The sequence below is a fragment of the Caretta caretta genome, chromosome 1, assembly GCF_965140235.1.
Source record: "Caretta caretta isolate rCarCar2 chromosome 1, rCarCar1.hap1, whole genome shotgun sequence".
In the NCBI taxonomy this organism is placed as follows: domain Eukaryota; kingdom Metazoa; phylum Chordata; order Testudines; family Cheloniidae; genus Caretta; species Caretta caretta.
Window position 1 is genome coordinate 83,677,546 of NC_134206.1, and position 144,179 is coordinate 83,821,724.

A 144,179-nucleotide genomic window follows, 5' to 3' on the forward strand; every position below is an offset into this window, starting at 1 on the left:
AGACAAAATCCCATTGACTTCAATAATGAATGAGCTAAAACTGACCCAGAATAGAAACATTGACTACTGTCGCTTAAAGCTGAGAGTATAATTTGCAGTGAGTAATTAATGCAACTAATTGTGCCTCTTTTGTGCTCATGGAATGTCCATGAGCAGATGGTGATTTCCCCCAATTTATTTATTGGCATTTATCTGATTGGTGTCTTTTTGTTTTTTAACTTTATGCATTGATGGTGAATATTTGAAGCTTGAGCTGTGTTGCTTAGTTATGATTGGACAGAATAGTCATAGAATTGTTTCTGCTCCCAGTCCCTGGCTAGTTGAGTATGTGAGAACTTCTCCACTGTGGTGGATACTTGCATTTACAAATTAACAAGTTGGTTTCTATTAATATTTACACACGTGACTTTGAAATGCAATTTCTGTTAATAGGGAAGGGAAGCTCAATCTTTTGAACAAAGAATGAATACTAAAGGGGAATGAACAGGGACAAAGTGAAGTGATTTGAAAATTAAGTTGAATATTCTTGGACTTTTTTGTATTATTAACCCATTCTGCAACCTAAATATAAGTTGTCTAAATGGATTCTGCATACAAGGCATTTGATTAAAAGAACATTTCATTTGGCATCAGGAATGTCACAGGTATCACTATATTTGTTACTATCAATGAGAGTGAAGTGAAAGCTTTGGTGTTACTTGCTTTTTAACTGTGCTTAGAAAGTTCTGTCTTCTAAAGTAGATGAAGATTCTGGTCTCAATCCACTTCCCAGTGGACAGGTATCCCGGTAATAAGAATCAGCACCATTGGGCCAGATTTTCAGAAATGTTCAGCACCCACATATAGAGGCAGATTTTCAAAAGTATTCAGTGCCAAACAGCTTTGTTGTTCTTGAGGGGAATTGCTGGGCGCAATTTCTGAAAATCTGGCTCTTATTTCTCAAAAGTACAGTGAGAGCAAGTGAGGTATTTTAAGGTGCAAAGTCAGTTTCTTACTAACATGATGGGTTATTGTTCATTTGGCAAACTATCCCTCCCAGTTTTCCTACCCCATTGGAAAATAGGGGAGCTGTTGTGTGCTGAGCTCCTTTGGAAATCTGGCCCCTTGTTAATGTTATCAGCAAAGATGCTAGAGACCGAATGGGCATAGAAACTAAGGCCCAGATCCACAAAGGTATTCAGATGCCTGAATGTCAATGAATCAATGGGCTTTAGGCAGGGCTTAAATTCTTATAGAGCATTTCCTGGATCCCCCCTTACCTTCCCCAACATAGTATGAAAACTCCAGCGGGGTTGAAAATATATACCTGGAGCTGTGCTCTGGACAGCTCTGGCTGAATTTAAGCCCTGGATTTTAGGTGCCTAATACCTTTCAGAATCTGGGCCTGGACTGTTATCTCACCATGGGATATGGTCCATCCTGGTCAGGATTGGTTAACATTAGGGGACAGTTTCAGAGTAGCAGCCATGTTAGTCTGTATTCGCAAAAAGGGGACAGTGTGGATGAGTTTGCACTTTCTCAAACCAATACATGCTTTGTGGCTCAGCAGCAGCCCAGTAGCATATTAACAAATAAACAATCAGACAAAAAAGAAGATGTGTACTCTTCTTCTATAATGTGAATACCGTTGCTTAGGCCTGCTCCCGCTCCCATTGAAGTCAGTGGGAAATTTGCTCCTTAGTTAAATGGTTTGAACACATTTTTTCACAACATAACAAAAAAGAAGACAGAGCATTGATTATAGCATCAAGCTGAACACCAGATGTTTTATGGATATTCTGCTTCCATAACCCACGCCCATATGCACTTAAGAGGAAAGAAAAACAAAGAACTGTTTATAATTGTCAGAATATTAAAACTTGTGCTTATTCAATGTTTTTTCTTCACTCACCCGTGTACACAGCCAAAGAATTGATTTATGACATTGAGATCATTCATTGCTTGAGCTTTGCTTTCCAGACTTGGTTAGAAGTGTTTCATGGCCATAGTCAGATGTCTTTCTTTATAAAAATGATGATAATTTTGAGACTATCTTTAAACTAGTTAATGAAACTACACTCCATAATAACTCACTTTTTCTCATGGGCTCAGCTCACCCCACCCTGTTGAGACAAATTGCTGTTTTCAATATAGTTTGCCAAAAAAGCGGTATACAGTATTCCATTCTTCTGTTACATAACATTTTAATAGATGTTTGAGCTGGAGAAAGAGGAACTAAGGCTTACTGACTAGCAGGTATTCTGCAATTTTGGAATTTGTAGTCAATTTCTTATGTGGATTAGGATTCATGTATCTTGGTATAGGAAATCCAAATGCTATTCTGCTCAAAGTTTGCTAATAGATTTATTACTATTGCAAAAAGAAAAGGAGTACTTGTGGCACCGTAGAGATTAACAAATTTATTTGAGCATAAGCTTTCATGAGCTACAGCTCACTTCATCGGATGCATGCAGTGGAAAATACAATGGGGAGATTTTATATACACAGAGAACATGAAACAATGGGTGTTACCATACACACTGTAACAAGAGTGATCAGGTAAGGTTTCCCCCCGCCCCTCCCCCCACTCTGCTGCTGGTAATAGCTCACCTTACCTGATCACTCTCCTTACAGTGTGTATGGTAACACCCATTGTTTCATGTTCTCTGTGTATATAAAATCTCCCCACTGTATTTTCCACTGCATGCATCCGATGAAGTGAGCTGTAGCTTGCAAAAGCTTATGCTCAAATAAAATTGTTAGTCTCTACGGTGCCACAAGTCCTCCTTTTCTTTTTGCGGATACAGACTAACATGGCTGCTGCTCTGATTACTATTTCATTAACCCTGTTCTGAAATTAAGATTGTGAACCGAATCTCACTTGCCTTACCCATAAAAACACCCCCATTGGCTTCAAAGGGATTACTCATATAAGCAAGACAAACAGAAGTTAGTCACAGAACATAAAAAAAAATTATCTTGCATTTGTACAGGTGCTATAGAATATAAATGTATTTTTTCAGAGTTGTGAAACAGGAAAAAAATTCTCATAAATTGCTTCTGGCTTTACCTGTTAGATTGATGAAGTACCTTAAAATGGTTTAATAGATTTATCATTTTATTTCATTTGACAGCATTCCAAAAAAATAATTCAGACTTCACAGATTTGAGTCCATTGCAGCTGCATTTTATTGTCCGACAGTAAAACTGGGATGTATGCTTGTCCAAGGAACAATAGGCTTGCTAGCATAAGGCTACCATTAACTAGACTTAGGATCTTAAACTGCCTGAATTTATGTCTCACGTGTATTACACTTTGATGCAATTTAAATGAAAAATTGGAGTAAACACCGTTCTCTTGTTTAAATTACATGTCTAAAAGATGTCATAGAAAAAACAAAAAAAAATCCATTTTGACCTTTTTTTCCAGTAATTTTTTGATAGTTTAAAGCTTCACTATGAGAATTAACCTTCCTTGATGTATTTCCTTAAATTGACTTGGAAAATAATAATCATAATAATCTCTTTCTTAAGCCAAAACCTAAATGAGTCATATGTTTGACTGAGAACAATGAAGGACAGATCTTCAGCTAGCATAAATCAATGTAGTACCACTAAGTATAGCAACACCATGACCTTCAGCAGCCAGCGTTTAACAAAACAACAAACAAACAAAAAGGTTGGAGTTCATAGGATTAAATATTTTAGCAACTTAAATATTTCATTAGTCTGCTAGACTTCCGAGACTGGATTCCAAGTCCTGATACTAATGGATGGTTGAGCAATTTTCTTCTGATGTACAGGACAGAACTGAGATGCTGTCTTGATTAGACTACCATTACACTGACTCCTGGGAAAGACCATCAAACAGAACATAAGATTCCTCTGTAGTCTTAAATCAGAAATATCTGCTAAATTCATAAGATGCTTTTTAGTTCAGTTACACAGCACAGAGGAATACAGTTACTATGATTGTCTCATAACATAATCAGATCATCCTGGAAAAGACATCTTATATTATCTAGTTCATCCTCCTGAAAATTCAAATTTGTTCTCAACAATGTATTTTCTTCATCTAAGCCAGATTTAACGGTTGTTAGAAAATCCCTGAAAATAACAGGGAGTTGTAAATGTTGATGTCTGACACAAAACAGAATTTTTTGTATTCTTCATCAAATGGCTTGATTTTTCAGGAGCACAGAAGAGGATAGATAATGCACGAGGAACTAATAACTGAACCATTCATTAATGTTTAAAGAGTAATTCATCATGCAGTTTGGGACTACAAGAACTGAGTGGAAGAAACTGGAAGCTCAACAAAACATGAGTTAGCACATGGCTTTTCAATTCAGGGGTTGTGATTATCTGCCCTTTCTTTGTTGCTAGATGGGAATAGATCCTGAAACATTTGTTCTGTTATAACATAGAGTCATGATATGGAAAAGTAGAGAACTAACTTCTGGTTTAGAAGAATATACAATACATGTACTAAAGCAGCTCATCTATGCGAGTTTCACTGGGTCTTTAGGCCACGAGAGTCAAGCAAATACAGTGATGGCCTCTTGTGATGGCCTCTTCCCTAGCATCTTCCACACCAGCCTAAGCAGGGCTGGTGTGGCTACCCTTTTTGAGGCATATAGGGGGTTCACAGGAACCCTTGCATGAAACCCTTCCACTACACTCACTGTTCTCCTCTCTCTGTTGAGCTCCTCCTTTGTGCTTAAGTGGGCCTCATGCTAAATTTCATCCTCAGAGAATGAGAAAGGTGGTCCCGTGGTTAGGGTGTGAACATAGGATTTAGCAGACCTGGCTTCAAGTCCCTGCTCCATCACAAGCTTCCTGTATGACCTTGGGCAAATCACTTGGCCAGATTTTTAAAGGTCTTTAGGTACCTTAAGATACAGATACGCATTGAGTGGGACCTTTCTAAAGTGCTGAAGTGTGCAACTTGGAGCTAGGCACTAAGGGGCTTTTGAAAATCCCAGTAAGTATCTAAATACCTTTGAAAATCTGGTCCTTAGTCTCTCTGCTCCAGATCCTCAGAGGTATTTAGGTATCGGTCTGTCAGTGATTTCAATGGGAGTTAAGAACCTAAATACCATTGAAGATCTGAGCCTGAGTTCCTCATCTGTAAAATACGGGGGTTAATAAAACAGGATTTCCCTACCTTACAGGGCTGCTGTGAGGTGCTCAGGTATTATGTTAATGGGGGGCCACATGAGGCACTGTGATAGAGAGATTAAACAATAAATAACAATCTACATTTTCTGTTTGTTTCATTGAGAGTTAAAGAGTTATTCTTGTGAACTGAACATTGACTTTCCCTAGAGCTACTTATGTTTCCATTCATTAATGTAAAATGCTGCTATCTCTATCAATAGAGGATTCAGGGAGTTCAAGGTCACCAGGATAATGTAGTCTAGAATACTGGGATTGCTGAACTGATCCTGGGTCTGGGTTAAAAATGTTCTAAGAACATTTTTTCCCAGTTGTGTTGGAACTGAGGAGTGTACAAAGTAACTTTGAACAGCTGAGATCTTTTTTAAAAGTGAAGAATGGAAAATAGATGAAATATCAGACAGTTTGGCACCTAAAGCAGACAGAAGACAGCAAGAGGGATGGTGATATAATAAATATAGCTGAGTAATAAAAAACTTTCTCTACATTTTCCACCCAAAGGAACACTTATTTGCAACTTCACTTTGCTAAGTGTCAAATATCTGAGGAACTTGATAATGGACACTAATACTAACAAAACAAAACAAAACAAAAAAGAGGGAATTCGATAGCACAGAATAGGAACACTCCAATCTGTGAGTTATTTTATGCCAAACTGATGGTATCAGCCAAAGATAATCCATATTGCAGAACAGAGACAGGTCAATCAAATACAGTAGAACCTCAGAGTTATGAACACCTCGGGAATGGAGGTTATTTGTAACTCTGAAATGTTGGTAACTCTGAACAAAACATTATGGTTGTTCTTTCTAAAAGTTTACTACTGAACATTGACTTAATACAGCTTTGAAGCTCTACCATGCAGAAGAAAAATGCTGCCTTTAACCATCTTAATTTAAATGAAACGAGCACAGAAACAGTTTCCTTTCCTTGATGAATCTTTTTTTTTAGATGTTCTCTTTATTTTTTTAGTAGTTTATGTTTAACACAGTACTGTACTGTACTTGCTGTGTTGTTGTTGTTGTCTCTGCTGCTGCCTGATTGTGAACATCCGATTCCAAATGAGGTGTGTGGTTAACTGGTCAGTTCATAAATCTGGTGTTCATAACTCTGAGGTTCTACTGTATACTATAGCACTATGTATAGCCTTAAACTATAACCTCTCCTCTAATTAAATTGTGCAGCTTCTTATGATGTATAGTGGTCTAGACCAAAGTCAATGATTCATTCAAAAGCTGATCAATGTGATTAGACTGCATTTTACTGTTCTCACAGTTTTTCTGTCAGTAATGCAGTAGAACCTCAAAGTTAGGAACACCAGAGTTACAAACTGACCAGCAACCACACACCTCATTTGGAACTGGAGGTAAAAAAAGAATCGCAAATACAGTACAGTATTAAGCGTAAACTACTAGAAAAATAAAAGGAAAGTTTAAACAAAAAGATTTGACCAGGTAAGGAAACTGTTTCTGTGCTTGTTTCATTTAAATTAAGAAGGTTAAAATCAGCTTTTTTTTCTGCATAGTGAAGTTTCACAGCTGAATTAAGTCAATGGTCAGTTGTAAACTTTGAAAGAGCAACCATAACGTTTTGTTCAGAGTTATGAACATTTCAGAGTTACAAACAGCCTCCATTCCCGAGGTATTAGTAACTCTGAGATTCTACTGTATGTTGGGAAAACAATGTTGATTCTATTCATTAAAGGAGAGAAAGAAAGGAAAAACAGTTATGCAATCATTTAACATTGTTTTCAGGAGTTTCCCCCATACATTTCTATGGGACATGCAAGACGTGGTTGGAGCAAGGCAATTACTCCCTATATGTGAGCTTCCATGGCCTAATCACCCCTTTCTCCCAGCACAGCCACTCCTGCCCCTATATCCTCTCCCCACTCCCTTTTGCATACCAGCTCATTATTGCCTCTCCAAACATCCCAATTGAACTCTTGTCCTGACCACCCTCTACCAACAGACTGTTCACATCTGGCTAGCCACTCTCCTTACCTCCAACATTCCCCCTTCAGTGCTCCCTCTGATCTGGTGGAGTGAACATAAGAAGACATCTTAATTCCTTATTGGCCATGGTGGATAGCCAGAGAGCCATGCAGAGTGAAATATTCATTCTCCCTCCCTATTGGCCCAGGATAGGTAGAACCAAGAGCAATAAGGCAGCAGGGGTCTTCTTACCCTATGGGAGGGAGCTGCTAAGGGAGAAACTGATTCAGGAAGCTGCAGAGGTTGGCAATTCTGGCAAATAGGGGTAAGAAGGGAGTCTCTGAGTTGAAGTTTCCATTGGCTAGTGCTGATGCTACTCTTCCCAGAGCTGCACATGTTAAACACGTGATGGCACAGAAGGGCACTGCCAATCGTAGCCACTTCATTGGTGCTCTGCATTTCTGTGCTCTCTATTTTTATAAGTACATTTACTTTTTCTCTTTGGGCACAGCAGAGTTCATTCAATTATTTAAAGTCATGGCTTATGTTTAGGGTATTCAGTAGTTTTTATTGTGAAAACCCCTGATCCCATTACTAACCTGACAGGAGGGACATGTGCCCTGGAGTTACTTGTTGGCCTTAGTTAATACACAATATGACAGATATGGCAATTAAATATTTTGTTTTGATTCTCCTTGTAGACATTTTTTGGAAAAACTGAATTTTTCTTACAAAATTTCAATTGTGCAGAAACTATATGTTCCATCAAAATAGATCTTTGATGTGAAAGTTTTGACCAGCTTTATTATCTAATATGAATTTAGCTTAACCTGCTTCCTAAATCTATATATAACAGATTTATATGGTGTCCAAATGCGGGAGTTTACCTGAACGGAAACTTTTAGCATCTGGGACTATTGCATATGATTTATCAGATATTTGGGATACATGCTAATATGAGCAACAATGAGAGAACAAACCAAATGTGACAGATGTGTAGTCACATTGCTTAATTCACTACTGGAAGGCATTCAGATACTACAGCGGTGAGGGTTGTATAAGAACCTATATAGTGTATAAATAGAACCAAAATATATTGTAACTTTCTCCTGTGTCTTCTGTCTACCTCTCCTCTGAACTCCATCTGCCCCAAATCACCTTCCTTTCTCTTTGCTGTAGCCTCATCACACTCCTCACTGAATCCTTGCATAGTCCTCCTGTCTCTTACTACATCATATTTTGACTCCTTGTTCTCTGCTCTCATATATTTGTACTCTACTTCCCTCTCTTTAGCATTCTTTCAGTATTTTTTTCTGACTGCCCCCTTCATCCACAGGCACCGGCTTCCTCCTTTCCCTGGGGGTGCTCAACCCCCACTTAGGCACAAATCCCATCTGCACTCCACCCCTGCCCTCAAGGTCCCACTCCCATCCTGACTCTTCCCATCCCTGCTCCACCCCGCCCCTCTTCTTTCCACCTCTGCTCTGCCTCCGCCCTGTCTCTTCCCACCCACTTCTACCCCCTCCACCGAGCGTGCTCCGTCCCTGCTCCCCACCTCCCTCCAGCACCTCCTGCACTCCGCGAAACAGCTGATCACTGTGGGTTGGGGGTGAGGAGTTGATCGGCAGGGCCACTGGCAGGTGGGAGGAGCTGGGAGGGGAGGAGGAGATGGCTACCAGTGGGTGCGAAGCACCCAACATTTTTTTTCCATGGGTGCTCCCGGCGCCTATGCCTTCATCCGTTTCTCCCTTTGTGCTTTCTAATTTGTTTCTCCCCCTTCATACATGTTCTCTGTCCACATCTGGCTAGAGCTCTTTTTCATATTTTCATATCTCTTCTTAAATCCCATTTTTTCAAGCAATCCCTCCGACCTTGTTCTCCTTATCAATAACGCACATACTGTCAGTTAACTGAAAATGTCCAATTACTTGTCTAGTCTTTGTTTCACTTAAATTATAAATTTTTGGGATAGAGAACATGTCTTCTTTTATGTTCACATGTTTACAGAGTTATATAAATATTGATAATTATTAATAATAATAATTTTAAAAGCGGAAGAATCTTCACTGACTTTCACCCCGTGTACCCTATTCTTTTCAGTGGGGCTTCAGGTGTAAGTCCATGAAGAATTTAGCCTAACATTTAGGTAGTGCTCATCATCAATCAATTGTGCTAATAATTGAAGATGGAAAGCTCCATTAGTTAGAACAGACCTGCTTATTTGCCTGTCATAGCAGAAGCATGATTTTTGAGGTCAGAAAGTCTCCAGTTCATAGTCCTGCTCTTCCTCATCTAAATAATAGCCCCGGTGGTGTAGCAGCAATGTCTAGTTGTTAGACTGTAGTGGAAAGAAGCGCTCTTGAAATAGTTGAAATACTCTAGTATACTTGAAAGTGAAATGCTTTTTCAATAAAAAGTGTAACCTTGAACTATGCCAGGCCTGAGTGATTTAAACATGCACACTAACCTTTTGAAATTCTCTCTCTCTTTTTAACCAGAAAAACATGAGTTAATTGAACAGAGGTCTCATATTTGCATACTTTAACTGAAGTGACTGGATGCCAGTGGGTTTTCAAGGACAGGGGAGACATTCACTTGTCTTCAAGCAAGGAATGAAACCACTAGAGCATGGTCTCAGACATACTAAAGAAATGTTGAATGAAATAGAAGAGCTCTCTTGCACTTTTAAACAGTTACCTATTTAGGGCCAGAATTTAGGGCCACTTTTCTCACAGTGAATAGTACATTACTCCATAGGTGGTCCCATTGCTTTTAATTGAGTAAGGATATATCACAACTTGGCCCTAAATAAACAGACCGGCTACTAGGTTACCTATTCAACAGGTTTCTGTTATACTAAATATAATATATACTAAATGAAGTGACAGAATCCAAAAGGTATTCGAGAATAGCTTTTCTAATCTGACTTGGCTACCTGTAAATGAAGCTTTGCCCACAATGAGGTAATGACTCAGGATATTCATTATTCTAGTATTAATTTTCAGCAGTATAGCAAATTATCTGAAATCTCCTTGCCTTGTGTGGCTTGATTTTTCTTCAAGAGCCAGTCCCGGTGGATGCAACAGTATCATTAAGGTCAAACTGCATGCCAAGTGGAACAAGGTTATAAGCAGTGATAACCCCATTGATAGCCCCAAGTTGGATGTTCTGATTTCTACCATCTTTCCTGGGTCCTGCTGAAAAAAATCTGCTCCAATCACAGACCCTGCTACTAGTCTGATGGGAGCATGAACACGAGAATCACATCACTGAGCAGTCAATGCTACCTATGGTAAAGGACGGTCTGGTTTTCAGATTTGGTGGTGGTATTGTCCATCCACATTTGGAAGGTCCATAGACTGCTTCCTGGTTATTAAATTTTGTGTCCTACTGATATCTTGTCTAAGACATAAGTTAAATAAATAGCTCAAAATTTTCAAAAATAGGAATCTGAAGTTAGGTTCCTAAGTCCATACTTGGGCACCTGCCTGGTTTTCAAAACTTTTGAGCATTCATTGGCTTCCATTTACCTCAACTTTAGGTTCCTGTTTTTGAAAATCCCGGCCACCAATAATTAATCATCTTTGTTTGATATTAAACTGAAGACTCAGGAACTCATAGATTTTCCATTGTAAAATGTCTTTTCTCTGTTTTCCACTCTTTGGGATGCCACCAACACTAACCTTAAAAGCCCTGGTTGGCTATAAAATTTGTCCAAAATACATCTACCTGATGCTTCTTCTTTGGTTGATCATTAGTAGTTAGTACTTACATAGAACTTTACTCTTTCAAACTAACATACACAGATTAACTAATTAATCTGATTTACTTGAGTACACTGATTAAAAACAAATCTGCTTTAAAATGCCACCAAAAGTCACAGTAAAAATGTGTGATTGCTGGCCTGAGGGGTAGGAGTGCCCTGAGTGCTCTCAAACCTGAGTCTACCATATGGCATCACATTGCTCTACACACTTTAGTCACAGGACAAGCAGTGAGCACTCCTTTGAAGTACTACATTAAACAAGAGATAAGGAATAGTAAACTTAACTGAAGCCTACACTGATGGCAAACAATTCTGTCTTCCCGTGCATGATAAGCGATTGCCGAAACTGTCTTTCAACCTGTGTAATGTAATCATGACAGCAATCCACCAAGCCTAATCTCTCCCCCCTCCCGCACCCCAAATTTATTCCGTTACCGAAACAGACCTTCCCTGTAAAGCTAAACTCTCAGACTTTGCCATGCCACACACTTTTCACAAAAGCAGTGCAGAAGGTAATGACAGCTTTCATCCTTGTAGGGGTGGCCGTAAACAGTTCCCAAGTTTCCTGTTCCTTCAGGATATTGCAGTAGGTACTACAATCAAACAATATATTATCATGCAGATTAGCTACAGGTCAGTGTTAGGTGATAGGAGACTTCAGTGGTTTCTATTTTCTTTTTCAGGCTGTCTGATCTAACATAAAGTTTGTCATCCCCTCCAGCATTCGTTTTTGTAAGCCAGACATTTTAGTGAAAGTTTTATCCGAGAAGGCGACTTGGAGCAGGTTGAGCCAGCCCTTTAAGAACAGGCTCTTGACGAGCATTTTGGCTACTGTCACAGCCTTTAAGAATAGGAATTAAGGGGTTTGCATTGTTCCTGAAAGGAAGATGGGAACTGTAGGCTGGTAACAAAGCAGTGGCAATATGAAAGCATTTCCTTCTCCTCAGAGACTTGGAGACAGTAGTTGGGAGTCTCTCCAGCGGTGGACGTGATGGAAAGGACCCTTGGAATCACTGTTCTGTAAAAATCTGGAAAAAGGGCCAGGGAAGAAACCTAAGGGCTTGTCTACACTACAGTGCGGGATTGATCTAAGATACGCAACTTCAGCTACGTAAATAGCATAGCTGAAATCGATGTACTTAGATCTACTTACTGCGGTGTCTCCACTGTGGTAAGTCAACAGTTGACACTCTCCCATCGACTCCGCTTGTGCTTCTTGTTCTGGTGGAGTACTAGAGACGATGGGAGAGTGCTCAGTGCAATACTAGATGTGATAAATCAACCCCTGCTGGATCGATAGCTGCCCGCCAATCTGGTGGGTAGTGTAGACAAGCCCTAAGAGGCAAGCAAATACAGAAAGTGGGGCTGGGTGGAAAAGTGAAGCACTGGTGGTTGAGTGTGGAGTGGAAGTCTGCTTCAGTGTCAAGATGTCGGGATGGAGCCTGTGGTAGAAAGAGTGAATTGTGTTCCCCTGAGGCACTGAAGTATCATCTAGAGGCAGTGTGGTTATACTCCTGTGTCCAAGAAGGAGGACTTGGTAAACCCCTGCAACCAAGGTAAGAAGGAAACACAGACCTTAGAGATATAGCTTTGACCAAAGAGTTTGAACTTTTGGTTACCCCAGAAGAAAATCACCTTTTAGACTGGGGGGGGGGTGCTAACCTGCCCAAGCAGAAAGGGGAAACTGAGGAAAAGCCACATCTGATGTCAGAAAGTTAAGTAAACCTCACACAGGGCATTTGCTTTGTCACTTAGAATATTTTCACTGAACTACACCACCTCTCCCTCTCCCCCAAAAAAAGAAAAACGAGAAAAAGACAATGTATTTAGAGTAATAAGCAATTGCCAGAACAATAACATAATCCATATGTGATCACAGGAACAGATCCTGGTTGCTTTTATTATGGAAAATGTTATGATTTTATATGTGTTTGAATTTTTATATGAATCTATAAGAATCAATATAATTAAAGACACTGAAAGAAATGCAAACAGAATGAGACAGATCAGAGCACTTGTGTGCCATTACAAGGCTAGAGTCATGCAACCGTTTATTTTAATTTGGGATTTTGACAGGCATTTGGCTTGTTGGATTGGTATTTATCAAATCATATCTCCTCATGTAGTGTCAGTTTGTATCAGGCTCTATAAAATATCACTTTCTTGGTAATTACGTAGATGCAATAGATTAAATTGCATAGCAAATATAACTCATTCCAAAGGACACTACCTACCTTTTGTTTTTAGAAACCTGAAAATAGAAGGTTTTTTCTTCCCTTCCCAACTCAGTTGTCCTCAATTTGGCACATACTTAATTTGTTGTGTTTCTAGCTCTATAATAGCTAACATGGCTGTTTATGTCATGGTCGCTAACAATGAACATTAATTACTTTCCTGTTTCACAGGGGTATTGTGAGCATTAATTAGTTAACGTTTGGACGTATTTTGACAATGTAAAGCAGTGGTGGGCAACCTGTGGGCTGTATCTGTTGGTGGGGCTACCAGACAGTTTGTTTACATTTGCATGGCTGCCTGCAGTTCCTAGTGGCTGTGGCTGTGGCTGTGGTTCACCATTCCTGGCCAATGGGAGCTGCAGGAAGCGGCACAGGCCGCAGGAACATGCTGGCCGCCACTTCCCGCAGCTCCCATTGGCTGGGAACGGCGAACCACAGCCATTGGGAACTGCAGGCAGCCATGCAGGGAAAAACAAACTGTCTGGCGGCCTGCCAGCAGATTACCCTGACAGGCCGCATGTGGCCCATCTGCCACAGGTTGTCCACCACTGATGTAAAGTGATATGACTGTACCATTGCACTGTCAGTAGGAGACTGGATGCCTTGGCAATACTTTGATCCTACTTACACAGCTCGTACTGGAAAGGGAGTTCTGTGCATGGTTGGCTTGTAATATGGACATACATCAGGCCTACTGTTTGCTAGTTAGTGTTGCTACAAAGCCACTGAGCTAAACCCTTCTATGGCTTATGCCCTGCGTAACATCATGGAAATCAATGGCAGGATTTGGCCCACTGTTTTTAAGTGGGGTGAGGAAAACTGTAGAAAACTTCTTTTGCAAACTTTTTGAAAAATTGTTCACTATTCCACTTGACTTAGCATATTTTTGTCTCCCAGAAAATGTTGCATTTCCATCAATGCGACCAGCTCTAGATTGTTGCCCAGAGCCATACTGGGAGGGATCTAGAATGCCAGAAGAAGGCAGCTATTCCTGGAGTTGGTTTACTAGTAACTCTTTGATTTACCCACTTAATTATAAAACATTCAGGGCAGTAGTTCCCAAGTACCTTGAAGTGAACAAGAATTTTCTGAGGAGACACTACTAGAGCATATCATGTTTTAAAATAACTGGTAGAGAGAGCCTGGTTGAGAGAACCACTGAAGATCTCCACAACAATTGGCTCAGGTGGCCTCTGTGACCTTTGACACAGCTCACAATGGGTACCACAAGGCTCTTGTAACACTTCTCTTACTTCTGTCTATGATACCAGGCTGTGTTCTGACAAGTCGGGCGAAGCTTGTGATGGTATGTTTATTTTAATACCTGTGAGACTGCCTTCGATTCACTTAATTTATATTTTGTTAGTAGGAAATGTTTTTTTCCTCCTTCTCTCTATAATTTCATTCTTATACCAGGCTCATCCCAAGGTTATCTGAGTGCGCCTTTCTTCAGCCTTCTTTTGGGCATGCCATAGATGTCATGAGAGAAACGCTGGCAGCTGAGGTGGCCAGCATTATGAAATGAGCAATATCAACTGAAACCAGGTAAGCAACAACTAACTGCACATTCCCAGGCCTTATTCAAACTAGAGCTGCTCAAAACTCAGAATTTCCATTTCACATTTAGAAATTCCCTTTAAAGAGTCAACATTTCCCACAAAATGAAAATGACAAAAAAATTCATTTCAGAAATATCAAAACCACCTTACTGAAGTGCTTCAAATTTCAACAGGGTCAAAACACTTTGTTTCAACTATTATACGACATATAAAAGTCAAAACAACAAAGTCAAAACAAAACCCTTCGATAATTTTTTCATCAAGTGTTTTGTTGAATTTGATATAATCCTGTGAAATGATTTAATTTTGTGATACAAGCATTTTACTTGGGAAAACAGTTCTGTCAGAAAATGTTCAACCAGCTCTAATCCAAAACCCAGTGAAGTCAACAGAATGACAGATCGCCTTGAGTGGGCTTTTGATCGTAGTCTTTGTGACTGTTACATTAGTTTACCCCTATGAGGGCCACATGGAATTAATGACGGGTTGGGGTTGGACTAGATGACCTTCTGGGGTCCCTTCCAACCCTGATATTCTATGATTCTATGCCTAAATTCTGAAAACAGATACAGTATCTGCAGCAGGGTAGTGAATACAGATAGACCCCTGTATTCTAGGCCAGCAGCCTGTTTGAAAAGAACTAAATATCACTTAAAAGTGTTCCTTGGCTTAAATTACCTTGGAACGAGTTACTAGAAAAGGCAAATGAAAGCGAGTATAAACGGTTATGAGACACTTGTATTCTTTGGTGGAAAAGCAGGGAAGTCATTAAGATAAACCAAATCATGGCTGGCATGTGGCTTCTTCCTGCTTCTAACACTTCTTTTGTTATAAGGTCTCCAAAGCAATTTTGTCACTGTTATTATGGCGAATAGAAAAGGAGGACTTGTGGCACACCTTAGAGACTAACAAATTTTATTAGAGTATAAGCTTTCGTGAGCTGCAGCTCACTTCATCGGATGCATACAGTGGAAAATATAGTGGGGAGATTTTATATACCCAGAGAACATGAAACAATGGGTGTTACCATACAGACTGTAACAAGAGTGATCAGGAAAGGTGAGCTATTACCAGCAGGAAAGCGTGCAGGGGGGGGGGAGGGGGGGACCTTTTGTAGTGATAATCAAGGTGGGCCATTTCCAGCAATTTACAAGAACAGTAGGAGCCCGTTGCCAACTGTGTCCACATATCTATTCAGGGGACACCATCATAGGGCCTAATCACATCAGCCACACTATCAGAGGCTCGTTCATCTGCGCATCTACCAATGTGATATATGCCATCATGTGCCAGCAATGCCCCCCTGCCATGTACATTGGCCAAACTGGACAGTCTCTACGTAAAAGAATAAATGGACACAAATCAGACGTCAAGAATTATAACATTCAAAAACCAGTCGGAGAACACTTCAATCTCTTTGGTCACTCGATTACAGACCTAAAAGTGGCAATTCTTCAACAAACAAACTTCAAAAACAGACTCCAACGAGAGACTGCTGAATTGGAATTAATTTGGAAACTGGATACAATTAACTTAGGCTTGAATAAAGACTGGGAGTGGGTGTGTCATTACACAATGTAAAACTATTTCCCCTTGTTTATTTCCCCTCCTACTGTTCTTGTCAACTGCTGGAAATGGCCCACCTTGATTATCACTACAAAAGGTCCTTCCCCCCTGCCCCCCCCCCCGCTCTCCTGCTGATAATAGCTCACCTTTCATGATCACTCTTGTTACAGTGTGTATGGTAACACCCATTGTGTCATGTTCTCTGTGTATATAAAATCTCCCCACTATATTTTCCACTGTATGCATCTGATGAAGTGAGCTGTAGCTCACCAAAGCTTATGGTCTAATAAATTTGTTAGCCTCTAACACTAGTGCTCCTTTTCTTTTTACGGATACAGACTAGCACGGCTGCCACTCTGAAACCTGTGACTGTTTCTGTTTTAAACCTGTTTTTCTAGCATTCAATCTTTCACCAGCTGCCTCACTCTTAAAAAAAAAAAAAACTGGAAAAGTCTTTAAGATCCTCTTTGGCTTGCATTGCCCTTGAAACTTTGCACTGTATGTTAGTTTCTTTTATTTTTGCTTTCTGCTTGTTTTTGGCCCAGCTGTTGGGGCCTCCTATATTGCTACTGTCATAGCAAAACAGATGCAGACGGAGGATCACATGGGCTGCACTCAGGCTGAATGCAAGCAGCTTTGGTCATTAATCCTGTCTGTAGAGTCTTCAGACTTTTTTTTTCACAAGGTTTTTTTCATTCTAGATTTTAATCCTGTTTTTTATTTTTAATTAAGAAACAGGGGAGCAGGAGGGAAAGGAGAGCTCAGGCAGGTGGCTGTGAGTTTTGAAGCATAAAAAATACAAGAAAATGGAATCTTGCAAGCTTTTATTCATGGGAAAGGGCAAATACCTAGCCCAGTTTAACAATTCTGTATGGCTGCTAGATTTGGAAGTAATGCTTTTGGCAGTACATAAACTCTTGTTTTCTTGTTCTTTGTCTTCCAGTCTAAAACACTGGTGAAAAATTCACCTGTCTATTACAAAGTTAAACTACTGGCTTTAACATAGTTGCATGGGAACTTCGGTTTATTAATGAATACAACATGCCCTCTTTGATTTGAATGCTTTCAGAGTGCTGAAAAGATTCAAAAGGCATCGCTTCCTGCACCAGCGGCATGCCTTTATACATCTCAGTGGTTCACCCCTACCCAGCTGCTATATCTCATTAACAAGCATTTGGCCATCGCAGCAAACTTCGGAGTGTTGACACTTGAAAGGCCCAGGCAGGCGCTGGCAGGCCATCGACTGTGGCAACAGGAAACTGTCCGAAGACAACACTGAGAAAACAGCAGCTGCAAAAGCCAAAAACAAAGAGGGGACAGAGAAAGTTAGGTGTTTCCATGCTATATTTTATTTTTCAGTATGGACTGCAGTGCAGTTAAACAAAAAAAGGATTGTTGGAATAAGGTGGCAAATATAAACTCAATATACACTTACTAAAACATGGACATGCTCTTCTGTTACATTTTAGTGGTTTCCTAAAGTCTGTTTTCATGCAAATAAAAATCTGCCTGTCTAGCAGATTCACAAAAGCTAGCCCTGGGGCCTATCAATAAGTCAGACTCTAAATGATCTCCGGTCTAAAGTTACTGCAGTCTGGTTCCATTCTCCACGGAGTCCCACTATCAATGTTCCTTTCTTGTAGCAAGTCATTTCTCTCGATGGGTTGAAGATTCATCATGATAAAGTCTTGTTTAATATCCTCTATAGCTATATTTTCAAATAATCCTGTGTCCAAATATAAGCTTATTATTTCATATTTATATTACAGGACTGGCCAAAGACCCCAGTTCAGATTGCATCCGATGAAGTGAGCTGTAGCTCACGAAAGCTTATGCTCAAATAAATTTGTTAGTCTCTAAGGTGCCACAAGTACTCCTTTTCAATTCAGATTGGAGACCCATTGTGCTAGGCTCTGTATAAACACACATAAAGACACACCATCTCTGTCCTGATGAGTTTACAAACTATCTTTGAAACATTGATGGAAACTAGTTAGATACCAGCTGAAAATGTGGTCCACCATACACAAAAGCACCTCTTTATTGCTAGGAGAACACATCTACCGGAGAAACAACTAAACTGACCAAAGACAATAGTCTTTGCAAGTAGAGGGTCAGATGTTACCATCTTTACTCACATTATGGCCAGTTCTGACCTTGGCCCCTGCACAGTGTGGTAGTGGAACAGAGTACCTCTAAAGGGGCTAGACTGTGGAGGAAGAGGTCATCCTATCTCCTCTTCCTCACAGGCCCTAGTTTGTCAAGGCTAGGAGTAGGGCTGGGCTGTGGGTGGGAAGGGGTACACTTGTAGGGTTAGATGCTGGGCTGTGGTGGAGACATCGGCAGTCATGGGGAGACTACCTTAAGAGACTGAGCTGTTGATGAAGGCCGTTTCAGCTTCCACAGCAGCCCAGAATCTGGGTGGTGCAAAGGTGGTTTAAAGTCACTTTTGGTCCTCATTCCCTTTGGCTGTGACCGGAATCTGCCTCAATGAGGAGTACCTTACTCCATGAGTAGCCCTAGTTCGGTCAGTGGAACTACTGGTGCAATAAAGTGCTATTCAGTATGAGTAGGGGTATCAGAATCTGGCCCTGAGTTAGTTTACCACACAGTGTGAAGTGTGAAAAATGGATTTCTCCTCAAAAAGTTTAACAGGTAAGAGGTAAAAATAGGTACTGTGAAAAATCATACTCTCAGAGCCCAATTTTGATCTCCTTTAACAGTGTGGGCCTGATTCTGCTCCTAGTTACATTGGTGTAAATCAGGAATAACTCCAGTTAAGTCCAGAGAGTTACACAACTTTAAACCTATGTCAATATGGTCAGAATCTAGCCTTGTGGAATTGCATCTGATTTCAACTGTTTCACATTTATCCCTTTTATGAGTCAAATAATATCTCATGTTTGTTTGGTCTTAAAATAATATCCACTGCCCTGGTTCTGTTTTCATATACTTGTAGTTCCAAAAATGAAAGGGTCTAATTCTGCGACCCTGTCTCACTTTGAAGAGCCCTTTTACTCATGCAAATAATCCCACTTCTAGAACTGGACTTTGAATGAATGGGAGGAAAATGTTATTACTTATTACTCTGGGCAAATTTAGATCAGAGGCCTGATTCTCCACTGCCTTGTACCTTATTTAGTCACCTACACCTGGGCAAAGCTTGGGTAAAATGCTGCCATTCTGATTAGATAGCATTTTATGCTCACTATACAAGGTGCAGAGCAACAGAGAGTCAGGCCCAGGATGTGAGCACCTGCAAATCTTATGGAAATCTCTAGGCCAAATTCGGTGGTGATGTAAACAATAGTGGATGTTACACCTCACAGATAAGTTGAAAATTCAGTGGTGACTTGCACGAAGCTGGTGCTTTGGCCCAGATCCTCAAAGCTATTTAAGCACTTAACTCCCACTGAAATCAATGGGCGTCAGGTGCCTAAATACCTGTGAGGACTTGGGCCTTAGTGGCTAGGCAAAATTATTGTAACTTCTGTCCCTTCAGTGCATAAGTTGTGTATAGAAATTCAAGGGGGGAGGGTGTAAAAATAAAGTATGCCTCTCACAGTATCTTACAGACTCCTGCTAAATGTTTTCCTTAACGCAGCACTTCTGTCCTTGCAACATGTACGTTACCTTTATTTTGCATGCTCACAGGCACGCGTGTGCACACACACACACACACACGCACACTGGATGTTGAATGGTTGTGAGTTATGCTATTTAACCACCTGCAGGACATTAGTCACTTGAAACACTTTCCTGCTTGAGCCAGCTTATAATATAATTTCCTAACCAACTTGCACTCAGCATATACTTTCTACCACCATTCACATCTCTGCAGAGTTTGGCCCAGCTGTTGTAGGTGACACCAATGTAAAACTGAGTGGGTCTTGATTTGAACTGGTGTTACTGGAAGCAGAATTTGGGCAGGTTAATTGAAAACATGAGATACTATTTTTGCAGAGGTAGTGGCAACAATTCTATAAATGATAACAGCAGAGTCTGTGTGCCAAAAAACAACAGCTGAGTAGAGTTAAGAGTGCTTACTGAGGCTTAATAGTCATCATTTTAAAAAATTTTGGGGGGCAAATGGGGGGGGGGGGGGTCAAGGTAGACCTTAGAGTTTTTGTAATGTAATGTTAATGTAATGTCTATATTTGGTAAGGCTGCCTCATTAAGTTTCAGCATCAAACACTGTCGGGTTTTTTTTCTCAAAGATCCTCAGAAGAGTTTCACAGCTGTGAGAGTTTTGCAGGTGCATGTTTAGCTAATTCAAGTTTGTATTTTACATTTACAGGTGTAAGTTGTATACACTGTCGTCATTACAGATAATGGAAAATATTTTATAACACCATGCATGTCAAGCTCAGTGGTTTCTACTAAAAATGGATTATATAGTCAGTTGTGTACACTTTGTGTTTCCTGTTCTGGGGAACCACAAAACAAAAATACTGCAACTTGTGAAGTTTCCCTTCCTCGGAACTTAGCTTAACATAGTCATACATGGTTTCCAGCACAGCTGCATATGGTTCCAACTTTCTAATGTGTGGTTCAGTTAGTGAGTGACTCAGGTCATGATTCAGTAGACGGCATGCTTCTCTCTGTCAATATTGAACCAGTGTCCCAGCATACTGGTATGTGGCACTGTTAAATGTGCCATCTTTCAAATCAGATATAAGATCAATGTCTTAATCGCCTGTGGTCATTACATTTTTGGCAAGGATAGAAATACTAAGCCTTGTGGCCTGTCCAGGTTTCAAGTTACATTCTACCTCAGCCTTTGCTTCTTGTCCCTAAACTGTTTTGTAATGTTAGTGTGCACAATTAGACAGTTGCTGCATTCCACACCAGAAGTGGCTGGACTTCCTGGTGGTTGAAGTGATTTCTCTATGTTCAGAAAAGATGGGAGGTGTTGCTGGTTTTCTGAGTTTTGTGTGTGTAGAGGGCATAGCACGAATGATGTCTGCCCCCATTATGCAGTGGGGTCACTCTCTCTTGATCCTAAAGGTGTAATTTAGGCTGCTTTTGGAATCCTGGTAACTCCTGGATTCTCAGGTGCTCTCAGTGGGCAAAAGACCCTGCACTTAATAAAGTGATTCATAGATTATGAGGCCAGAAAGGACCACTGTGATCATCTAGTCTGACCTCCTATACAACACAGGCCATTGCACTTCCCTAAAATAATTCCTAGAGCATAGCTTTGAGAGGAAAAAAACCCAATCTTGATTTAAAAATTGCCAGTGATGGAGAATCCACCACAACCCTTGATCAATTATTTCAATGGTTAATTACCATTGTGACCTTTTCTTTCAGATGTGGACTTTGCTATGCTTAACCTTGCTGTTGTGACCTCAAGACTGTGTTACTGCCATGTGGCTAACCTCGAAGAGCCCTGGGAAGCTTCAGCTAATGCGGAATGTGGTTTTCCAATTTCTTACTCGTATGAATGGCAAGGAGCATATCACATCAATTCTCTAAAGACTATACTGATTCCCTATTGGCTTCCTGGTACAATTCTAGGTGTTGGTTCTGAAATATAAAGCCATAGCCAAATATAAAGTCTTGCTACCTAGAAGACTGCCTTTTCCCTATGTGCCCTAATGACAGTTAAAGTCAGTTAATAGTCATCTGCAGCTGGTGTGATTTTGGGAGAGAGAGTATTTAGGTTCCATACTTAACACATGTCAGCAGAATGTGGGGAATAAAGTGCAAATCAGAGAACCACAAATAGGGGATCCATGAAAGAAAGTTGGTACCTTCAAACATAGTCATCAACACTATGATGCAGCTTGCCATGCAGCTTGCCATGAGGAACAGCATGGCATGACAGGGATTGTATGTCCACATGAGTAAAAATTATGTATGAAAAGGAGGTGGAATTTCCCTTTTGTGTCAAGCCTCCTTGTTCTGGGATGGCTCAAACCACAGCCACTGGAATTGTAGCTGAAGGGAATGCTAGACAAGTAGCCCATTTGGCTGAATCCCTGGATGGGCAATGGACGATGATGATATTAATGGATACTTGTATGTTTTGGCATGATTTGACTCTCGGTCTGTACTTGGGCAAAACTCTAATTTACTTCAATTACCTGAGGAAAGACTGCATAATTCTGCCCTCAGTTTGTAAATCCATTTCTAGAGTGTTTAGGGTTCCTTCAGTACATAAAGCTCTGTAGAACTGTAAGTCATTATCACTACCAAGTGTGGCACTCAGAAAGTGAATGCATAAAAAGTATGTTGAAAAGGCAATTAAAGAGCTGGGGATTGTAATATTGTTCCCTGGTGTGTTGCAATAAGAAAACAATGTATTTACTGGAATCATAGTGATTATTCATTAACACCAAAAGAGAAGAATGATTTCCAAGTAAAGGATCTTTACAGAAATCAAGAACGTAGTTTTCTGAGTCAACACCATGATGTATGAGCCAGCTGCATTCTTTTGCTTTTCAGAATTGGTGATGGAATCTCAGGGTCTTCTAGAGAGGAAGATCAACCTGTATATCAGTCCAGGCAGACAAAGATGTTCTTAGGGCTCATTGACCCAACTACATTATTTGCAATTTGTACACATGTAGGCAATCAAATGCAAGTTGAAGACATTCCTAGGAAATTCAGAAAACAATGCCAATATTTACTGAATTTGTTTGCCACAAACTATTACTGGATTTGAAACAGAGCCACTGGAATATACAGTGTGAATCTCTGTGTACATACCTTTTTTAAAAGTGATTTTAATTTGTAACCTGTTAACAGTCAGATAGCATTCATTCCGCAAGAGTTGTTATACTGGACATATCTTGCTAATCTACGATTCTTGAAAGAGACCTATAACATACCATACTCAGCAAAAACATATCATATTAATATGCAATGTGCTGCAAGAATTAGTAATGATTCTGTATGATATATTATTGTCAGGGCCTGTTAAAAAGTAGCTGTCATGTTATAATTTTTAAGATACAAAAGTGGACATTATGAGAATCCCACTCTTATTTTTTCCAAATGGAACAGTTTTTCTATTTATGAGAGTACAAAGAGAAACTAAAACTCATCAGCTTCTATTTTTACTTTTGAAATTCTATCACTTAAACATTGCCAGACATTTAAGAACATTGGTGAAAGGGGACCGAGAGGAGGGGGCGGGAAGAAGAAAAACAAAAACCCAACCGATAATAATTTCTGAGCTGAGACCTTTAATGTCAAGCTTCAATCCAGAGCAACTTTGTCTGGCTGAATCATAAGGCCTGGAAGAAGTGGAGCTGTGATAGAAATAGGAGTGTCTTTAATTACAGGGACACTCTTGGGCATCCCTTTAATGAAATCCTCCTGTCGCAAATATCTTGTGAAAGAAGCAAATCTTGAAGTAGTAAATTGACTGCATGGGTTGGGGTATTTCACTAATCTCAGATTTTTTTCTAAAAAACAAAACAAGTATGACCCAGTCCAGCAAAACACATGAACATGTGCTCAACTTTAAGCTCACGTAACCTGCTACTGAAGTCAATGGAGCCATGCATGTGCTTGAGTGATTTTCTGGATCGGTTCTTTAAATGATTCTGGTTCATCTGAAATGAAAAAGACACTATAAAATGAAAAGGAGTACTTGTGGCACCTTAGAGACTAACCAATTTATTTGAGCATAAGCTTTCGTGAGCTACAGCATCCGATGAAGTGAGCTGTAGCTCACGAAAGCTTAGGCTCAAATAAGTTGGTTAGTCTCTAAGGTGCCACAAGTACTCCTTTTCTTTTTGCGAATACAGACTAACACGGCTGTTACTCTGAAACTATAAAATGACTTTCTTCAGCTTGATCAGATTCACTAAAGATGTTAAAGTACTGTAATGCCTGGATTTGTTTGTGGGCATGTGCATTTCCACCACTCCGGTGAATACTCTGTAATATTGGTGCGTCAGACATGATCCTTTCTACTCCTGTAGAAGTGAACAACAGGGTTACTGTTACAAGTAATACACAGTAAATTCCTTCCATTGAGATATTTAGGGCCATTGCCACACGTCTCATTTTAATAATACATTCATATGTCCCAGAAATAGGGCCACAATTAAACCCTGAGCAACAGAGAGAAAACTAGTGGAGGACAGATATATTCACATTATTGTTGTAGTTAGTCTAGTGTGGTCAATGAGTGCATTCAGTTTTGGTTTTATGTTACAGCAGGATTACCATCATCTAGGTCCCACTCAACAGAGAATAGATACATATCTTTGTTTACAGCTGTCTGCATGGGAAGGATGCAAGTGATTGCTCCATTTCTGCTCTGACAGTTTGGATGCAGAATATACATTACCATATCATTTAGAGCCCAGGCAAATTGGTACTACTGAAAGATTACTTGGCTGGGCTCTGTAAATTTATTAACAAGGCAACGGCATGCATGTGCTTTAGTGACTTTTCTGGATTGGTGCTTTAAGTGATTCTGGTTTGTTAGCAAGGAAATTGCATGGGAAACGCTGCCTGACCCTGAGAAGACATCTGTTTGCTACCACTCAAGTGAGTTGTTTCAGGTAGATTTTGATAATTGTTAGCTTTTGAAGCATTGTTTGCCTAAATAAGAATAAAAGGCTAATTTTAGAATTAAATTTATGCGAGCGATGTTCTGACTACAGATCTCCACCACCAAAATATATAATTCTAAGCATAGATTCTGTGCATAAATTCTACCTCTATTTGAAATCTGTGGGTTTGCAAGGATAGAAGTGAAGACAAAATTTTGCCCCAGTGTTTGCTTTGCTACATACTTAAACTTATCAAGACCTGACTTATTTTAGAATTTCATTATAGCTTAAATTGAAAGAAACTGACTACCATGTTACTGGTACTCTCTTTTCTATGGGCTGCCTTATGACTCCATACGTCAGATGCTAGGATTTAATGTGCAGACGCTAATATCAACCAGTGGAAGGGCTGTAGCAGTAAGGACAGAAAGGTAATGGAAGGGCTCCTGAGAGGAAACTGCATAAAGAGTTTGTTTTACATAGCTACATAAACTTTAAGGCCAGAAGGGACTGTTAGATCATATATTCTCACCATGGACTTTCACCCAGTTAATTCCTGTATTGAGCCTAATAACATTTGTGTTTGGCTAAAGTGTAACTTCCAGAAAAGCATCCAGGCTTGATTTGAAGATTTCAAGTGACGGAGAATACATTTCCCTTTTTTTAAAAAAAGGAGTACTTGTGGCACCTTAGAGACTAACCAATTTATTTGAGCATAAGCTTTTGTGAGCTACAGCTCACTTCATTGGATGCATACTGTGGAAAATACAAAAGATGTTTTTATACACACAGACCATGAAAAAATGGGTGTTTATCACTACAAAAGGTTTTCTCTCTCCCCACCAGGTTTCCAGAAAACCTGGATTTGTGCTGGAAATGGCCCACCTTGATTATCATACACATTGTAAGGAGAGTGATCACATTAGATAAGCTATTACCAGCAGGAGAGTGGGGTGGGGGGAGAGAAAACCTTTTGTAGTGATAAACACCCATTTTTTCATGATCTGTGGATATAAAAACATCTTCTGTATTTTCCACAGTATGCATCCGATGAAGTGAGCTGTAGCTCATGAAAGCTTATGCTCAAATAAATTGGTTAGTCTCTAAGGTGCCACAAGTACTCCTTTTCTTTTTGCGAATACAGACTAACACGGCTGTTACTCTGAAACCTTTCCCTTTTTAGTTTGTCCCAATAGTTAATTGCCATCACTGGTAAAAATGTGTGCTCTGTTTCTAACGTGAAAGTATCTAGCTTTAACTTCCAACTGTTGGTTCTTGTTATGCCTTTCTCCTCTAAAATAAGGATTATACAGGCCTGAACTGACTTAGTTCTGGCTTATGGGTGCTTGGGATGAAGAAAAAGATGAAAGTTAAGTTATTGCTCTTTCAAATTGCCAATAATGAAAATGAGAGAGACAGGGTGGAGGACGTAATGTCTTTTATTGGACTAACTTTGGCTGGTGAAAGAGACAAGTTTTCAAGCTCCACAGAGCTCTTCTTCAGGTCTGGACATTTTCACTTTTTTATGTTCCATGATCAGGATCTTTTTATAGTGGTCGCTGTAGTATCTCTCATGGCTCAGATGTGGCAGGCCACAGATGTAAAAATATAAATAGCATTCTTTATCGAGTCTGTGGGACAGAGATGGACCCTATAGTTTTCCTCAACTCTTTAGCTGCCGCAGTAACTGCTGTAACTATACACAACCTATGTTACAGATTGTCACCACACAGGGTCTGCATAAGTCCTGGCCTGGATCAGCAGTAATGGAAGGGATAGCTGATGACAATCAATTTGAATCATACGCTTTAGTAATTCAATTTACAACTGACCCTCTTCAGACTACTTCCCCCTCCATCCTCCCCTTCACCCCCAAATGAGACAGAATGTAGACAGGCAGTTCTAAGAGATTTCCTGTGGGTCTTTTTGTTAAAGAAACCAGTTCACAGATATCCATATGTTAACCACATGTGTGTCATGTTGCCAATAGTTCTTAGAAGCAAATGGTGGTTCGGTAGTGAAAATAGTGAAACCATTGAAAAACTACTTGAAAATTCACAAACTTGTTGAAAAATAGTGAATCAATGAGCAGTTATGGGAGTAGGAAAATAAATAAAATAGGAAGATCAGATAAAAATAAAATAAAATAGGAAGATCAGAATAAGAACAGGAATAAATGTTCTCACCATGGCATCATCCTCTGTTTAGCAGTTCTTAGCTTTCTTCAAGTTCCTTATATTCTTCTTTTAGTCAGTAGATAGTGTCAAAGTCAGATTCAGGACTCACATAATTTGTCAGACCACTCTGTTTATTAGCAAAGCGCTTTGCCAATGTACCCAGATATGTGAGCCCCTCTCTGAGGCTCAAGCTAACTTATTTATACAGATAAGCCAAAGCCAATTTAACATAAGAGACAAAAGGAAGCAGAAACTGACAAATATACATACATATCTTATTTGCATACTAACGTTTACCAATCTCCTAGCTCAGTAGGAGCTCTAAGTTAATTAGTTTGAGGACCCATTGTCTCACACTCCTTAATGTTTCTCTTCCTGACAACTATATTTCAACAAACCCTTCAAGTAGCATTTCTTTAATGAATTATAATTTCAATATAATTCATTCTAAACTTTCACAATCCTTCCTTTTGGTCAAACTACGCAATGACCAACAATGACTGGGTTCCACATATCAATCGTTCTTTATCTCTTTGTTCATCAGTGATATTTAAAATCATCAAATGAGCACTCTGGTTTGGGGCAGCTATCTGTGTAGCATGCCTGACACAATTTTGGATACAACAGGAAAGTAACTGAAAACATACAAAAATTATTAGGATTCCAAACAGGAGAGTTAGGGCTCCCTGAAACAACCAGTTTCCTATGCCAGAGAAATTGAAAAGGTTACTTAGCCACTTCCATAAAGAACTTGGCTCTTCATGGGGAAGATATGTGATTTGTTCTAAGTGGCTAGCACGATCTATTACCTCATTGGTGTTGTCTGGTATATACACACAGCAGTCTTTTCCAATGAGAGCACAAGACCCTCCTTTTGCTGCCAGCACTATGTCCAATGCCTGATGGTTTTGGAGGGCCATCTGTCGGATTGCCCCTGTTTCTTTGGCCAGGGCTCTTAAACTTTCTCCGGTTTCATTTGCCATTATTTCAACTACTGCTTGTAACCTTAGGAGCCTTTTTGCATGGTGTATTACTCCCCCTAATGGTATTAAGGAACCGCCAATGGCCTCTTCCCAGGTTAAGGGGCTTATGTTATTTACATACCATTGGGCATCTGTTAAGTCCCTTCTTTTTTGCCAGAAATTGCGGAGGCGTTCTCGAGGAAAGGTTCCTAGGACTCGGAATTGTGGGAAGAGTCGGGCGGGATAACAGATTCCTGACCAATTAGCTGGTAGTGCGGTATAAGCTCTGGTCCCACACACCCAGTGATGGCCTATTAACGCCAGGATGGGTCGGTTGCACCCATTTGTCATATAGGTGTTTGCAAAGAAGGAGTAGTATCCCCCAAAGGGTACAGGGTAATTCTCCTTATGAAGAGTGGTGTTATTTGCATGACATTGAAAGATTGTATTGTTTTCACTAAGGTTACTGTAGGGGGAACATGAGATTGTTTTCTTTGTTTGATCCCAGGTTGAGAAAAAATTCATATCTCCATACCCGGCCTGCCACTTTTTAGTTTTGTTTGAATAATCCCATACACCATTGGCCACCATAAGCTGAATGCAACGGCTTTTCCCCAGATCCAGCCCTGTCCCATTACACACCCAACACCAATGACCTTTTCCCTCCACCACACTTATCCATTTAGATGCATTTATTCTCACCACTTCCCAAGTGTCATTGCTGTTCCATATTTTGTTAAACAGACGAAGCCCTCCAGTGAGGTCTGGGGACTTGAGTGGGATAGCCAGGAGAGGAACACCAGTTTGAGAGTGGGCTGGGATGTGGCTGCAGACCCAGCAATTAGAAATATTAAGGGTCTGAGCTATCCACACCTGCTGCTGGATAAAAGAATTGTCATCGTGGTCTCCCCAGACCGTAAGATACCAGCAGCCGAGGAATAGGCAGAGGCGCATGTTGGAGGCAAGGCTCTTCTGGTTCTGACAACCTCAATTGATGGAACCGCAGTCACGGTTTTATGCCCACCAGGCAGTCGCTACTGCTTTTTGTTGTTGTTGTTGTTGTCTGCTTCTGGCAACCCTTACGAGAGCATAGATTGTAAGGTATTGCAGACGTAGACCCAATCACCTGGCTCGAGGTTGTGGCAAGTGTCGGAGGTGGGTTCCATAGGCCAGGCGGCTCGAACCTGTGAATGGAAGTGACTTACAGCTTGCATTAGTCCCTTGCAATACTGAAGGAGCGCATTGTGAGTCAAGTTCAAATCTGGAACGGGAGTAATGGTAGTCATAGCTCACATAGGGCGTCCCATAACAATTTCAAAGATACTTAATTGATGCCTTTGGGATGGAGTGGATCTCATGTCCATAAGGGCTAATGGTAAGGCTACTGGCCAGCTTAATCCTGTAGAGTCACAAATTTTAGCAAGCTTATTCTTAAATAAACCATTTCGTCTTTCAACTGCACCTGCACTCTGTGGGTGGTAGGGACAGTGCAACAGGTGTTTGATATGCAATATATGGTCCAGGTGTTGAACAAGTTGTCCAGTAAAATGTTACCCCGATCACTGGACAGAGTAGCAGGAATTTCCTTGGCAGGCATAATATGATTTAACAAACATTTGGCAACAGACAGTGAGTCAGCCTTGCGACAAGGAAAGGCTTCAATCCAACCAGAGAATAAACATACTATAACAATATAAATTCGTATTATTGACACTTAGGCATTTGTACAAAATCAAGTTGCCAATGCAAGAACGGTGCTTGAGGCAGACCCCAGAACCCCTGGGCCACTTTTACAGGTTTACCAATATTATGGCTTTGGCAAATGGTACAGGCTGCACAGTGGCGGGCTGCAAAAGAGCTGAAATGGGGGGCCCACCATCCTGTCTTAGTTACAGCAGAGACCATCCCCCCTTTCCAACATGCGAAACACCGTGTAGCAGGGCAGCCAGAGACGGGTAGAGTGAAAAGGGGGCTACAAAGGCGCCAGTAGGTGAGCGCCAAAAAGAATCGGGATGTAGAGAGCAACCTCGGGCAACCCAGGATTCTTTCTCGGTTTCTGGGGCAGGGTGAGGTCAGTGCGGGACCAGGAGGGTAAGAGGAGAGCGGAGAGCAAGGGAATCAGACATTTCGACTAGGCGTGCCGCAGCAGCCACAGCACGCAGGCAGGGGGGTAAGCCTTGGGCAACAGGGTCTAAAGTGGCAGAGAAATAATTCACTAGGTGGTTCTTTTCTCTGTGCATCTGAGTGAGAACTCCAAGTGCACACCTAGATTGTTCGTGGCAGAAATGGGTAAAAGGCTTAGAATAGTCAGGCAGCCCTAAGGCAGGAGCAGAAGCCAAACCCTGTTTGAGGGAAACAAAGACAGAATTGGCCACAGGGGGCCACGGCATGGGGTCAGGCACAGAGAATTGAGTGAGTTCCTAGAGAGGTTTTGCAAGGGAGGCATATTGGGGAATCCATTGTCTGCAAAATCCAGCCATGCCTAAAAACTTCCGGACCTGGCGTGGGGAGCGGGGTCGGGGAAAGCTAAGGATAGCTTGGACGTGGGTGGGAGAAAGTGTACGGGAACCCTGGGAGAGGAGAAAACCAAGGTATATGACAGAAGCTTGACAGAGTTGTAGTTTAGAGAGAGAAGCTTTGTGACCCTTATTTGCTAGGGCAGTAAGAAGCACTAAAGAGTCAGTTTCAGAGGCAGACAATGGAGGGGCAGACAATGAAGGGGAACAGAGGAGTAGATCATCTACATATTGGATATCCGATGAAGTGAGCTGTAGCTCACTAAAGCTTATGCTCAAATAAATTGGTTAGTCTCTAAAGTGCCACAAGTACTCCTTTTCTTTTTGTGAATACAGACTAACACGGCTGTTACTCTGAAACCTGTCATATTGGACTAGTGTGGACCTGGACAGGAAAACAAGGTCAGCAAGGTCTCGGGCTAATACTTGGGAAAAATATGATGGGCTTTCAGTGTACCTCTGGGGCAGTGTGGTCCATGTATACTGTTGCCCCTTGTAAGAAAAGGCAAACAGGAACTGGGAGTCAGGGTGAACCGGGACAGAAAAGAAAGCAGAGCACAAATCAACAACAGTAAAATGAGTTGCATCTGGTGGGATAGAAGCCAGAATCTTTGAGAGAGACAAGTTTTGATTCTGTCCACCTATGATTTGCCTCTTCCCACCACTTCATGAAACAATCAACCTCTCCTTTGCCAATTTAGTTTTAGGTTGGCCGAGTTTGTCTTTTAAGATGTCTACTCGGTCTTTGTCCCAAGATCCTAACAGTGGCCACTGAATTTTGGGATTCTCCTGAGTTAGCCTAGACCATTTTTCCAGAAATTTACAGGAGTCCGGACCCTTCCTAAAATACATAAAATGAGCCAGTGTTCCTTTAGGGAACTGTCCCGACTTAGACGTCTGGTTACCCATACAGAAGGACTTTACACACCAATCACACAAGAAGGAAAGTCGGGTTCGTCAGAGCGATGCCCGGTGCAACACACAAAAGGAGCCCACAGGCTACTGCCTCAATCATCCTTGCTTTCACACCAAGGGTTTTACCCAAGGCGCGACTGCGATTGTGCAGATTTCACTCACTCAGACCATGGGGACAGGAACCCTTTGGTGAGCCGATCCCTGGATGGAGACGGCGCCCAGACTCAAACATACCACAGGAGGATGGATAGACACAGAGACAAGACAGTCCTCAGTCTGGACAAAACACAGAAATAATTACCTGACCAGATTCCTGATGTCAGATCCAGGGATTTGCCAATCTCCTTGCTCAGCAGGAGCTCTAAGTTAATTAGTTTGAGGACCCATTGTCTCACACTTCTTAATGTTTCTCTTCCTGACAACTATATTTCAACAAACCCTTCAAGTAGCATTTCTTTAATGAATTACAATTTCAGTATAATTCATTCTACTTTCACAATAGAGAACCAAAGTCCAGATGTTTCCCCGGTCTTAGCAGCTCAGAGGAGTCCCCTTGATACGGATTTCCTTGTCCTACATAGAGATATCTCCCTTCAGCTGGGAAGGGATAGGAAAGAGAGGGAAGAGTAGGGTCAGAGATGTGTCCTCCAAAAAGCTGGTGTCTAACGGGTTGCTGGCAAAATTTTCCATCAGGTGAAGGTGCATTTTCCTTAGGAATCAAGGCTAGGTCTCCTGCACTTCAAGTCACTTTCCAGGCTTCTAGATCACTGTCCCTCTCAAATACGTTGATTACTTTTTCTGAGCCCTGGTTTCTCAGTCTGTTAAAGGAGGATACTAACACTCACTTACCTTTGCCTGTGGATGACTTTAATCCAGTATATTTTCAGATAACACAACTGAAAAAGATCATTGTCCTGTTTTACAGCAAGGGAAATTGAGATACAGAGGTGATGGTCTCTATCCTACAAATGCATAACCCACCGTTATAGATGAAGCCCATAGAGCAGTGGTGGGCAACCTGCATCCCGCAGGCTGCACACGGCCTGTCAGGGTAATCCGCTGGCAGGCCACGAAACAGTTTGAACAGCAAACCGTGGTCACTGGGAGCTGCAAGCGGCCATGCCTGCAGATGGTCAATGTAAACAAACTGTCTTGCGGCCTGCCAGGGGATTACCCTGATGGGCTGCAGGTTGCCCACCACTGTCATAGAGCTAATGCCAGGGGTAAGCACTACACCTGGTAGCATCTTCAGACTAGCCCCTGTTTCACTTGGCTGAGAGGCATGAGGTCTACAGGAATAGGCATCAGTATAAGAGGATCCTAGTTCCCTGTTTTATTTACTGAGAATGAGACACACAAACATCATCACAAAGGTTGGAGTAGAACTGAACTTGCTGGCTTCAATGTTTGGTCTCCCTGCCTTGAAGTTTTATTGATTTAAGGCCCTCTCTTGCTCCCATTGAAGTCAATGGTAAAACTCTCCTTCACTTCAAATGGTTCAGGACAAGGCCAAGAATTTGCAGTTTTCTTTTCTTTCAAAGTGTATGTGTATTGGGATGTGGCTGGGTGTATTTGCCTTGCCCTGAAAAGGAAGGAGTTAACCCCACACTCTGGGCAAAGGAAGCCACTTTCCCTCGCCCCTGCTGGGCATGCTCCAACAGTTGCTACAGTATAAAAGGGAGCAGCTCAGGTCATTCTAGATGGACTGCCGGAGAGGAAGGGCACACCTAACAAGCTCCAGCCTGGGAGCAGCTGGAACCCGAGACCTCAGGAGCCAGAAATGCTGAGACACAGATACCTGTGGAAGTCCAAGAGAGGCTGGAGCCACCAGAAGCAGTGCAGGTTGAGGAAGCCAGAGGCCCTGAAGATGTCCAAATTGCAGCATTGGAGAAAATGGTAGGAAGTAACCCAGGGGAACTTGCTTATTGAACCGGGACTTGAGTCAGCATGTTTTGGCTGGATCCCTCACTTTCCACTTTCAGGGCCCTGGGCTGGGACCCAGGTGGTGGCCCACTTCCCCAACTCCGACCATTAGGCTGCATAGCCTTGCTAAGGAGGGCAACTGTGATAAATGAAAGGGAGGGGATAGCTCCCTTTTATGGACACCCAGCCAGACAGTAGCTATAAAATCCCTCTTAGTAGCTATTCTCTAATTGCTCTACCCGTAAAGGGTTAAAAAGTCTCACTGCCGTGCATAGGTAAAAGGAAGTGAGTGGGCACCTGGCCAAGAGAGCCAGTGGGAAGGCTAGAACTTTTAAAAATTGAAACAAGACTCCCCTTTTCTCTGTCTGTGGTTGTTCTTCAGGGAGAGGCTGACAGGACAGAGCTAGGCTGTAAGAGCTTGAGCCTGGTATGAAAAAACCGTCAGTATAATACCTAGAAACTACACATTTAAAAACCCCAGATATCTAAGTAGATCAGAAAATGTCTAGGAAGATGCAATTAGGTTTATTCCTTTTATTTCATTATGGCTTGTGGATTCCACTGTGCTAAGCCCAGGTGCTTTTTGTTTTGCTTGTAACCTTTAAGCTGGACCTCAAGAAAGTTATTCTTGATGCTTAATCCTTGTAGTGTTTTTTTTTTTTAAACTGGCAAATGCCTAATTTCCCAGATGTATTTTCTTTCTTTTTTTAATTAATAAATTTTACCTTTTTTAAGAACAAAATTGTATTTTTGTGTCTTAAGAGGTTTGTGCACATGTTGTTTAACTAGCTGGTGGCAACAGCTGATTTCTTTTTTTCTCTCTTTTCTCAGCTCTTCCCCGGAGGGAGTGTGTGAAAGGGCTTGAGGATACTCCACAGGAAGGAATTCCCAAGTGAGCCTTCCTGGTCCCTCAAAGGGGTTCTGCACTTGGGTGGTGGCAGCATCTACCAATCCAAGGTCAAAGAAAAGCTGTAACCTTGGGAGTTTAATTCAAGCCTGGAATGGCCAGTATTAATTTTTAGAATCCTTGCGGGCCCTCACTTCTGCACTCGAAGTGCCAGAGTGGGGAATCAGCCTTGACAGCAACCGTATTGACTCTGGCCACTAGGATGCACAACCATGCTGAGGTCAGGTATATTGACTGTGGCCACTAGGCCACACTGCCTGAGTGAGGCGATTGTATTGACTCTGGTCATTAGACCATATATTGGTGCTGAGGAAGTCAAACATACTGACTGTGGCCACAAGGCCATACAGCCAAAATGAGAGGGCAATTATACTGACTCCGGCTGTTAGGCCATACTGCCCTGACGTCCAAGGCAATGGTATTGACTCTGGCTATTAGACCATACCGCCCAGAAGCTAAAGGCTGGTAGGTGGACTTAACCATGGGGCCACGACACCCTTGCCCCGCCCCAAAGCGTGACGTAGTGTACTTGCTCCATGACATGAGTTCACAAGTTCTGAATATTAACTCAGCCATGAGGCTTAACAGTCTATTGATTAGGATCATCTATTAAGCAGAAAAAGATTTGGAACATTTTGAAATACTGTGCAGGTTCTGCCCCCGAATGAATCATAGAATCATAGAATATAAGGGTTGGAAGGGACCCCAGAAGGTCATCTAGTCCAACCCCCTGCTCGAAGCAAGACCAAATCACAGTTAAATCATCCCAGCCAGGGCTTTGTCAAGCCTGACCTTAAAAACCTCTAAGGAAGGAGATTCTACCACCTCCCTACGTAACGCATTCCAGTGTTTCACCACCCTCTTAGAGAAAAAGTTTTTCCTAATATCCAATCTAAACCTCCCCCACTGCAACTTGAGACCATTACTCCTCGTTCTGTCATCTGCTACCATTGAGAACAGTCTAGAGCCATCCTCTTTGGAACCCCCTTTCAGGTAGTTGAAAGCAGCTATCAAATCCCCCCTCATTCTTCTCTTCTGCAGGCTAAACAATCCCAGCTCCCTCAGCCTCTCCTCATAACTCATGTGTTCCAGACCCCTAATCATTTTTGTTGCCCTTCGCTGGACTCTCTCCAATTTATCCACATCCTTCTTGAAGTGTGGGGCCCAAAACTGGACACAGTACTCCAGATGAGGCCTCACCAATGTCGAATAGAGGGGAACGATCTCGTCCCTCGATCTGCTCGCTATGCCCCTACTTATACATCCCAAAATGCCATTGGCCTTCTTGGCAACAAGGGCACACTGCTGACTCATATCCAGCTTCTCGTCCACTGTCACCCCTAGGTCCTTTTCCGCAGAACTGCTGCCTAGCCATTCGGTCCCTAGTCTGTAGCTGTGCATTGGGTTCTTCCATCCTAAGTGTAGGACCCTGCACTTATCCTTATTGAACCTCATCAGATTTCTTTTGGCCCAATCCTCCAATTTGTCTAGGTCCTTCTGTATCCTATCCCTCCCCTCCAGCGTATCTACCACTCCTCCCAGTTTAGTATCATCCGCAAATTTGCTGAGAGTGCAATCCACACCATCCTCCAGATCATTTATGAAGATATTGAACAAAACCGGCCCCAGGACCGACCCTTGGGGCACTCCACTTGATACCGGCTGCCAACTAGACATGGAACCATTGATAACTACCCGTTGAGCCCGACAATCTAGCCAGCTTTCTACCCACCTTATAGTGCACTCTTCCAGCCCATACTTCCTTAACTTGCTGACAAGAATACTGTGGGAGACCGTGTCAAAAGCTTTGCTAAAGTCAAGAAACAATACATCCACTGCTTTCCCTTCATCCACAGAACCAGTAATCTCATCATAAAAGGCGATTAGATTAGTCAGGCATGACCTTCCCTTGGTGAATCCATGCTGGCTGTTTCTGATCACTTTCCTCTCATGCAAGTGCTTCAGGATTGATTCTTTGAGGACCTGCTCCATGATTTTTCCAGGGACTGAGGTGAGGCTGACTGGCCTGTAGTTCCCAGGATCCTCCTTCTTCCCTTTTTTAAAGATTGGCACTACATTAGCCTTTTTCCAGTCATCCGGGACTTCCCCCGTTTGCCACGAGTTTTCAAAGATAATGGCCAATGGCTCTGCAATCACAGCCGCCAATTCCTTCAGCACTCTCGGATGCAACTCGTCCGGCCCCATGGACTTGTGCACTTCCAGCTTTTCTAAATAGTCCCTAACCACCTCTATCTCCACAGAGGGCTGGCCATCTCTTCCCCATTTTGCAATGCCCAGCGCAGCAGTCTGGGAGCTGACCTTGTTATTGAAAACAGAGGCAAAAAAAGCATTGAGTACATTAGCTTTTTCCACATCCTCTGTCACTAGGTTGCCTCCCTCATTCGGTAAGGGGCCCACACTTTCCTTGGCTTTCTTCTTGTTGCCAACATACCTGAAGAAACCCTTCTTGTTACTCTTGACATCTCTGGCTAGCTGCAGCTCCAGGTGCGATTTGGCCCTCCTGATATCATTCCTACATGCCCGAGCAATATTTTTATACTCTTCCCTGGTCATATGTCCAATCTTCCACTTCTTGTAAGCCTCTTTTTTATGTTTAAGATCCGCTAGGATTTCACCATTAAGCCAAGCTGGTCGCCTGCCATATTTACTATTCTTTCGACTCATCGGGATGGTTTGTCCCTGTAACCTCAACAGGGATTCCTTGAAATACAGCCAGTTCTCCTGGACTCCTTTCCCCTTCAAGTTCGTCCCCCAGGGGATCCTGGCCATCCGTTCCCTGAGGGAGTCGAAGTCTGCTTTCCTGAAGTCCAGGGTTCGTATCCTGCTGCTTACCTTTCTTCCCTGTGTCAGGATCCTGAACTCAACCAACTCATGGTCACTGCCTCCCAGATTCCCATCCACTTTTGCTTCCCCCACTAATTCTACCCGGTTTGTGAGCAGCAGGTCAAGAAAAGCGCCCCCCCCTAGTTGGCTCCTCTAGCACTTGCGCCAGGAAATTGTCCCCTACGCTTTCCAAAAACTTCCTGGATTGTCTATGCACCGCTGTATTGCTCTCCCAGCAGATATCAGGAAAATTAAAGTCACCCATGAGAATCAGGGCATGCGATCTAGTAGCTTCCGTGAGCTGCCGGAAGAAAGCCTCATCTACCTCATCCCCCTGGTCCGGCAGTCTATAGCAGACTCCCACCACTACATCACTCTTGTTGCACACACTTCTAAACTTAATCCAGAGACACTCAGTTCAGAAATGAACTCTTGTGCAGATAGTCTGTCCAAAGCCAGCACATCAGTCTCATCTCATTTATGCCCTCAGCATAGGGCTTCAATGAGACTTAGGCAGAGCATAGGCTTTGCACTTGCACTTTGTCCAGGGTAGAGAATTTCATTCTCTGTGAGTAAGAAAATTAGTGTCATTACCAACAGTATTAAAAGAGTGTTTCAAGTGCTTTTCTTCTCCACAAGACGAAGAGAACCTCAGTGCAGTATTTGCAGCATGTGAGATATGGGTTTCCCAAGGCCTGAAAGTGACATTTGTGCAACTGATTATTCATAACTACAGCTTAAAACCCAGTGTAAACTCTTCCCAGTTGCCCTCTGAGCTGTGTCCCTTCTAGGTTTGCTGAGATGGAAATTCACCTTTTCCAAAATACCCGTAAAACCAAAGGTGCTTGATTATAAAAGATAATTCAGCAAAGAAGCTATGACTACAGCCTACACTGTGAGCTGGGTGTGTGATTCCCAGCTCATGCTAATATACTCACAGTAGTTCTCATCAAGCTAGCATGGCTACAAATAGTAGTGTAGCTGCACTAGCATGTAGGGTGACCAGACAGCAAGTGTGAAAAATCAGGACAGGGGGTTGGGGGGGTAATAGGGACCTATTTAAGAAAGACCCAAAAATCAGGATTGTCCCTATAAAATGGGGACATCTGCTCACCCTAGTAGCATGGCTTAGCCATGCTGAGTACAAACCCACCTGAAACTGCTGGGCAATACCTGGCACAACTGAACTCTACTGCCTGCGCTACTGAAGTTACACTGCTAATCATACTTCCACTAGTTCTCACCAAGCTAGCATGCTGATGGCAAGCGTGCTGATTAAGTGTCGCCTTAGTGCTGATAAACCCTCAACGCTGAGTTGTAAAATTCGGAGTGCAGGCCTGACGGTCGTGAAGCCACGGGATTCCACATTCTTAGGGTTACTGAAAGTGGCGATACCGGGATTCTTCAAGTCTAAACTTGCGGAGTTTGGTTTGCTAGGAGGATCATTAGCGTCAAACAATGAGCTCAAACAATGATACGCATTGTTGAGGAGTGCCCACTAACCAAACGCAGTGGTGGGCTCAGAGAGCTCCACTTGGCTACTGAGAACGCGATTGCTTGGCTCAGCAAATAGGCTAACACTAAATAAATCAAGCTCGCCAAATATGTGTAAATGAGCTGGGAATCACACCCCAACTCATAGTGTATAGCCTATAAGAGCATTCCTGGACACAGATTCTTTTTTAAAGAATCCTAAAAATTATTTTTAGAAATATGATTTGAAAAAATATTCCTTCCTTAAATACAAATACAAAGGTGATGTATAATACAAAAGAGCCTTCCTGCTAAAAGATTCAAGGAAGAATAAGCACCTGTAAACAAATAACTAGTTATTTTAACAGTTTTTGATGGGCTGGAATTTGTATTACTGAATTTCACCCGCTTTAGTAATGTAAAATGACTTTCAAAAAATTATTTGCCTTGGGTGTCAATAAATTATTAAATAAATATTGTTTGATCAGCTTCTGGAGATGGTTGGTTGATTTTTGAGGGTACTGATGATTTTTGAATGCTTGGGCTTAGCAGTACAGAGAATATAACAAAAGTATTTCGTTCCCTCTTCCACATTTCTTTACATATCAATAGTCCCTTTTATAAGCCTCATTTCTGAAACAACACTTAAAAACAACACAATACTAGATGTCCTCTTATTTACTTTGTATTCTGCTTCTTAATTAATGTTCCCTCTCCTTTCAAACATTTCAAGAGCCAATAGTTTTGTATGAATTGAGCAGTTTGAAGCCTTAGTAATAACAGTTCTTATGCACACAACATTTTTAAAGCACACAAAAGAGTATTTTTTTTCCTTAGTACTATTAACTAACTATAAGTTGGCTAGAAAATGCTGGACCACCCTATTTATCTGTGCAGCAAGCATTTTCTCCCAACATTAAGGCCTTGATTCTGCAAGCACTTTCATGCATGAGTTTAAGCATATGATTAGTCTTATAGAAATCAATGGGATTACTCATATGCTTAAAATTAATCATTTACATATGTGCTTGCAGGATTAGGGCCCACTTCTCTGCAAAATATAACAGCAGAGGGCCGGATTATGAAATCCTTACTCACATGAGTGAGCCAGTACTCACACACATAATTCCGTTAACTTCAATGGGACAGGATGTCTAAGTGCTCACCAGTATGAGCAAGAGGTTCCTCTCCCTGAGAAAATCGCTCATAGAAGACATACAGGATATCAGAAAGGAAACTTTAACAAACAAAAATGCCCCAACATATCCTCAATGACCCAAAGCAGGAAGTTAGTGTTAAATGACAAATTCAAGTGCTCTTACTAGGTATCTCTCTATCCCTTCTTTCTACTACTCCACAACAACAAAACAGAACTGTGCTTAATGTTGTCCAGCTGCCACAAAAACAAAAGGCTTTGGTTTGGGAAACGGGAAGAAGATAACACAGCGTACATTGCAGGGGAGGGAGTTCTCTCAGCAGGAGTGAACTCTGAATTTTTGAGAGCAATTACATTGTTCAGAAAGAGACAACAGGAAGTAGGAACAGACTGTCTCCCTCCCCAACACAAACACATAGAGACTTAACCTACCGCTGAACTTTTGCCCTTGAGTGACCAGTGCCATTAGGATACAGGTCAAAAGGTTGCAGGGTGACAGAAAATGGCACTTTATTGAATGAAAGAGAAGATGAAAAATTCCTTTGTTTGCTTAACTCTGTGAGGTTTGTATAGCCACTGTGATCCCATAATGGAGTCCACACTGAAAAAGTAACTTGATTTATTACATGCAGAGAAAGGCAGTGGGGATTTCACTAAAGGGAAAAACTAAGGATAAAAGTCAAAGGATAAAAAAAATGTAACTTTAATCAATAGAAGCACTTTGTGATATATAAGAGGCTGAGAAGGAGCTCTCTTTCATTAGGGGAAGTCATTAGGGGCACCAATGAGGCATTCTCAAAAATATATTCTTCCTATTTAGGGTAGAAAAAACTATATATATAAATGTGCATCTGGCTGAAAAGTCCTGTTATTGCAGAGAAGTTTGAGAAAGAAGTTCTAATGCTCAAAACTGTAGTCCTTTATTTATGTACATGCAATTGCAAAATGCATTCACTTCTAAAGGAGAAACAAGCCTCTCTGGAAGGATATGAGGAAGAAAAATCCTGCATGGTAGACCCTTGGTTGAAACCGGAGACTTCCACTGAGTTTAGCTAAATCTAACCTTAAATTGTTACACATTTGCTATATTTAATATGTTTAAACAAAAATCAAAGTAAAGATGTAATGGGCCCAAATCAGATATACTGAAGGGAGGTGCCAGTCCTTTAAATGTCAGTGGAACGGCAAATGCTCACCCCAGTTCTGAATTTGGTCTGTAGTGTTGTAATGGCTGATGCTCTGATTTTACACGAGTAAACAGAAGTCAGTGGAGCTACCTTAGTGTAAATCTGGAGTGAGATCAGAATCTGGCCCAGAAATTCCATCATTCATTAAAGTACCTGGAAGTTATCAGCACCATTTAGATAAAAGAAAAATGAAAGATAGAGTTTTACCCTCTTTAAGGTTACATGATTTGGCTTTCGTGGCAGTAAGGGGTAGATTCTGCCACTCTTACTGATGCTGAGCACTACCTTACTCAATGTATAGTCCCACTGAAATAAATGGTACTGCCTGAGGAGTAAGGTACTATCTTTCTGTATGGGTTCCACAGGGTTCTATCCTTGGTCCCCTTCTCCTCTCCCTCTGCACCTTATGCTGGGCCATCATATCCACAAATGTGAATTCAACTATCATCTCCATGTGGATGACTCACAGATCTAATTCTGTTCTCCAGATCTGTCTCCTACTGTCCAAACTAAAATCTCAGCCTATCTCGCTGACTTCCCCTCATGGATGGCTAGCTTTTAGATCCAGCTCAACATCGCTAAAAGAGAGCTCCCAATCTTCTCCCCCAGTCCCTTCCCGCTCCCTTTTTTCTCGATCACTATGGACAATACCACCACCCTGCCTGTCAGTCAGGCTCATAACCTGGTCATCATCTTTTACTTGGACCTCTCTCTCTAGGTCTTTGCACCCAGGTTATGTCTATATCTGGCCAATTCTTTCTGTGTAACATCTCTCTGATACAATCTTTCTCGTCTAGGCTGTCATCATCTTATGTCTCGATTACGAAAACACCTTTTTTTTTTTTTTTTAACCTTTACAAATTTTGCCCCGCTCAGAGCCATTCAGAATGTTGCTGCAAAGATCGTTCTCCTAGCCCATCACATTGACCAGGGAACCCCTTTCTTTACATCCCTTCACTGGCTCTCCCTTCTCTGTCTTATCAAACTTAAATTACTTGTCTTCATGTTCTACTTCACTTCCCGGGACCTATCCCTGTCCGAACTGTTGTCTCTCATTCACTATCAAGATGTCAGCTCCCACCTCTGATTGCCTCACGATGCCAATCTCTTGTTTTTTCCTGGGCTGCCTTTCACACTTGGGAGGAGCTGTTCACAAGCATTCACACAGCTACCTCATTATCTTCCTTCAAAATGTGTCTTAAAACTCTCCTTTTTCATGATGCCTACAAACAACTGACCACACGTAGGCAACTGCCATTCAGACACTGCTGACTGTTGCGGTGCCCAGTATTGTCTCATTGTCTACTTGTACTGCCCCATGCGTCTGTCTCTATCCATCTGTTGTCACTTGTACTATATTTAGATTGTAAATTCTTTGGGGCAGGGACCATCTTTTTGTTCTGTATTTGTATACTGCCTTGCACAGTGGGTTCCTGGCCCAGGATGTGGGCTACTAGGAGCTACAGTAATACAAATAAATAATAATGATTCTCTCAGTTACACCAAGATAAATCCAGAGCAATTCCACTGACTTCAATGGAAGTACCCCAAATTTATGCTGGTGTAAAGGAAAGCAGAATTTTTCTTTAACATTATTGTAGTGCATTGTTTTCTGCATTAATTTCTCATGGAAACTCACACATTTAAAGTGTTATAGAAATAAATATTTGAGGAACATTTTAAACAATTCTTCATCACATCTAGACTTTGCAGAATTCAATTTTTATTCTTTATAATTTTGATAGATAATATCACGGTTTATGTTTAAGCATATTTTTTATTTTTAATCAATGTGCATTTTCAGTTGCTCAAAACTATGAGTTTTAGCTTTTTAAATTTTTTTTATCAATTTAAATTCTCAGTTGAGCCAGATTATGGGGGCACAGACAATAGTGGAGGTCTGATAATTATTTAATGACAGTAGAAGTTGAGATTCAAAGAGCTAAGGCTTTATAACTTTAAAACACAAATTGTCAAATCACATGTCAAAATATATAAAGCAAATATCCTTAAATCAAACTCTTATAAGTTCCTAAGTAGCATTTTTCTTACTTTGCCAGTCTGTACATTTCTATTTTTATCAAGGGAAATATTCTTTCATCTGTGTGTGTATAGTGAAATCGACATTTACTGACACTTACCAATAAAAATTTAATCCTTCCAGGCTTAATCATATCATATATTTATAGACTTTTAGAGTGCAGATTGTCATGTAAATGGATATCCCTAGACTTTTCAAATCATATATTATTTCCCAATGGAAGGAACCATCACAGTAATTATAGCATTATGTTTCATTTATATAGTATTTTACATCTTGGAAATGCTTTTAAAATTAATCATTGAATCAGCTTGCCATGTAAACCTGTATTTAAAAAACTGTCTCTGAATTCAGGCCAAATTCTGCTCTCTGTCATCCACGAATGTCAATGGGGTTGAACAGATACAACCAAGAGCAGATTTTGGCCCAGTGATTCCTAAAACTTTTAAAACCATTTAAGCAATAGCGGTCCTTCCTGCACAGACCTGAGGTCAGGTTGTATCTTTCACCAACCCCCAGCGTTCAAAAATTGTGAGTCAGGCCTGCAAAATCATAAGATAGACTTTAAAATTGAGATTTATAAAAAGTAAATACATGTTTTCTTTTCATGTGGCTTTTGGTTTCTGAGCTTTTAGAGTGCACTTTTCAAATCTCATTTCAAACTCTTCTGCACACCATGAAGACCAGTAACTTACTTAAAAAAACAACAACAACCCTGATATTCTCACTTTATCACAGGATTCCAGGATCTGGAGCTTTAAGAAAAACACATGGGTATTAGGAAAATGCCCTCAGCCTGTGAACTACAAGTCTGCCTGAAACTGTATTATTAAAATGATTATATGTAACTGTTTAAAAATGCACTCTTTTATCTGCATGAAATTCTTGTCATTTTGAGATTCATTCTCTTCCCTCCCATCCCCAAACATATTTAGATATATTGTAGGCTAATGGCCTACACACAATTTCTCTTTGAAAGCAATGAATGCTGTTTTTAAAATGATCTGATTATGAAAATAGTTTGAGAGGGAGATGAATTTTATAGTTTATAAAGTAAATTTTCTCCTCGTTTAAGACCCTGTGTGCCAAGTTTCAGCTCTTCAGTAAATTTTTACAGTCAAGATATAAACACTTCTGACTACTGTTTTAATACATTTAGGCAACTGGGCTAACCTGTATTGTTACCAAAATGGCAGAAGAAAGCCCCAGCAACCTGTTCTGTGACTGATGGGGAACCAGTGACATTAAATACATATTATTATTATTATTATTATTTATTATTTATTTATTAATTTATTAGCATTGTCTCTGTTCAGCAGGTGTTAATGTGTACCCTGAAAAAGGGAAGAGAAGATGGTAACAAAGGCTAGAAGTTTTTGTGGGTGGGTTAATGATTAGGCTTCAGTAAATTGCCAGAGATGGTAAGTAGCTTGTTGAAGGCTCTTTTCAAAGCAGTGCAGCAGAGATAATTTTAGAAGTGGGAATATTGCATATTGTGCACCGTACATCAGCATTGTATCAGGCCATGCCCCATGGGAGGATCACAAAGAGACACTACATTTCATCATCTTCACTTACTCTTCAGGGATCAGGTAATGGGGAAATTACTATAATCTAACCTCCCCCCAACTCCCCGCTTAGCAATACAATAACATCTGCTAAAAGATTGGTACGCTTCAGTCTTTACAAATTAACCAAATTTAGCTTCCCTTATGCAGCTGATTCAGCGTAGGCTGTTCAGAATGTTGAAGATCTGGGGACTATGATCTTATGTTTGCTGCATCCCCCAAACTCCCTTTGAGATCAAGGACAGCTTTGGGAGTGCAAAGAATGGGCTTTTGAACATGACTGATGGGCTCATATCTGATGTCAATGTTTTGCATGAGACAAAATCCATTTATAGGCAAGCAGTGAGGCATTGCAAAAGGCACAGAGTGCTATCTAATGCTAGAAGAGCACTCAGTGTTGAATTTGGGACAATGCAAAAAAACCTAAAAATACCATTCTGATAAATATGATAAAAGCACGTTAATAACTTTTCAGATATCTGCAAATGAGAGAGAATGGTAGCTCATTCACCATGTGCAATCAATCCATGGCTTCTCTGCAACAACTCTCAGCCAGTTATGGTTATGATGTAGACAGCCGTCTCGTGGGAATGAACTGAGTTCATTGCCTCACTTTGCACAAGTCACAGAACAGCTGCCAGATATGAATGACTTTCAGTAACTATTGATCTGGGATCGATTCAAATTAGTGGCCTAGAAGGGAAGGACTGCATATTGCACTACAGATTTCCCATTCCATTCAGTTTTCTGCAGTGAGAGGTGTGACTGTGTCTGCCAGATCTGAGTTTGGTTTGCCATGTCTGAAATAATTTGAATGCCTATGCTCATGAGCTCCCTGAGCCTACAGGAAGTGGTTCGTGTATCCTTTGCTGCCTGTCGCACTATTTCCTTCTTGGAAGTACTGACGCTGATATTTCATTGTTGCGATTGGTAGTGAAGAGTTTATAAAATTTGATAACTGCAATTTTATTTCCTGCACATTCTCATAAGAATTATTGTACAACTCCAGCTGTTAGGCGGATGGATGACTTTTAGGTCTCTGGAGTAAAATTCAAAAGTTTTGGATTCAGCTCTTCACTCTGCCATAGACTTCTTTATGCCTTAGTGCCCCATCTGTAAAATGGTAATGACAAAGTTTCCCTACTCCACGGGTGGTTTGAGACTAAATCTGGAGATGATCTGAGCATCTTTCTGCTTATATATGGAGGAACATGGGTGACCTAGTATAGGTCCTTTCCAGAAGTACCAATTCTATAAGCAATTCTCAATGGAACTTTTGCCTGAGTCAAGAGTTCAGGATTAAGGTTTCTGATTTCACGGTATCTAAAGATGTCATAAACATCCTGTATTTTCATAGATTTTGGCTTTGGACATAACCCCTCCCTCCCCCCCCAAACACTAAAGAAAATGGATCAGTTGAAACTGTTCACAGCAACAGGTTTTTTTCTTTCCATTAGGATTACAAAATCAATTCATTTAGCATTAGTAAGAACTGCAGAGATTTTGCTGACAGAATTAATTATTTTGAATGATTAGTTTGTTGTTTTCCTTTCAGGGGCCAAGTTCTAAGGAGGAAGTACTTTGCCTTTCAATTAAAAATATCTGAACAATTCTGTGGAGTCTTGATCTCAGAAACCAAAACAAGTCTTCAACTGTAGATAAATGAAGATTGGTTGATTCTGAGCTGTAGAAAGCCAGAGGAAGCCCTCTGCTCTGACCCCATGCCCTCCAGCATCACAGGTGGTGCATAAGCACAAAGACAAGTTGGATGTAGATGCTGCTGTGGGCACTTTACACAGGCCAGATTGTAAATTTGTCCATTTATGAGTGTCCTGCGGGTGTTCCCACCAACTTAGCAGACAAAGCATGGGCTGGAGTGAACAAAGTATATCCATAAAAGCTCCCTGATTGCCACTATTAATAAAATTGAGGCCATAAACAAACTTATTGTGTGCTATTTCCTAAGTTTGGTGGGGTTTTGTTTTTTTACCTTTTTTGAACTGTAGGAGGTGTGTGTGTGGAGACAGACAGAATAGGTGGAGAAGGTGTATACACTCTGTGAATAATGATCCACTGCATTTTTATTTTCCAAACTCAGAGAAATAAGATGAGCGCTTTCAGATACAACCCAGCATGTTTCAAGATGCTCCGATGTGTTCGGAGGTTCCCTGGAAATGTACCTGGTTTTACTTCCCCTTCATCTTTTCCAAGGACAAGGGCATCAGAATCTTGTTCTTGAGGCCATCCCTCTAAAAAGCAAGCAAACAAATAAATAAATATAGTTTACCACAGATGGTCCAAAATCACAACAGCTTTACCCAGTGGACTAGAGTTTTTGTGATCAATACTGTCGAATGCTGTAGTATTTTTAAAAATAAAATTCTTCAGAATGCTGGTCTCCATTGTGGTCTACATATCTGTGCATGAAGAGACCATCCTTGTGCAGGTCTGCCCCTGCTGTGTAGTTGGGGTAAAGCCACCTTCATAGCAGAGTCCCCTATCCCAGGCACCATGTGGGCTCTTTGTGTGCTGTGGGAGCTTTACAAAGCAGTGGATATTCAGTGGGCTGGCTGGGGGAGGAGTGGGCAGAGAGGCAGCTGGGGTGGGAAGGATGGGCTAGTGCATAAGGCACTAAACTGGGGCACAAGTAATATGTGTTCATTTCCTGGATGAGCCACAAACTTCCTTACGTTGTACTGCAATCAGGGCTGAGTAGTCAGGGGGAAGGGAGGGGCAGTTTGCTTTGACCTCCCATGTGAGGGGGCCCCCACACCAAGAGGTCTTGGGGGTAGCTGTGTTCAGTCTCTGTCAGTGTAGCTCCAACTGAGCTGCTTTACCAAGGGCCAGAACATGAAGATAATGCTTGTGCCTTAGCTTCCTGTATTGCTCTCAAGATCCTTTTACAGATAATTGTTCTTTAGGAGGTAAGTAAAACTTTTTGTGTACCATAGAAAACCGGATAAACAGTATGACACTTAATCTACTCCCTGGGAACCAACCACCAAAGATATCTGAAATGGTCATGTGGACGTTTTTTTTTTTTGCTTTGCTTCAATTAGTGCCAGGCAACTTCTGGCTAGAAACTGGACCCCTGGCTTGGCTAGAATTTATGGTCTGGAAACATGTCACTAGAAAGGGTTATTCCCATGTTCTGTACCTCAAAAACACAGTCACATGATCATGCCCTATAGTGCAGTAATGCTGACAGAAACTAGAGAAGTAGCCAGGAGAAACATTCCCTCATTATGTTTCTTTTGGATTTCATTTATTTAGAAGCATCCATAGACAAAGCTAGTGTTGTTGTTTTAGTTGCAGTATGTGTTTAAACTCCTTCTGCACACTCTGGTTAGAAAATCCCCTTCCCCCATCCTTCCCCATCCCTCTGTACACACTCCCTCTCTCTGCCAGCTGCACAAACAATGGATCACATTCATTCATAATGTAACTTGGCTGATATCAATTAGCTATCAACAGGGATGAATTTGGCCCATATTTGGTTTGCTATTTTACTCAAGCAAAATACGTCATCATCATCATTATCAGAAGATTGCATCAGTGAGGATGCAAGTGGTAACTTGATGCATAATTTGCTTGATGCATAATTTGCCAATGTGAGGGGTCATGTTTTTATTTTGCTTTTATATTGCATCAGAGGAGTTTGCCTTTACTATGCATGTCCACCCTTTTTAAGAACTGTGTTTTGAACGCCTAAATGGCACAAACCATTCTTCAAAATGTTTTAAAAATGTTTTAATTGCATTTTACTATTTATCAAAGGAATTAAGGGTAAAATTTTCAAAAGTGCCTAAGTGACTGAGAAGGATAAGTCACATTTTCAAAAATGACTCAGATACTGAAATTAATGGATGTTAGGTGCTTAGGTGCTTTTGAAAATCTCAGTAGGCGCCTATTTGCATTTTTAGGATCCTAAATATCTTTAAAAATGTGGTCCTTTTAAGTCTAAGTCCACCTCAGCCTTAAATTGTAACATTGCTTCTATTTCAGTCCAGAGCACCTCTTCAGCAGAGTACTTCTAAAACGACAAGATTTGTTATGTAGAGAAATGGAAACTAACTTTAGACCACAAACATACTTCTACTTGTATTCTTCAACTTTTTTAAAAGTCAGATTTCTGCTGATGCATGCACTAACTCATTGTATTGCCTACTCTTCTTCTCAAGCACATTGCAACACCTCCACACAATGTAGAATATTTTTAGTCTCTATTTAAGGAAACCCAGGGCTAGAATACCATGGATGGAGGGGGTGAGAATGTCGGGGTTGAATTGGGCCAGCTTGCCAGTACACTTGGAGACTTCCACCTTTTGCTAGAAAAATCTAAGCTTAAATTTAAATACACAAAGCCTCCAGCCCTATGATTTGTGAAGGTAATCTTCAAATTCTCTGTCAAGAATAAAACAACGCAGTGATGTCTTCCTGGCTGTGCAGACAGCTCAGAGAAGTGTGAACTGCTTCAGTCATCTTGATGGGGTGTTAGCTCTGAAGTCTAGTGATAACAATTAAAATGTTGACATTGTTAACTATTTCACTGTTTAACAAAGCATGGAAGAAAGGAGACAAGGAGCAGCTGTTGACAGTGCATATAGAACATGCAGTAAAGAAGTGAAACAGATGTATTCCTAATATGGAAATCTGCAAAATCAGGTATGAGCGACTACCTGTTTTAGCATCTGAAGTGGGCAGGGCTTGGATGTGGACAGAACTTGGGAATGTGTCACTAGGCTGTGTGTGGAAAATATCTTTTTCTAAATAGTATTATTTAATTCTTTACTTTCATGAGCACTTAAGTCCCTTACCCATGCTTTAAGACTAGAAGAAACCACATACTTTATTGTCAAAACTGTGGTTGTATCTCAGATTGTAGACTATGATTTTAATCTTTTAAAATAGCATCAGATCAAATTCACTTAACCTGTAGAACTTTATGTCACTTTCTTTATACCGGCTTTTTTCAGGCTCTGAACAAAGAGTAAGCCATTTGTGGCATAAAGTATACATAAAATTAGCAAACTAAAGCACACACTGGAGAACAGCTGGGTAGCAAGCAAATGAATCCTTTCAAAGGCTCAGCAGGTACTGGCAGGATATTCTACAGACAATGTTTGCAGGGGCCTATTAATGCAAGCCAACAGGTGTACAAAAGCAATGTTAGTAAAGCAATAGGAAAGAAGATTAGAGAGTGAAAAAGGAAGGCAGGAAGACACTGCAGAAGAAAGAAGAGGCTGGAGAACGTACAGGCACTAAATCCAAAATCAATGTGATGTTAGCAATTGCGGAATGCTGTTGCTTAAAGATGGTAACTTTCAATTCAAATTCACATGGAATGTATTAAAAAATAAACCATCCTCAGCAGATAATGGACAGTGACCAAATGTTTTTGCATTGTGTTGGCTGTTCAGTGGCCTACATGAAATGAATTAATGATATTAGGAAAATTTCCTAACTGTCAGGGTGGTTAATCACTGGAATAAATTGCCTAGGGAGGTTGTGGAATCTCCATCACTGAGATTTTTAAGAGCAGGTTAGACAAACACCTATCAGGGATGGTCTAGATAATATTTAGTCCTGCCATGAGTGCAGGAGACTGAACTAGATGACCTCTTGAGATCTCTTCCAGTCCCATGATTCTATGATAGTCTAATTTCTAGCAGTCAGCTGTCCATAGCACAAAACCACCATCCAGAAGGGCACTAACTGCAACCCTGGTTGGCAGGCTCATCAGAGAGGCCCAATACTGAATGGACATAGAAAATTAACTGTCTTCTTTCCTTTGGCCAAGTCTAAAAATTGGCTGGCGCTTAGTGTAGACCAGACCCCACCTGGTTGGGCCCATTTTTATTGAACTATTTTCAAAACATACCAATGGTAAACTCTATGGGCCGGGGACTGTCTTTTTGCTACATATCAGTACAGTGTCTGGTACTACGGGGACCTGGCCTTTAGGTACTCCTACAGTTCAAATAAATCATCATAATAATGGTGGTTTTAAAAACAACTCAATAAAAATGGTTCAGACCACCTGGAGCCTGGTCTACATTATTGCTCCAACTGGTTTTAAAATTGGTTTAGCTGAACTAGTTTTAAAAAACATTTAGAAATCTGAGGGGAAATTTTCCCAGCAGAGACTGTTCATTATTGGGCCCTAGTGGAAAACAGGCTTTAGACAAAGGCGAGGATTGAAGCAAGTTGGCAGTTTGGTAGGGAGAAGCTTGCTCTGCTGCTGCCATTTCTATAACTGTTTTGTGATTAAACAGAGGACTTCAATCACTGAGACCATAATTTAGGAAACTTTCACTAAAAATGTAGAGACAGAAAAGTAATCCATCTGATGTCATAGGACTTTAATACGCCTCAGCTTCTGCATACAATTTGTGTTCCTTAGAAAATGGCTTTCACAATCCCATGCAGAGCAAAGTCATGAAGAATATAGTTCAATGACACTGATTATGGCTGACACTGTATCACTATTCCAGACTCACTGTCTGCTTGTTCCCAGGACAAAGATGGATGCTGCAATTGACACCTCCTTTCATGTTACACTGTTCGAGATTTAAATTGATATTAACACAATTTTAAAACTTGCAGTAAATAAATTATCTTCCCCACTTTCTAGCAGTTGTCAGTGTTTTGGGTACATCTTTACACGTCTTCGCCTCAAGTTCTCAGCTCACAGAATGGCGGCTGCTGTTGCAGGTTTATAAAGAGTTACTTGTAGCCAAGTGTCATGCCAGCTAGTGTTGCAAAGGTGGCAAAAATACATAACTTCTCAGTTGAAGCCCAAGGTAGGCATTTTACATAATGGAACAGGAAACTACCACAGAAGCAAGGTACTTGAGGCCATTAAAGTAAGTGGAAAAACTTATTTTGACTTCACAAGGACTTTGGTCAGGCCTTCGATGAGTTGGGACCACATTTTCCTGAAAAGAAACTGGAGGTGCCCAAGCACAAAATATGATTTTTTACATACTGTTATTGTCATAACAGATACATATTTGAACTATACATGCTAACAAGTAATTACATTTCCAACTTATTTGGACATTAATTTTTGTGATTTGCAAATGAAATCACAATTGTAGGCATAAATTCAGCTCCTCAAGTATGCACGTGATTTTTCACTCATAGACTTTCCCCTTCTTTTTAGAAAATTTGGCCTTTGATTTCCATCTAAAGGATCTCAGCAAATACTATATTTATGAGTATTTGTGTTTAAACAGAGGACTTCAATCGCTGAGACCATAATTTAGGAAACTTTGTGAGTATAAGCCAATGTGGGGAGGGATAGCTCAGTGATTTGAGCATTGGCCTGCTAAACCCAGGATTGTGAGTTCAATCCTTGAGGGGGGCATTTAGGGATTTGGGGCAAAAATTGGGGATTAGTCCTGCTTTGAGCAGGGGGTTGGACTAGATGACCTCCTGAGGTCCCTTCCAACCCTGATATTCTATGATCTGGATAAATACCTATTTAGAAATGGAATACTGGGTGTATGCTGTATATACAGAGAGACTGCTGGGATTAGAGAAAGTAATGTTCCTGAACTTAAATCTTGGCTTCATAATTTAGTACATTTGTAACTGAAAGATAACCAAAGACATAACTCACAGATTTAGAGGATTCATCAACATTATATTTTACATAAGAAATAGATCCATCTGTTCATAAAACTCAATTTTCAGGATGTTCACACTGAAATTTACATGATGAAGCACCATATAGTTGATTTTTTCAAAGAAAGACCCTCAAGCTTGTGAAATACAACTTAAAAAAAAAAAAAGGAAGACCAGACAACATACTTTTGTACAGTGTATTCTACTTATTATAAGAAAGGCCTGGGAATCACAAAATCTGAATTCTATGCCCAACTATGCTATTGAGTTTTCCGTGGCTTTGGATAAGTCAACCTTAGTTTACACTTCTGTGAAACCGGTATGACAATATTTACCTACCACACAGGGGTGATGAAAGGTTTAATTGGTTAATTAACATTTGCAAAGTGGTTTGAGATCCTTGGATGAAAGGTGCTGTATGAGAGAAAAACATGTTTGAATATAAGAAATTCACTAAAGCAGAATGGATGTCACCAAATGTGGATAATAATCAATGGGTTTTTACAAGGCTTTTTTGTGTTCTTATAATTAGAGCAGGAGTCTACAGGGTTTAAATGCATCAACTAATGGTAGCAACAAATGGGTGTTTGGAAGCTTTAGTGCTCATTGCACATCCTGATATTTACCTTTCACACTCATCCTCCTCACATTTTGAGCACATCACTACAGAAGGAATTATGTAGCCGTTGCAAACAATGCTGACTAATCATTGTGGTGATGTTATTTCCAGAAACGCTATTTGCAAAAGTGATGCTTGCTGAGGGGCCATCACTTAAAAAGGATAGCCCAGTGCAATTGTCATCCTAGCAGTGAGTTTTACTATTTGTGAAATACTCATCAGTAGTCTGGTTAGTCAGATAGCCCACCAAGGGCTGACACTGGTACTCACAGCACCTGTCAACTGCTATGCATGATTACTCCCACAACATGAACACTTCCATGGTTTCAAGTGATGAGTGTCTGGTGGGGTTGAAAGAGAGCGTCATTAAAGACTGCTCAGTGTCAGACATCATCAGTATTCACTTAGTTTTGTTTCCTTTGTCTGTATTATCACTTGCATTGTTAACAAAGCCATAAAGACAATTCAGTTAACTTGTTACAGAGTAGCAGCCGTGTTAGTCTGTATCTGTAAAAAGAAAAGGAGTATTTGTGGCACCTTAGAGACTAACAAATTTATTAGAGCATAAGCTTTCATGAGCTACAGCTCACTTACAACAGACTGGACTTCTACATAGAGTGCTTCCGCCAATGTGCCTGGGCTGAATTGTGGAAAAGCAGCATCACTTGCCCCATAACCTCAGCCATGCAGAACACAATGCTATCCACAGCCTCAGGAACAACTCTGACATCAAATCATAATCATAAAGGCCGGGACGGGACCGAACAGGGGATGACCACTCAGTGACCCGCGCCCCCCCCCACTGTATTGCCCTGAGACCAGCTGTGTGGGGAGCTGTGATTAGCATCAGCCTGGTGGAGTTCCCAGAATCCCCTGGGCTAGGGAGAAGGCAGCAAGTCCTGAGGGATAACTGCAGCCGGGTCTATAGAGGCTTTTCTGGTCCAGTCCTGAGGCTGCGACCAGCGTGAATTGTTCACAGTATTGCCAAGCCTAAATGTTCAAAAATCACAGGTCAGGCTCCAAATATCATGAGACTGGCTTTAAAATCATGAGATTATGTAAAAATAATAGATGTGGTGTTCTTTTTATTTGCCTTCTGTTGCTTGAGCCTTTAGGGTGCACTGGGGTCACATTTTGAAGCTTTCGCCACAGCCATGTGGGCTAGAAACTTACTTTTCCTTTTTCAGAATGAAGGCTGAAATCATCACATATTCACTTGACTCCAGGAGCTGGGGCTTTAAGAAAAACAATAAATAAATGAGACTCATGACAAAATCATGAAAGTTGGCAACACTGCATGCACAGCCTGGTCAACGGAAGACCCATCTTGCAGCAGGTGGGAGAGCTCGCAGCTCAGAGGAGGGTGGGTGTTTCTTTGTCCCTTTTTTGCTCCTTTTCAGTCATCCCTTGACTACAGGGGGAGGGGACTACTCCCCCTATGGTGAGTACTAGGCCAGAGCATTCACCAGCTTGGAAAGTGAGTTGTCTTCATTCACTAAGCCTACTGGGTAACGGTGGCAACCATGATCCAGACACCCCACCCCAGGGAGAACAGGGGGTCTGAACCCCAGAGACTAAGCAATTGAATCAACTGGTCATATACAATGTTATTATGGATAAACAAATGCCAAGTAAGGTCTTTTATGAAAGCTTGTAATGTTCTGAACTTGATGTTTCATTTGGAGATATGTATACAGGTGACAGTTACGAATGTATGTGTGTGCATATATGTGGACAAGTGTAATTGTGGTGCAACTACAGCATCACTTCACAACAGCGGGTGAATCGCTGCCCCGCCTCATTGTTTACACAAAACCAACTTCAAGTACCCATCCATCTTCCACCCAGGAAGACACAATGATGGACCATTATAGTTAATGGAAAGACATTGAAACGGAAAAAAAAACAAAACAGTCTTGGAAAGGAGGGAGTTTCCCTTGCTTTGTGTAACCATGAATTACCATAGTCTGAGAGACAGTAAAAAGCCCTGCAAACTCTATTAAAATGAGAAGGATTTGAAATGAAGGCTTTCCAGAAACTGAGGGCCTGCATCTAAGCAGCGTGCTGTCTGTGAAGCATTGGATCCACTCTAGCACAGACAGAGGGCATGCTGGGAAACTGTTTAGAGGCGATAGGTAACTTGCAATAGTCAAGGGAATTTAGCCAATACGGATGTGTAAAGCCTGAGATTGTGCCTTTACATTTATTCTCTGTGTGACTTGTATGGATTTGCTTTTCCTTACCATTTCAACTTTGAATCAATGACTTTTCTACTAAATAACTTTTTTATTTATATTTTCCCCAAGCAGGTCTCTGTTATGCAAACTATATGGAGAGTGTGTGCCAAGGTGAACTGATAATTAGGGGCAGGTTTCACACCATGAAGGGTGATAAACCAGAAGAGTGTCCGGTAGTTAAGAACTTGGGGAAATGGATTTGTGGGCACTCATGGCCAGAAAGGATTGTTGAAGTCACCTGCAAGAAGCAACTAGGCTGGTGGAAGCCAGGGTTGGACCTTATGCTTGTAGGGTGGCTACTGGTGTCAGAGCACTGAACCCTTGCAGCATAGCATTAAGACTGCCAAACTTACAAGGCAGGTGGTGACAGAACCCGTTATTGGTGTTGGTGGTCCCCAAACATCACAGAGAACAACATCTAGTGACCATTATCTGGGGCAGAGGTTCTCAAACTGTGATCCCTGGACCACCAATGGTCCGCAAGCTCTATTCAGGTGGTCTGTGGATAGTTCCCTCTAAGGTGCATGCCTGGGCGGCCGCACATGAGAGAATGAAGGGCCACCCACCTAATTAGTGGATCCATGCAGGTGCGGCTGCACTAATTAGGTACCTGGACCCTGGAGAAGACACACGTGTAAGGTGAGGTGGTGGTCTTGGGGGGCATAGGGAGTAGGTCGGAGGGTGCAGTGGTGTGAGAAGAGGGGGTGGGGGGAATTTGGGATGTGAAGGACTGTGGTGGCCAGAGAAAGAGATGACTTTCCCCAGCTCCAGGGCTGCAGCTGCCGGGGAGACACAGCCCTCCTTCAGCCCCAGCTCTGTGGCTGCTGTGGTGGGGGAGAGAGGACACATCCATAGTATTAGAAAGGTAAGACTACTGATATTATAATATGAGTTGTGGGCTTTTATTTGTAGAACAAAAAAGTTAATTATTATTAAGGTTTTTTTATATAGTCTTTTTATCCAAAGCGCTTTATGATAGTTAGCTAATGGTACAAACAACATTTCATAGAATCATAGGATATCAGGGTTGGAAGGGACCTCAGGAAGTCATTTAGTCCAACCCCCTGCTCAAAGCAGGACCAATCCCCAAGATTTGCCTTAGATCCCTAAATGGCCCCCTCAAGGATTGAACTCACAACCCTGAGTTTAGCAGGCCAATGCTCAAACCACTGAGCTATCCCTCCCCCAACCTTTGGAAAGATCATTAAGTGGTCTGCCGAGACCTTAGCAATTTTCAAGTGGTCCGTGAACAAAAAAGTTTGAGAACCACGGATCTAGGGGAAGATAATGGGCTTGCACAAAAACGAAAAAAAAGGAGGGGTCTGGGCACTGCCGTGGCGATTTGTGTGCAACTCGAAGTGAAGCTATGACCTGATGGATTATCCTCATTACACACCCTTTCTGGAACTATCAAAGCAAAGAGCCAAGTTTCACTACCCCGCAGAAGAGACTGTTACTGTTTAAAGTAGGGTGGATTTTTTTGGTATGTATCCATAGAGAGTAATTAGTTTAGTATGTCTCTTCTTCTGAATGTAGGAAGTAGTGTAAGGATTGCTTTAGTATGTTTTAAAAACTTTCCACTGCTTAGTATATTTGTGTTTTCTTAGTGTAACAAGTTTTCTCCCATTTTTAGGCTGTCCTGAGAAATTATAAATCTGTTTTATTTGATTTGGTGCTTTGAGTGTGTTGTTTTTAACAGGTGAGTTCAAGATAAAGCTAATATGTCAATTAGGGGTATGTTACTTATTGGGAATCAATCTAGTAACTGAATGGAAGCACTCCACCTCACATTCAGATCTGACTCAGGGAAGAGGACCAAGTGGGCAGAAGATACTGTGATGAGAGGGTGAGGTGATTTGGAAGCTCCCTCACCATAGTCTCCAGTTTTCAGGCTCAGTCTGTTCCTCTGGGTAACACTGGGGGCAGTGAGAGATGAGTTGCTTCTTGTCCCCCCAAGATAACTTAGCATGGACTAGTGTCCCATTTTACAATGCCCCTGCCCTAACCCTGTTAAGCTAGCAGACAGAGCTCCCATAGAAGAGGAACAGAAAACCATATAAAACATCAACCACCCCTCTAAACCCCCATTGCTAGAAAGTCCAGTCCCTGTGTCCACTGAACAGCTTTGACAGGGACAGGGAAACAGAGGGTGACTCCAGAAGCGTATATTCTCCCCTTGACTTTTTGATTGACACTCGTTTAGAACTAACCTTGTTATCTCTAGCCTGATTCTTGCTTGCATATTTATACTTGCCTCTGGAAATTTCCACTACATGCATCTGATGAAGTGGGTATTCCCCCACGAAAGCTTATGCTCCAATAAGTCTGTTAGTCTATAAGGTGCCACAGGGCTCTTTGCCGCTTTTATAGATTAACACTGTGAGCCAGTCACTTCTCCACTGCTAAGAGACATGGCACAGTGTCTGTGTAATTGTCAGGGCAGATGCTTCACCCACCCTGCTTCTCCTGGCTTCTGCAAAGCAGCTCAGCTCAGGGAGAGGACAGACACCATGGACTGGGAATGACACAACATTTGAAATGGTCACAGGGAGAATGGACTGCTCTGATTTTCTTTGGAGAGCCAAATGATCCCTTTCCCTTCCTGGACCTAGGGAGGCCTGCAAACAAGCCACCAGCCACCCCCACCTTCCTTCGTAGTGACTCCCATTCCTTAGGGGAAGAGACACTGCTGTGGACTCCCTTTCCTAAGGGGAAGGAAAAAGGGGAGATAACAGGGTGGAAGAGGAGTGGTGTTGGGGTTTTGCAAAACCATGAGTGTCATGAAACTGTTCTTTCCCCACCTGGATCCTTTTAAACCCCGGCTTCCTTCCCTCCATCCCTTTCCCTCCCAGTTTGCATGGCCTAGGGACTATCACTGTCAGTGCTGACTAAGAAATTCACAGACCCAGGGGCACAGTGACTACTTGTTAATAACCTGCTGCAGCTTCTGCTATTTAGCTTTACAGCAGTTAGAATCATAGAATCATAGAATATCAGGGTTGGAAGGGACCCCAGAAGGTCATCTAGTCCAACCCCCGCTCAAAGCAGGACCAATTCCCAGTTAAATCATCCCAGCCAGGGCTTTGTCAAGCCTGACCTTAAAAACCTCTAAGGAAGGAGATTCTACCACCTCCCTAGGTAACGCATTCCAGTGTTTCACCACCCTCTTAGTGAAAAAGTTTTTCCTAATATCCAATCTAAACCTCCCCCACTGCAACTTGAGTTCATGGGATTTCAATAAAATCACTGAGTTACAGCCATGTGTTACTCTAGAACCATGTTGGGGTACAGCAAGGGTGTGATATATGTGTGGGGGGTGGGCTGATGCATGAACCATCGGAGCAAGAGGGAGTATTGCTGGGGTGTGCTCTCGGCTTTGGGACAGAGTCCGGTAAATGCCATCTTTCTCCAGCTGCCGTGAAACCTCCCAGAAGAGGTGAATGTTCCTGCTCCAGGCAAAGCCATGGAAGACAGTGTACGCTGACCACGCATTGCTCAGCCCTGGGTGAGCTCCAGCAACCAGGTGGCTGGGTGGCTGCTCTTGGACCATTATCACCTGTACCGAGCAATAGATTTCAGCAGAAAACTGTACTGAAGTGCTCAGTACAGGTGGCTATTACTGCTGGCAAGGTGGGGGGACAGAAGTCAGGGACCTTTATACCTTTGGGTGAAGGTCAGACAGCAAAGGGGTTAATGCTTTGTAGGACTGGCCCTGGAGGACTATCTATACCTGTGACCTGGTACACACCCCTTGCCCCCATCCAAACCGCACTGTAGAACAGGAACAGAGCCGTGCCATAGCAGAGGTGTGAACATACCCACACCCCTCATGAGTGCTAGCTTTTGTGCACTAGGCTGTCCTTTAGGAATGAGCTTTAGGGCTTCATATGTGAACAATAGGGGGGCTATGGCACAATGAACATGAAACCGTTCGCAAGTGAAGATGCACCTGTAGAGATGGGCTGGCTGTGGCACAGGGGCAGCTGAGGCCCAAACTTCTCAAAGAGTCTGCTGTAACACCTACTTTGTCTCTTTTTAAGGGTGAAGAAATATAATTGCATCAATCAGTAAGAAGCACAGATCAGACAGACATTCCAACATACCTATATTACAATTGAGGTACAATCACTAGATTTCTATACACAGCTAAAGATGAGACATTTTGAGGACTCTATACTTTGGGAAAATTACAGTGAGTCCCAAACATAACTTGTGTGAGATCAAACATGATTATACAGGTGACGTCCTCTTATCTGAGCCCCAATTATCCAAATGTTAGTCTAGCTAAAATTAATTTCCTGCCTCCAAATCCAAAATCATATAAGCACTGAAATTAATTTAGCTGAAGCTCCAGTTACTGGAAGGTTTTGGATGTCTCCTGATACATTTGTATGAGTAGAGTTTATCTGTAATTATTCAAAACCTTCTCATAGTTTTCACTACAAAACTATGTTTCTCCAATGCGTTAATAATAATTTTTAAATGTCTCTATTGGTTTTCAAAACAGCAGAGGCCTAATGAGGAAAAAATTAGAACCACATCCTAGTCAATTTGTTAACACAAGTAGTCCCATTGATTTCAATGGGGTTACATGAAAGAGTAAAATGGTCAGATTTTGCCGGCAGGTAAATTTTAAAATAAAAGTTGATGGAAACCCTGGTGCTGGAAATGATTGTTTGTATCCTAGCGTTGTGCCTTTGACTTTGGACTCTGATTAATTATTTATTTAATATTTGTAAAGATCTATTTGCTTGTCTAGCTGAGTTTTTATACTTTGCTCATCTCTGTAGAATTAAGTGCCTATTAGGACAAATAAAATATCAATATCTTTCTGTGTTCCTCCTTTCTCCTCTTTGTTAAAAGTAATTCATTGGTTTGGTTGCAACTTTTTGTTTCAAACAATGAAAAGGACTGTAGGAAAGCTAAGCCAAAGAAATGAGTTTGACATTTTTTTAAGGAATGAGATGAAATTATCTGCTTTGAAAATACAAAATGTTTTATGAGTTATTGTCATAAATATAAAGGGAAGGGTAAACCCCTTTGAAATCCCTCCTGGCCAGGGGAAAGCTCCTCTCACCTGTAAAGGGTTAAGAAGTTAAAGGTAACCTCGCTGGCACCTGACCAAAATGACCAATGAGGAGACAAGATACTTTCAAAAGCTGGGAGGAGGGAGAGAAACAAAGGGTCTGTCTGGCTGTCTATATGCTGGTCTTTGTCGGGGATAGACCAGGAATGGAGTCTTAGAACTTTTAGTAAGTAATCTAGCTAGGTATGTGTTAGATTATGATTTCTTTAAATGGCTGAGAAAAGAATTGTGCTGAATAGAATAACTATTTCTGTCTGTGTATCTTTTTTGTAACTTAAGGTTTTGCCTAGAGGGGTTCTCTATGTTTTTGAATCTAATTACCCTGTAAGATATCTACCATCCTGATTTTACAGGGGGGATTTCTTCATTTCTATTTACTTCTATTTTTATTAAAAGTCTTCTTGTAAGAAACTGAATGCTTTTTCATTGTTCTCAGATCCAAGGGTTTGGGTCTGTGGTCACCTATGCAAATTGGTGAGGCTTTTTATCCAACATTTCCCGGGAAAGGGGGGGTGCAAGTGTTGGGAGGATTGTTCATTGTTCTTAAGATCCAAGGGTCTGGGTCTGTAGTCACCTAGGCAAATTGGTGAGGCTTTTTACCAAACCTTGTCCAGGAAGTGGGGTGCAAGGTTTTGGGAAGTATTTTGGGGGGAAGGACGCGTCCAAACAGCTCTTCCCCAGTAACCAGTATTAGTTTGGTGGTGGTAGCGGCCAGTCCAAGGACAACGGGTGGAATATTTTGTACCTTGGGGAAGTTTTGACCTAAGCTGGTAAAGATAAGCTTAGGAGGTTTTTCATGCAGGTCCCCACATCTGTACCCTAGAGTTCAGAGTGGGGGAGGAACCTTGACAGTTATCATATTTTTTTATATTTGTATAGTAGCATCTAAAAGCCCATCAAGACAGTGACCTGATTGTGATTTGTGCCCAATCCTGCTCCCATTGAAGTAAACAAGAAAACCCATATCCACACTGCTAACTGCAATCCGATATACAAATGTAGCGTGTGGTTCCACAAATGAACATATGCACAGAAATGAAGATGCAGGTAGTCCTTGCTTAGTACTTGGTCCTTGCTATAGGAGACTGATGTGTTCACTCAGTAGCTGAGAGATTTTTTTAATCTCGGGGCTTGACCTTTGTCAGCAGTGAAGGAGAGGGGTGAAAAAAAATAAAGCGTACACACCTGCAACCTAATTCCCTTTGAAGAGAAGCCTTTGAGCTGATGGAACAAGAGATAAAATAAGAAAGCAGGCCATTGCCAAGAGAGGGTTGTTTACAATACATGCAGGTTTCCTCAGAAGTTGACATGGAGCTGTTGTCATGGAAATGAAAGAACAATATTGCCAGAGGGTTTCACAGAGGAGCAAGCTCCAAGGTGTGATGATAAAGATAGTAGTGGAGAGGGGAAAAACATTTCTTCAGAGACCAAATCAATGTGGTATAGTGTTAATCTCACCCAAATCCCTAGAAAATTATACTTTAAAGTCTGTGTTTTGCACACAGATACTTCAGGCTAACACATTTTAAATTCACTTGAAAATGAGTGTGTATCTCAAAGTAAGAATTAAGCACTAAGAATCTGTGGGTGTGTTTTTTATTATCATGAAAGATATCAAGTATCACATCTTAGTGTAATACTCTAAAATGTTATTGTAGGGGAATCCAGGGGAGTTGTCTGCTTAATAGAATACTTCCTAAATTATTGGTACTTTGTGGCCTGATCCTATGTCCGGTGAAATCAATGGTAGTCTTTTCTTTGATTTCAATGGGCATTCGGATTGGGCCTTTAGTGAACATCATGCTGGCTAGGTCGCTTCAGCATTCTTAATAATTCTAAGGGTATGTTTACACTGGCAAGTTTCTGTGCCACAAGTTATACCACTTTTATTAAAACGCTGGAACTAAACCGCTGTTGCGCATCCACGCTGCTCCTTGTGATGCTGGAGCACATCCATGTTAGCAGCTCTTGCAACGGCAAAGACAGCAATGCATTGTGGTAGCTGTCCCACTGTGCAACTGGCTGCAGGGTGCTTTGGGAAGGGATTGCCGTGCCTCATGGGGCAGGCACAGTGTCACATGATGCAGGTTTCCCAAACCCATTGTTCCATGGGCATCCTACTACATTGCCAGCTGCTTTTCAACTGAAGTGGGTGTGTGGGGGGGAGTGTATGACAGGGAGTGCGTGTGTGTATGGATTGGGGGAGAGAGACAGTGTGTTTGGGGGACAGAGAGTATGTCAGCATGCTGTCTTGTCAGTTCACACAGTGGCAGGAAGCAACCAGTCCTGAGGCAGGGGAGAGGGAAACCCCGACATCAGCCCCTGCATCCCTTCCTGGGCTCTCTGCACAGCAATCTCTCTCTCACACACACATACACATATACAGAGGCACCTGCCTCTGTGTTCAACAGCACAAGCATTCCACATTAATGGTTTGCTTTTCCCGGAGCAGATCAGCACAGCACCCAACGGCTGTCAGAAACGGAGCTTTGAAAGGGGAGGGGAATATGTCTTCAGGGCAGCTGAGTTGAAAACAATGAGCAGAGGGGTCACTTGAGGCATTATGGGACAGCTCTGGAGGCCAATTACAGTGCAGAAAGCAATCAAGTGTCTACACTGGCAATAGAGCGCTGGAGCCTCTGCGCAAATAGCCTTACGACTCTCGGCGAGGTGTTTTTTTTGCAGTGCTGCAACTGAGGAGTTTCTGCTCACAAAGCGGCTTGGCAGTGTGTATGCGACTGCAGTTTGAGAGCAAAAAGCTGCTTTACTGAGCAGAAACTTGCCAGTGTAGACAAGCCCTAAGTAAATGGGATGTAAAAGGATGATTCAAGCAATGTGATCCACTAATGTGCCAGGCTTTAATTCTCCAAAGGAAGTGCATTGCCTATTAAAAGTCATGCACCTCTTCCCCGTCTCCCCCATTTCAGTCTGATGGCTTCTGCATTGCTTGTGAACCATGAACTCTTATTTATTTTAGCTGGAAATCTCGGTGTGAAACAAATAATCTTCGTGCTGGGTATTTCTTTGCTCCTGCTTTCACCTCCATTTCTCTTTGTTCAGCTGTAAGCGAGGAGAAGTATGGGTATGGTAGACTCAAATATATTGGCCCATTTTCAGAATGTGAGCTTCCTCACGCACAACTCTTTAAATTGCCATTCATTCCTGACATGAATCACCCCTGCTAGTGCAGGCTAGTGCCTCTCTTGAACAGAGATAGCTATTTCTTCCCAGTTATGCCCTGATTTTATGTTATAGACAAATTCACTGTTAATTATGGCCTAAACAGGACTTGAATCTAGCTTTCTAAAGATTCAGGACAGATTTACTGCACCATCTAGTGCCTGGCAGACATTTTTATTCTCCAGATGCTCCATCAAAGGGATTGTTTTTAGGTATGAAGCCAATATATGCTCTTCACAGCAGAGTAGGGAGCGCTGAAGTGCCTAAATGTTTCCCAAAATAAACCAAAATACATCACTGCACTTGTGCTGGTGCAAATGAGTGGAGAATTTGGCGTGGTCAGGTATTTGTATTTGTCTTGCACACTTTGCTTGCATGTTAATGAGCTATAGTTTTCCACTCTAAATGCTCCTTGACAGACAGTATTTAAACACCTCTGTTGGAAAGTTCAGAACAGGTAAAAAGTCCTTTTTACATTAAACTGTGTAACATAATTTTTGTTTTATTATTTCTGACATACTTCATCATTCCAAGACCTTTTTCTGAGAAATTTTTCCATTTCTTTTAAAATCTTTGCTCTGAGAAATAAGTAATGCTCATGTTTCTTTCATCTGAAAATCTACTACTATGATTAACATATCAGTCTTAACATTGGTAAAATCCTTTTAAGAATGAAAGGCATGCTGACTTTACCCTCTGATATTTACACATAAAACAGTGTTTGCTCAAATATTTTAAAGTTCTGTATATCAGAGAATCATAGAAATGTAAAGATGGAAAGGACCTTAAGAGTCATCTAGTCCAGTCCCACATGCTGAGGCAGAATTAAGTATACCTCAACCAACCCTGACAGATGTTTGTCTGATCTTAAAATCCTTCAGTGATGGAGTTTCCACAATCTTTGTAAGTAACCTGTTTCAGTGCTTAACTATCCTTATAGTTAATGGTTATGGAAAACAATTGCTCACCACCCTCTTTATAACAGCTCTGAACATATTTGAAGACTGTTATGATCCCCCTCAGTCTTCTCTTTTCTAGACTAAACATGCCCAATTCTTTCAACCTTTCCTCATCCGTCCTGTTTTCTAACCCTCTTATCATTTTTGTTGCTCTGCTCTGGATTCCCTCCAGTTTTTCCAAATCTTTCTTAAAGCGTGGTGACCAAAACTGAACACAGAACTACAGCTGAAGCCTCACCAATGCTAAGTAGAGTGGAACAATTATCTCCCGTATCTTACATACACCACTCCTACTAATGCATCCCTGAAGGACATTTTCCTTTTTCGCAACAGCATTATAATGTTGACTCATATTCAGTCTGAGATCCACTGTAACTTCTAGATCCATTTTTAGCAGTACTAATGAGTAATCTGTTATTTCCCATTTTATATTGTGCATTTGATTTTTTCCTGCCTAAGTGAAATATTTTGCATTTGTCTTTATTCAGTTTCATCTTGTTGATTTCAGACCAATTATCCAGTTTACCAAGAACATTTTGAATTCCAACCTTGTCCTCCAAAGTGCTTGCAAACCCTCCTACCTTGGTGTCTGCAAATTTTATAAGTGTACTCTGCTCTGTCAATTAAGTCATTAATGAAAATATTAAATAGTACCACACCCAGGACAGACCCCTTCAGGACCCCACTAGATACATCCTCCCAATTTGACAGACAGTCATTGGTAACTACTCTTTGAGTATGGTTTTGAAAACAATTGTGCACCCACCTCATAGTAATTTCATCTAGACCATATTTCTCCAGTTTGCTAATGAGAATCTTATGTGACACTGTGTCAAAAGCCTTGCTAAAGTCAAGCTATATCACATCTACCTCTTCTCCCCATCCACTAGGTCACAGTTACCCTATCAAAGAAGAAAATTAGGTCGGTTTGGCATGATTTAGTCTTGACAAATCCACTTTTGCTATTTCTTATCACCTTATTATCCTCTTGGTATTTGCAGACTGATTGTTTAATAATTTGTTCTGGTATTTTTCTGGATATTGAAGTTAGGCTGACTGATCTACAATTCCTCCCCCCCCCCACCTTTTTCTTTTAAAGCTAGATACTATCATTGCCTTCTCCAGTCCATTGAGACCTCACCCATCCTCCATGAGTTCTCAAAGATAATTGCTAATGGTTCAGAGGTTGCTTTGGCTAGTTCCTTAATTACATAGTTGGTCACCAGCAGGAGTCAGGAAGGGATGTTTTTTACTCCCTGTAGTGGGGCAGCTGCCCCACTCCAAGGTAAAATGGATTAAGAGCAGCTGAGGGAGGCTGGCGAGGTAATTGGCCCCAGGTGTGGCTGGCTTAATCAGGCCACAGCTGGCCTGGATAAAAGGGCTGTAACGCCAGGAGACAGAGAAGTCTCACTCTAGCCCTGGAGTGGGAAGGGTTAGCTGCCTGCGAGGTACCTTGAGCTGAGCTGAGCTGGGGAAAAGGGCAGGAGGAGCTTAACCAGGCTGAGGCCTGGGTTAAGGCCTAAAGGGGTATGGGGACTGCAGAGGTGTAGCCCAGGGTTAGGTAGAGGCAGCTGGTCCAATCCCCTTGCCAATGATGGGTGGCCACTGGGGTCTAGGAGGGACACTGGCTAGCAGAGGGCACTCTGGAGTTGAGCTAATTCCCAGATGACCAGCAGGAGGTGCTGCACCAGTAAGTCAGAGATCTGTTACACTCCCCAGTGAATTCTGGATGGTTTGTGGTAGCTGCTTTTCTCCCCTGCCCCTCTCTTGCTCAGAAGCATCAGGAATGGCCATGGCTGGAGATAGGACCTCAGGAAGGGTGGGCTGGTGCTCTGAGGTAGTACTGAGCAATCTCACTCTCAGGTGCTTGGCTGGCTGGGTCTGGCTCACATGCTCAGGACCGAACTGATCGCCTTATGTGGAAGAAATTTTCCCCAGGATCAGATAGGCAGTGACTTTAGGGAGGTTTCACCTTCCTTTGCAATGTGATATGCAGGTTGCTTGCCAGAACCATCTGGGTATATCTCACTTAGTCATTTCTCTGCCATTGCAGGGGTCTTGGACATTGGTGCGCCTTGGTCCCTCCTGTTCTTTGAGTAGATGCAGATGTGTGTTCCACTTAGGTGTGTGCATGCTCAGCACACCAGAGCCACAGAATTTTGCCTAGCAGTACTTGGAGGGGGGCAGGGCTTGTGCCTTGTGGCCATAGCCCCTCCCCTGGCTACATGAGGCAGCGCTGTCCCAACCCCGATCCGCTCCTTCTTACCACCTGTGTTTGGAGTCAGAGCTCTGTGTGGTCTTAACCTCATAACTTCTCACTATTTTAGTGTCTTTTTCTCTAATTTTATATAGTTAGTAGTCCCCGTAGTGTTAGTTATATTTAGCTAAGTATTCCCCTGTGATGCCCTCACCAGTGTCAGCAGGGGGTGGGGGGAGCGATCCCCACTTGTAGTGCTTGCTCTGCTTTGGTGAGGCCCATGTCAAGGAGTGGTGTTTGTTCACGAAGTGGACTCAGGTGCCTTGGGACCTTTGCCTAACGCAGCATCTGCTTGAACAGGCCCTGTGGCCTGCTTTGGCACCCAGGCCCTCATCGGATTGGAGGTCCTTTGGGTTCTGAGAGCGCTGCCACTTTGCACTCTGGAGTAGGTGTCTTTCCGAAGAGGTGGAGGAGCCATTTCCCATCGAGGTTAGAGACCCTGTACCATCAATTCCGGTTCTGGCTCTGGGGTGTCTGTTCCGTCCAGTGCTGATGAGGGAGGTGCCAGCACGGACTGTTTCCACTCTGGCAGCGTACTAGGTGGCTACAAAACTAATTTGCCTTTCTGTCCCAACCTCGCCCTTGGTCCAGGGCTGTGCCATTGATAGCCCCGTTGGCTGGACAGGCCACTGAACCCTTAAGTTTGTTGGCACCAAACCCTGATGTTCCCCTTTCCTAGTCTGTGGAAGCAAGAGACCTCCTTGGAACCAGAAAACTCCTCAGCACCATTGCCTTTGGCACCGCCAATGTTACCATGGCAGCTCTCAATGCCTTCCACTTCGGCCCCATCAGCTGCTTCGGTGTCGCTGTTGACTTCAGAGTCGACACCACTTCTGGCATGAGTATACTCAACGCTGGTGGTATTGCTTCCATCATCAGGGCCAGTCCCTGCCTTGTTCTGGGTAACAGATGAATCAAACAAGTTACTCACTCCCTCAGGACTGGCTCTGCCTTTATTCCCAAAAGCCCTATGCTCCTCAGCATCGAGGTTGGGATCTTCCTCCTCCTGTTCTCCATCTCCTGAACCACAGTGGGGACCATTTATGGAGCACTGCAGACATCAAGATTGGCACTTGTCTTGTGGTTGGTATCGGGGTCTGTGGCCTGGAGCCTAATGGCCTATCCTCATCAGTGTCCACCATGGAATCTCTGGGATGCTCCTTGGTGGTTGCACTCCTCAGTTCGCTTTAACAGGAGGTCACTGGGCTTCAGTGGCTCGAACTGTCAACTCACCACATGTTCAGGCACCAGGGAGCATTCCCTGTGTGGAGCCCAAGGAACTGCCCCTTCCAGCACTATCAGCCCAGGAATGGGAGCCAGCTTTGGGGCAGTTAACTGCCTTCTCTTCATCCCTTGATGATTCAGCAGTGCCTGGCTCTTCCTCTCTTCCAATACTGAACAATTTCAAGTCCTATCAGGACCTTTTTCAGCACATGGCCGTTTCCCTGGGCATTCAGGCAGAGTTCCTGCAGGAGAACATCCATAAGTTAGTGGATATCCTGCAGCCACCTGTGTCTAGGAGAGTCTCCCTCCCTATCAATGAAGTGCTCATAGAGCTAGCAAAGGTTCTCTGGAGCATGCTGGCTTTGGTACCACCTATTCCAAAGCACATGGAGAAATGTTATTTCATCCTGGTGCAGGGATTTGAGGGCTTTTACTCCCATTTGGTGCCAAATTCCCTATTTGTAATTACAGTAAATCAAGCCTGGAAGAGCAGGTTTTAAACTATTTCTCACATTTGCATTACACTGCAGTTACCCAACAGTCTGCTCCTAAACACCAGAAAGTCAACATGTGTCTCCATACAGAAAATAGAGTTCATTGGGGCCCTAATAGACTCTGAGTTTGAGAGCCTTTCTGCCTACCAACCATTCCCAGACAATTCACCGCCTTTGCCTCAGTTTTCAGTCTCAATCTTCCACAACAGTTCACATGTATCTGAGACTCTTAGGCCACATGTCCCCATGCACACTGGTGGTTCAATTAGCAAGGTTGCGCCTTCACCCTCTTCAAATGTGGCTCCAAGTCTTCACCCCCTGGACAGGTTAGTCCACCTCCCTCCGTTGATCCTGGATTCGCCTGAACCTTCCACCACAGCAAGGAATGCATATCAATGCATTCCCTTGCCCAGCCCCTTATCAACAAGGACTGTTGTCAACCACACCTCCCTCAGAGGCTGGGGAGCGCATTTGGGGTAGCTGAAGGTTCATGGCCTTGGTTCAGAGCAGGAAGCTCCACTGCATATCAATGTCCAGGAGCTTTGAGCCATCTACAATGCCTGTCACACTTTCCTAGACTGCACCAAGGGTTCAGTAGTTCACATACTTACTGACAATACCACTGTGATGCATTATGTGAACAGGGAAGGGGGAGCTCACTCCATGGTGCTCTGCCAAGAGTCAAGACGCTTGTGACAGTTCTGTATCGATGAGAGTATCACTTAGATAGCCAAGCACTTGTCCAGGGTCCAGAATCATCTCACGGACCATCTTAGCAGGAATTTTTCCCTGAACCACAAGTGGTTACTGTAGCCCAGTGTCCTGATCATCATCTTTGCAGTGTGGAGCAACTAAGAACATAAGAATGGCCATACTGGGTCAGACCAAAGGTCCATCTAGGCCAGTATCCTGTCTGCTGACAGTGGCCAATGCCAGGTGTCCCAGAGGGAGTGAACCTAACAGGTAATGATCAAGTGATCTCTCTCTCTCCTGCCATCCATTTCCACCCTCTGACAAACAGAGGCTAGAGGCACCATTCTTTACCCATCCTGGCTAATAGCCATTAAAGGACTTAACCTCCATGAATTTATCTAGTTCTCTTTTAAACCCTGTTATAGTCCTAGCCTTCACAACCTCCTCAGGCAAGGCGTTCCACAGGTTGACTGTGCGCTGAGTGAAGAAGAACTTCCTTTTATTTGTTTTTTAAACCTGCTGCCCATTAATTTCATTGGGTGGCTCCTAGTTATTATATTATAATTTTTCCTTATTCACTTTCTCCACACCACTCATGATTTTATATACCTCTATCATATCCCTCCTTAGTTTCCTCTTTTCCAAGCTGAAAAGTTCTAGCCTCTTTAATCTCCCCTCATATGGGACCCATTGCAAACCCCTAATCATTTTAGTTGCCCTTCTCTGAACCTTTTCTAATGCCAGTATATCTTTTTTGAGATGAGGCAACCACATCTGTACGCAATATTCAAGATGTGGGTGTACCATGGATTTATATAAGATCAATAAGTTATTCTCCATCTTATTCTCTATCCATTTTTGTAATGATTCCTAACATCCTCTTTGCTTTTTTTGACTGCCGCTACACACTGTGGGGACGTCTTCAGAGAACTATCCATGATTCCAAGATCTCTTTCCTAATCAGCTGTAGCTAAATTAGCCCCCATCTTATTGTATGTACAGTTGGGGTTATTTTTTCCAATGTGTATTACTTTGCATTTAACCATATTAAATTTCATTTGCCATTTTGTTGCCCAATCACAAAATGAAGATCTCACACCTAAGTGGCATACACATTTGCATTACATCTCGAAGAACCACAGTTACAGTAAGTAACTGTTCCTTCTCTGCCTGTGGCACATAATAGCCTAGTCTCCTGTGGGCTGCAATACCTTGGTTTAATTTCAGTTGTTGGGTTTTGTGTGTGGGTGCTGGGTGGTGTTAGTGGCTTGTGATATACAGAAGGTCAGACTGATTGATCTGGTGGCCCCATCTGTCCTCCCATTCTATGACTCTATGGTGAATTTCATCAGGCCCTCCTGACTTGAATAAATGTAACCTATCTATATATCAGTTAGAGCACCCGAGAATAACACTAAGGGATTCATCCCTTAAAAGGATACATTGAAAATTTGGTAACTCTGACTATATGGATCTCTGTGTTGCAAACACATAAGAACAAGGATTTGTAATCGTCTCTCATCTTATTATGTTCAGAATATTGGTACTATATTGACTAGAATTCTATAAATACACTATATAGTTGCATATTTTTAAAGCCTTTAGAATGTCTACCTATTTTTTAGAGCATGAGCAGCACTCACACAAAGAACTCTTGGGTCAAAAATAAATGCTGCCCCAACTCTGCCATGAACTATACCTGTAAATCTCCCACTGACTTCAGCTGGTATATCCAGAAGGAAGAAATGGGCATGAAGCAATTGGTTTTTTTTTTGTTTTTTTTAGGATAACACACATCAGTAATCACAGGACAAAGACAGAAAACAGTTTAAAAATTCACATGGGTCTGCATTTAAAATAACTGCTTTGGGGAAAATATCCCCTTAACTAAAGACATCAGATATTAGAGTGAATGTAACATTCAAAAGTTTCACTGGATCCCCAGGAATTATCTTGGAACCTGCTAACTGGTTCCCAAATCCTGCTAACCAGCCTACCTTCATCAAGTACTTAAAGGCTTTCCTCACATTGTCAGAAGTATTTTAAGCAAACCTAGCACTCGGCTGCATACCAGGACAAATTTTGCCTGAAGGCAGTTAAAGTGGCTTTAAACCAGGGAGGCCCACTCTAAAAATAATAATATAATAATAATAATTAATAATATACATTGTACATTTTTCTTTGGTTTTTGTTTTTACATCTCCCAAGCCTACCAATGTTGTTAATTAATGAACTCACATTTTAATTTTCAAAATACAGGAAAAACTAGGAACTGCCAATCATATGGGATCCTCCTGAATTAGCTGAACACTGACATTTGCCATGTGTCATCACAGTTGCCTACCCAAGCCCTTTTAATGCTCTAAGCCAGTGACCCCTTCCTCTTTGTCACACATTTCAGGTAGCACTCAGAACTCATTGTGTGCAACTGAGGTCAACTGCCAACCAACCAAGTGCTCTGTCCTGCTCACACAAAGCTTTCCCTGAAGGCAAGAGAAAAGACTAATAAAAGGGGGAAATGGCCTGCTGAGCAAAGGCTCTGAGTCTTTTATAACAGGAGGTCGTTTTTGATTATAGGAAAAGAGCCTTCTGTGGCCATGGAAACCAAAATACCACACAAAAGCCAGCGAATACTTGGGAGGTAAACAACTACTACAGGGTAGTATAGATGAAAGGTGATGATGCTTTTAATCTCTGTAATCAATGTACTTAGGTGACTTTAATTTAATCCGTGTCTGACTTGCCCTCGCCTTTTGTGTACACTGTTGTCCACATTTGTCTCCTGCAACATTTTTAAACAAATGGAAAAACCCCCAAGATAGAATTAAAAACAGTGCAGTGGACAACCGTGATCACTGTTCTGATGTAACCACTGATGATCTCATTTATCCATATGAACATCTAATCCTTCTTATACTAATTGGTGTGACTTTCTTTTTTTTAAACACCTATAGTGATGAAATGCTGGAGGTAGAGACAATGACATTTAGCAAGCAAATATTTTCCATCGTAGAGATGGGCTTTGGAGTGTTCTAATGAAAACTGGTTTTGATTTGGTTGAGTTATGAACCCTTGCAAACTGCACATCGCACATGTTTAGCAGTTTTTAAATAACAGTAGTTTTAGTGACAGCTGAACATGTGGAAGGAAGTTGTGCTGTGCATGTATGCATGGTTAATTCACCTACTCATTGAAAAACAGACTCAAGGGTAGTGCACTGATTGAACCCTTACATTGGCTTGCACAATTGAAAACTGGATGCGTCTGGTGCATAAAGTTTTCCATGACAACTGAATGTTTTCTAGGTGGGATTTTCAAAAGCACCTAAGTAACTTAGTAGCTCAAGTCCCAATGGGACCAAGAAAGGGGAAAAAACAAGTGTCAATGGGACTTGTGCTCCTAAGTCAGTTGGGTTGTTTTGTGCATAATATTCTCAAGTGTAAGGTGCCCACACTTAACACAAGATTGTTCCTTGTGCAATTGCACTTCAGGGGGTGGGAAGATGCAAAGATCTTCACTCCTTCCACCGTGTATGTCCCACATAAGGGCTGGCCACAGCTGCAGGTGCAATTCTCTATCTGTGCTCCTGAGGGTACATATTTGTGCTATTAGAGGATGGAAAAACAAAACAAAATATCTTTCCAATAAGTTAAGACTTTTTTTCTTAAACCCAGTAATACAAAACCAACTGGAACAAGCCCTCCAAACTTTGCATGTGCTGGTAGATAATCCTTTATGAGAAATGGGCCCTTTGCTACACTTCAGGAGGAAAAAGTTAAGTGACTGAAAAATCACTCTGAGCATCCTTAGTCAGCAGCCGCTGAGATGTGTTGCAGATCATAGTGTATGGTTTCCTTGCCTGGCCTAAGAAGCCCAGGTTTTGCTGCTAGGATAACTTGAAGAACATAGGAAAATTTGGGTATGTAGAACAACAGCATTTGATCTAATTTTGGTTGTTGGGTTTCGTGCTTGGGTGGAGTTGGTGGCCTGTGATAAACAGAAGGTCAAACTAGATCTAGTGGTCCCTCTGGCCTTAAACCCTATAGTTCTCAGAAGAAGGAAGTGAGGAAAAGGAATCAATCAATCAATTCCTGGTAGAGAGGAAAGGGGAGAAAAATATTATGTGCTAGTTGTCTCAACATAAAGATTCAGAAAATAGAAAAGCCACTGAAACTGAGGCTGACAACAATGTAGTGAACGGTTATGTTTTTTATTGGCCTGAAGGAGATGTGAATGACAATGAGACAATGGGTATCAATATGTAGATGAAGAACTGGTACCCAATGCTATTCTTGAGAGGTACCTGATGCACTTTCTTGACCCTGTTGCCTCCAGGATTTTCATGCCATTTGGAAATTTCTTCACGTGTTTGTCACCTGTGCCCTATGTGTAATGTCCTTTGAAAATACCTTGCAGAAGCAAACACTATTTACAACTATTGTTATGGATGCAAAAGCTCACATTAGTGGTACAAACCCTTTGATATAACTTGGTAGAAAATAAATATACCCAACAATCTCAACACAATTAGCTCATTCTCTGAGCCAAATTCTGGCATAAATTATACTATGTAATCCTGCTGATGTCACTGACAGGATACAATTTGGTGCATTGTGTTTGAAAACTCTATGCTCATGCAAACGGGAAGAAGAATGATTGGAATTGTTCCCAACTGATTCTTCCCAATGATGGGTGAATCTGTAAAGGTTTATAATGTAATGAAGTGACTAATATGTATGTATACTACTGGACTCTAGAGTGAGTTGGAAATTTTCTGGCAAAGTTTTGTTGGCAAATGCCAATTCATCAAGCCCTAAATGTTTTGCCCAAAACATCTGGGTTTGATAAACTTTTGTCAGATCCAAGGCTGGGCTGCCACTGGACCCTTCCTGGATTCCTGTTTGGCTGCTGCCAACCACAGTGCTTTTAAGGTCCATGGTTTAGGGGCAGACTCATTAGGAGTGAGGCTGCCTGCTGGAGCAGAATGCCCTGGGACCTCTGGCAGCCGCTGAGTGAAATTGACAGGAATGTAAATTTCACTCTGTTGCTGCCAGTCTTGAGAGAGCAAATTTTTGTTTGCTTCCTCCATGGTGTTTCTGAAATGAATTATTTTTCTGGTTTCTCATCTCAATGAGAACATGAAAAAATAGGTTCCAGTTCCATCTAAACTGATTTCCCTCTCCCCCCCCCCCCCATTTTCTGTTTCAGGATCCCAAACCAAAAATCAGTTATCCATATAGCTCTACTGGCCTCTGTTGGATAGATTCAGAATCCATAAACTGTTTGCCTTATGGTCTATACTGTTATCAGTTAAAAGAATTCTTTTTTAGCTCAAGTGGGATAAGCCTGTGGTTTTGGAGAAGGAGGGGACGTTCACTCCCTATCTATGCACTCAGATGACATGGTTATGGGGATGGTATTAGAATCTCGGTCTCGACAGAACACTAGACCCCTGTGAAGTTCCAAGTGTCTATGGTATGCTGCAGAGTAACAGAAGCACCAAATGGCCAATTATGCAGCGTATGACCTCCATGAAGTCGTACGTGACCATTGATTTTTTTTTCTTTTGTTTTGAATACTTATCCAAACCTCTTTGGTTAAGCAATTGTGCTTTGTCAGCCTTCTCTCTTCTTCCCCAACTGGAAATATAAATGTTGTTACATTTATGCTAATCCAACACCACTTACCAAGAAGTCGAGATAAGAAAACTGGCTCTTCTAAAAATTAATGAGCCTGGGAAGGAAATGAAGCTGAGAGTCTGAAATGATGTGAATTTCTCCTATTTGGGAGAACTAACATACATTAGACCGTAACTCTGCAATATTCAAGGATCTCGCCCACGTCAATGGAAATTTTTGCCTGAGCAAGGACTGTAAGACTCGGCCAGACTCAGAATCTGTGTTCCTGTCTACCTGGAAAAATATATTGGCAGGTCTGTAGATGGGAAGTTTGGCAAAAAAATAATAAATCTTTGTTAGGGCAGCAGATCCCTGAATACTTGTTAGATGTAATAAAATTTGGTCTTGGGATAAACCCTACATGAAAAATGCAGGTGTAGACACTGCTAAATTTGGGGGCCACCCAGTGGGACATCTGCTTTTGCTGCAGTTCCAGGAATTATGACATATCCACAGTGCTATCTGTAGTCCATTGGCCCTTCATTAAATAACACTTTGATTCTCTCAGGTATGGACAATTGCAACATAGCAGCTTACAAGTTTCACCTACTAGAAGGTGATAGCACCTGGAAGAGGGAAAAGTAAAGGGGCTTTATATCAAACTGTATAAAGCAGATTCCTTTTGGTTTTCCCTTTTGCTATGTAATTTTTATTTGAGGGGAAAAACACACTATTTTCTCTCCTCTCACTTAAAACATAGGGGTATGGAAAGCTAGAGAGACAGAGTATGTTGTGTATACTTATTTGTTTCTTTCCCACACTTGAGCACATCCTCTCACTTTGACTAAGGAAGTGTGAGCTTCTGCCTTTCTTTCTCACTTACAGGGAAAAGCTGTCTCACAACAACTCAGCCCCTGGGCAGGAGACTAAGTAAGATAAGAATACTTATACTTCTAGTAACCTTCAGCTCTCTCCTTTTGGGTCCTTTGGACTTAAGTTTTTCATATTTAGTCTTTTTCCAGGGCCTGTACCAGTACAACAATGCAAAATACAGCTTTGTATTGTAAGTGAAAGGAAGAGAAGTATCTTTCTTGTCAAATTTTAGGAATTATATGTAACCTATGCGTATGATAAGTGTCATCTATTCTTAACATGTGTTTAACTATATTCTCCCAGCTGGGGATATTAAAAAATAATTGTTTTACAGACATCTTTGCCTTTTGATATTGCATCTGGTTGATCATCAATCACCGAGAAGATAAAGTGGTATTTACAAAGGTGGGGTCAAACGACTCTGGAAAGGAGATCTGAGAAGTGCCTTCACCTGATGGCTTCCTAAAAGGCAAGCTGAACACAAGGTGAATAGTCAAAGGAAGAAATAGACAGAGTCTATATTCCCCTCAAACTAAGAGAATTATCTTCAAAATAAAAAAGAATCTGTTTTTAAATGAAGATATATATGTAATCTCCGGCAGGCTGGTATCCTGCACCTAAATCAACCTTGTGTTCTCTCACATATAGTCTGTGGTCATAAAATCAGAATAATGTTCAGGTGCTGGTCACCAGAGGGAGCTCAGAGTTCAATGGCTATATTGCCAAACTGATAAACAAAATTTAATATTTTGTAAGCACTGTGTGTCCTTGTACAAAGTATATCCCTAGTCCATAAGCAGCTCTACAGGTGTGCATGACTTCTTGAAAGTAACATTTAACTTGCCCTTTTTCCCCATATTCAGCAAGGGGAAAAAGAAGACAACTACTTTTTTTGCCTCAGAGGTTACACAGTTTTCCATAAAAGTGAGCCTGCTGCATTAATTTTTGTATGTAGAATGAATAGTTACATTAAAATAATACAAATAATCCTTATTAGGTATTGCCTTAGATTTACGATAAAGCTTCAGTTTTCTGCATGACAAAAAGCAGGATATTTTCTAAATGGTTACTAATGCATGCACAAATGTTACCTCCTCTTCTCTCTCTTTCTCAGTCCAGCTGTCTTTAGTGATGTCTATAGCCACATAGAGTATCAAACACTACACTAAAATGGAGTTAATGTTGTGAGTTGATATTAGTAATTTAAGGTAAAATCATGACAGCTGATGGTATAACTATCTCAGAAGTAGAGCTGGGCAGGACCAGCAGGAACCAAAAATTAGGGTGTTAAATTCAGAAAATTTAGAGTTAAGGTTAAACATACAAGAAATCCAAACATTTAAGGTATGGAAATGCAGTCAGGACACACAAGCAACTTGAACTCTGCCCTATAGTTACACCATATAATTATGATGAAGGCACTTCAATGGTTTCAATCCCAGATTAGTTTAAAATTATTTTTAAAAACAGATTAGATTTTTTTCTTCCCTCCTCGACAGTGTCACTACATGGCCGAGCTACGGTGAGCAGAGCAAAGCATCCAGAGCAGAGTGGCCAGTTAAGATGGCTTACAAATACTCTGCTTCACCAGAAGAGTGTGATCCACCTATTCCCCTCCTTTCTGTCCCCTAGGTTCCCAGGCCTCTTGCACTTCCCTGTCTTCCCCTGCGCTATCCCAAATATTCCCTTCCTCCCTCCTGCACTTGCTACATTCCCTGGTGCACACATGTTCCAGTTTTCCCTTTCGTCCTGCACAGCCTATATGGCTCTGCACTTGCGTGTGCGCACGTGCCCACAGACACACAGTTTGCCACTCTCTCTTGCCATCGCTGGTGCAATGGATAAGTTTTGAAATTTAAGTGTTTAGGAGTAAGGGCCATTTTTTGTCATTTTTCATAACTGACAGTTTCTGTTCAGAGTCTGGTGAATCTTCTCCTTCAGACAAAATCATAGAATTTGCAGATGACAGAAAAAGTAGTGGAGTGGGAAATAATGGTAGGGAGAGGTCAATTGCAAGGTCATACATCTAGCAACCAGGAATGTAGATCACACTGGTAGTATACAGGACTGCACTTTGGAAACAGTGACTCAGAAAAGGATTTAGGGATCATAGTGGATAAACTGAACATGAGCTCCCAGTATGATGCAATGTCTAAGAGAGAGCAAATGCAATCCTTGGGTGCATAAGCAAGGGAATATTGTGCAGAAGTATGGATGTGTTATTATCACTGTATATTGAGACCATCACTGGAACGATGTGTCCACTGTTAGTGTCTATACTTCTAAAATGATATTGGCAAATTGAAATGGTTCAGAAAAGAGCTACAAGAATGATTTGACATCTGGAAAATCTGCATTACAGTGAGACTAAAGAAGATCAATCTATTTAATTTAATCAAAGAATAGGCTCAGAGGTGAGTTGATTACAATCTATATGTATCTACATGGGAAGACAATTTCTGATAGTTGAGAACTCTCTAATCTAGTTGAAGCTAGAAAATTTTAGGATCGAAATAAGGCAACAAATTGTTACCAGTGAGGGTAGTTCACCATGGATACAATTTACCTAGGGAGGTTATGGATTCTCTGTCATTTGAAGTCTTTAAATCAAGATTGGATGTCTTTCTAAATGATATACTGTCTACCAGAAATTATGGATTTGATGCAGTAATCACTTGGTGAAATTTTATGGCTTGTGTTATTCAGGCGTTCAGAGTAGATAATCGTAACAGTTCCTCTGACCTTAAAATCTGTGAATCTAAGCAGACTTGCCCTTTTCAAAATGGCCACCATCTTCCATTGTTTTCAGTGAAAGTGAAGCCAAGTGTAAGATCATGACTGAGATCAATTGGGACAAAAATATGGTCTGACAGAGAATGCTACATTTCTTTAACGACCTATTTTAAAATTCTTTTTAACTCAAACTAACTGATTAACTTGTAAATGCTCAGAAAATTTATTCTAGATATACAGAATAAATGTAGTAATTCTAGGGAGGATATGCTGTATTCTTCTTTAAGTGCAACACTCAACCCAACCTTAACTACATCTATAGTTATATCATCACATATGCACAACTCTGCTGTGTTTGTAGGGCCTAGTTGCAAATTTTGCATTGAAACTATTTATTTTTTTATTTAAATGTTATGAATAAATGACATTTTTTGTGTCTCTGCTCTCACTGCTGATTTCAAGTTTTCATCAAAAAAATTTTTGGCTAAAGAACAAAAACTTCTGGGTTTTGGCTAAAATTTTTTTGGTTTTCCTCCAATTTTTCTTTTTCATTTTTTGATTAAAAAGTTGAAATTTTCTTCAGGGAAAAAAATTCTGACCGGCTCTAGAGTATATGTTTATACACATGTGTACATGCACATTTACATATACACCTCACTATAATTTTAATGATGTTGACAATGGTACATATGAAAATCTACTGAATGTATATATATATAATTTAGACTTTGGACAGATATACAGTGGAAAACAGATAGTTCCCTGAGTAATCATTACTCTGATGCAGCAAAAGCAATGCTTTAAAGCCACCTATATGTTCCCCTGATCCAGGGGCTTTTCCAAACCCTGTTGTAAATTAGGGCAGCTCACCTTAACTTAGGCTCTGCTGCTCACAACCTCAAGGAGGTGTTGTGGCAACCAGGGGTCTCTGGAGAGTAGGGACTCCCCAGTCATACCTGCTTTCTCCCAGTATTAAGAACTGCCAGGGAGTGGCACAGAGCCGTTGTGTGAACTGTATACCACTGGGAACTGCTATAAGAACTTTACACCACCTGGGAATGCCCCTTCCATGAGAGGACTCCTCAGAAGGCCAGATATGTCAATTTTATTGCCATCGTGGGGGCCGAGAACCAAAAAGTCAAGGCCTCATTTCTCTCTCTCAAGGATTTTTTTTTTAAACTAAACTATCTGTAGCTGTAGCAGAGAACTTCAGGTTCGAAAACTGAATAATGAACTTAATAAAGGACACTTGGAATATATGGGGGGAGGTTCTGTATTCAGATTGAAATTGAAAACTGTGCTGTCTGCTAAGAAGAAAAATAGTTATCCTGAATCTATGACATTATTAGATTGGACTCTCATTAAACCGTGTAATGTTTGTTGATTTAAAATGAAGTAAATCTAGTTAGCTAATTATTTAATTAATTAACCCCCCCCCCCATCCGTTTGTGGCATCTGTGTTGCTACATTTATTGAAAACAATCCAAAACATTAGATAAAATATAAGACATTTTATAATCAAGGACTTTATAAACAAACACACACATGTACACACACACGTACACACCCCACCATATCCTATTGCTAAGAATAATCTAACGGTCATTTAACTGCTTCACTGAACAGACAGGCCTTACATTGCGCTCTGAAATTCGCCAAAGTCGGGCTCTGGCAGCTTGCCAAAGGAAGCAGGTTTCAGAGGCACGGGCCCTCCACTGAGAATGCCCTACCACCAGTCCTGCAGAGCTGGAGCACTGCACATTCATTTTATGTGTAGTGCTCCTGTGTCTTACAACTGCTATGTTTGATATTTTCTTTATGACTTCAGCTTATTTGCAGCTTTGGCTGCTAGATGTATTTTCACACAGTACTCAATACAAAGTCTAAAGTGAAGCTCAGAAATACAGTCCATCAAATTGAACTGAACTAAACTGATCTCAAGAAATAATTTAGGGAAGTAAGCAGAATCTATTTCTGCATATTTTTAACCATTTTGGACACTGTTACACTGAAAATCTAATGCTGGACGAATACACAAAAACTTAGTTGTGAAGATATTAGGGTCGCTATGCATATAGCTGACACAAACCCACAAAAGCACAGAAATGAAGCCACTTTACAGTAGATTCTCCTCCACTCACAGGTACACTCCTTACCATTACCACAACTACAGTACACCACATACTATGCACTACAATCTTAACTCCTCCCACCTTGACACACCCCTTTACCAAACTACCCATTCCCAATATTCTCAGCTAGATATGTTTGATGTAGTAGTATATAGTGAAGGTGAGGGCAGCTTGATAAAAAAAGATAATGTAAGACTGCCATCCTTAAGTTGCGAATGCGGGATGTGTGGTATATGGTAGATGTGGTAATGATAAGGTGTGTACCTTTGGGTGGAAGATTGAGTCTCTATCGTTAAAGAGGCTTAACTGCTCATCTCCTCCTGAGGTCTCTCCCAATCCTAGTCTTCTATGATTTTATGATTCTATTATCTTCTTGCTTTTGTAGGTTCCTCTCAGATATGTTATATGTATAGCAACTCGAAATGTTACATAAAAGTTTTCGTGTATTAATTTCCAAGGTTTTTAAATGCCAACATGTGCACCCCATTTTAAGCAAAGGAGGATAGACCTGTGGAGGGTAGAAGCACAGCTCCTGAGGGAAAAGATTGTATCCATCCACAGCTGCATATGAACCCTTCTCAGTTATACGCAGGTGCAGCTAAATTCTTATGTGCCAGCAGCTGTACATAAAACTCTTTGTTATTGGCACAGAAGCTTTCAGAAATTATTAACAATGGCTAAAAATTACCTTAAGCTTATTTTTTTAAAGTTACATGTTGCACCAAATCCCCTCATGATATACCTCTTTACCAAATTTTATAAGGAGAAACCAAACAATATAGCAATTGAAAGGGCATAACAGCTAGCACTTTTAGGGAAAAAAAAACAAGAGTTCATGTTCCAGTATAAGTCTATTTTAGAACACAGTCCTAACTATGGGTTTATTATTAGGTGCCTCCATAACAATAGGCTTTTAGTGCTTAAAAGGAAGAAGTATACTTTGTATATTTCCTATCAATAACAATTTAAGTTCTTTTCCTGCTCAAGAGGCTTTTATTAGAACAGCAGGTGTGTTAGATGTTAGAGGGGATGCTAGAAGTAGTTAAATAGAGTAGTGTGAAGAATCTTATTTATTATTTATTCTGCCCATATCATTCTAACACTTGAGTACATGATGCAGACACTTGGGTGTATAATGCAGAAAAAATACTCGTGCCAACAATTGGTGAAATCAGTTTCACCCCAATAGCTATCACTCCCACCCGAATAGCTATCACTCCCACCTACTGATGAGTGAAACAGCTGCTGCCTACAGGGGCAAATTAAGAAAAGACCAGAATGAGCAAATATCTTTTCGGCACCACCATAATAATTGTCCAAACTGAGGTCTGGAGGGCTCTAAGTGAGAGAAATTTCCAGAACCAAGGCCCTAACTCACCACAGCACTTAAGCATGTGCTTAACTTTAAGCACATGAGTAGTTCCATTTGACTTCAGTAGAATTTAAGCATGTGATGAAAGCCAAGCATGTACTCAAGTGCTTTGCTGAGTTGCGGCCAGACAGTTGTCCATTAAGAACACCCTGCCACCTACCTCTAGGTGCTCAACTCTGGAGACTGATAGCAAGAACATTCTGGTAGAACATAGCTGTAGTGGTCATTTAATTGAAAGATGGGATATAAAGTACCTGTCAGTAAAACAACATACCTGTCAGAAAAAAATTTGATCTAACTATAAATTGGATAAACACCAAGAATCTGTCGGGAAATAATTGACAGAACACGTTTACAGGCTAGAAGGGAATTTTTGTTGCTATGCTTCTTCAAAACTATCACACTGATTACAAAAATGTATGAAGTGAATATCCATGAAAAACAGTTTCCCTCTTCATAGTATAATATAATATTTATTATATAGGACCAAATTTTCAGCAGCTTCTATTTATATACACAAACAGACATTGTGATGGTAAAATAGTTAATATTTCATTGCAAATACAGAGGTACCATAATAAAGGTTTTAACAAGAGTCATTCAAATCAGAAGAAAGGTTTTAAGAGAGATCATTGTACTAGTAAAAAGACCATTTTGCAAATATAACTGTCCATTTTCCATGAACAAATATCATTTTTGCATGTCCAAGTGGGAATTTGTGCACATGCAGTGGGTGCATTCTCCAATCTGTGGGAGCAAGTTAGGTGGTTAATTGTAAAAATGTGGCCCCAAATTAACAATGAATTTCAGTTCTAGGAGTCAAATGCTACAGTAATAGAATGGAGCAATGTAACACTATAATGACCTGAGTCTTGCAAAATATTTTCATCTGTATAGTGGGAGTAGGAGTGAAGCTTAAAACAAATATAATCATGGCTTTAGAGACTTACTTAACCCAAAAAGATGTTAAGTAATTAAGTAAATGAAGACCTGGTTTTGTTTTTGTGGCTGAAATTGTGAGGTTGTGAATTTTCATACATAATTCTGTAATCACAGACTTTGCCTAGACTGTCCCCAGAATCCATATCAATAATAGCTTTTCTCCAGCCTCTGCAGAGCAAAAACCTCCTCAGCATGGATTCATCGTGTTGAAGGGTTTTGCTGGAAACTCACCACATTTGGTCAGTGTGGGTTGGCGAGTGCCTGATTTTGTCAGCTAAGTCTGACCACTAACCTTACCACCAAAAGCTGAACCTGCCAGAGACCACTTTCCCTGATGGCACTACTGAGAAATTCTTTGTCAGACTTGGAATGGGCAAACCAGTTTGCACGTAATAAGAACTGACTTAAACCTTTATCCAAAATGTAAAGTGTGTCCAAACCAAATCAGATCTGAGGTTCAGAAAAGCTGGGATACCCTATTTCTAATTACATTTCATTTTGCACCCATCTTTATATTTCCTGGTTCCAGCCTGGCCTATAAACAGAAATGCTAAATGCCAAGGGAAAACTTTTCCTTGTGGTGTTTCTTACTGGAAACTGGAAGTACCATAAAGCTCATAAGGAAGTATCTCTTCCCATTTGTTTCCAGCCCAATTTTACAGATTCAAGAGGCTCAGATCAACCCAGTTTGCATGTTACTTTTAACTAGAAATCTGCTTAGTGGGGGCATCCACTCTTTTTCAGTTGAAACAAGGACCAGAAACTGCTGGGATGAAATTGACAAGTAAGAGCTCAGCAGTGTGACCAGTGAACTAAAGAAATCTAAGTGCTAGCTGTATGAAAAACAAGAAAGCCAATGAAAGTCTGATTATTTGAGAAAATTTGAGAAAAAATATCTGAACAATTAGGATGACCATGCAAATCAAATCACCACTTTCCATCAACAGTCCACACCTTTTACTTTGGAAAAGCTGCTACAGGAGCAAATCTGTCTGTTAGGTCCATGTCTAGTCCAATGTATGTGCCTGCAAAACAAGTCAAATTTTCAAAAGCTTGCCTGAGTACAATTTCTTGTGTAGTACACATTTTGGGAGGCAGTGCAAGCGGAAGATGTATAAATTGGGGATTAGACCTGATTGGAACATTTTTGATTAAATATTTATTTGTTTAAATATTTAATGTTTCACCAAAGCCAAACATTTTAAGGATGTATTGATTTCAACAAAGTTTTTGATAGAAGATTCCTGAGGTCCAGGGTAGACTCTCTGGTCATTTCCAGAGAGAAACCCCAGATCAAAAACCTGAACTTTTTTATCTAAAAATTGGATGTTTCCACTAATTCTGTTTTACAACAATATTTTAAAAGGTTTTTTTTTCCCAAAGAAAAACAAAAACAAATGTAAAAACCTCAAAAGTTGTCATAAGCTTTACTGAGGATTTTCAAAAAGGGTGGCTGGACATCACTTGCAGGGCCCGAGCTGGTAGGTGCCCTCTGAGCATCCCTACCAGATTGGACTTCTCAGGTGAGTTCACACAAAATAGCTGGGGTTGGGAAAGGAGGATGAGGCCCTCCCTCATAACATTTAGCCCAGTGGTTAGGAAACTCGCCTGGGATGTGCGAGACCCCAGTTCAAGTTCTCCCACCACCTGAGGGATCTACCACCTAGTGCTCTAACCATTGTGCTCTGGATTAAGTCCAAAGAAGACTATGAAGAGTTACAAAGATATCTCACAAAACTGGGTGACTGGGTAACAAAATGGCAGATGAAATTCAGTGTTGATAAATGCAAAATAATGCACATTGAAAAATGTAATACCAACTATGCATACAAAATGATGGGGTCTATATTAGCTGTTTATCACTCAAGAAAGAGATCTTGGAGTCATTGTGGATAGTTCTCTTAAAACATCTGCTCAATGTGCAGTGGCAGTCAAAAAAGTTAACAGAATATTATGAACCATTAGGAAAGGGATAGATAATAAGACAGAAAATATCACAATGCCACTCTATCAATGCATGGTATGCCCATACCTTGTATATGGCATGCAGATCTGTTCACCCCATTTCAAGAAAGATGTATTTGAACTGGAAAAGGTACAGAGAAGGGCAACAAAAATGATTAGGGGTATGGAACAGCTTCTGTATGAGGAGAGATTAAAAAGACTGGGACTTTTCAGCTTGGCTAAGGGGTCTATAAAATCTTGACTGAGAAGTGAATAAGAATATGTTATTTACTCCTTCACATAATACAAGAACCAGGGATCACCCAATGAAATTAGTAGGCAGTAGGTTTAAAAGAAACAAAAGGAAGTACTACTTCACACAACACACAATCAACCTGTGGAAATTGTTGCCAGGAGATGTCGTGAAGGCCAAAACTATAACAGGGTTCAAAAAAGGCCTAGATAAGTTTATGGAGGACAGGTCCATGAATGGCAATTAGCCAGGATATTCAGGGCACCCCATGCTCTGGGTGTCCCTAGCCTCTGTTGCCAGTAACTAGGAGTGGACAACAAGGGATGGATCCTGTTCCATTCATTCCCTCTGAAGCACTTGGCATTGGCCACTCTGGGCTAAATAGACCATGGGTCCGACCCAGTATAGACGTTCTTATGTTTATGTTCTTATGGATATACTGATGGGGAGCTCCTCAATCTGTACTGTTAAAGCTGTTGCACTCCAGATAAATAATTAAAGAGTCATTTGGGCCAGTGAGAGAGCATACAAGTCTGGTGGTTAGAGCTGAAACTCCGGTCCCCCTGCTTCTTGCTAAAATTTCATGGGCACCTAATTCCAGAAAAATGGTTCACACTGAGAATTACTAGCAGAGATAGGTGCCTATCTGCAGGAGAGAGGAGAGGGGCTCAGCAGGTATCCCCATTGGCTAGCTTAGGCAGCTCCCTTCACAGCAGGCTGATTTTTGTGAATTGCACTTTTTGTGAATTGTCTCTCCCCATTCATTGTATCGGAAGCCTATGAATATTCTTACACAGCTTTCTGGAGCCAGGAGCAAGCCTCCGAGCCCAGTTTGATAACTTGGGCTCACAGGGGTCACACTAGTACTCTAAAAATAGCTGTGTAGATAGTGCTGTGGAGTTGTGGCTTGGACTGGAGGTTGAGCTCTGAGGCCGGGGTAGGCTTCAGAACCCAAGCTCCAGAGTGTGGCTTTGCATAACTTCCAGGCAGCTTTTGCTAGTTTAGTGACACACACTGAGAAAAACTCTCCTGCTATGGTTTGCTCCATATTGCTACCCTAACCAATCAGGGTGGGGAAATTTGCCATGTTGGTTGTTTGGGATGCTGAATGTCCAAATATGTGACTTGATACTGGACTCAACATGTCATCTGGCAATCACATTGTTATCCAGTATCTTTATTCTGATTAGCATGCTGTCTGAGAGATCCTAGTAACCTTCTTTAATGACGGATTTGCATATAAATGGAATATGAATCAAGGGTCTCATCATCTCCCTACAGTGTACTAATCTATAAGCCATTTTGCTGAATAATGGGATAAAGAGAGGAATATAAAAATATGGAAAAAGAGTGCTGATAGCCTGTCCGAATATCTGTGGCTATTCTAGCCGTTCACCCAAATAAAGCTTGAGCCTGAGGGCGTCTGTGGTGAGGAAAAATGATAAGAACAACAAATCTCATTTTTTGGCACAGTCAATTTGGTATATACAGTATGTTTCCTTTTCTTGTCTAAATTTTATAATATACATACGTGCATGGGCCTCTTAGTGTATGCTTTTAATTAAATGGCTATTATAATAAAATTATTTTCCTCTGCAAAGATGTCTGTCTCTGTGAGATTTAATGACAATTTATTATTTCCATCATAACTAAACAACGCTTTAGACTGAAAACAGGTACTTTTAATATAGCCATAGGTTTCATATATGATACTGAATTACCTTCTTGGAAGTTATACATATGCATAGACCCTGCACAAATACCAATATGGAATAATGACACAGGTTTCCTCCCTATTCTTGATTTTATGTGTATAATATTATCATCAGTATGAATATAATTCTGAGTGCCTTTTGAGAAACAGAAGGAAGGTCTGAGAGTTGGGCCAAATTCTGGGGTGAATTATTCATTGATAGTGACATCTGCAAATCGTATACTCTAATGTGAAACATACAGCAAGTAAATAAATTATTCCTTTTAGATATATTAAATTCCTTATATGGAATAGATACTACATTCCCTGATTTTTTTTTAAAAAAAGTAGATGAGAAATGGGAACAGACTGTTTGCAATTTTCTGAGATCATGAGAAACTGCTGAGCCAATTGGTTATTTCTACCCACTTGCTTATTTCTCAATTAATGCTCCTGTAACATAAAGAGTAAACAAGGGTTGCTCTGCTTGTTGCTTAATTATCCATAACAAAACTTTGTGAAATGTGGTACTTCAGCAATTGAAGGTACCATAGTTGTATGCAAGTGCCTGCCAATAACAATATGAAAAACTTCATAGGCCTGCCAAGACTGCTTCTCAGTGAAGCTGAGGCTTCTCCAAGTTATATGAACCATTTCCTGCATATGGGTTCCACTTTTTCCTTCAACGCAGCTTGAAAAAGAGATTTATCATACCCGGCTATCTTCTCTTCAGACTGCAGTCTTGGGGTTGCTTCTGGGAAAGCTTGAATAATTAAATCTGTGCGCTGTCGGTTAAGGACGTTTCGGAACTATTCTTTTTTCTTTTATCACAACTCTATGTTGCAGCCAAGTGCTGCAGTTAGACAACATATTATAATCTATATCACACTGATTTCCCACAAGCTGCATGAGATGACAGGAAACTTTTGCATAGTGTCTTATATATTTAGGGACAGATTGTGGCTTGGTCTGCCAGTACATGTACATATAAGGGAGTCAGGCACAATAAGATCTCCCCTTAAGCACCAATGCGAGCTAGTTGGATCATGGGTCCAGCTGCACAGGACTAAGTGAAGCTACTCGCCTGTTTACGCCCTCCTCAGAGTAAGTGAGCATGGATGAGAATGTGTAGAGCCATGGCTCCACTCTGTTGTACACTGACCAGAGTAGCTGAACCAGCACAGAGCTGGGAGTAATTTGATCCCAATATAGGCCAGCAGTAAATTACTAGCACTTGGGAGCAAGGGGGAAACAGAGAGGAAAGTGTGCCTCAGAGAATTATCCCTGAGTGACTGTGCTTCCTACGGTTATTCCTGAGTTGGTGCCACTTATGCACCACCCCTTGCTCAGGAGAATGTCTAAAGCTAAAATCTAGCTCTTACAGAACACCTATTATGGGCAAGCTTTTCAAAACTGCATGCAAAATTGGCCAATTTGCATACATAAACATGCGTTTGATTTCTGTGAGTGTATTTGTACATGTACAGCTCTGAAAATGTTGCTCTGTATGTTATGTATATATGGTTTATTTGTGAAGATAAGTACATAAAGATCATTCCTCGGTAAATATACAGTTAGAGATGTGTATTTATATACAAATACTTTAAATCCTCATTGGCTGTAAATATTTCCTCCCACAGTTATGTTTTTCAGAAAGTCTTTTTTATTCTAAACACACATTCACCATGCAACAAAAGCAACAGCAACTTTAATTCCAACTTGGCATAGGAATGTTCACTGTTTTCTTAGATTAAACTCCTTTCTCCAGCTGTATCTATTTTAAGGGCCTGATCAACTCCACAGTTGGCTCTCATGCTTCCTTAGGGTAGTGAAAACTTGTGGAGAACGCATAGTTTATGCAGAAATGAAAAAAGAGCAGAGACCATAGTCTTTCCCAGATTCCACGAGCCTCCCAAAATTCAATATTAAATTAGCTCACAGTATTTCTCATTAGCTCCTAAGTGTCTAGAGTGGATAATGTCTATAAAATAAATATTTCTGAAGCTATTATGGTTTTTCCTAGTTACTAGGCCCCTGGGTGACAATTGGATCATGGTCCCAATTCAGCAAGGTACTTAAACACATGCCTAACTTTAAGACTGGGTGTAGTCCAGTTGTAATCAATGGGACTGTGCACCATTTTAAAGTGAGGTACGTACTTCAATACCTTGTTAAACTGGGGCCTATGTACAGATCACAATGACTGAAACTGAGATTCAGTCTGTGTTACATGCAATAACTAATAATACTTGCTGAGAAGAACCACGGTCCATCTCGTAGCAAGTGAAAAAAGAATGATTACAAATCACATTGAGGCTTTCTAGTCAAACAATGCCCCTTTGTAATTCTGTTTTCAATATGTTACGTGTGTTGCTTCCAAATACTTTGTACTTTATTATTTGTTCACAGGTAGCATTTGTTGAGTGACATTAGTGCGTGTGGAGCAGTGCAGTACATACAGGGAGACACAGAGCCTGCCCAATCTATTTTAAACACCAGAAATGTCAGTTATATTTAATCAAGCCGATCAAAAAAAGCTGTCTAAATGCAGTTCAGCCTTAATTGACAGAATATATGGGCAGTAGGATATGAGATGAGAGGTACTTGTTTTAAAGCTATTTATTTTGGGAGTGAAAAGCAGGTTTCTCAAGCCTTACCTACTAATGATATAGCAGAGTAGCAGGTGATATTTCTACAGGTAATAGAGCATGTGGTAATTCAAAAGGGAGCTTGGAAAGCAATACTTTAGGGAGCTTCAGTTTCATCCTTCCTAATAGGCTAGCCTGCTCAATAGTTTGCGGTCAGGATTAGGTTCAATCATGCAGTCATTAGGTTCAGCTGTGGAAGTGGATTGTGGGCCTTTTCATCACAGCTCTACATTGTGACATTTGCAGGTGTGCAAAGCAATTGCAAATTGACTGTAAAAAGCTACCATTCTGCTCTGGTGGAATTTTACAACTACTTCACAATTCTTTGGCACAAATGTAAATGACTACGCATGGTGCAAGGGTGTGGAGAAATCGGGCTCCTCATCTGTATAGTACGTTCTATTTCAGATGTCAAGAGAATGAATTTTGTCAGACTCAGACAATCTTTGCTTGCTTTATCCATCTTTCTAGCTCAGGGATCGGCAACCTTTGGCATGTGGACCATCAGGGAAAGCTGCTGGCGGGTCAGGCCGGTTTGTTTACCCGCAGCGTCCGCAGGTTTGGCCGATCGCAGCTCCCACTGGCCACGGTTCACCGCTCCAGGTCAATGGGGGCTGCGGCAAGCGGCGCGGGCAGAGGGATGTGCTGGCTGCTGCTTCCCGCAGCCCCACTGGCCTGGAATGGTGAATCGCAGCCAGTGCGAGCTGTGATCGGCCAAACCTGCAGATGCTGCGGGTAAACAAACCTCCCTGGCCCACCAGTGGATTTCTCTGATGGGCTGTGTGCCAGAGGTTGCTGATCCCTGCTCTAGCTGGTTATCAAAAACATGTGTGTGGCACCAAGCCCTATAAAATGAAAGATGAGACAGACAACATTGTTTTTGTCTTGGGCTTTTTGTTTGTTTGTTAGTTTTGGTCAGTCATCTTAAATGGATGAGAGGGTACAATTTGTTTTGGAAGAATAGTCAGTAGAAAAGAGAAAATGGAAGAAAAAAATCTGTTTCTGATTAAGCTAAGTAGATATCTTTCTGTAATCTACATGGGAATAGAAGAAGAACATTCATTTAGATTAGGGCTGTTTTAGCATTGCAGCTGGTTGTCATTTCACGAATTTTGAGTTTTTGACAACATTTTGAAATGAAAATTTGGTTTTGACCAACATCTCCCTCCTTCTCTCTTCATCCCTCTCCAAAATGAACATTTTTACAGAAGCTTTTATCCAAAATGTTTGCATTTTCAACAAGCAACAACACCTTTTATAATCTAAATTTTTATTTCAAAATGTTGACATTTTTCCATTTATTAACCTGTTGCCTTTTTCTTGCAGTCCACCACACTACTTCATCATTGCAACATTTTACCTACAATTGGGAAAGCAGGTTAGCAGCTTTCTCTCCAGTGTGGTTCCGGGCACTGCTGCGTATGGTGCCATTTGGTTAGCACAGTCCTTCCTGCAGACTAATATTACCGCCCTCTGAGATTTGATGCACTCCACTATATTTGTACATCAAGCAAGTCCACAAGTCATTCATGAATTTGATGTAACCCCCAAGGAGATTACCTAGATCATAGATCATCAAGGGCCCCAACAAAGTATACGTACCAACTGGACACTGACCTTACATTTGCTACATCAGGTCCTGTGACTGCGGAAAGTCACGGGTATTATCAGCATGGGCGCTGGTGACCCTAAGAATAGTGTTTTACCCTGTTATGTTATATTTGTTCCCTGTTTAATATAATTACTGTGTTGAATACATTGTATGTATCTGTGTTATTTCTTGGGAGTCTCCAACTATCCGGCAAGTAAGTGGGGGTTACCCTGTGGTTAGAATTTTCCTCCCAAGCTGCCCTGGTGACCCTGCCAGGAAGGAGCAAGGGCGGTGGAGGCACTGCCAAATAAATTCATAGGGAAAAATAAAGAAGATACACCCTGCTGAGTGGGGCGGGATCCAGAAGAACCCAGGCCTGTCTATCAAAACCTGTAAGCAGATTGTCATTAAAGAAGGTAACCAGCTGGAGAGGGGGCGCTACATTGATTATGCAAGTTAACACTACATTTTAGTGCTGATGTAAGGGGCTTAGTACTGACTCAGTTGGAACCTTCACACCCTGTGCTTATCCTCAAGGAAAGCTATAAACTATTGTCTGTTTATAGATGGACACTTTAAAAAGAAATTTGCCTAGAGAAAGCCAGGAATCTTACCCCTCACCATACAACTGCTTTTTTCACATGAGACCCGTGTGCAGATAAACCTTGAAAAAGCTGTTCTTGAGAGATCACCTACCTCTGCCTCCTGACGCCTACCATACACTGCCTGACCTTGCCCTTCACTTGTGACCTCCACTCACTATTGTTGTCCACAGGCTCATCTCTCCCTTCCATCCATGCCGGGGGGCTGCTGGTAAAGGGCTTGACAAAGCAACACATATAATTTTGGATACGGTGGCAGCCTGTACTGTCAGCACCTCCAAAAAGGGAGTGTTTTGGGGTGGCAAGCTGGTGCTTCCATGAAGAAGGTGGCAGGAGGTGGAGACCTGTAGGTCTGCTCCTAGATGACAGCAAAGGGGAGTCATAGCCTTGAGGTTCAGTGAGGAGGTCTCAGGCCCAAAATTCTCAAGTTGAAATTGGTCTTTTGTATGACATGGATTCAAGACTGATCCTGACCTAGAATTCCTGATTCAAATATCCCTGAAATACAGAAGTATTGAAATCCAGAGTTATGGCTCATCTCTACTGGAAACTAACTAGCATTTTGACCTAAAGCTTGAATGTAGCAACCATGAAAATACATCACTTTACGTATTATGTTAACATGATTTTATTCTATTTTCAGGCCAACCGCCATCTATTTTACTTTATATAATGAAATAATAATTAGTTACAGCTCTTCAAATGTTGAGTCTTTCATCCAAAGATCCTACAGCAGTTGACAAACTTTGCAAACTATGTGAATATCCTACAGTCCTTATTCAGGCATATCTCCACTGGGATGCAATGGGAATTTACCATAGTAAGGACTGAATAACTACTTTCTATATAGCTCTGTAGATTGAGGATCAGAGAACCCAGCACTGAATTGAGCCATCTTTTGGATAGATGGCAGAAGCCTTTAAGCAGCTTACAGACATGCCATGCAACAAATGAGTCAAAATGAAGTCTATGATGTTTGTCTCAAATTCTGGGGGAGTTTTATGCAGGCAAAATACATTGCTTGATTTGAATTTAGTAGAACAATACACTTGCAGATGTGGCTTGAGATTTTCAATGACCACAGGTGGTCGGCATTTTAGTTAACATGTAATCTAAAAGAAAGCACCTCCAACTGTCTGGTGCCCCCTCAGGCCATATTGGGAAATGACTCATTTCTGATTCAGAAGGAAGACTCCTACAAACTGTATCACCAATGCCACTTCCTGTAGCACTTACATTTTGCTTGGTAGCCATCCACCAAATCCAAGGCAGTTTGAAAACCAGGAATAGAAGCTGAAATATACTGTGTCTTATGTGATATTAATCCAGTTTTCTACCTCTCTCTGGCATCTGATAGTTACACAACTAGTATAATGAAGAAGCATTACAACCGTGATCTCTACTCAAACTGCAGGCAATATTGCTTCAGAAATTCTCTCTAATGGCATGTGTTATGCAGGATTTCAGACTAGATGATCATGATGGTCTCTTTTAGTCCTAACAACTATGAATGTGTAAATAATTGGTGGTTATACTTCACGTAACAATGCCCTCAAACCATTGCTTTCAATTTGATAAAGAGAGGTTGCTTCTTGAACTTGGTTTTTAGAGATTGTGTAAAGGAGGTAAAATTAATCTACAGTTTTTATAGACAAAAGTTGCCTCTAATTCTTGATTAGCTGATTTGAGGAATGGTTTAATTATATTATTTACTTATACTGTGCTAATCTAAATCAAATATTCTACTGGATTGCATTAACTTCATACAAACGTGTCACTGTAATGTTAGGCAGCTAAAAATGTTCTAAATCCCAGCTAGAATGGAAATAGATGCAATTATATGAAGTTCCACATGTCATAAAAAGAGAAGTACTTAGAAGCATATAGTATTATTAGGCTGGATTTCCCAGAAGAAGAAAGACTACTCTGAAAACAATATCCCTTTATTTTTTATCCCTTTAAATCCTTCTTTGTGTTACACATTTCCTGATTTTCAAAAAAACCCTTTCCCATGTTGGAGCTGTGCAGTCTGTTGCAAATATTTCAGTTAGTACAACCGCATATAGTCCCTGGCAGATACAGTAACTACTAACTCAAGTTCAGACATTTAGATGTAAGACATGATGGACTTCCAATATTTTCATGTGTAGTGGGAATATCATTAAGGGTGTGACTCTTTCTCTGGGGCAGGGTAATTTGCAGGAATATGCAGCAACATTAAAAAATTCATAAAACTGTTGCAGTGTGTCAGAGACCATGGAATTAGCATGAATAAGAATCAGATAATTTCAGTCATATCCCCATATCTCTGGTAAGTTTGGGTAGGGTTCAAAATCTCCTCAGACCATTAAAAATCAGATCTCCTAAATATCCAAATTAGACACCATGGCCTCATCTTTACAATTTTGTGTCTAGGTACAGTCATTTCACAAGGATACTAGTGGAGATTTGTTGTCTTCTTCACTTGTGTTCTGTCATGAGGATTCTTCTGTTACCATAAATTTGTCTATGTACATTTATCTGAAATAGACAAGGAAGTTCCATGTCATCATTGTCACCTGCAGATTGGTGGTCCCATTATAGTAATCCCCTACCTGAAACAAACAAAAATGTACCTTAAACCTCAATAAAACATTTATTTATATGCTTGGTCAAATTCAATTTGCCTGGCCTTTGAAAATCTACATCTGTTCTGTATACAATTTGTATTGCCATTTGTTACACAGATGTGTAACAAGACAAATACCTGTCCAGGCTTACATGTGATTCAGAAATGCATATGTTGATCATACTATTGGAAAGAGGTTAAGGAAAAGACAATAAATCAGCCTACAAATAGTTTCACTTGGAAAGGTCTCGGAGACCAGGGTTATTTTTATTTTAGGATGCTTTTAATTTGAATCAAAAATGCTTTACCACATGTTCAGCCAGAAGTTCAAAAGGATTGGTAACAAACATTTAATCTTTTTTATTCTGGGATTGGCACTAAGCCCTCATCAAAAAGCGTATGCAGTCAAACAGCTTATCTCCACTGAGCTGTTTCCCTTAATGTGTTCCTAATTATAATCCTATATATTGCTCACTGTGGCCGACTGAACAATATGGCAGTAATTTCTTTACAGGCCTCAATGTTCTTTGAACTGTGAGTACAGAGGACTAGAACGGAACCAGATCAATGGGATTTGAGTGCTGGCAAATCAAGCCAGATGCAATCTCTGGAGAATACATTTCCAGCTGTTCTCCAGAAAGGAACTTGAGCAGGCAGCTGGGAACTTTGCTACCCCTTACAAAATATACCTAAGTAGCTGTATGAAAGGTGTAACCATTGTTATCTCCGTTGGATTCTGTGTCTATGGAAGTTGTCCTATACCCCACAGAATGGGGCAAAAGTTCACAGCAGGGCAGCTGGGTAGAAACAAGGCCAAGTTTATAGGTATTTTTCACTGCTAGAATTTGTTAACCCTACTGAGAAGTTTCTAAAGGATTATTTAAGATCTGTTTCATGCAAATGTTTCCATAAACTGAATACCGTAATTTAAAGGTGAATGGGAAAAAATTGATATATCTCTATTTCTTTGCTCTTTTTTTACTGTAAAGAAAGTCTGAGGGATTCGTGTTTGTTTTTTGTTTTAAATTCTTTTAAAATTAGGAATTCAGGTGCTCTCTACCCTCTTTTTCCTGAATGAATAAATGGTTAAATGGATAGAGATATTATGACATCACAGATATCAAGCAAGTGACATTGGTTATGACATGGTAATTGACATATTTATTCACGGTTTAAAGCACTGTGTTTTTCGTTTATTTGTTAATACATATTTAACACCAATACCATATAAATACTCCAGATAACTTTGCTAAAGATCCAGTATCCTGCCCTTTCAATAAAAGTTCCTTTGAAGGTCACTTTCATGACATTTGTACAGTTTATGTAAGATGATGTTTTGCAAACCTTACCACAGATACCCTTAAGCTGAAATTACCCCAAGCATGGAATCATAGAATAGAATATCAGGGTTGGAAGGGACCTCAGGAGGTCATCTAGTCCAACCCCCTGCTCAAAGCAGGACCAATCCCCAATTAAATCATCCCAGCCAGGGCTTTGTCAAGCCTGACCTTAAAAACTTCTAAGGAAGGAGATTCTACCACCTCCCTAGGAAACGCATTCCAGTGTTTCACCACCCTCCTAGTGAAAAAGTTTTTCCTAATATCCAACCTAAACCTCCCCCACTGCAACTTGAGACCATTACTCCTTGTCCTGTCCTCTTCTACCACGGAGAATAGTCTAGAACCATCCTCTTTGGAACCACCTCTCAGGTGCTTGAAAGCAGCTATCAAATCCCCCCTCATTCTTCTCTTCTGCAGATTAAACAATCCCAGTTCCCTCAGCCTCTCCTCATAAGTCATGTGTTCCAGACCCCTAATCATTTTTGTTGCCCTTCGCTGGACTCTCTCCAATTTATCCACATCCTTCTTGTAGTGTAGGGCCCAAAACTGGACACAGTACTCCAGATGAGGCCTCACCAATGTCGAATAGAGGGGAACGATCACATCCCTCGATCTGCTGGCTGTGCCCCTGCTTGTACAACCCAAAATGCCATTGGCTTTCTTGGCAACAAGGGCACACTGCTGACTCATATCCAGCTTCTTGTCCACTGTCACCCCTAGGTCCTTTTCCGCAGAACTGCTGCCTAGCCATTTGGTCCCTAGTCTGTAGCTGTGCATTGGGTTCTTCCGTCCTAAGTGCAGGACCCTGCACTTATCCTTATTGAACCTCATCAGATTTCTTTTGGCCCAATCCTCCAATTTGTCTAGGTCCTTCTGTATCCTATCCCTCCCCTCCAGCGTATCTACCACTCCTCCTAGTTTAGTATCATCGGCAAATTTGCTGAGAGTGCAATCCACACCATCCTCCAGATCATTTATGAAGATATTAAACAAAACCGGCCCCAGGACCGACCCTTGGGGCACTCCACTTGATACCGGCTGTCAACTAGACATGGAGCCATTGATCACTACCCGTTGAGCCCGACAATCTAGCCAGCTTTCTACCCACCTTATAGTGCATTCATCCAGCCCATACTTCCTTAACTTGCTGACAAGAATACTGTGGGAGACCGTGTCAAAAGCTTTGCTAAAGTCAAGAAACAATACATCCACTGCTTTCCCTTCATCCACAGAACCAGTAATCTCATCACAGAAGGCGATTAGATTAGTCAGGCATGACTTTCCCTTGGTGAATCCATGCTGACTGTTCCTGATCACTTTCCTCTCGTGTAAGTGCTTCAGGATTGATTCCTTGAGGACCTGCTCCATGATTTTTCTGGGGACTGAGGTGAGGCTGACTGGCCTGTAGTTCCCAGGATCCTCCTTCTTCCCTTTTTAAAGATTGGCACTACATTAGCCTTTTTCCAGTCATCTGGGTCTTCCCCCATTCGCCACAAGTTTTCAAAGATAATGGCCAATGGCTCTGCAATCACAGCCGCCAATTCCTTTAGCACTCTCGGATGCAACGCGTCCGGCCCCATGGACTTGTGCACGTCCAGCTTTTCTAAATAGTCCCTAACCACCTCTTTCTCCACAGAGGGCTGGCCACCTACTCCCCATGCTGTGATGCCCAGCGCAGCAGTCTGGGAGCTGACCTTGTTCGTGAAGACAGAGGCAAAAAAAGCATTGAGTACATTAGCTTTTTCCACATCCTCTGTCACTAGGTTGCCTCCCTCATTCAGTAAGGGGCCCACACTTTCCTTGGCTTTCTTCTTGTTGCCAACATACCTGAAGAAACCCTTCTTGTTACTCTTAATATCTCTTGCTAGCTGCAATTCCAGGTGTGATTTGGCCTTCCTGATTTCATTCCTACATGCCCGAGCAATAATATTATACTCTTCCCTGGTCAGTTGTCCTATCTTCCACTTCTTGTAAGCTTCTTTTTTATGTTTAAGATCCGCAAGGATTTCACCGTTAAGCCAAGCTGGTCGCCTGCCATATTTACTATTCTTTCGACACATTGAGACTGGTATTACGGTGTCCCATTTACTATCATCATTCCATCAAGTTTCTGTGATGCCTATTATACCAATATCCTCATTTAATTCCAGGCACACAAGTTCACCCATCTTAGTATTTAGACTTCTTGCATTTGTATACAAGCATTTATAAAATTTGTCCATATTTAGTTGTCTGTCTTCACGTGATGTGATTGAATGAAATTCTTTTTAGTTTGACTGTTTCTCTTCAGGTCCTGCCTGTACTTTATCAACTTCTATCCTCTCCTCTTTACTAGGATATAGAGTATCCCCTTTAATAAATCCTCCACTAAGGGATCTTTCTGTCTGAACCATGTGCTCCACCACACCTGTTGGCTTCCCCCCTAGCCCTTAGTTTAAAAATGCCTCTTTGACCTTTTCAGTTTAACATGCCAGCAATCTAGTTCTGTTTTGGTTTAGGTGGAGCCCATCGTTCCTATATAGGCTCCTCCTTTCCCAAAATATTCCCCAGTTCCTAATAAACTTAAATCCTTCTGCTCAACACCATTGTCTCATCCACATATTGTGATCCTGCAGTTCTGTCTGTCTAACTGGCCCTATGCATGAAACTGGAAGCATTTCAGAGAATGCTACCATGGAGGTCATGGACTTTAATCTTTCATCTACCAGCCTAAATTTGGCCTCAAAGACCTCTCTCCTACCTTTTCCTATGTCACTGGTACTTACATGTACCACGACCACCAGCTCCTTCCCAGCACTGCACATATGTCTAGTTAGATATCTCAAGAGGTCTCATATCTGGCAGGCAGTTTACCATGTGGTTCTCCCAGTCATCACAAACCCAATTATCTCTATTTCAAATAATCAAATGCCCCATTGCTATTACCCTTCTCTTCTAATAACTGGGGTCCCCTCCACCAGAGAGATATCCTCAGTACAAGAATACACCATGACATCATCTGGAAGGAGGTCCAAAAGTAGGATTATTTATATCTGCTCCATCTTGATGTTCTCAATCCCTGAGACTTTCATTCTCAGCAGCACAGAGGCTGTCAGACTGGGGTGGGACTGCTCTACTGTGTCCCTGAAAGTCTTGGCTGTGTACTTTTTGGTATCCCTTAGCAACTCCAGTTCAGATTTTCTGGTCTCAAGAGCCCGTACTTGGTGTCTGAGAGCCATGAGCTACTTGCACTGCATGTACACGTTCACTGCCTACGAAGCTCAAATTAGTGCAATAAACTGGATAGTCTCCAATCTGCTGCTGGACTTCTGCCTACATTATTTTTAATCTTGCAGGGGTTTTTGTTTGTTTGTTTGTTTTGTTTTATGGGGTGGGTTATTGGCCTAAGTTTTGAGAATGTTAATCAGGTGTATCTGGCTCTCACCTTCCTCCGCAAAACTCTCCTGTCGTCTGCTCTTGTTTGTGAGTTCCTAGTTGGTTTTTTAAACCTCTGGTCTCCCTGAGTTAGGCCAACCCCCTTCACAAGGGATCCTAAAGAGTTTAGGGATCAAAGGATGGCAGGTAAGGCCTCGTGAATAAGCTCTCAGCCTAGCCTAGCAGGCTGAGCCCAGCCCCCAAAACAGGCTGCATTGTAAACTTCAGTCAAGCAGGCTCTGGAAAGCAAGCTAGCGCACAACAAACCAATAGACAACACACTCACCCAAGGTCATGTAGTTGCTTCTCCTTCACCTTGAGTTCTCCCTTGCAAAACTCCCATTTGCTGCTCCTGTTCATGATCATTTCCACAGTACTGAAAAATTGTGTGGCGAAGCACAGAAAGCAGTGCATGTTTAGCAGGGGGACAGCGCTGTACCTCAAAGTGCAGTAAAGCAGCTGTTTTTTTTTCAGAATGGGCAACCAGGTGTATTAATAGATGCACAGGAAGTGTTTGGGCATGTTTGATTTTCAGCTGAAGCACTCAGTCTCAGTGAACACCCTGTAAAATCTGTGTTCGTCCTTAGTGGACGTGTAGCAGTCACATTTGGGATCCCCTGTACCAGCCGGACAAATTCTCTGGGATTGGAATGAGTTGCAGGCTACACACTAAATGCAGATGATCCAACTGAAAGTGCACTTAGGGCTTGATCCTGCACCTACTGAAGTCAATAGCAAAGCTCTCATTGACTTTAATGGTGCAGGGCCAGACTGGGTCACTTGGAAATACAGCAAGCGGGTAATCTTAGTTCTACAGGCTTCAACACGGCCAGAGACTTCAACTTCACCCTGTGTCACGTGTTCACACATGGGAAGTCTCCAGCACAACAGAACCTCCCCAGGTTCCCACTGGCCAGGTGTTATTCCACTAATAACTCTCCCCACTCTCTTCTCTCCGGCAAGCAGCAGGGAGGAGGGCCCACTGTACCAAACCCAGCCAGCAGAGAGCAGGGCAATCCATCCCATGGCAGCTCCTCTTTGGGTATTCCTGTATTATCCATGCAGCTTGGAAGGGCTAGTCCTGTTTTCTGATTGGCTACTGCCACTCAGGCAGTTATTTCTAAAAACACTCAGGGCCAAATTCTCTGCTAACCTAACTCCACTGAAGTCAGTGTAGGTATGCCAGCCGAGACATGGGCTTTTTTTTCTTTAATATTTACCTCTCCTCTCCCCCCACTTTTGAAATTGCTCTTAGTTTACCTCAAACAAATTCCTTTCAAGATGAAATTGTCCATGCTTGATCTCAGCCCATAGACGAGCACCTCTGGAAAATTTTAACAAAGTTGTTTCAACCACTTTTAAGTTATTCAAGCACTATCTATATAGTGCTGTATGTGTGTGTATACACACACTTTCAAATAGGTACTGATCAGATGACCACATTTCTGATGCTAGACACTTGAGGGCTGAATCAGTAGTTTCAAAGTTACAAGCATTTAAAGCCATCAGTTTCACACTCAGGCAGTAGCATTTTTCTCTAAGGTTTTTCACAGCAGCACTTAAGCTTAAAACAGCTGTTAAACTGACAGGCTTGGCCAAAGTGTTCAGACTTAGGTGCCTAAAACTGGCCAGCATAATTCTTATTAACCCCCTGAATGAGGAGCCTGATTTTCAGAGGTCCTGGACACCCACAACTTTCTTTGGCTCAGTCTGCTTAGCATCTCTGAAAATGATCCTACTTAGTTACATAAGAACATAAGAACGGCCATATTGGGTCAGACCAAAGGTCCATCTAGCCCAGTATCCTGCCTTCTGACAGTGGCCAGCGCCGGGTGCCCCAGAGGGAATGAACAGAATACATAACCATCAAGTGATCCATCCCCTGTCGCCCATTCCCAGCTATCAGGGGTTTGTCGCTCACATCTGGCTACTCCTGCTGCTGTTGCTAATTCAACACTGTATAAAGTAGTAAAAAAGGGAATGGAGTATGCTCACAACCTTCCATTTAACAATGCTTTAATACAATGGCTCTCAAACTTTTCCAACCTTTTCCCCACTCCCCAGCCCATCCAGCTGGGACCCTCATGTCTTCTATCAAGATGGGAAGAGCAAGGCACTTTGTGATCCCCCCCCAGCTCTAATGTAAGTCAGAGTACACCAGCTATGGCACTTCAAGGTCTCATCTGCACAAGCATTTCCCCAAGTTTCTCATCATTGCACTAGCACCAGTGCAGCATTAGTGTAGATGGGACACTGTTAGCTACTTGTGTTGTACACCGGGTCATCCAGACCTGTTCTAGGCAGCTCCAGCCAGCACAGTGGCTGCAGAACCAGCAGCCTGTTCTATGCTAGTTCTCCCACGGCACTTATGCAATGGTGGGAAAGATGAGAGAAAAATGCACAGTCCAGGAGATTTTGTTGACATGGTAAGCATGCCACGAAACACTCCTCTCTTAGTCAGCAGAGAATGTGCATGCATCTCTTACCCTGCCTGCCAAAGGAGCAGTTGGCCAGAGTTCGGGGACTGTCCTGGCATCAGACTACACATCAAATGAGTCTATCATGCAGCTGTGATGAGAGGGCATCTGTACTGGAAGCCATGTTAATACTTTCCAGAAGAACAGCAGGTTTGTACAGTGGCAGCAAGAGAAAGTGAGTGCGTGTGTATGGAGAGGGGAGAATGACTGAACCAGTATCTCCTCAATTCAGGTAGCTTGGGTCTAAAACAAACACAAGGTATTCAGTTCAGTTAAAAAGAGGAAATGTTTAGCTTGTGTTGTTTTTTTTTAAGGGTTGGCTCTCATTCTCCATCGCCCTGTGCCTTGCGCACTCATTTTCACCCATGCAAAATGGATGCCAACACTGGCATTCTGATTTGGTCGTGTTTTACACTCAATTTGCACAGGGCTAAACGTATGCACAAGGTTCAGGATGACAAAGAATCTGACACTTGCCCTCCATTGCATCGTGTATTTTCATTTGCACCTCTGCAAAGTGGCTGTAAATTGTTATCCTTTTTATAGTATTTTACACTTGATTTGCACTCTTTGCACAGATCTAAATGATGCAAAGCACTGCTAAATTGGAGCAAGAAATTTTTTAAAAAAACTTTAACTTGGCTGTGTGGCACATAGAGCTATCTAGTTCAGTTTTCCTCTCAGCTGTGGAATATTTAAGTTCTTAGTACTTGCTATGACTGAATTCCATGTTTTATGCCATAACAAGTATAGGGTGCAGAAATTGCCTGAGGACTTGTCTACACTACAGACTTTACAGTGGCACAGCTACAGGGCTGCAACTATGCTTCTGTAGGGCCTTAGTAGTGGAGAAACTTGCTACAGAAATGGGGGGTTTCCATCACTGTTGTTAATCCACTCCCTCAAGAGGTGGTAGCTAGGTTGATGGAAGAAGTCTTCTGTCAACATAGTGGTGTCTATACTGTGGCTTAAGTTGGTTTGATTATTGTGAATTTACAGTTTAACTGAATTTTTCACACCCCTGAGCAACTAAGCTATGTCAACCTAACTTTTAGGTATAGACCAGGCCTTAGTTAATTTTCAGAGTGGTAGCCGTGTTAGTCTGTATTAGCAAAAAGAATGAGGAGTACTTGTGGCACCTTAGAGACTAACAAATGTATTTGAGCATAAGCTTTCGTGGGCTAAAACCCACTTTGTTTGATTGATCATCTTTGCGTGTTTCAATAACAATAGGGTTTCATGTCTAATTTAGTAAATATTTATCTTGCCTCCGATATTATTAAAATGCTGCAATTTTCCTTTAAACTTGCCTATGTGATTAAAAATCACAGAATATGCTAGGAAAATCTCATGTTTGTACTGCATCAATGGCCGGGCCATTGCAGTTGCCATGTCCTGTGCTCTAATGGCAACCTTACTAAATCAGATCAAAAGGAAACAGATGAGGCAGAAAGTTTTATAATCCGGGCCAACAGAGTGTGAGGGAACAGATTTTTCCACCTAGATTGTTTCAGACTAATCAGACTGAAAAGTTTTTCTGCTAGTAAGAGAGAGGCTATTAAATAAGCAGTTTAGTAGTTCAGTCACTCCAACTCATTTGATGTCCCCATGAGATTATCAAATCAAATGAAAATAGCACCTATAGAAAGTGCTGAATACAGAATGCACTTTCACATTTTCCAGACTTTCTTCGCTGGCTGCTGAGTCTTTACTGGGTCATTTGTTTATTTTAATTATAAATGAATTAACATTAATTTACAATGTTCACTATCTGCAGAATGTTGATGATTTAATTTTTTGAAAAGGAAACCAGCTAGTAAACTCTTTAGAGCAGCGTACGCTACTCCCTCCAGGGGATCGTCACTCACACTTTCTGAATGAACATTACATTATGTCAAGACGTTGAAATAAAAATGCATCCTTTTATCAAACGTTCATAAATATGGGTCTCATACTGGGTGGTTGTGAGAATTCTCAACTCCATTAGGCTTCTTGATTGGGGCCCACAGATATGGACTCATATTTAGATATAGTTTTAATCCACTTTGAAATGATTCATTCTTAGTACTGGCACTCAGTTTTCATTGTAATTCCAGTTTGCATCTTAACAGCTCATTGACATAACATTAAAAATCTAAAAAAAGAAAAAAAAAGTCTATTGGATCTAATTAAGAAAAATACAAAAATGTTTTGAGAAAATTTGCATGATAAATGTGTCCTTTCTTGTTGAAAACTTAAACTTGAAAACTCTACCTGGTAGAGAAACAACATGAATTTTTCATGAAAATTTACATGGAAAAATGGCCCATTTTTACCAAAATATGAAAATTTTAAACCAACTCTGTTAAAAATATTGCTTATATATTATAGCTTCAGGGCTTGAATGTCCATTCCACTAGATCCCATTTCCACTACTCTGTGAGTGCTAAGGGGACACAACTCTTGTGGAACTGGCCAGCTGAGTATTCCATCTTCCTAAGGAATTCCCTGAGTGGTATACATCTACCATAGCATTTCTATACCAGCCCTCCTAGCCCCTCCCAATTGTAGAGGGGGTGGCTAGGAAAAGAGGGGGTCGTCCTAATACTTCTTCGTTCTGGCTCTTCCTGGCTACTGCATTGGCTCATTGGAGTTGCAGCCAGCTCATCTTAAGAAAGAACAGCCCTGAAGCTGACCATAATAAATCATGTTTTGGGGGAGGGCTAAATCAACCAGGCTGGCTCCAGAATCAGGGATCTTCAAAGGCAGCATAAACCCCCCAGGTCCTGTGCTGTGTGCACCTTGGTCGGGGCTAAGAATCTCACCTTCAGTATTTGTTTTGCCCAGTGGGCAGGTGTTGACCTGGTTGAATTTTAGGCAGACTTGTTGGGTTGGTTTATGAATCAGAGACCAAGAGCTGCAGCCTGGCCCAGATTGTAGAACAGAACCAAGTCTTCTGGATGGGATTGAATTGATGCTACCAGGTGATGTTCCTGTGCAACTCAGAATAGTCCAAGTAAAACTGCTCTTGCAGCTAGCCAGTCAGCCAACACAGCCCCTGCTCTCATAGGAGTACATGGATCCCCTGAGCTAAGGAGGGGAATGAGACTGAGGCTTGTGCTGGAGAGCCACTGAACTCTGAAGGGGACTGTGATATTTCCAAGGCCCTCTTCAATGAGAGAGGCCAATAGCCTCTCTTTTCCCTCAGACTTTTATTTGACTTTATTTGCTGATTGTGGACTGTTTCTTGTGCTTTACCTGAGAGGGGAAGAAATGGCCGGGAGGCCTTGGCTGGAGGGCTGTGCACCAACCTGCTAGAGGGACACACTGCCTGCTGGGAGGAGGGTAATTGGACCCACATGTTTGTGCTCCTCATGTAGTTCCTAAAGGGAGTGCTCTGCCAAGGAGAGATTTGTGACACTGAGCCATGGGACAAGAGGGGAGAAGTCTCTCCAAATACTGGACCAGGGGGACGAAAGGGAGGAGGTTAAAGCCCCACCTGGTTCGGAGGGACTACTCTAGTATACAGAAGTGAGCAGAGAATCACTGCTAACACCCGTGGCCCAAGGAATTTACAATCCAGATAAATTAATCTAGATTAGCTTCCTAGATGTATAATGGATCATACCGAGTGATCTTGTTCTAAAATTACCTGGGGACTGATCATCCCATATTCTTTGCAGGACATAACAATGGGAAGAGGATCCAAGTATATGGAACATCTATAAAAATAGATTACCTTCACAAAACAATTCAGTGCTGGTAACAAACCTTTCAGAACTGGGCTGTTATTAATTTTTGTCTTATTAAAATTCAAAGCAATGACAATTCAAATGTAGCAGTATAAATATATTGTCTGAATTGTCTTCTTTTGGAAGACTATGTCCTATACTGGCAGAGGGATGGACTTCCCGTTTTAACAGGCTGTGTGGGTCTCTGATTACTATGATCCTTTGCTCCACCAAGCTGTGGTGGCAAACATCCATTGCCCTCTACCAAGGGTGGTGCACTGAAAACACATGTTTAAGCCAAATATTTACCAAATCTTACTCTTATCTCAGTTAAAAAAGAACAAATAATTCAATTAAGATTCCACTGAAGTAAATTTATGCTAAGGCTCCTTTACCTCAATCTGGCAGGATATGTTGGCCTTAAAGTGGGAGTAAGTAACATTTACATCTGCTTTAAGGTCTCTTTACTCTCCCAGAGTGCTGTGAGACTCAGAAGAGAGTCCTTGATTCATGCTATAGCAGAACTAGTGCATCCTGCCTTGAAGTATCTGGAACACATGACGGCCGTCAAGGCCTTAATTACAAAAAAGCTTTTAGATTATATTAAAACAATCTGATGGGTCTATTATAAAAGAATACAAGCAAGGAAACTTGGAGTAAAGGATATGACTTTATCTCACACGGGGGGACACAAGTAGGTGTCTCACAGGGTGTGATCTTATGTTTCATAAGTGATGCAGCACAGTGAGGGATGTTAGGGTGGAGTGAATATTGTACTGGCAAAATTCTGTGGTCCTTACTCAGCTTTTATTCAGGCCAGGTCCCATGAATTTAAGGGACGTTAACCTGAGTCAGTTCTGAGTAAAGGCTGAGTAAAGCCTTCAGGATTTGGCCTACAGTAACTTGGAATTTCCTTGCTTTTGTTAGTCTAGGGGGGTACTAGGAAGAGTGGGAAATGGAAACACAGGAAACTAGAAGCTGGGTATGAGACATGGAGTATAGTCTGTATCATTTTGAAATAAGAGGCTTGTTATGAGTTTTGAAATGCATGTGGTACTAATATATATTGGATTCAAACCCCTCTGACTTTGGCTTCATATTCTTGTATGTTTCCAGTTACTCATTCATTAAGGCTGAACACAATTGGTGCTTAAAAGTGTGGCATTTCTTTTTCTTTATTCTTAGTCTCTCTACATTGGACAATTTGTCCAGCACAACCACACTGAGAAGTGTTTCAGAGTAGCAGCTGTGTTAGTACTTGTGGCACAAGTACTCCTTTTCTTTTTATTGAGAAGTGTAGAGAGGAATTTGGGAGTAGAAAGAACATAGCATGGGGTGTGAAAGTTGAACCATATGGCATATATCTTTATGAGCTGTACAGGCTGTGAAATAACACCTCAACTATTAGCCTACAAGATAAGTGCAGTAAGAGTTGACAGGCTGTGCTTTATCACAGAATAGGTAGTGGTTGGTACATTGAGTACAGTACATGGCATTGGGATGGCTGAGGTGTGACTTACACTGTTAGAACAAGGCTGTGGTTGTGGCATTTGGCCAGTGGTTGAAGTGAAAACTGAAAAGTGACAACAGTATCCTGCAAAAATCTGGTATTGTTCCCCAGCCTCTCATTTTGTTCCAAAGGGCATGACATACCATTATCAGCCAACTCTGCTTCAACAAATTCTCACTGAAGGAAAAACATTTCTTGACAGAATAAGTGCTGATTTTTCTTTTTTTACAAATCTTTTTTGTACAGTAATAGAGTTCTAAAGTAATGTTTGTGTGCAAAAAGGTGAAATCCAGTGAAAAATGAGGTTCATAAAATTGATAAATCTTATAGCTCAGCAATTCAGATCAATGTTTTACACAGGAGGAAATCCTCTATGACATGTATCTGATAATGGAATCATTTCATATAAGGGAACTTACTGTATGAGGGCTCTTCTGTTCAAGCACTATACAATGGAGTACATTAGCAGCATAGTACCAGCTTAATACCAGGCATTGAAAGCTGACCCCTCCTTTCAGTTATTGCATCAGCAGGAGTTAAAGGAGCCTTGTTCTAGACGCGAAGGCCAGAAAGGCAGGGTGGAGAACTAGCAAATATTGAGGAGTGAGGTTTTTTGCATAAATTGGATCAGATTCTCATTCCATTGCCATTTCTTACATACTGGCCTATGATTCTTCAGGAAAACATTCTTCCCCCAATCCTCCTCATTGCTAGTTTTGAAAACCTGATCTATCTTTCTATCTCTCTCGGTCCTTATATGGCTCCCATTTAGGGTGACCAGATGTCCCGATTTTATAGGGACAGTCCTGATATTTGGGACTTTTTCTTATATAGGCTCCTATTACCACCCACCCCGGTCCCGATTTTTCACACTTGCTGTCTGGTCACCCTACTCCCCTTACTGGGTTATCTGAGCACCGTCTCCCGTTATTTAACCAACATCTCACGTTATTTAAGCAGGCTATTCAGAACAACAAACCCAGTGACTGGCTACTTAGTACTATCATTGTTTGATTAATAAATGTGATGCTATAATTGTCAAGCATGTGTTATGGAGGCAGGGAAAGCATTACAAGTTGTGAGTCCTAGATCACGGTAGAATGTTTCAAAGTTAAACGGTTTTTACAAAAACAGGGACTGGAATAAACAATGACTTTCCAGTTAAACGCTTTGCTTTTAATAACATGAACAAAATATTAATACTATTTTAAAACCTCCTGCTGATAATGAACGGAGAAACTTGTCTAATTTTGCGCTGGATTTCCTCCCCAGTTCAAAGATACCAGAGTTTTTAAGGGCAAGATTCTGCCTGTGGGCGTGGTGTGGCTTTGTTGTGTCTGGAGTCCCCAGGAGGAATTCAGTCACAGTTCCTCCTAGGGACCCTCAGGGAGTGCATGCTGGAGTGGCAGGTCCACCACCATCAAAGAGGGTGCAGCATGTGCTGCCTGTTCTCAGCTCTGCAAGCGTGGTTGGCCATTGGGGGGGGGGGGGAGAAGAGTGAGGGCCCCACTCTCCTGCTCTCCCTTTCAGACAGCTACTGCCCAGCAGTGAGGGAGCAGGTGCTGTTCTCCCCAAAGGAATTCTAGCCAGCCCCTGTGCAGGAGCATAAGAGGAGAAGCAGCCTGGGCTTGCCATGGCAGCCAGAGTCTGTCCATAAATATTTATTTTCTGTATATCTGTTGTAGTCTTGTCCCTGTTTATTTTCTTGGGATCATACTTATCCGCTCACACTAAACAGAGGCTGGAACCACTGATGTCACCTCTTTTTAAAACTGAGGCTAGCCTATACTTACACTGCTATCGAAGGTGTGATTGTAGCACAGGTATGCCTACCAGTGCTAGCATTAGTCTACTTGGCACGGATAACAATAGCAGTGAAGAAAGCTGGGAATGGGCGACAAGGGATGGATCACTTGATGATCACCTGTTCTGTTCATTCCCTCTGAAGCACCTGGCATTGACCACTGTCAGAAGACAAAAACAACAAGGAGACCTTGTGGCACCTTAGAGACTAAAAAATGTATTTGGGCATAAGCTTTCATGGGCTAGAACCTACTTCATCAGACGAATGGAGTGGAAAACACAGGAGCAGGTATAAATACATGAAAAGATTTGAGTTGCCTTACCAAGTGTGAGGTCAGTCTAATGAGACAATTCAATTGACAGCAGGATACCATCAGAGGAAAAATAACTTTTGAAATGGTAATGAGAGTGGCCCATTTCAGAGAGTTGACAAGAAAGAAGGCAACTCACATCTTTTCACATATTTATACCTGCTCCTGTATTTTCCACTCCATGCATCTGATGAAGTGGGTTCTAGCCCATGAAAGCTTATGCCCAAATACATTTGTTAGCCTCTAAGGTGCCACAAGGACTCCTTGTTGTTTTTGCTGATTCAGACTAACACGGCTACCACTCTGAAACCTATCAGAAGACAGGAGACTAAACTAGATGGACCATTGATCTGACCCAGTATGGCCGTCCTTATGTTCTTAAGATGCAGCAGCATGGACTTCAGCACAAGCTAGAAGCCCACTCGGAATCCTGGATAATCCTCACACTGCTAGCCAATGCCAGGGTCCATGTCACCATATCCTGATTGCTTTTCTTAGCCGGGCTAGCTAGAATAAAGGTAGGGTGGGTACACTGACAGGAGCTGCACGCACACCTCTGACTGCAGTGTAGACACATCTCGAGACTGAGGGTGAGCAAACGGCCGATCTTGGCCTTTACTGAGAATATTTTTAATTTTTTTATTTGGCCCTGTCATGGGGTTCACTCACCATTATCGGCACCTCCTGCTGGCTGTCCTGGGAATTAGCTCTGCCAGGTGTTGTGCTCCCCCTCCTGCAGTGTTTTCTCCCATGTGTTTCACCCTGCAGCCCCTCTCACTCCAGGGACTGAAGTCTCCTCTTCATGGCTTGGCCCTCCGGCAAGGTCAGTAAGATTATCTTCTTCTGGGGAATTCAAAGACTTTCCAGACCCGCTGTCTGGCTGACAACTCCAATGCCCTTACTCCTTCCCGGTGGCTGGTAGGGGAAACTAGGCCCACCGTCTATACTGGGTTCCAGCCCAGGAACCCCATAACAAGCAACCACGGTCCCTATACAATCCTATCCTTTGCTGCTTTTTTCCTGGGCTTCTTCCTCCTTATCTTGGTTCCCCCTCTATGGGTTTGCCAGGCTCCCAACTCCCTCCACTCAGGGAATGACTGCAACCTTCTTCCCAGCAGCCTTTCCCAACAGCAGCCCCAATCTGCAACCAGCTACCTGGTTTTCTACAGGCCCTGCCCGGTTCTGCACAGGTGAGCCTGTTCCTCTAATCAGGGCTTTCCTCTCAGCGTTCAGTCTACTAGGTTATTTCCCCCATGGGGCCTCCATTAACCCCTTCCACTCCTGTTTGGGGTGGACACCCCTATCATAGATCCTTTTGGGGGAAAGGAGGAGCCTGAAAGCCTGTGACTTTTTGTCCAATTTTCGTCTTGAATGCCCTGCCTCCTGCTGAGAGCTGCAATTAACATGGCAAATCCCTCCCATTGGCCAAGGGAAACACAGAAGAACCAAAGCAACTCCACTACAGGGAGGTTGGGGGCACAGGTCATGCATAGTTGCCAAACTGAGCTCCCATTTCCCTTCTGAAAGTATAAATGCCAGCCCATCAGGCCTGTCTTCTACCCTCCCCTGCTCTCCTCCAGCCCAGGCAGACACAGAGAGAACATTTTAAAAACACTTTAAAATTTGCCCTGCAACCTCTGTCTATTCAGAACTTCCCTTCCACACAGCGGTGTGTGTCTCCTGTCCGCAGGCGGGGAAGGGGACTTACACACACTAGCGTGACCAGGGACAGCTGCCAGTGAGCCTAGCGCCCGCCCCAGTGGGTGGGGCTGGAGGCCATATAGCCCTCCCCAGTGGCTGGGCGCTGGCTCCTGTGAGCGGCGGTCTGACATGCTTTTGCTTTCGCCGCTGCGGTTCTTGGTAGAGCTCTGCAGCACCGCGGATACCTGTTTTATATCCACGGATGTAAATTTGGTATCCGTGCAGGGCTCTAGGCATAAACACTTGTTGGTGACATGTTATAGAGTTTAAAGTAACCATGTTCACTGACGGCGGAATCATTCAAACACTTAATTTGAACTGACAGGGCCAAATTCCCTTCTCAATTATACTTTTACATTGGTGCTGAAGTCCTTAGTGTTACAGCTGTGCAAGTGAGAAGAGACTTTGGCCCATAAACCGTTGATCATAGAATACAGCCACCAAAAAATAACAGAAGTAGAGTGATCCTGAAGTGCATGTTACTTTATAAAAACATCTCTGATATCAGATTATTTTTCAAAATATAGGTTAAAAATGCTGATGTACCTTTTCTTGGGAAATCCCACAGTTTTGTTTATCATCCAGCATACATCTGATTTTTTTTTTAATTGAGCCCTTCTCTTTGATGCGGATGCAAACATTTGAAAGGGATAAAACAGCAAACAGGCTCCTTCTTTTACCAGCGCATGAAATATTCCTTTTGTCACTTAATTTCCCCACTGTATTCATTTGTGGTTACTCACCTTCTCCTCAGAGGTCTCTAGGGAGCCAGAAAGCTGGCTATCTTATGATCTGGAACATGAACCGAAGTATTGCTCCCAATAAATTACATCTGAAGTGTTTACCGGAAAATTAGCTCCTCTTGGGTACTACAGAAAATGTTGCACGCCTGAAGTGCCCACATTATAGAAAGTAATTCATACATCAAACATGTGGTAATCCCAATGAGGATGTGATGGGCTACAGTGGCCTGGGAAGAGAGGAGGTTTGTCTGTTCACTGTGTTTAACAATGCTGAAATGTTTTTTCCCTGTCCATTCACTTTAACAATGTGCCATTCTGTACCTCATAAGCACTTAATTTATTCCAACTCTTTGGCCTGACCTGTAATCCCCCCTTCTCCTTACCCATCTGACCCATCTGTGTTTCATTTCCCACTCATCAGCATCCAAAGAGCTAGGCCCAGGCCCTGTTTGGAACCATTAGACAGAGATTGGCACTGTTCCCTCTTCCTGCACCACATCCTCTGCTGAAAAAAATGGCCATCAGATCAGAGAACAGAGCCTGCTTTGTCCCCAGCAACCAAGATCTGGAAGCACTTTCAATCATTTGCACTCTATACCCACTCAAACGCATTAATGTGATCAACATTGGGCCTGTTGTGGGCATTTTTTCCAGCAAATAGCTTGCTAACATTCCAGGCATGTACTTCCCTGAAAACAAGACTGAGACAGGGCCCTGAATATTCAATTGGAAAATCACCAAGAGCAAGAGCTTAGCTTGGCACGGCTGGTGTTGATTCTTAATAAGTGACTTCCTAAAGCTGAGGCATGGGGCTTACAGCTTCAATGACTTGTTTGAAAAATATTTTGTAGGTGTCTCATACCACTTTATTTCCTGTGGTATGCGTCATATTGTGAGCTATTCTGAGCCAGGCTGTTTAAGCACACTAACATTTTTTTCCAAGATTGTGGCGTTCAACTAAAAATGTGCTTATACAAGATGATCTCATAGCTATTCGTGCTGATGTAGTTTTAACTAGTTGGGTACCAATAGCCCAAGGCCTAAAACCTGCCAAAAAAAGAAAATACCTGAGCAAAAACTTCTCTCACAGTAGTTTAAGGCTTTCCAAAGACAAGGTAACAGGTACAGTATTTTCTTATGGGGGAAAAAAAGAAGTTTCAAAATTCAGATCTTGTTGCTATAAGATCTTTTCTACAGTACATACCTTTCATTCTCATTAGAAAGGCTCTCTGTTCTAAGGTTTACTGAAATAAAAGGGTTGGAGAGATTTGGAACATCTAATTAAAATAAGTCCCTCTAATGTTTCTGGGTGTGCTACGTGTACAATGTGTAGGAACAGCAGCTTGCCTAGGGCAGTTGGACTGACTAGATACATCCTAATGTTTTATTCATTTGGATGGGCCTTTCATCAACACTGCTACCATGACAAGGCAAGTTTGTCTATGCCGAAGGGGGCCAACTTAGATTTCTTGTCAACAAGCACTGATGGAGGGAGGGTGACTGGCTGGCTCTCTGGCCCAAAAACACAGTAGGATTGCTTTGTGGTGCCCCACTGAGGGGATCTTTCAGTTATGTTGTGGATCTGGCCCCTCATTCTCCCAGATGAAAGAGGGCGGGTGGAAGAATTGTGTAGGAAACCGTCAGAATCTTAGGTAGTATGGGCTAGCTGCCTATGTGACATCTCAAAACTCTTGCTGATAAAGAGGTGAAATTATGAGTCTTTGGAGGGTATCTTGCAGCTGTCCTTTTGGTCAAAAATGCCACCTTTTTACAAGGTCTGTTTAGGGGAAAAACTGTGGATGTTACAACTGTCAGGATAGTGTTAGGATCTGGCAGCTGTGAGAGAATAATGGCATTAGGGAGTATGGGCTAGGGGCCTAAGTGAAGTAAAACTCTCCGCTCCCTAGGCCCAATATCTGTGTCCTTAGCCAAGTCTACTTCTACCCTGGGGAAGTTCCACTCTGAGGGGTAAGTCGCAGAAAAACCAGTGGTAATCGTGTAGTGTTAATTATTATTAATTTATTAATAATTAAATGTATTATTTCATATTTGTTAGTTATATAGCTTCCCAAAACACATCAGATGGGGGTGGGGCTTCCTTCTGGCAAGGGAGATGATCACTCTTTCCACCCAAAATCAGCTCAGAGAGAGAAGATTCAGCCTTGCTATAGCTTGAGTATGTGTGTATGTGTGCACATGTACATAACCTCATCCAAAATGCTGATTGTGTATTGCTCCATAACAATGCAAACTACTGACAAATGATTTACAATATAATATGCAATTCAGAATTTTTCATAATTTGCATTAAAAAATCCAGCCCAAATGTTTAGACTAACTGTATTACAATTTCATTGATTTGAATTAAATTCAGGTTCTGTTATTGATGTAAATTCTCTAACAGAGGTCCTGGTAGTTTTCTTAAATTAAATTAACTAAACAAGAGCGCCTTATATACTCCAAGTAACGCGGGCTTCCAAAGTTTGTAGTCCCTATACTGCATTTTTTGGGGGGATAATTCATGGAACTATATTAAATAATTAGTAGATTTTTGACACTCATTAGCTATATGTGTATCAATGTCTAGACACACACATGCCTAGAGATTGCCAGAAATGTGCATATATATCATTTTTATTTCTGTGATATGAACAAATATCAGATTAGTCATTATTCTACACCACTAGGCAATATTTAGTTTTAGATTGTGCTTCCCATAAGATAACTGAAAGTAAATTTTTTTAACTTCAGTCCTCTATCATTCTATACAGTCTGTTTATTACAAATTGCCTTGTTTTGTAATACAAAAATTAAGCCTTCCCCAATTAGCAAAGGAATGGGAAGAGAATGTATGTAATAAAATGCCAAAATAACAAACCCAGTGATCAATCATGGTATCTCAGGATAAATTGGTTATTACTAGCAATGTCTGCTAGAATAGTTCTGAAGTTCTAAACTCATGATGTTTGGGCTGATTTGAGTTTTTCCCTTGCTCAGCCCCATAACAGAGCTTTAATGTTTAACATGGACATAAATTCACTGTGGCTCTCAAGTGAAGACTGTATTTGAGAACTGAATAGAATGCTTGAATTTACTCTACAGATTACACTTACACTAGCAAGTAAAGTTCCAAGTAACTTTCCTTCGCAGGGCAGCTCGTACAAAATCTCAGGAAACAGCAGGGCTTAATTAGGACCCTGGTTTATAGTTTCACCTGAAAAAATACATTTAAAAAATCATGTATGTTTGGCTGTGCAGATTTTCTAGTCAATAAATTCTTGCTAATTAATCACATTAACGGCACGCCTTAAAAGTTGAAACAAAATCACAAAACAAACCAAATTCCCCATAAATATCAGATATAAAGACCTATTCACTGATGCATATTCTGTATTTCTAAAAAGAACTTTACAAGTGTTTTCTTCTCTCTTTTTTTCCATGCACTGTGCAAAAATGACTGCCACTATCAAAGAGCAATGTTTCAGGAGGTGAAGAAGAATGTGATTTCTTTGCAAAGAGATTCAATTCGGCCAAATTATATCATTTTTTTCTTTAGGCGACGAGTTAAATTCTTGCAAGTACGGCTCTTTCAGAATTTCAGCCACAAGTGGCTACACTCACCTCCCCCAGACAAAAAGCAAAATGTATGAGGAGGTCCTGCTCAATCAGTGTATTGTTCCAGGGTGCAGAAAGCAGTAATCCTCAATGCAAACGGTGCCACTGAATACTGTGCTACTATCTGCGGCTGTCTGATATAGTGTTGATGACACAAAAGCAGGATTATTTTAGACCCAGCCTACTAAGCAATAAATAAACAGAAACTGTTTTACTTTGCAGGACATTCATTTATAACGGGGCTGTGGTTTTATTTATTTTTTAAAAAGAAGAACCCAACCACTTGTAAACCGACAAACTACTAAATCCAGCAACATCTCCCACATATGTGACTGTCTGATGGTGAACAACAGCTAAAAACCTATTTGTCACTCTTTTTCTAAAGGGACAGCAAATAATCCTCGTGATAGAATTTCTCCTGCACTTTAGTTCATTTTGGCCTGAGGAAAAAATGTCACTCGCTTCTTTTCATATGACCAACATGCTTTTACGTCAGGATGGAAAACCCTGTGCAGTTTCAAAATGTGAACAGACTTGAGTTAACGTCAATTCTTTTGAATGCTGCCTGTTAATCTGCATGGGCCATGGCCTGCTTATACATACCTATAGGGTTAAGGGTCTGTCAGCATTGCTGTTATAAGCCCCCTCAGAAATGGGCTTTACAACTCTGCTATAAACATTTGATCTTGGCAGAAACTTGACATATAATAAGATCTCTGCACTTTTTTTTCTTGACCGCAAATGTAAAAATCAGTCATTTTGACTGGTGTCATGTTTGGTGGGTGGCAAAACAAGCAGGAAAACTCAGTGATGTTAGATGCTTGTGGTCTTCTCACCTGTCCCCTGCTACTGAACACTTTTCATCCCAGAGGGAATTCTAAGGGGACCATCTATTTTTATCTGTTTTAGTTCCTTCCCTCCCCCTTGAGGTCCTGTATTGTAGGCACCATCTTTCCAGCTAAGGATTGGTCCCCAGAATCCAACATTGCTACCCTTTAATCAACAACAATTATAAAAATAATAGTAATAATAATTATCACTCAGTATTATATCATGGAGTTGTTGATAAAACAAAATAAAAAAACAGATAGCCTTTACAATGTAAAGCTCTTTAAGCATAACAAGGGGAAAGTTACTGTCTAAAATTTACATGATGAGACACCAGTAATCCTGACCATGAACTGACTCCATAGGTTTGGGTAGTCAGGAGTTTTGTTAAACCCTCCTCAGAATTCCTGCATTTTAGGTGCTTAAATGCACTTGTTCTCCTTTGACTTTCTGTACAATTCTCTCCGTGTCTAAGAGTGCTGACTCCCCGGAGGTCACTGACTGTGATTTCTTGCGCTGCTAGCATGTTGTAGAGCTGCTCATTCATTCCCTTAAGGATCTCTCCAAGTGCTCCAGTGATTACTGAGATTGTCTTTGTTCTAGTTTTCCATAATCATTCCACTTTTTGGCAATGTTCTTCATACTTAGCCATCTTCTCTTCCCTTTTTTTTTATGTTTCTGCCTGCTGGTATGGCATCATCAATTAACATAGTCTGATTTGTCTTCTTTCCTACAACAACTGTGTCCAACCTGTTTGCCTGTACAGTTCAGTCTGTGACAATTGCCAGAGCCCATAAAATCTAATTTAATTTAATTCATTCGCCAGAGTGCTTTCAATTTGGTGATTGTAATACCTCATGGTTCATTTAAATGTCTCCTTGCCACAAAGGGTCCAGTGCAGACACTTGGTGAGCACATATATTCTCTCCCATGCAGGCTCCTCCAGGAGCTCAACACATGCTCCACTGTTTCTTTCTTTTCGGAACACATTCTGCAGTTCAGGGAGCCTTTCTGTTGGTCAGCTTGTTTCAAACGTAATTAGGCCTTAGGGACGGTCTCATGCACTCATGATGATGCTCTCTGTATCGCTTTTGAGGTATCCTTCTATAAGCCAGAAGTCTGTTAATCTCCAATCACTAACGGAATTCACCTCTCTCCACCATTGTCTGTACTTTGATTTCTGTGTAAATTTTTGAGACTTTTTTGGCTATTTGTTTTCTCCTTTCTTTTATGCTTTTTTGGGTTGGGTTACACACTCGGCCATTGCTTGTTATCGCAACCAGATGATCTTTTACTCTGGCTGTCTCCTCATGTATTTTGATGTTTTATTCTTCATTGTCAATTGCTTCCTCCACAGATAGCAAACCTTTTCCTCCATCACATTGTCAGATGTACATCCTGTCAACGTCTTGACAGATATTCATTACTCTATGAATCATCAGGAGCTTTCTTGTTTGGATGTTGTAATAGGAAGAGAGCTTGAGAAATAAGCCCATAAACCCACGCATAAATCCCGGAGGTCCCGGAAAGTCACATAATCTGTGACTTCCATGACCTCTGTGGCAAACTTGCAGCCTTGATTATAAAAAATAATCAAATGCTTATCAATGTTTTCAATGTAATTGTTTATACTTATATAGCTTGTAACACCAACTAAGTATAAAGGCATCCTCATGTCACCCACAGGTTATCAAAGCACAACTCTACATCTCGTGCCTCAGTCATGGTCCCATGCCTAACATTCCCAGGTCCACTATAAGGGACTAAAAACAATTGAAAAATAAAATCTCTCCATCAGTCCTATGAGAGAATGCGCAGACTAAGGGACAAATGGGGCGTGAATATGTGGATGGCAAAGCAAGGTGGCCTCATAACAGTGTTTAGCCCACTGGGCCATCTTCAGTCCATGAATTATGCTTTTCCGGGGCATGGGTAAAAATCCTCTCCATAAAAAAACAAAAAGCAAGGGAATGTGGTAGGAAGAGAGCCTGAGACATAAGCCCTTGTATCAGAGGCCTGATATAAGGCAGGACATACTCACAAAATCTGGTAAAAAAGGGTTAATATTGCAAAAATACATATTCCTAAGAAGTGCTAATCACAAAGTACTCACTCAAACACATTCCAATATCAAGTGGTACCAGAACATCCCGATATCAAGGATGGTAAAAAACATTCCCCAAGGATAACAGGAACACACTGACTCCTCCTAAAAGATAAGGTCAGGATGACAGTACATAATAAAAATGTTTTAATCTTACCAAGATGTACAAGGTGATGGATAATAACTAGTCATGTCAGGGGGCGGTAACTAACTATGTCAGAGGCAATACTAACTTGTTTGTATCAGGGTATAAAGATGTATCTCAGAGCGAGTATCTTTGTCCAGCCGAGGGGGAAATGGAAAGTCTCGCCATTCACTGAGCTGCGTCCATTGTCACGGGCATACATGTCTTAGTATCCTTGTAGAGTCTGCCAGGTGCTATTATTGTGCTTCATTGACAATAAATCTGGCTGGGCACCTTCACACCTTAACAAATCTTGTGGTCATTGGGCAGTTCACTTGAGGTCTGCTGTGCCAATTTTCTGCACAGAGTTGGGACGGCACACAGGGAGAACACACACAAAGCCGAACATCTGATGGCAGAGGTCCATTTTTTTTTTACTCTTGATTCCATTTGATCACTCTTGGTTGTGTACTGTACTACTGATATCAGCAACATGTTAATGGCTCAGATCAAATTCTTAGAGTTAAGGTTTGTCCTTGGAGTAGTTCTTATTCTTCTGTAATATTCTTTCTTCCCTTCTTCATTGACTTCTTTATGTTGTAACTCTGACAGTTCCCTGATTCCAAGGTATTTAAAGGGGCCATGCTGAGAGATATATTGGATAGTATCTCAGTTAACTTGTATGACATCTGATTGCACCAGTTTACCCCTTTTTACAGATGCTGATGCACATTTAGCCAACCAGACCACTAGGTTTATATCTTCACCAAACTTTTCTACACGTCATCAAGCTCTATATCTCTCCTTTTGTGGCAGTCCATATAGTTTCAGATCGTCCATGTATAGCATATAGCTAACTGGTTGTTCCTCTCTCCCGATATAACCACAGTTTATCTCATGGAACATTCATGTCAGCAGTAGTATTGCTACCATGAAGAGACCTGGTGATAAGGAATCCTCTTGAAACATTCCTCTTTTCATTTGGACCTCATCAATAAAAGTCTTTTCCCAGTAGAGCTGAGTATTCCAGTTAACTATAGATTGCTGCAGGAAGGAAATGATCTTTGGATGAATCTTGTGCATTTTCGGTGTCTTGTTCATCCCCAAATGTGGGAAGCTGTCATATGCTTTTTGGTCGTCTATTCGCACCATCTCTACATTCTTCTTTTTGCATCTTCTGTGGTCATCCTGTTCAGCCTGTGGTAGTCTCATGTTCCTTTCGTGTTTACTGGGCAGCCTTTTTTGCTCAGAAGGCAGCATTGCATTGTAAGCTAGCACTCTCCAGATCTTCTTTGCCGGAATTGCTATTAGAAGTTTCCACATAGTTGGGATGATTGATCTATAATTTCTAGGAGAGTGAGTTTGTGTGTGGGGGGAGCGGAGGGTGAGAAAACCTGGATTTGTGCTGGAAATGGCCTAACTTGATTATCATACACATTGTAAGGAGAGTGATCACTTTAGATAAGCTATTACCAGCAGGACAGTGGGGTGGGAGGAGGTATTGTTTCATGGTCTCTGTGTGTATATAATGTCTTCTGCAGTTTCCACAGTATGCATCCGATGAAGTGAGCTGTAGCTCACGAAAGCTTATGCTCAAATAAATTGGTTAGTCTCTAAGGTGCCACAAGTACTCCTTTTCTTTTTGCGAATACTGACTAACACGGCTGTGACTCTGAAACCTGTCATAATTTCTAGTATCACTCCAGCCTTCTTTTTTTTTTTTGTATGAGGGCGAGTCTCTCTGTCACCATCCATCTTGGACACCTGTTCTTCAGACATTTTTTAAGCTGTCCAAGTAAACAATCATGAATATCATGGAGTCACAGTCTTGGTGCTCTGGAACTGCTCTGAATAAAGCTCAGCCAGGACTCTGGTGCAACATGTTTCACCTCAGGGCATGCCTTCACCAGCGCAAGAAGACTGTTCAGCTTTGGCGCTTCCTGGGTCCAACCCCAGAATCAGCACCCTGTTCATCCAGTGAGCTTCCCTCAGCGAGTCCACCTGGATAGGACATCTGGATGGGAAGCCTTACATGTCCACAAAGGGGCCATGCACCCCAACTTCAAAGTCAGAAGTGACTCTCAGCCAGCAGTGTAAAATGGAAGGGATTATTAGTCATCGGGAATACAGCATAGAACAAATCTTTTTAGCTCACAAATCAGGAACATTCAGTAAAGTCCATCTTGGGGGGGGACCCAGAACCCGAGGGCCCTGGCCCTCCCCTATGAGTCCCAAGCCAGGAGACTGACTCACTTCCGACTGCCTGGCCTCAGTCACGCCCATTGCCTTCCATCCTTTGTCTTGTTCCCGGGAAAAAGGATCACCTGGTCACCACCCCTCTCCTTTCTCCAACTTGTCGTAGCCAGATGGCTCCTGGGATGAGGCCCCCCTGGCCATTACTTGCCAGGTTATAGAGTGTTTTGGCCACTGTCTATGTGCAGTCAGCTAGAGGCAGCCACACCTGCCCACTAGGGTCTCTGTAACAATCACACACCCTTAGCCCACCAACTAGATAGTTGAGTAATACATAGGGGAAACTGAGGCACATACTGTATTCAGAGAAAACATTAAGAACATTCCCACTTCATCACAGTTACACATTTTAGTCAGAACCCATGCACAATCTGGTCCGGGTCCTTTCCAATTTTTCATTCCTCTCAGGATCTCATCTATTTCTTTCTTTGCTATCCCTGTGTATTTCTCTATGGTGTATTTTTAAAATTTCTCTTACATTTCCTCCCCTCCTTTACAATGTTCATAATAATTATTGATTTGCCTGGAATCGCTGCATTGGGTTGGGTTGGCAAGCTATACCCTGCTGGGTGCCAATATTTCTAGGCCTTGGGGGGGGTTATTATTATTTATTTAACAGAAAAACAAGAACCTAAAGGCCACAACCAGGATGAGTCACTGTGCAAGGTGCTCTATTAACATATAATAAATGACAGTCCCTTCTCCAAAGAACTTGTAATCTAAAGAAGCAAGATGCTACAAGTCCATGCGATCTACAAGTGCACCAAGGTGGGGTAGGGAGACAAGTTATAATGAAATAAACATTTGTGGGTGCTCAATTCTAGCCAGTTAATAGTAGTAAGCACAGCTGTCCACCTGCTTAGCCATTGCCAGATTGTACTTCACTGTATGCATGAAGGAAGAGGTGAGTTTTGGGGAGAGATTTGATAGAGGAGGGAGTGGTGACTTTAAGGATTTTGACTGGGAGCTTTTCCCATTCATTGGAGCAGCATGGAAGCAAAGCATGCAAGTACTTCTCAGAGAAGCAAAGAATTGGGTGACCAAGGTTGGCATCACTGGAGCGAAGGCAAGGGTTGACTTTGCAATAAAATAACAGGTCTGGATTGTAGGTTGTGGCTAAATTGTGGAGGGCTTTGAGAGTGAGAACAAGAAGTCTATGCTCTCTATATTGGAAGATGGGGAGCCAGTGGAGGGATTTAAAGAGTGCGGCAATATAGTCTGAGTATCAAGTCAAAAAATAATTTTAGTAGTTGCCTTTCGAATGGATTTGAGGGAGTAAGATTGCAGGGATCGAGAACTGAGAGGCACTTGCTCTCTTGGTTATTAAAACCGTCCCATCACAGTAGTGGCATAGACAATTATTGCTTTAACTTTTGCCTTGCAAGAATCAAATGATGGTCAAATGTGCCTTTGGAAAATTGAAAGGCAAATGAAGATGTCTTTTGAAGCTCAATGATATTAAATATGTTTCTGATTATGCTCCTACAGGGTGCATTCCCCACAGCCTTTCTGAAAACAAAGGAGAGCTTTTCCAAAGAGAATGGGCTTTGAAAACAAACAATAGTGTCTTACTTCAACCTCACATTGCTGTGATGGGTGAAGACTGCTCTGCTACCAGTATTAAAAATAGAGCTGACCAGAAAATAGAACTTCTGTTCCTCAGAACATTTTGAGATTTCAGAAAAAGTGATCATCTTGATTGCGGATGGAAAGTAAAACCCTTGACATTTTTTGTGGGACAATTTTTTAAAAAAAATCAATTTTAGGAGAGTGAAAACAAATTTTGCGGCTTGTCAGCTGTGTACCTGGAAGGTTCTTGACAATTTCACTTTTTCCTGCAGAAAGAACCCTCCAGGTGGACAGATGGAGCACCATCATTTTCATTTTCCTGATGGAATGTCTTCTTTTCTGTTTGAGAAACTGAAATTTTCCTGCATGTGTAAAGGGCCCTTTCTGTAAAAAAAGGGAATGTAATGTGTGTGACACTCTGTACCCCAAAGTAGCACCCTGGAGTTCCCATATTCACCACTGTCATATGTCTATGGTATGTTTTGTATAATGAATGCCTTGTGAGGTATCGTTTTAAAAGTCTTGATCAGTTGAACCTTAAAGTCCTGTTGAATTGTATGTGCTATCATTGTATGTGAAGTATGAAGTATTGCTATATGTGTTACTGAAATATGTTGTGAGGTTGGGAGATGCCCACAACTGGCCTTTCAGTAGTGACAAAGGAGCAACTGTCACTCACCAGACAGGCATTGATGGACCATCAAGAAGAATCCACTCTCCCAGAGGCTTCTCAGAGAGGGCACGTTTGCGATGGGGGCTGCCTAAGACCCACATCACAGCAAAGATCTCTCCAGCAGCTGGAGAAAAAGTATAAGTAAGGGTCGAAGACATCACCACCTGGCCCCTCTCCTCTCCCATCTCAACACCTGGAAGATCATCTGGAAGACAAAGACTTTGAACTGGAGAGATTGGTCCCAGGTTGGGAGGGGAATCCAGCCTGTGTATTGAGAACTGTGAGCTGCCTTAACATCTATTAGAGTGAGAGACTGCTTGTTTCAAATTTTGCTTAGTCTGCAGAATTTAGACTGCAAATTTATTTTTATTTCTGAAGTAACTAACTTTGATCTCTATGACTGCTACTTATAATCACTTAAAATCTATCTTCCTGTAGTTAATAAATCTGCTTTATATTTTACCTAAAACAGTGTGGTTTCTATTGAAGTGCTTGGGGACTCTCAGCTCAGATTACAAAGGCTGGTACATGTCCACTTTCCTTTGTTGAAGTGATTAATTAATGAGCTAGCACTGTCCAAGGGAGTCTTGAGCAGTGTAAGATGGTATATTTCTGGGATGCAAAACACGGCGCTGAGGGGTGTTTGGTTGGTGCCTCTCTCTGTATGATTCATGAGTGGCTCAAGGAGCATTCATGCAATTTGGTTGCTTGTGGGGCTCCACATGCTGATGGCTGCATGATCATAAAACCTGGATGGGGTTTCACTGCTTGTCACTTGCATAGCATTGTGTGAGACACCCTAGCCTGGAGAGTTAAGGGGACACAGCCATCCCACCGTTCCAGGGATCCCGTCACAAAGTGTTGCTAGCACAACTACAAGGGAGATGGGAGAAGAAAGGGATGGTCTGAATGCAACTATGAACTTTCACAGGTAGGCATTGAAAACAATGCCTAATTGAATGAAATTTTTAACATGCTTCTGTTTGGAGACACCTGTGTTAAATAGTTTTAATTGTTTGTTATATGGAATTCAGTTAAAATTAGTTTGCGCAACCAATTGCTCATGATTTTCATTGTGTATCCAAACTCACTGCACAATCTTTATTCAACCAAACTTTATCTGTCATACACACATTAAGAAAAAGGGTCAAAACTGGGGGCATGAGACAAAAAGATGAAGCCAGAGTGGAACAGAGGTCTGCTTCTACCCAAACACAATAATATACAGACATAGAATCATAGAAATGTAGAGCTGGAAGGGATCTTGAGAGGCTGTCTAGATCATCCTTCCTCTCCCCCGCAACAGTGCTGAGGCAGGACCAAGTATACCTAGATCATCCCTGACAGGTGTTTGTCTAACTTGTTCTTTAAAACCATCTCCCTTAGTAACCTTTTCCAGTGCTTAATTATCCTTATAGTTAGAAAGTTTTATTTTCTAATATCTAACCTAAATCTCCATTGCTACAAATGAAGCTGATTACTTCTTGTCCATCCTCAGTGGACATGGAGAACGATTACTTACCATCCTTTTTATAACAACCTTTTATATATCTGAAGTCTGTTATGTTCCCATCAGTCTTTTTTTCTAAGTTAACCATGCCCAGTTCTTTCAAACTTTCTTCCAGGTCAGGTTTTTCTAAACCTTTCATTATTATTATTTCATTAAGTCTCCTCTGGACTTTCTCCAATATGTCCACATCTTCCTTAAAGTGTGGTGCCCAAAACTGTAGCTGAGGCCTCACCAGTGCCAAGTAGAGTGGAATGATTACCCCTTGTGTCTTACGTACATAGGTGCTGGAACCAGGGCGTGGGGGTACTGCCATACCTCCTGGCTTGAAGTGGTTTGTTTCCATTATACACAGGGTTTACAGCTTGGTTCAATGGTTCTCAGAACCCACAGTATACAAATTGTTCCAGCACCCTGGCTTACATACAACATCCCTGTTAATACATCCAGAATGATATTTGCCTTTTCTTTAACAGCATCACACGGTGGACTCTTATGCACTTTGTGCCATACATCTGCCTACCCAGAAGTTTTTGGATAGTTCTGTTGTTTGTTCTTGAAATGCCTCATCCAGCTCCTCCCTACCCTCCTAGGGTAGGATAGGTAGTAGACTCCTATCCCTACCATGACATTGCTCCTGTTCTTTTCACCTTTCTATTTTCACCCAGAGACTTTCAGCTGGCCTGCCTTTCACTTCTCAAGTTGCAGTGGGGGAGGTTTAGATTGGATATTAGGAAAAACTTTTTCACTAAGAGGGTGGTGAAACACTGGAATGCGTTACCTAGGGAGGTGGTAGAATCTCCTTCCTTAGAGGTTTTTAAGGTCAGGCTTGACAAAGCCCTGGCTGGGATGATTTAACTGGGAATTGGTCCTGCTTCGAGCAGGGGGTTGGACTAGATGACCTTCAGGGGTCCCTTCCAACCCTGAGATTCTATGATTCTATGATTCTATTCCTCCTGGACCTCAGGACAAGTGAATATATTCTTGATATAGAAGGGACGATCTCCTCTGTATGTATTGTGACAAAGTTCCTCCTCTACCTTGGTGGGTCTTGTGCTTATTGGCGGATTTGCTCACCTTGGAGCTTCACGGCAGCCCTTAGCTTGGCCGTTTTTCTGAACCCACAGTCCAGGTCAACCCCTCCTGTGTCTGACCAGGAGTTGGGAGGTTTGGGGGGAACCCGGGCTCACCCTCTACTCTGGGTTTCAGCCCAGGGCCCTGTGGAATGCAGATGTCTAGAGTGCCTCCTGGAACAGCTGTGCGACAGCTACAACTCCCTGGCCTACTTCTCCATGGCCTCCTCCCAACACCTTCTTTATTCTCACCATAGGACCTTCCTCTTGGTGTCTGATAATGCTTGTACTCCAACAGTCCGCGTTCTCACTCTCAGCTCCTAAAAAGAAAAGGAGTACTTGTGTCACCTTAGAGACTAACCAATTTATTTGAGCATGAGCTTTCGTGAGCTACAGCTCACTTCATCGGATGCATACCGTGGAAACTGCAGCAGACTTTATATACACACAGAGAATATGAAACAATACCTCCTCCCACCCCACTGTCCTGCTGGTAATAGCTTATCTAAAGTGATCATCAATATAACATTCATAAACCAGTCGGAGAACACTTCAATCTCTCTGGTCACGCAATCACAGATATGAAGGTCGCTATCTTAAAACAAAAAAAACTTCAAATCCAGACTCCAGCGAGAAACTGCTGAATTGGAATTCATTTGCAAATTGGACACTATTAATTTAGGCTTAAATAGAGACTGGGAGTGGCTAAGTCATTATGCAAGGTAGCCTATTTCCCCTTGTTTTTTCCTACCTCCCCCCCCCAGATGTTCTGGTTTAACTTGGATTTAAACTTTGAGAGTGGTCAGTTTGGATGAGCTATTACCAGCAGGAGAGTGAGTTTGTGTGTGTATGGGGGTGAGAAAACCTGGATTTGTGCTGGAAATGGCCCACCTTGATTATCATGCACATTGTAGGGAGAGTGGTCACTTTGGATGAGCTATTACCAGCAGGATAGTGAGTTTGTGTGTGTGGTTTTTGGGAGGGGGGTGAGGGGGTGAGAGAACCTGGATTTGTGCAGGAAATGGCCCAACTTGATTATCATGCACATTGTGTAGAGAGTTGTCACTTTGGATGGGCTATCACCAGCAGGAGAGTGAATTTGTGTGGGGGGGTGGAGGATGAGAAAACCTGGATTTGTGCTGGAAATGGCCCAACTTGATGATCACTTTAGATAAGCTATTACCAGCAGGACAGTGTGGTGGGAGGAGGTATTGTTTCATATTCTCTGTGTGTATATAAAGTCTGCTGCAGTTTCCACGGTATGCATCCGATGAAGTGAGCTGTAGCTCACGAAAGCTCATGCTCAAATAAATTGGTTAGTCTCTAAGGTGCCACAAGTACTCCTTTTCTTTTTGCGAATACAGACTAACACGGCTGTTACTCTGAAACCTCTCAGCTCCTAGTGCCTCTTGCTCCCAGCTCCTCACACATGCCACAAACTGAAGTGAGCTCCTTTTTAAACTCAGGTGCCCTGATTAGCTTGCCTTTATTGATTCTAGCAGCTTCTTGATTGGCTGCAGGTGTTCTAATCAGCCTGTCTATCTTAATTGTCTCCAGAATGTTCCTGATTGTTCTGGAACCTTCCCAGTTACCTTACCCAGGGAAAAGGGACCTACTTAACCTGGGGCTAATATATCTGCCTTCTATTATTCTCCTGTATTCCTGGATCCCAATAAGATTACTCTCCTGTAGCCATCTGGCCCGACCCTGTCATAGTGTCATATAAAATATATAATTTTATATATATATTGTGTATATATATATATTTATATATTTATATCTTCTTACTATATGTTCCATTCTATGCATCTGATGAAGTGGGCTGTAAGCCCACGAAAGCTTATGCTCTAATAAACTAAGCTCATTTTATTACATATTTAATCATATCAGAACAGCTGCACCACAGCAGGAAGTAAGGCATGAGTTTCCACTTTTTAATTTGCCCTGTGTCTCACCTACCGAACATTCACTTAAGAGAGCTAATGCCATGTTTTCTTGGCTCTTGAATGCATTGGAGGAGGCAAGCTCATGGAAATAATAGAACAGGGGAATAAGGTTCAAAATTAATTAACGTATCTATCTTTTTCAAATAGGTTGAGTGTTTTATTAGTGATATTTGCTATTGTTTGTTGTTATTACTATTATTATAACAATCAAAACTTATTACATTGTTGTGAAGTTAAACAAACAGTATACGATACTGTTCGGATTACAGATCTTCTATGCACTGGTACTCAGATGCTTTTTCCTACTGCCTTTCATGCACATTAAATTGTTGCTATCAAAACTGGAATCCCTTGTGGTTTGACGGAAATAACTGAATAGTTAAAGGACTGAGTATCGGGACAGTTTGGGTGTGAAGTGGCTAGGAAATGTGATCTTTTGTGGCTTGAGCATCCTCCAGAATTAAGTTTCTATGACTGTGTAAGACTTTTTTCCCCAGGGAGTAGTGAAACTGAGCCACATCTGCATGGTGCCACAAGATATCAAAAAGTGATCGCAAATAGAATTATGAAAAATTTTGTAAACCCAATGTTATTTAATATTTTAACCCCTGTTTTCTCAGTAATAAAATGCAATCTTATTATGTTTGGTCTGGAACATAATCCACAGTGGTTCCACAAAACCTAGTTTAAAATGTTCACCTGGTCTGCTGCTTCCACAGTTTTGTTAATAATTTCAGGCTTGGTTAAAGTTTTTTAAAACAACTAAGCACATTCCTTGTGGTTTTGTTTTCTCTTTAACAGGAAAGGGCTTAGTTTGATTTCTCATAGGGCCCACTGATGTTAATAGGAGTCATGTGGCCTATTAAACCCCAGTTTTCAAGAAGAGAATATAGCATACCTCTTCATTTTGACTGACTAATTTCAATACCCTCCCAACTGTGCGCCATAGACTGCCTTTGATCCTCCGCAGACTTCAAACTGATACAGATCAAAGGCAACCCTAAACAAATATATAAGACATGATGGGGGAAAAGGTTGTTGACCAAACTGCACACACCTGTCGGATGGCAAAATTTGAACACCTCCTCCTCCCCCCGGCCCCGGCTTACTTTTTAAACACTCATCTGCATTCTTTTATTTTAAAATTAGGTGAAATTAGAAACTGTAGCCCAGGGACAGTCTAAGAGATGACTTAGTGGATGCTAATATCATTCACCTGTTTGAGTTTAGGTCTAAAAGGAAGGCAAAGTGGAAGCTAGCTGTCAGAGTTGAGAAATATCTGGTATACATAGAGTTCTGGGCCTACTGCTCCCAGAGAGGGAAGATTTGTGAATCTCTAAAACCTGCAAAGTGACAGAACTAACCCTCAATCAAGAGGCAACCTGGAGGAAGGAAGGTCTAGAGGGTAGGTAATAGAAGGAAGACCAGGGTACTTAAGTCACACAGACATTCTACTCTTTGTAAATGGAGAAAGAAGGAAATTTATTCTCTCCTGAAGATATTTAAGTAGCATTTGGGGAAAATTTGCATTCATGATAATAATATAACCCACTCTCCATTCATATAGTGCTTTTTATTTTAAATCTCAAAGCACTTTAACAACAGTAATTAATTAAGCCCGCCAACAGCATTGTAAGGAAAGACAGTATTATCATAGACATTGTTCAGCTGGGTAAAATGAGACATAGGGAGGTGAACTGGTTCAAGGCCACATAAAAAATCAGTGGCAGAACCAGGAATAGAATCTAGGAGACATGAGTGTCAGTATATCACTCTGACCATTGGGTACATTTCCTCCTGGACTGTACTATTGGTTTTCTATCTTTCCTATACAAATTTCCTATTTTGTTATATAAAGACTTAATATTCTGTTCCTTGGGGGTTTTTTTTTGACATAACTACTATTGTATATACATAAATTAAACTTTTCCCTCCTGCATAGTTACATATAGATAATGCAGTGTTTTCTCTGCTTTATTGAGTACTTCCTGGTGATCTATGAAGTGCTGGTGAATCCTGTGGTGTTGGCCCTTTCTCAAAGACCCTGACCACCTGTGGAAGCTGCTAGGAGGGGAAAAATAGAGAGACAGAGAGAGGCTAACAGCCACTATTGAAGTTACAGCTATGAGAGAAAGAAAAGAAACAGGAGTTGTCTTTAGAGATCTGAGCCACCACCGGGTGCCAATGAAAGCCACCCCCGCAAAGCAGAGCTGCCGATCAGGGTGCAGCCAGGATCTACCAGTAGAATGAGAGTCAAAAGGAGCTATTAGTGGGAGAGGACTCAGAGTATGTCTCCACTGCAGTGTAAGCGCAGGGTCTCTGGGTCTCAAGTCCACAGACCGTGTTTCTAAACCCACACTTGAGGATCCACACTGATTAGTGACCCTGGGTTTACAATTTCTGGACTCAAGTCTCACATCCATACTTATGTGTCCACACTGCACTATGCAGCCCCAAGTCAAACCAGCCTGTCCCAGGTCTCCTAGCACCCTCCCCAGCTCTAGATGCTCTAGCTCTAGATTCATGGTGCACCATAGGAAAATTTGATTATCCATCCCACAGCACTTTCTCAGAAGTTATCCCAGCTTGCCAACACATCCACCCAGCCATCTTTTGGGTTTCCACTTCCCCAGCTGCCGGAGCCAGCAACATGGATGCAGCACTGTTTGAAGAACCCATCCTGCTTGCACTTTCACTCCTGTTTGAGGAAACAGGCAGAGCATCCTGTGGATATTTTAGTGGCGGGTAGTTTTTAACCTACCGCAGATACCTCAAGGAGGAGGAGACTCAAGCTGAGTGCTGCTGCTCACAATTCTCAGTATAACTACTGATGCCCGTTTTGTAGATCAGCACTTCTGGAGCAGGGCCACAAGCACAGACAGGTGGGATCACATCGATATGCAGACCTGAGATGACCAGCAGGGGCTCCAGAACTTTCACACAAAGGGAGCAACATGTCTGGAACTTTGTGAACAGCTTGCACCCACTCTCCAGCATCAGGATACACACATGATGGAGGCCAGGCCGGTCCAGAAGTGGGTTGCTATAACCATCTGGAAAGTGGCTACTCCTGTCTGCTACAGGTCTGTTGCTAACCAGTTTGGTGTTGGCAAGTCAATTGTGGGGCCTGTGGAAGCAGAGATTTCTGAAGCAATCAGGTGTACAATTTACCCAAAGGTGATGGCCATAAACATTTTCCCTAAAATAACTGCTAGTTTTCAGAGAATGGGGTTTCCAAAGTGTGCTGAAGCCATTGAAGGGACTCATGTGCTCATAGTTTGCCCTCCTCAAGGAGCACATGAGCAAATAAACTGCAAAGGGTACTACTCCATTATTAAGCAGGCCCTTGTTGACCACAGAGCCTGATTCACAGATGCCAATATATGCTGTCCTGGAAAAGTGCATGATGCCAGGGTTTTCTGTCAATCATAGGTCAATTCATGGATAGGCTGGGACACTATTCCCACCAAATGACATTGTTATGAATGGAGTAACTGTCTCCACTGTTATTCTAGGGGAACCCATGTACCTCTTTTTGCCTTGACTTATGAAACTTATGACTTATGAAACCATACCTCAAACTCAGAGGCTCTGACAAAAGAAGGTTTAATTTACAATCTCAGTAGGTGTAGAATCATGGCTGAGTGTGTGTTTGGCAGATTGAAATCCCACTAGCCTTGTTTACAGAAACATTTGGATTCCAGCGTTATCAGTGCTGTCCTCTTTATTGTCACTTGCTGTGCTCTTCACAATGTTTGTGAAGCCAAAGGAGAGCCATTGTACAGTGTGGACTCATGACAGTAATGGATTGCTGGACATAAGAACATAAGAATGGCCCTACTGGGTCAGACCAAAAGTCCATCTAGCCCAGTATCCTGTCTTCCGACAGTGGCCAGTGCAAGGTGCACCACAGGGAATGAACAGAACAGGTAATCATCAAGTGATCACCCAGTTTTGAGAGATCCTTTTGTAGCTCTTTGCAGTCTGCCTGGGTCTTAACTATCTTTAGTAATTTTGTATCACACACCAGCACACACAGCCGGAAAGTGTCCCTGTCAAAAATGGAGCATGATGCATAGTTGCACCAGAAATCAGGGATGCTTTGTGCACCCACATGGACTGATGGGCCAGCTGCCATGAAATTCCAAAACAGAGATAAAATAAAGTGAATAACACAAACAGTGAACAGTGAAACCAGTCCAAAACAAATAACAATGCGTATAAAACTCCCCTACCTCTAAGTGTCCCCTGCTCCCTGTTCTCCTTTGCCCTACTAGTGCGTTTTGAACACACCTGGCACTCCTGCACCGGAGGGGAGGACTGCACAGGGTACACTTGCTAGTATTCATTCCTTGTTGCCTGGACCACTCAACCATAGAATTGTCCAACGAGTTCCTGGTCTGCAGGACAGGGTAGCATGGAGGGGACTCAGGACCTGGGGCTGGAGCAGGAGGTGCAAGTGGAACAGGAACTTTCGTGGCCATGAGTGTAAGCAGCCTCTCAAACAAGTGCTTCTGCCTCATTCTATCTTCCTTCCTCAAGCAATGTTCCTGCTCAAAGAACTGTGCTGCCCAGCTTCCCTTGCACTCTGCAGCCTCTCTCTGCCTTTCACCTTGACATCCATCCTTCTACCTCTGGGACTTTAGGTTGTTGGCTAGCCCTGTCCAGGATGTCAACAATAAGGTTGTTGGAGACACAATTCTTGGACTGCATTGGGACAGTGCGACCCCACCTCCAGGTTCCTGCTGGACTCTGACTGGCCTGTGGAGGTAGCAGGGCCTGACCTCAGGAATGAAACAGTCCATTATTGTCTCACTATTTCAGAAAAGTTTCACTACATCTTCAGCAAACATGTCTTTTGTCCAAGCCCCCAAAAAGATCTTTTGTATAACTGTGCTTCAGTGTATTCTGAGGTCGACATATTAGCTCCTTGGACACCACTGAGAATTCAGCCCAGCGTAAAGTCTTCACACATAATGGTAAGGTAAAATTTACAAAATTCATTTAATGATATATCTTTTAAAATTCCAAATCATTTTAGCCCTTGTGGGGAGGAGGAACTCCCACCTGGAGTTCCTACTATGGGAAATGGTTACAGCTATCAGACCCCAGGCCTGGTTGAAAATTCATGGGGAAATCACAGGATGTTGTGTTGGCTTCCACATGGATTACTGCCTCCCTGTAAGCTGCTGAAAGCTCTCTGCATTCATGCAGTTACCCTGCTGCAACTATGGCTTATGCCACAGTCTGCATGGATTAGGACTATCTATGGACTAACTGCAAAGACCCCCGACAATATGGAACCTTAAGATGGAATACATGGACTATATATGTACCACAGGGACTACCTGAACTCACAACAGGGAATGCATCACCAGCATTCTCTTTACTCCCACCCCACAAGCATGCATCTGTAACAAACAACTGCAAAGCACGTCTGCCCCGCCCACTCCACCACCCATCCCCAGCACATTTCTGGACTTCATACAACTCTCTGGTGTATTTTGGACAGTTAATTCATCACCTGGGAACTACATTCCCCCAACGCACCACAGTACCATTTATGGGTGGCTCAGTATACTCTGGCATGGCTGTTTTGTACGGTGCAGTGTACTGTCATTGCAGCCAATGGAAGACTCTTATTTTGAACACCCCAATGCATCTGTGTAACTGCGTGACAGTATATAATAAAAAGTTCATCACAACTGCTTGTTTAACTGTTATTCGCGCTTACCAGTACCGATTTTGAATGTCACATTGGGGATAATTGGGGTCGGGGAAAGAGACACCAAAGCACTGGTTTGCAATCTGCAACTTGTAATAAAAGTTTCATTGGATCATATGCCAGAAATCCCTCCCCATTTGTACACTAATAACAACAAACACCGATGCAAAAACTTAGCAGGCTCCAGCGCTACTTCTGCTTCTTCTGTTTCTGCTGCCAGTTCCATGGTGGGCTGCTCCCCGCAGCGGTCACCAAACAACTCCTCCAAGTATTGATCCAGGATGTACTGTAGTTGCTCTGGCAGCAAAGCCTCCTCAAGGACCGGGCATGAGCACCACAGTCACTTTGTGAGCCTTATCCGGTGACTGTTGGCTCCCCTCTGGTGCTACCTTAGATTCGGAGGTTAGACGGTTACACTCCCTGCTGATCAGACAGTCATAAATGGCTATGGGCTCAGTGCTTGGCACAGTTCCCAGCGTCTGATTAAAAGTCCTCGTAAATGTGACAGGATGACGGAGAGTTTCCAGAGGTGTGGTTCTCTTCTCTGGCTTTCCAGATGTCAGTCTGAAGCCACTTGATCTGCTCTCTGCACTGGCCACCGGTCTGTTGAATCCCCAACACTGCCAGCTTATCCAAAATGTTTCTTGGTACACATTGTAATTTCTGGTACTCTTCCTGTAGTCAAACATCTTCACCGGGTAGAATTAGTGGGGGAAGCAAAAGTGGATGGGAATCTGGGAGGCAGTGACCATGAGTTGGTTGAGTTCAGGATCCTGACGCAGGGAAGAAAGGTAAGCAGCAGGATACGGACCCTGGACTTCAGGAAAGCAGACTTCGACTCCCTCAGGGAACGGATGGCCAGGATCCCCTGGGGGACTAACTTGAAGGGGAAAGGAGTCCAGGAGAGCTGGCTGTATTTCAAGGAATCCCTGTTGAGGTTACAGGGACAAACCATCCCGATGAGTCGAAAGAATAGTAAATATGGCAGGCGACCAGCTTGGCTTAATGGTGAAATCGTAGCGGATCATAAACATAAAAAAGAAGCTTACAAGAAGTGGAAGGTTGGACATATGACCAGGGAAGAGTATAAAAATATTGCTCGGGCATGTAGGAATGATATCAGGAGGGCCAAATCGCACCTGGAGCTGCAGCTAGCCAGAGATGTCAAGAGTAACAAGAAGGGTTTCTTCAGGTATGTTGGCAACAAGAAGAAAGCCAAGGAAAGTGTGGGCCCCTTACCGAATGAGGGAGGCAACCTAGTGACAGAGGATGTGGAAAAAGCTAATGTACTCAATGCTTTTTTTGCCTCTGTTTTCACTAACAAGGTCAGCTCCCAGACTGCTGCGCTGGGCATCGCAAAATGGGGAAGAGATGGCCAGCCCTCTGTGGAGATAGAGGTGGTTAGGGACTATTTAGAAAAGCTGGACGTGCACAAGTCCATGGGGCCGGACGAGTTGCATCCGAGAGTGCTGAAGGAATTGGCGGCTGTGATTGCAGAGCCATTGGCCATTATCTTTGAAAACTCGTGGCGAACGGGGGAAGTCCCGGATGACTGGAAAAAGGCTAATGTAGTGCCAATTTTTAAAAAAGGGAAGAAGGAGGATCCTGGGAACTACAGGCCAGTCAGCCTCACCTCAGTCCCTGGAAAAATCATGGAGCAGGTCCTCAAAGAATCAATCCTGAAGCACTTGCATGAGAGGAAAGTGATCAGGAACAGCCAGCATGGATTCACCAAGGGAAGGTCATGCCTGACTAATCTAATCGCCTTTTATGATGAGATTACTGGTTCTGTGGATGAAGGGAAAGCAGTGGATGTATTGTTACTTGACTTTAAAAAAGCTTTTGACACGGTCTCCCACAGTATTCTTGTCAGCAAGTTAAGGAAGTATGGGCTGGATGAATGCACTATAAGGTGGGTAGAAAGCTGGCTAGATTGTCGGGCTCAACGGGTAGTTATCAATGGCTCCATGTCTAGTTGGCAGCCGGTATCAAGTGGAGTGCCCCAAGGGTCGGTCCTTGGGCCGGTTTTGTTCAATATCTTCATAAATGATCTGGAGGATGGTGTGGATTGCACTGTCAGCAAATTTGCGGATGATACTAAACTGGGAGGAGTGGTAGATACGCTGGAGGGGAGGGATAGGATACAGAAGGACCTAGACAAATTGGAGGATTGGGCCAAAAGAAATCTGATGAGGTTCAATAAGGATAAGTGCAGGGTCCTGCACTTAGGACGGAAGAACCCAATGCACAGCTACAGACTAGGGACCGAATGGCTAGGCAGCAGTTCTGCGGAAAAGGACCTAGGGGTGACAGTGGACGAGAAGCTGGATATGAGTCAGCAGTGTGCCCTTGTTGCCAAGAAGGCCAATGGCATTTTGGGATGTATAAGTAGGGGCATAGCGAGCAGATCGAGGGACGTGATCGTTCCCCTCTATTCGACATTGGTGAGGCCTCATCTGGAGTACTGTGTCCAGTTTTGGGCCCCACACTTCAAGAAGGATGTGGATAAATTGGAGAGAGTCCAGCGAAGGGCAACAAAAATGATTAGGGGTCTGGAACACATGACTTATGAGGAGAGGCTGAGGGAGCTGGGATTGTTTAGCCTGCAGAAGAGAAGAATGAGGGGGGATTTGATAGCTGCTTTCAACTACCTGAAAGGGGGTTCCAAAGAGGATGGCTCTAGACTGTTCTCAATGGTAGCAGATGACAGAACGAGGAGTAGTGGTCTCAAGTTGCAGTGGGGGAGGTTTAGATTGGATATTAGGAAAAACTTTTTCACTAAGAGGGTGGTGAAACACTGGAATGCGTTACCTAGGGAGGTGGTAGAATCTCCTTCCTTAGAGGTTTTTAAGGTCAGGCTTGACAAAGCCCTGGCTGGGATGATTTAACTGGGAATTGGTCCTGCTTCGAGCAGGGGGTTGGACTAGATGACCTTCTGGGGTCCCTTCCAACCTTGATATTCTATGATTCTATGATTCTATGATCTTACTCATCTTGCACCAGAGGCTTACCAGAATCTGACTGTGGTCCTGTGGACCAGGTAGCTTGAGGTGATCTAAAGGGAAAATGGTTCAGAACATATAACTACTAGAATACTTTTAGGACCAGCTTGCTGCATTCTTTAGAGTGTATTATTTACTGACAATTTTTTGTCTAATGTTTTCTGAAAACATCACAAGACTTTTTAAGTGTTGGAGTGATTTGAGGGGCCATAAATCACTCTAAAACCGTGGTTCTCAGCCTTTTTAAATCATGCCCCACCTTGTCATTTTTTTTCCAACTTGGAGCCACCATACACACCAACACCCTAAAATCTGGCCTGGCTGCCCTGCTTTCATGACAGGGGTCAGTCAGGCCAAATCTGAATGAGTGGCTAAGCCCCCATAGACAAGCTGACATGCCTCACCAGTTGAGAACCACTGCTAAAATTATGGCTCAAAGATTAGAAAAAGGAAAAGGTATAGAAATCACGGTTTGTAGCTACCCATATACTATCCCTGTTTTTTAAGTGACCATCGCTGCATGGATGCTGCTTTAGGATTACAGTGTACAGCACTGTAAGATGCTACCAAACCAGTATTCCCCTCTCATTTATTCAGTCCTTCCTCTACTGAAGTCAATAGCAAAATTGCCTGCAGTGAGAGTAGGACTGAACCCTTCTATTGGTAGTAGCATTTTATACCCACTTTGCACAAGTGTAAATGACTGTACAAGTTGCAAAGAAGTGGAGAATCAGGCCTGCAAGTGTTTTATTCAAAGAAACACGAAACCTGGGCTTTTGCAGGCTTTGGTTAAGTTAAAAACAAACTCTGGGCTTCATTCTGATCGGTGTAACTGCTGATTTCAGAAGAGCGACTCTGGGTGTGTCTACACTGCAATTAAAAAGCTGAAGTTGGCCCATGCCAACTGACTCAGGCTCGCGGGGCTCGGGCTGTGGGGCTTTTTCATTACAGTGGAGACTTCCGGGCTCAGGCTGCAACCTGAGCTCTAGGGCCCTCCCACTTTGCAGGGGCCTAGCGGCTGGGCTTGCTTGAGCCTGAGTCCAGAAGTCTACACTGCAATGAAACAGTTCCACAGCCTGAGCCCCATGAGCCCAAGTCAGCTGGCATGGTCCAGCTGCGGGTTTTTTATTGCAGCGTAGACATGCTCTCAGAGGGCACTATCCTGACTCCGTTAAGGTCAATGGGAGTTTTGCCATTGATTTCAGTAGGGTCAGGATTTCACCCTGAATGTACAATGGTGCAATGGAGATCAGAATCTAGCCCTATAATTTTGAGAGCTAGCTATAAAACAAATGGGATTAGTGTTAACCCTAAGTGTGCTGTATGTTTCTGGATATCAAGGAAAGGTCTGAAAAAGAACATAAGGACAAGAAATATGTGCTATGAAAGCTTAGAATGCAAAGAATTTTAAGGGGATGCTGAGGTGGTGATAATCTGGGACACTTTATAAATGACTATAATCAATGTATTGCAATGGAATCAAATTAGCCAATGGAAAACAGAGCAACCTACATACCAAGGGCCTGATTCTCCTCTCACCTCCACTGGTATAAGTTAGCAGTAGCTCCACTGAAGCCAAAGAAATACACTAGTGTGCAACTGGTTGTAGTGGGAGGAGAATCAGGTCCATTTGTGCATCATCAAGGTTCAGGGCTATGCCAATATTAAAGAAAATCAGTTGCATAACTAAAGACCATTCAGCAAATAGCAGGCTCCATAACGCCTCACTGGGACTTCAGTTCAGAAAAAGGAGACATCAAAGCAGAGCTCAAGTGGGACTTTCTTAAGGATATTTCTAATTCAAACAAGAGCTTTCCTTGCTCTCACAGGAATAATTATACTGCACTACGTTTCATTCCCCTCAGTTGCCAAGTACAGCCCAAATTTCTGAGTAGTCATGCCCGGGCTCCTCAACAGCAATTTCTGTTTTAATAAAGTAAAGCATGCCACCCTTTCCACTGCCGAAATCCTAAACATCCTTTGGAAATATAGCTAGCTCATTTAGTCCTCCTCAGAAAAATATTTAATATGTGTATCATTTACAATCCAATAGAAGAAGGGGGGATGGGTAGCGTTCAAGCCTTTCATATAGAAATCCCATGTAGGAAATGTAATTGTGGTGCACTGTGATAATCACTGAGACTGATCAGGGTTAGCTCTCTGGTGCTCATAGTATGTGTGGAATGGAAAGTAACTATCTAGTGATCAATTACACTATAGATGGCTTAGGGCAGTGGATGGTTTTATGTGGACATATAATTTTACATATAACTAAGTAAGTTGATGGAGATTTCATTGCAGTAAAACATATGTGGATGTATATAAAGAGTTTTAAAATCACATGCCATTAGATTCAGCTATATAATTAGATATGTATTATACAATTGAAAAAGTGAACATTTTGACTCTTGATCAGAAGATCTTTTTTAGGTTTTTCCTAGTTTGAAAATGCACAGTATAGTGTCACGTAAAGCTTTTAAAAAATACCCAAAACTGATCTTCTTAAAGCCAAGCAGAAAAAAACAGAACACAAACACACAACTTCTTTTTTCTCTCTTCAGATTGCATATTGCCTTTTAAAAGAAGCACAAGGGAAATATTTTAAGTAAAGATTTGTGGGTGATGGGAAATCTCTAGGCTGAATACACTCTCACTTGGGACTCTAGCCACTGTATCTATAATCCATATCTTGGGACAGTTGCAGCCTAGTACATTAGTCTGGAGCTTGGTCATTAGGAGACCTGGATTCTTGTCCTGATTTTGCCCTTGTCTTTGACCTTGGGCAATTCATTTAATCTCTTTGTGACCTAGTATTTCCGTCTCTAAAATGGAGATGATGATTTGTACCCAGCTTTGTAAAGTACAGTGGATAAAAAGTGCTATTTGGATGTATATTATTATGTAGATTTCTCTTTAATTGATGCAATTACACCTGTCCATAATGTAGATGAGCTAACAATTTATATTTACATGAAACACTACAAGGAATCCAGTTGGCCTGTTGCCAATTCTAACACACTTGCCACCTACAGATCTTCCCATTCAGATTATAACTTCGCACTCCAGGCTTCTCCTGGTAAAGGGAACTATGTAAATAGATAGGTCTTGTGGCCTGACCCGAAAGTTTTAAAAAACAACAAAACAACAACCTGAGGGCCCTCAAACCAAGCAAGTTCCATAACTGAGTTCCCTGCCTTGAGAGCACACTGCCCCCAATCCCTTAAAGGATACATCCAAGAACTGAGAACTAGAACATGCCAGCTAGTCTCATCTGTTGGGACAGGACATTGTTGCTTGATCTGTTGATTGTGCATTAACTGTATTGGTCAGTTAGAAATCCCAGTTAACACTCCGTAGTTTGACAGGGACTCATCCCACTAACAACTCCAGAATCATTAGAGTTATTATTAGTTTGGGAACCCCAATGTGCACAGGAGCAACAATCACAGTTAGGGAAACCCTTTCGCATATGCAATGGTTTTATTAACACCATTAGCAAAATCGCAAACACTCCAACCGAGCATCTGAGCATCCATATAATCACACCATCCTTTGCAAAAAGACCCAAAGTGTTAGTCATCATCCTCATCAACATCGTCCCCACCATCATCATCACCAGTGGCCATCATCCTGGCATATTCCAAGGCACACTGGCCTGGATACAGGTTTTGTGATATGTTTTGCTGATAACCACTATACCTAATGCATATTCAGTAGGGGTTCCAGCCCCCTTTACTTACCAGTATTTCCTCACCCTACTAATATTAGGGTGCCCTTCTCTCCTAGGTTACTAGGTCTTTTACCTCAAACTTATCAACATATACGTCAGTTAGTTACCATGGCATTATTGTGGTTGGACATCTCCTGATGTTCCTTATTTAAAAATATCTAAAGTTGACATCAACTGGTATCTTGTGGTTAACTGTTAGCAATTTAGTCATACTTTTTTATTACAGCCATCTATCTTGTGATATCTTATGATCGAGGGTTACTCCTGGTTAACTGCTTATGCTAAGGCCTTATGCCTTCATTAGTTTTGCTAAATTATTGTCTTACAGGCCTTGAGACTTGTAGGCTTATTGCATTACTGCCTTATACCTATATTTTATCTAGCACAGCAGTTCACAAACTGTGGTTCGGGACCCTGAAGTGGGTTGTGACCCTGTTTTAATGGGGTTGCCAGGTCTGGCGATAGACTTGCTGGGGCCCTGGGCCAAAGCTGAAGCCTGAGCCCCACTGTCCGGAGCTGAAGCCCAAGCCCCACCACTGGGGGCTGACGCTGAACCCTGAGTCCCACTGCCCAAGGTGGCAGGGCTCAGGCTTTGGCTTCAGCCCTGGGCAGCAGGTTCAGGTTACAGGCTCCCCCTCTAGGACTGAAGCCATTGGGCTTTGCCCTCCTCCTCCAAGCTGGGGTGGCAGGACCCGGGTGGGCTCAGGCTTTGCTTCCGCCTCCTGAGTCGTGTAGTAGTTTTTATTGTCAGAAGGGGGTCACAGTGCAATGAAGTTTGAGAAGCTCTGACCTAGCAAATACCTACACCTATAGGTTTCAATATGAAGAGCTTTTTCAGATACAAAGAACTATATGGTTACTGAAGGCTTGCAAAATAGGTACTAAAAGTGAACTATTTTAAATAAGATTTCATTAAATATCACATTAAAGTGGTTCCAACCCAACATTGTGATCTTCTGTTCTGTGTAAAATCCTGGCACCAGAAAATGTTTCCTTGCGGGGGTTAACCTGTAGGCTCTACATTGAAGAAAATGATTGCAGGAGGGATTCAAGCAGAGAGAGTGGGCTAGGTCCTCAGCTGTTGTATATTGCCATAGCTCAGTGGTTTTCAACTTTTTTTCATTTGCAGACCCCTAAACATTTTTAAATGGAGGTGCAGTCCCCCCAGGGGTCCATGGACCCAGGTTAAGAAACACTGTCCTCGCTCAATTGATGAGTATGGCCCAGAGAGGTTCTGGTCCAGGTTATGTTTAATTGAACATGGAGACATCATAGCTAATCAATTTAAATTTGGTGGATGCACCAGAGCCTGCAGCACTTCTAAGAGAAACCATATTCAAACTTTTAATCTACCCATTAGCTTTCTACTTTGCAATTATCCCTTTATGATGTCTGAGTTTTGATTGAGCTTCTTTTTAACTGACCAGCAGCCTCGAGCAGTGATCTGTGGGAAGGACATTTAACGAAGGAAGAGAGTACAAACAGATACAAAGCATGCCTATATGTTATGTTTCTCGGCCTAAAATCAACTTTTAAAGTATTTTCCGGAAATTCAGGAAAATATTGCAGTAAGTCCATGATTTAGAAGTACATTAGAATGGATATAGAAAACATGATTTAGTCCGGGTGCATCAGTGACAGCACAACACTGCCTGTCTACACTCTTGTGTTTTACTGAGTATTTTCCCCCCCTCAGTTTTAAAACTTTGTATTTTTTTAACATGCTATGAGGAAGCAAGCACAACTCTCAGGTGTTCATCTGCATAGTTCCGGGGCAAATATGCCAAGGACATTAATTGGATGCATTGGTGCCAAAGAGGCAGAGAACTTGGTGCTACATTCAGGCTAATACAAATGATTGTAGCTGATATTTTATTTTGGGGCTTTTGAATAACTTTGGGGGGAAATTGAAATGGCTTTTTTGGTGGTCACTACATCTACAGAGGCAACCACAGTCAATATCTAGTAGAGCACCCAGCATTACCTGTATATTCTAGTCACGTTGCCTTTTCTGCATACCGATGTTAGTTCTATAGGACTACTGTAAAGAGAGTGTCTCTGGGGCACTTCCCTAGCTGGAGTGGAACCCCTGGCCACACCCGGTTACCACCAACTGGGCTGCCCAGTCAAGGCCCACCCTCTTAGTCCTTGCAGTGGCCCCCGCCCTTGCAGACCCGTTTACTTTGTATTGCAGGTGAGGGGGGAAGCAAAAAGTTCAGACACAGAGAGCAAGCCCCTCCCAGGGCCAACAAGAAAGAAAGAAAGAAAGAAAGAAAGAAAGAAAGAAAGAAAGAAAGAAAGAAAGAAAGAAAGAAAGAAAGATCAGTTGCACCACCTAACTTCAGGAGTGCCTGGGTAACAGCTTTACTGGCATTCTTATGACCAGGTCGCTAAGTCAAACTCTCCCTACTGGGCTTGTCCCTAAGTCCACAGACCTGGGCTGGGAGGTCATGGGCATGTCTCTGGCCTGGGGTTCCTTGACTACTCCAGGGAGCCACTTCTTTCTCAGAGTTTCCCCCTTGCTGAGTGTAGCTTCCTCCTTTTAAAGTCATGGCTGATTGGCAAGGCTGGGTGGGGAGGGCTACCTTAGCACACACAGCCTCCCTAGCCCCTTTCCTGTCAGTGCAGGATTTATACACCCTGTCACAAGCACAAAACGTAACGAGAGCAGAGTCCCATAACCTGCTCCTAAACTCACATTCATTCAAAGAAAATAAGAAAAATCATCTTTGGACACGCTTTGTTTTAAACATTGGCATGTAAAATACAAAAGTAGCTTCCTTTATGTGGTGTGTTTTTTCTGGCAGAATTTCTCTTTTTTCCCCAGTAATATAGAAGTGATATTTTGCAGTATTTTAGCTTCTGATCTGGGCTGGAACCAAGAAAGGCAGTGGTGAACAGAAATTAAAAACAGAGGTGAAACAAAATTAACTAACTTTTTTTTAAAGTTCCGAGTCATACTGATTTGAAAAGGAAGATTAGGTTCTGTTTTTATTTTATATGAATGAACAGCTTCAAATATCCTTTATTTATTTTTATAGATGAGGCTGATGGTTAGAACTGGTTGGTTTTTGTTGTCAAAACTTTTTTTATATATAAAAAATGACTTTTCAACCAAAATTTGGATGAATTTTTCTGTTACTCTGATTAAAAAACAGAAAGTGAATGTGTACCATTTTAGGGTTTTTATTTTTCAATTAAAAAAGAGAGAAAAAAATAATTCCCACCATTTTTTTCTGTTTTTATTGAAAATACAAAATGAACACATTCCATTTGTTAAAAACGTCCCATGAATAATTGCCATTTTTGGCCAGCTGTAATGATGGTATTTGTAGTTCCTATACTACGATTACAGCCATGATCACTGGACAACTGTGCAGCCATAGGCACACTCCCTCAAGAATAACATGGGATTAATGCTGAATCCTGACTGAGAAAACTGGTGGCACTGTTAAGCAACATAAATAGGCATCTCTCCATCCAGTGAATGAGCTATTCAAAAATATTGTTGCAGAAAGAAAGTAATCTCTTACTAGTCAGATGTATCTCAAGTGTACTGGGCATGATTTCCAGTTTCACAAAGCACATTAGTATTTCTTTTGGTCCCCAGCTAGTGTCTGCACAAACAAAACAAGCATGTCTTATTACTATGGTCCTCCTTGCAGCATATACAGGTCTTTCACCCCAAGGGAAGTTGTAGCACTCATAAGGGAATGTGAGGGTTAGATTTACCTGTCCCCTCAAAGGATTGAAGGTCTGCTGAGGGGTCAAAGGGGAAAGTTTTGCTTGCAGCTGCAGATTTGTGTGCGTGCTCTAAGCTCTGAGCAGTGAAGGAGCTTGTGCAAGCTGTATTTGTTTCAATGTTAAAGTAGCGTTGTAGCCTTCTGACTAAATTATTTTCAAACTCTGCCCCTTTGTAATGACAGATCCTTTTGGGGAAACCAAATTTGAAAACAAAGTCACTGAAGATCTTGTCTGCCACAATTTTGCCTGACTTTTTGGTGGTAAGGTAGGCTTGGACAAATCTAGTGAAGCGACCCAGTATCACTAAAATGAATTCATATCCTCCTCTACTGCTGTCTAGATACAAGAATTATACTGATACAAACTTAAATAGTTCTGTTGTAACCATGTTAGTTAGTAAAGTTCTGGTAGGCTGGTGAGGGGTTTTTTTGCTTGATGCAAGAACATACTATAGCGACATAATTTTCAATATCCCTCTTCATCTGTTGCCAATAAAACCAATCTCTTGCAAGACTGATTACTCACTATGCTCCTAAATGTCCCATCTATTCATGGAGCTCTTGATATACTTTTCTTTTGTATTTTTCAGGTAATACCAGTTGATTTTGCAACTTGCTTTTCCCATAAAGTATTCCTCCTGAATCCATAAGAAGAAACATTTCATCCATGTCAGGAGAATTGAAAACGTTGTTGATCCTGTAAACTTGGAAACTTGCTGATCAGACTGATATGGCATTCATACCAGCCGTAGGAACAAATGAATGACAAAATCAGCACAAGAGATCACCAGAAAAATCCACTGACAGGCATCCGACTAGAGAGAGAAGAGCCCCACGGACGCTGACATATTGGGGACACCTACTTATCAGTGTCTAAATCCAACTGTTGGACTAGTGAATGCACCTGGGGTTTATCTTAATGTTTGCCACATGCCATACCAAGAGCCTATTCCTGTATCTTATCCTGCAGTCTATCCACAACATATGTAATATTGGTAAATGAAGTGGTAGTGACTTATGGTATGGACATTGCTCTAAATGAAGTGTTTTATAGTTCTGGTTAGTTTATTATGTTAATTTAGCAATTTTCTAGACAGCTTGCCATATGCCCAGTGACTTGGAGTAACATGGTTATACCATTTATCAAAGACTCAGTTGAGAATGACAGTTATGAATTTTACTCATGGACAACTGCTAACAAGCCTAATGGATGGGCTGTATATTATATTTTGATAATAAAAATGTTGGGACAACATTACATTAATGAGCACTCAGAAAGAAATGTCAGGGTTAGATTTGCCTGTGACCTGCACTTTTAACGATTGGAGGTCTGCTGACAGGTCACATGGGGTAGCTCTGTTTGCAACAGCACAGTTGTGTGTGCTCAGAAAGGACTGAGCAGAATGGGACTTGGGCAGACTCTATTTGTTTTGTGGGGGGTCTTTGTACTAAGTTTAACAAAACTCCATTTTAAAAATTGTCCCTGGTCT

At 41.8% G+C, this 144,179-nt stretch overlaps 1 long non-coding RNA gene across 1 annotated transcript; it reads right to left on the reverse strand.

The window, feature by feature from the left end:
- Positions 1 to 17,074: 17,074 nt before the first annotated feature.
- Positions 17,075 to 110,941, reverse strand: LOC142069717 (uncharacterized). Its single transcript, XR_012665655.1, has 5 exons — positions 110,798 to 110,941; positions 93,619 to 93,774; positions 87,054 to 87,117; positions 46,582 to 46,650; positions 17,075 to 17,506 (listed from the first exon to the last, which is right to left on the reverse strand). It is a non-coding gene; the product is annotated as an uncharacterized LOC142069717 (long non-coding RNA).
- Positions 110,942 to 144,179: the final 33,238 nt, after the last annotated feature.